The sequence below is a fragment of the Conger conger genome, chromosome 15 (genome assembly GCF_963514075.1).
Source record: "Conger conger chromosome 15, fConCon1.1, whole genome shotgun sequence".
NCBI lineage: Eukaryota > Metazoa > Chordata > Actinopteri > Anguilliformes > Congridae > Conger > Conger conger.
Window position 1 is genome coordinate 24,851,713 of NC_083774.1, and position 144,179 is coordinate 24,995,891.

General features: G+C 43.5%; 6 protein-coding genes and 1 long non-coding RNA gene across 9 annotated transcripts in view; 4 read left to right on the forward strand and 3 right to left on the reverse strand.

The window, feature by feature from the left end:
• Positions 1-12,897, reverse strand: part of arih1 (ariadne ubiquitin-conjugating enzyme E2 binding protein homolog 1 (Drosophila)) — a 25,629-nt gene extending 12,732 nt beyond the window's left edge. For both annotated transcript variants that reach the window (XM_061221640.1, XM_061221639.1), the window contains exons 1-4: positions 12,434-12,897; positions 4,981-5,048; positions 2,928-3,072; positions 464-556 (exon numbers count right to left, since the gene is read on the reverse strand). In XM_061221640.1, coding sequence (XP_061077624.1) covers positions 464-556; positions 2,928-3,072; positions 4,981-5,048; positions 12,434-12,718 — 591 coding nt within the window. In that variant the 5' untranslated portion in view covers positions 12,719-12,897. The remainder of the gene's footprint in view (positions 1-463; positions 557-2,927; positions 3,073-4,980; positions 5,049-12,433) is intronic.
• A 2,573-nt stretch (positions 12,898-15,470) lies between these two features.
• hexa (hexosaminidase A (alpha polypeptide)) lies at positions 15,471-26,181 on the forward strand. Its single transcript, XM_061222383.1, has 14 exons — positions 15,471-15,867; positions 16,829-16,912; positions 17,203-17,268; positions 17,662-17,708; positions 18,050-18,160; positions 18,465-18,566; positions 18,720-18,852; positions 19,172-19,352; positions 19,800-19,886; positions 20,621-20,693; positions 21,683-21,863; positions 22,539-22,629; positions 23,690-23,797; positions 24,383-26,181. Exons 1-14 carry the CDS (start codon positions 15,600-15,602, stop codon positions 24,444-24,446), a joined length of 1,596 nt encoding a protein of 531 aa, XP_061078367.1. The 5' UTR covers positions 15,471-15,599; the 3' UTR covers positions 24,447-26,181.
• A 21,765-nt stretch (positions 26,182-47,946) lies between these two features.
• nr2e3 (nuclear receptor subfamily 2, group E, member 3) lies at positions 47,947-52,745 on the forward strand. The gene is made up of 8 exons (XM_061222362.1): positions 47,947-48,037; positions 49,229-49,379; positions 49,645-49,748; positions 49,883-50,155; positions 51,079-51,260; positions 51,748-51,988; positions 52,108-52,213; positions 52,613-52,745. Exons 1-8 carry the CDS (start codon positions 47,947-47,949, stop codon positions 52,743-52,745), a joined length of 1,281 nt encoding a protein of 426 aa, XP_061078346.1.
• A 1,707-nt stretch (positions 52,746-54,452) lies between these two features.
• Positions 54,453-58,951, forward strand: stoml1 (stomatin (EPB72)-like 1). Its single transcript, XM_061222499.1, has 7 exons — positions 54,453-54,986; positions 55,240-55,346; positions 55,534-55,683; positions 56,099-56,302; positions 56,515-56,755; positions 57,083-57,286; positions 58,117-58,951. The coding sequence occupies exons 1-7, from the start codon at positions 54,818-54,820 to the stop codon at positions 58,311-58,313; spliced, it is 1,272 nt and encodes a 423-aa protein (XP_061078483.1). The 5' UTR covers positions 54,453-54,817; the 3' UTR covers positions 58,314-58,951.
• An 856-nt stretch (positions 58,952-59,807) lies between these two features.
• On the reverse strand, positions 59,808-64,349 carry LOC133111867 (cholesterol side-chain cleavage enzyme, mitochondrial-like). 2 transcript variants are annotated; one of them, XM_061222498.1, is made up of 8 exons: positions 63,860-64,349; positions 63,271-63,470; positions 62,971-63,174; positions 62,619-62,779; positions 62,051-62,217; positions 61,652-61,730; positions 61,365-61,556; positions 59,808-60,523 (listed from the first exon to the last, which is right to left on the reverse strand). In XM_061222498.1, exons 1-8 carry the CDS (start codon positions 64,033-64,035, stop codon positions 60,413-60,415), a joined length of 1,290 nt encoding a protein of 429 aa, XP_061078482.1. In that variant the 5' UTR covers positions 64,036-64,349; the 3' UTR covers positions 59,808-60,412. The 2 variants fall into 2 exon arrangements, with proteins under 2 accessions (XP_061078482.1, XP_061078481.1); XM_061222497.1 differs by having other exon boundaries at positions 62,971-63,470.
• Positions 64,350-69,013: 4,664 nt separating this feature from the next.
• LOC133112130 (uncharacterized) lies at positions 69,014-117,440 on the reverse strand. Its single transcript, XR_009705042.1, has 2 exons — positions 117,202-117,440; positions 69,014-69,531 (listed from the first exon to the last, which is right to left on the reverse strand). It is a non-coding gene; the product is annotated as an uncharacterized LOC133112130 (long non-coding RNA).
• A 17,814-nt stretch (positions 117,441-135,254) lies between these two features.
• stra6 (signaling receptor and transporter of retinol STRA6) overlaps positions 135,255-144,179 on the forward strand; it is a 17,941-nt gene continuing 9,016 nt past the window's right edge. Inside the window, exons 1-10 of the mRNA XM_061221240.1 lie at positions 135,255-135,485; positions 136,737-136,803; positions 138,081-138,166; positions 138,464-138,603; positions 139,060-139,095; positions 139,496-139,662; positions 140,581-140,706; positions 142,288-142,352; positions 143,563-143,642; positions 143,987-144,048. Of these exons, the coding sequence (XP_061077224.1) occupies positions 135,400-135,485; positions 136,737-136,803; positions 138,081-138,166; positions 138,464-138,603; positions 139,060-139,095; positions 139,496-139,662; positions 140,581-140,706; positions 142,288-142,352; positions 143,563-143,642; positions 143,987-144,048 (915 nt within the window). The 5' untranslated portion in view covers positions 135,255-135,399. The remainder of the gene's footprint in view (positions 135,486-136,736; positions 136,804-138,080; positions 138,167-138,463; positions 138,604-139,059; positions 139,096-139,495; positions 139,663-140,580; positions 140,707-142,287; positions 142,353-143,562; positions 143,643-143,986; positions 144,049-144,179) is intronic.

The following is a 144,179-nucleotide window of genomic DNA, read 5'->3' on the forward strand; positions in this document are numbered from 1 at the left end:
TGTTTGTCCTGCAGGATATCAACTGCAGATTTTATCAAAGCTCCCAAGCCCCTATCTACAGGCTAATATAAGCTTCTGGTACACTCCGTTATACTCCGATACATCTTTGGGATTCACGTTACAGGGGGAACTAATTAAGTGTCACTTGTTCTTTAACAGCTGGAAAAAACTGTTTGGTACACAGCACTTTCTTGACCCTTTACTTCAGCAGATTGTACCGTTACCTTGCGCCTACCAGCCCACTGAGAAAGGAGTGCTTCTCAGTTCAGCTGCCAGGCTGAACACAAGTGGTCTTGAAAAATACTATTGTGTGATTCAGCGAGTAGGAAATCCCCATCTAGCATGCCAAGATTTCAATTTAACCCCCGGAAATAAATCTGCTAAAATTGACTCACACATTTAACTGGTACTACAAGTACGGTGAGCCTTTTCATCAGTTACTGGAAATGAACTGTACACGCACCTGTCCCATTCCTTCCTCAATGATTTTGGTTGTTAAGTAGTCGCCCCAACACTGCATGCAGAACTTGTGACCACACTCCAAGCCAGTGAAGTACTGCAGACAAAAGAGACATTCATTAAAGCGATTTCATGATCTTATTTCAGTTTCAGTGCATGTTTTCAGTTGGCCCAGACAGGTTTTTATTTACATTTTTTTAATGTATACAGGTTTCACACAACCTGCCAACTACAATCTCTCATATCGGGGCAGGTGGTGTTTATGGTCTTAGGCCAGAAAACACGCTGCAAATAACAATTTTACACTGACATTATGCCTCCAGAGATTATGTTCTTACAAATATTCTTTAATATTCTTTCCCAATTTAAATCATTTTCTCGGCAACTTGAGAAAGAAATGACTACCAGCACAGCATCTGCTAAAACATTACCCTGCCTTAGACCACAAAAACCAAATGCCTGATAACAGTCATTATAAAGCCAGGCAGAATTTAAGCAATTCTGTCAAATAACCACAGAAGCGCAGGAACGAAGTTTCGTAACGGACAACCAGACGCATCCCACAATTAATTTCCCCACTGTTGTGTGTCGTCTGTTTTAAGAGATGGTGAAAGCACTATCCAATGTTACCACGCAAGAGACTTTTCTCAAGGTGAGGAAATGATTTCATTCATTAATGGAGCACTATCCCTTTAACAGAAACACACAATACAATGGTACCATTAATCATTTAACAGAAATTGACACCTGTGGGTTTTGGTTTTTCCTTCAGTTCATGGAATCAGGCTACCATTGTTTCGGTTTTTCCGTCTTTCCGCAATACGCAGATATTCCACGCACAGCGCTCGCTCTGTATGCTTTCGAACAGAGATAATTCAAACGTACACATCTAATCAAGCAGTCGGAGAGAGGAGAGTAATGGCATTAGGAAATCACTGCATGAACCCGACTACCTCAACTAAACATGGAAGCCTTTCCAGCCGTTCAGGCTGCCAGCTATACGAGTTCCAGCTCTACGCTGAGGAGGAAAGCCAAGGCACTAAAGCAGGAAGATGGTGAAATCACACTCCCCAAATCCCAGGACATTGTCATTCAACTTTAAGATTTTATTTAAAGCAAGCAAGACTGAATACAGAATTTAAAGGAAAATGTAATCCCCACATATGTTGAAATGCCTTGACAGACACAAAAATATGTTATACTGGCCACAATGATATTTGGCATCTATTTTAGGGAGCATATTGTTGTATAATTATCTCTTTCTGGTTTTAGTATCTAAAACGCCCACAAAACATTCGCAAGGACAATGACGTAGGTTTTTTGAAAAGTTTCTAACCCTGCTTCGAGTACTTTGTCAGAGTACGCCGTCTGACAAAGGAACCGTGGTGCTGGGCTGTCATGCCACATATTTAAATCCATATAAAACATGCATACAGCCAATGCCTATGAGAAACTGGCATACTTTGCCCACATACGTGCACAACCAGTTGTTCTACTGCTGCTCAGGCAGAAATATTAGACACTTGGGACACAGTCCTCCCATTGGAACAAGACTGCCTAAAAACGACAAGACCATCGCTGTTCTCCAATGCATTTCCAAATAGGAGCCCGGTTGAGTAATTTGTCTGGAGGAACTTTATACAAAGGGAAGAAATGAGTGTCATCCTACTCATAACTTCAGGCAGCACAAGAGGGACGCCAAATGCTAAATAAATAGGTCACATTCAGAGTAAGACACCAAGCAGCTGCGGGGATGGGGCACCAGGCAGCAGATGAAGTGTCACATTCTCCCCCTCTCCCAACTACAGACACGATGTTATTAACGCACAAGCGAGTTTCACAGGCAAATCTAAACATCGCCCGCCACAGGGAAGGGATCTGTGCGCGCGAAACCGAAAGCTAACCGCAAGAACCAAAACGCACCATGACAATTCAGCGTTTCATAAGTAGCATAACAGTCCTCCAGACCGCAGTACAGGAGGCATTAAGTTCTCGGAAGCTGAAAACTAGAAGTGGCACGTTGGAGTGCTGCTCTGTGTACATGTTTAGTAATCCCGTCAAGCGATTAGCCGAGATAGCAGTTCATTAGCGTCCCGTGCTAATGGCCTCGAGTGCCAGCGGTAGCTCAGCTCCACTTACAGCGGTGTGACAATAATGTAATGTAATACACAGCCACTCGCACTCCACCCGTCAATGCTGCGATGCATTAGCACTGCTGGCTCCGAGTCATGCAGTGAAGCAGTCCTGACTGTCGTCCCAGAGTCAGGAAACAGCCCATCACCTTCTCTTCACTGTGACTGACAGCCAGAGTTTCTGATGCTACAGTGCATTACAAGACATGATTTAACAAGGCATTGCGGGATGCAGTACACAGAAAAGGGCGTATGCATTCCATTGATGTTGCATCGCTGTAAATGAGACAGGAGTGGGGAGGGACGTGAGATGAGGTCCTTTTCTAAAACACTCACTGAATTGGGGTAGTTCAGGTAGCAGATCTGGCAGGGCAGGTCCTGCGCTGAGGACCTGGTGTTCATCAGCCGCGTCCGAGACTTCTTACTGGGGTTTATGACGTGACACTCGGAAAACAGCTTGTCCAGGTTCCCGTCAAAGTACCTGTGGAGGACACACAATAAGTGAGCTTCACTTGGAAAAAAAAGGTATTGCAATGGCATTGGAGTGTCTGTCAGACAGTCTGACTTGAGCCAAAGTCCTGGAGTGCCTGTCCGAATGCATGTGTATTATGCATCACTGTATGTGTGCGCAGTGCATATGCAGCAAATGTACATTTCTTAAATCTGGTTCTATACTGGAAGCTCACTGCTTCAGCTTGATTTGTTTGAATGCAGCTTACACAGGCCTATTTTACAGCAGGTTTTTGGCCATTTTCACTTCACATAAATCTGATTTAGAAACAAAACCAAGGAACCAAGAAGTTTGCATTGAAAGAAGGTTAGCCTACAAAAACACGGACAGGATGGGTGGGTTTTCATCGATGCATTAAAAAAGACTTGGGCCCGTCAGAATGGCTCATGAAAGGCCTTTAGCATTTAGCACTAGTAAGCACTGTGGTGAGATCTTTGTACGGCGTTCAGGGATATATGATACACATTGCATGACACAAACACAGACAACATAGCACATATATTCATCCCTTTTAGTGTAGAGAAGAAATCCTGAATATTTCCATTTGTTTTAAAAGCTTGGAATGCAGAGTTATCTTGTGCAAATTAGTAAACACATGCTATTTATTTACCCTAAACACAATACAATGACTTTGTGCGATGGCATACCATTAATTGCAGGGCCCCTATTTTTTCCTTAGTCGTGGAATTACCAACAGACCTACAGAAGTGATTTCTGGAGACATTTTCTGCCTTGAAATGTTTCTGGGCATTTAAAAACAGAACCAGTAATTTAACGCACTTAACATTCTTTATTTAACATTCTCAGTGACAGTTACTGGGTATGTTAGTAATTAAATAGATGGCACTCTTCAAACATTTTACCCAATGGAATAAGGAAGGGGGCACATACAGATTGTCACCAATCTACACGATGCAGAGAGCAGACATATATTATCTGTAGCTAACTCAGTGAGAGATGACACAATTCACACCGTTTGACAAAAATGCAAGTGAAAGTGTAATAGACTTTCATTCTCCAGAGGTGTTTAGCCTGAACACAATGACAAATGCAGCAGGTCAAACAGGAGAGATGAACCTCTTTAAAACCTTGATGGTTAAAGGTTTGCACCCAGATAAAAAAATATGATAAAATGTACAGTCAATATCAGACCTACTCCCACAGAAAGTTGCAATTGTATATTGTCCATATAAAAAAAAAGACATTACATAAAAAACATCAAGTTAGAACATTTCAATTTTGTAAATAATAAATAACTAAAAATGAAAAAACACAAACAAAAAGGCAATCCTGCCAAAGACAGCTGCCAAATTATGCTGAAAACAAACATTCTATGAAAATGATGAACATTGCACGTTGTTGACCACGTCAAAGCAGACAAAAACCATAACTTCTCAACTAACTTAACTCAGAACAGTAGGTTTCAAATAACTTCTTTAGATCTGGCGAACAGCAGGCTCGGCTGCTGGGTGGCTCATTCCGTTAAGGCCGGAATCGAATCCGGACTGCCAGTGCCGCCTGTGGCCAGCTGGCCAGCAGGCCGGCAAGGTGATGTAGTTTGCGGCAGCGTTGCCTAGGCAACGGAGGGTTTTCATTGGGTAGGAAGATTGTCTTTCATCTTGTATCAGACATCCCCAACAGTCGGTTGGGTGCCAGCAAGTCCACCTGTTAAGCTGCACATAAAGAGTCTTCCTCTGACTCATGTCTGAGTGAGCCTGGCTCGTGAACTGCTGCAGGACATATGGTGGCAGCTAACATTCTGCGCTTCGTAGCTGAGCGCGTGTGGGTCTGTGCTCCTCAGAACCGATAGGGAAAATACAAAAACAGAGCTTGACCAGAGCAAAGAAAAGCCAAAAAGGGAAAAAATAAACAACTTGCCTTTCCATAAGCTTCTCTTTGTCCCAGTTGAAGTGGCTGAGAAGTATTCTTGTTATAGTAGCTGGGTTCTGGAAGAAAGGGACAAACATTATTTGCAACAGTACGCCAGATAAGAGCATCGCTTAGCGCTAGTCATTTTGTTAATAAAGCTGGTCTCATAAAGGCACTCTCATGCTTACGGTGTGGCAAACAAACCAAAAGATACGCGCTGTACACATCATTTCTGAGATGTTCTGAGAAGGGATGCAACATAAAAGAAACAGGTTATTAAACAGGTTTCACCTGCCCCAAATTAAAAAAGATAAATAACTTTTTCAGATAATCCAAAAAATAACTATAAACTGCCATTGATTCTCTTCATACCTTAGCCTAACTGGCATAGATTGCATAGACATACATTAAAGATTTATGCAGACAGGCCCAGAGAAAGATCCCTTGATTAATCCAATACATCATTTCAGTGGTAGCCCTGTTTCGTTGGGATAAATTATAGCACTGCACCAATATAGGCCTGCCAATCTAGATGAGCAGAGGAAAAAACATTTTTCAGGCAGTTTAAAAGATTCTTGAAAACCTTTCAATAAAAATATGTTACAAACGTCTGCATTATTATACGCACGCTACTTTGTGTAGATAAGGCAAGTGATTCTTTTTCAGATTCTAAAATGACATTTCAATGACATTAACTTCATGCCTGGAAAATGATTTCAACTCTTAATGAAATGTACAGGATCCAATCTAACAGCAGAGCTTTTAGCAATACCTATGGCACTCACGGCTTCCTGTAAACGCCTTTCGTTATGAACAATCACGGGAGGTCATGACCATGAGGACCTTGTTCTACATGCATCTCACCACAGAGCCAAGAGTTTATGCATCAATAGCACATCAAACTATACTTAGATTCACAATTCATTTGATGTAGAGCCAGAAAGGCCATTAAGACATCAGACTCGTCAAGATGCACTGAAGGGACCTTAAATAGTCTGTAAAACACTGCACTTGGAAGTCCTAGCTGGTGTGTGACATTAACACTGGCCTGTGTTTGGGTTTAAACTTCACTTCACGAATGACCTAAGAGCTTTACTGATCAGAGAGCGTCAGTGACCGTTTCCAATGCAAAGGACGTCACAGTGAAATAAGTTTTTTCTAAAAGCGACAACTCCTGCAAGCACAATTCCAAAGCCAGCATCTACACATCTCTCCACCATTGTTGCATTAACATCTACCCTATGCCTGTTTTTAGAGCCACTAATATGAGGATGAAACGGGAGAGGCACATTCATCATTTCCAATATTTATCCAGGCAACACATTTTCACCATCTAACGCGTGGCATGGTTTTCAAGGAGCCCTAAAATGGGATACAAGCATAATGAGACTACAGCTGTGATGCCAAAATGTGCCAAATTATTTATTCATTCATTGCCAACGCATAACCCACACAATTCTAGTAAAACCTAAATAACCAATACATAGACCTCATACATAGATGTGCAGCAAAGTGGTATTGCTGTTAAAAGTTGGTATGGGCCAACCATGGTATTGCTGTGAAAAGATAATGGCAGTGGACCTTCAAAGCCCTCAAATGACAAACGGGCAGACTGGAGAATCTTGCGGCAATAAACAAGCATATTCTTAAACACACTAACTAATATCGGACATCCAATCTGGTCACTTAATGCAAAACAGAAGGGTACTTCATAGACAATGGCTCATTCATTAATTGAATATTAAATAATAAGCCACTTATTCACGGGTATGTTCTTTAAAGAACAACAATGTTACGGGGAAACAGGCTCAGGAGGTAAGAGCGGTCGTCTGGCAGTCGGAGGGTTGCTGGTTCGATCCTGCCCTGAGTGTGTCAAAGTGTTCCTGAGCAAGACGCCTAACCTCCGATTGCGCCTGATGTTTGGTGCCTTGCATGGCAGCCAATTGCTTTTGGTGTGTGAATACATAAATGAGAAGCATCAATTGGCCAGCGCTTTGGATGAAGGTACTATATAAATTCAGACCATTTAACATTTTTAAAAAAACAAGAATATATCTTCATGAGCTTATTGAGGCCAACACCCTCAAAGGCATGCAAAGGCATACGGTTTCTGCATGGTTTTTATTCCCCTTATTCTGAAGTCTGAAACTGAATGCTTAACTGTTCTGAAACACAGAAGAACCAAGCCTTGGGATGCACGAGTGATGGCTTGCATCCCTTTGTGTTGATCTCAGGGCATATAAAACGAGAGCAGCATACAAACTACGGCCTATTTTTAGATTAAGGGATAAACAGCATGTAACCAAGCAAAACAGAGGACACAATCTTTTCTTTATGTAAGAAAATCTTCTCTGCAACAATGGGGGGGGGGGGGGGAATAAAGGCTACAAGTGAGTCCAGATAAAAGGAAAAAAAGGAAAAACAAAATGGGGTTACAGCAGGTTGGCTTTTCGCTGCTGCTCCAGAAATGGACCAGGATGGGCCAGCGTGACGATGCGGGCCGTTAGGAACACCCGGATAAAGTGGCGGCACGAAGCGGCGTAGGTGAAGCGCAAGCAGAGGGGGATTCCACAGCTGCTCCACTCTGCCGTCTCCCAGCAAGCGCAACTACGGACACGGAGCTGAAAACTGGGCCACGGCACCGCACACCCCACACCGCACACCCCACACGCGTCAGTTACAACCGGCTCTTACCAATTACACCAGCAATTGAATACTATTACACACAAGCCTTTTTTATCTTCGTCAACATCTCATTTAACTGAAATATTTAGAGATTTCATTCAGTTTATGCTCCTCACGCATGAAAACTAAAGCCGTTTCCCATCTGAGTCAAACCGCATAGAGAACACTGTGGGCAGAGAACACTCACATCCTGAGGAACTCCTTAAACTGAGTCACTTTTGGGCACGCTCAGTTCCGATACTGACCAAAGAAATCATTTCAGCATGTGTTCCCTTCCATCACAAGTCATGCATTACCCTACTGCCAGGTAGCATAGTTTACAGACATTAATGTATAGGTAGAAAATTACACTGCAAACTCTTCCCATGATAGAAATATTTCAAAGATCTACAGTCCATATAAGTATTCGCTGTCTTCCTGATTATTTCTATTGTTGCATATTTGTCCATCAGAATTGTTTCAGATCTTCAGACAACAAAACGTAATACTAGCCAAAGGGAATCCGAGTAAACACAAAAGACGGTTTTAAAATGCCGTTTCATTTATTTAATTAGAATAACTTAACACCCAAACCACCCCTGTGTCCAGATAAAAGTGGCACCTTAAATTATTTAAGTTAATAACTGGTTGCACCACCTTTAGCAGCAGTAACTGCAACCATGCACTGCCTATAATTTGATATCAGTCCATTTGAGTTTCAGCCCACTCTTCTTTGCAGAGCTGCAATTCAGACAAATTGGCAGATTCTTAAGCATGAACTGCTTGTTTCGGGTCCTACCAAAGCATCTGAAAATGAGCTCAAGTCAGAACTTTTAACTAAATTATGAATTATGTTTCTTTTCAGCTATAACAATGTAAACTGGCTTCTGTGTTTTGGATGATTGTCTTGCGGCATAACCCAATTACTCTTCAGCCTCAGCTCAAGGACAGATAACCAGACATTCTCAAAGAATTTTATGATAGAGAGCAGAATTCATGGTTCCTTCAATAATGGCAAGTCAACAGGTCCTGAGTCAGCAAAGCATCCTCACACAATTCTTTCTGTGAAATTCTGTATTTGCTCTTTTGATGACTGAAAATTATCTCAAACAGTTTGGAGATCATCCAGATATTTATTTATTTATTTATTTTTAATAAATGTGAGATGAGCATTAGCAATTAGCAGTGGTTTCTAACTTGCTACTCTCCGATGAATCCCATTCCGCCCAGTCTCTTTCTTATTGTGGAGTCATGAACACAGACAATAACTGAGGCTAGATGAGTTCTTTGGATGTTTTTCTGGGATCTTTTCTGACTTACGGGAGAGTTGTTGCTACGCCCTTGAAGACTGGCCTCTCTTGGGAAGGCTCACCACTGCATGTGTTCTTTGGGTATAATGGTTCTTAATGGTTTGGTAGAGTCCCAGAACCTTAGAAATGTCTTTGGGAGTGGCCTAGTTAAAATCTCTATGCAACCCAATAGAGATACTGTAGAATGACAGGAAACAAGCAGTTAGTGCTTTAAACCTACCAATCAGTCTGAATGAAAGTAACGTTGACAGGAAGAGTGGGCTAAAATTAATTTGGGAAAACTGCAAAGAGAGCAAGTAAGGAAACCAATGCCAACCAAGGACAACAGAAACTACATAAAAGCCTTTGTAGTTCAGTGAGCCCCCCCACCCCATAACAGTTATGAATGCTTAGTTTAAACATGCACGGTTAAAACTAACACCTCGTTGGTAATATGAAAAAATAATGGGGTTTTTTTAAAAGGCAATAAATGTACCTAGACGGCAATCACTGTATTGATACATAGATTAGCGGCAGGTAAGTTGTGATGCGCTACCATATTTATACTTTGAGCACAGCCCTAAAATCTTCCATGACAGATGTTAGGAATCTGCAATAAATTACAGAAAAAACTTGAAGGGACTACTCAGAAGACTAAAACAAGGAAACAAGGTTATGTACGGAACACAAATCTAACAAATTTCAAAACGCACTCAGAATTCAAGCAGACATTTAGTAGAGTAGCCCAACGCAATCAGCATGGAGTGGTAGAATCCCTTCTGGTCGAGCAGACAGCTGGACAGCCTGTAGCGTAGCGGTTAAGGTAAATGACTGGGACACACAAGGTCGGTGGTTCTAATCCCGGTGTAGCCACAATAAGATTCTCACAGCTGTTGGGCCCTTAAGCAAGGCCCTTAACCCTGCATTGCGTCAGGGGAGGATTGTCTCCTGCTTAGTCTAATCAACTGTACGTCGCTCTGGATAAGAGTGTCTGCCAAATGCCAATAATGTTACGTAATCTCTACTGGAGGCCCGCCACTGCCCACACATGAACATGGGAGTGTTGACTGAGCTTCAGCTCTTAATGCCATAGTCAGGAGGTGAAGGATTCTGTGCAACACTACTCACAGAACATATATGGTTATTGCTATTAAAGACTCTGAGCCAGGAGTTTTGGACGGCAACTTTCTGGTCAGGTATCAGTTTGAGGTATTATTTTGCTAAATATATTATTTGGAATTTAAGTGACTGAACTGTATGGAGATGGTTTGGGAGTGATGTTCAAACTCATTTTTATGTGATGGCCACTCACACAATCTTAAAATGAGCAGGTGTCTAATACTGTACTTGAAAAGGGAAATTACTGAATACATCTGCTTAGATTAATGAAAGGTGCATTGAGTTATGGAGCAAGAATAAAGCCAGATCTGAGAGGTCTGATTGAAGAAACAGAAACAAGGCTGAAAACCAATGGCACAGGTGTGACTAAACGTATAGGGTTTACGGTCCTCAATTCACAGTGTGATTCAGCTACCAAATACAGCTTGTTTTGTAGTGTCAATGTCATATGCCACCAAATGACTACAAATTAAGAGTGTATCCTTTACCTTACATTGGAGCGCATCGCCACTACTTCAATGAACTGTTCAATGAAGTAAAGGAAACGAGGGTAAACGAGGACAGATTGAAATGGATTTATTGAATTTTCATTAAATATAGCTGGCTATCGTGTTGCCAATAAAAACATGAGTAGCAACAGCAGGTCTGTTGTCACATTTCACTGAACCACCAGGATAAAATCTCCACGAGGATCAAAGCAAATGTACATAAACGAATGTCCAACTAAGTTGCACGGCCCATATACCCAGTTACCTAGCAATGTGTCTTAATATCCAACGTAATATCCAACGTAGGGATGGTTGAGTAACTTACTAGACTTGTTAAAGTAGCCATCTCTGTCTAGTTAAGAAATGTGTGCGTGGATGTGTGTGCGTAGACAGCTAGCTAGCTAACGGTATTTTTCAGAATGTCAGTATGGAAACAGATTGTGTGTGGAAGCCAGGAATGCGGGGAAATATTGTATAAACCCAATTCGCCGCAGAATGAACTAAAGTTAACTCTACTCGAGGTTGCATCACAGCTTGCTGAAAGACCGTCGTAACATGTTGACAAAACTTAAAATATATATCGCTAACTAACTGTAGCTAAATTATCGAGACTAGGTGTGTAACTTAACGTTCCACAGATGATGCGTAATGTGTAGGGTTGGTCATGCCATGGTATGAAATAAAACACAACCTAGGCAACTACCTTCAGCCACCTGAGTTAGCTTGACCCTCAATACGAGTTTAACAGTTGTTAACGTTAGCGCAAATGTTGGCTGGACTAGGACGACCATGCAAAACCGTTGACATTAATGGTTATGAAGTCGATTTAGAATTCTGGTTCTAGTGGACTTTGAATTCCCAAGCTAGCTCATATAAGTTATAGCTAACGTTACATATAATATACACTTAAGTAAAACACTAACTATTTATTAGCTATTCCAGTCAAATGCTTTGTCAACATGAAGCATCAGTTCCGCCATGTTGTAAGGCCTAACGTTAGCTAGCTAATGTTAACTTAGCTAAAAAATTAAGGTTACATCATGAGCCACCTAGCTAACGTTAGCTATGCAGATAGTCTGAAATTTGAGAATGACAAATACTTTACTGTGACCAAGGCAGCAATAGTAACGTCAACTAGGTTAACTTACAGAACGAGTTGGCTAGCTAACGTCAGTCTTTTAACGAAAAATGTCGTTTCCAGATCCACATAATTAGCTTGCTATTTGACGTTAGCAAGCTAGTCTTCCCAGTTTCAAATATTACCCCGTTTGCTGGTTAGCTAATTTAGCTCATGTAAATAACGTTGCGGCGACTAAAGTTAGACAATTAATCGGCACTTAAGTACAGCCCAGAGAACTGGCTGTTAGGTAGCTGCTAATTGGGATTGCACATAGCCTAACTTCGCTTTTGGGACATGATAAATGAAGCTCGCTCAGTAACGTTGCGTGCAACATTAACATCGTTTAGATCAACATATAATCCGTAGCTAGGTTGTATGGCAGCTTACATAATTGCTAGCTAAATTGGTTAACAGTTAGCTAGTTAGTAACATAGGAGAATACGACTTAGCGTTGAACTTGGTAACGTCAGCTAGCTAACAAGGGGTCCTAGCTATAGTTAAGTTACTTACCGTATCGTTAGCTAGGCTATCTAACTAGTCAGTTATATATTAGAAGATGGAAACTTAATGTTCCCTATCGAAATAGTTAGGCGAACATTTAAGTCAACTTAACGCTATCAGATTTTATTAACAATCTAACCAGCAGTTACGTAGTTTGCTAATCCTCCACCAGAGGCCAACATCTAACGTTAGGCATCAGCCATCGCTTTAGATTCTGTGGCCTACCAACTTTCCAACATCCTCGGTCTTTCCTGCAGCCGGCTTGCCTAAAAACACCTTACCTGGATGACCTCGTTGACCTCCCTGATACACTCCACCATGTGTTGGAGGATCTGTTCAGCAGTCAGTACTTCGAAGCGATAGTCCTCTTCATCCTGACCAGGCCCCAGCCCACTTCCTCCGGTCTCCCCACACTCGTCTCGCTCACCACCGGCCACTACAGGATCAACCAGCTCCACCTCCCCGAGCTCCAGGGTGTCGTCTTCGGGTTCCCCTTCAGCGCTGTCTTCGCTGCATTCCTCTTCTTCGTCGTCGAATTCATAATTATAACCCTCGTCCGAGTCCATTACTAGGTTAGATACAGAATGTGACAAGAAAACGCACAAGCGAAAAATCTGAAGCTAGGTGGTGTAGAACAACACAAAAATAAGAACAGACTTCTGATTTTCAGCCGCAGAGAAAATAACAACACAAGCGCCGCCGCTTCAGAGCCAACAAAGGGACGCGGCGTCATGAACTGACGACGGCAGACGTCATGCGTACAGGCACGAAAATTGTTTGCCTTAGAAACTATTTCAATAAAGTTGGCCACAAGCGCAAAAGGAAAAAAATATACCTCGTAGCAGCCATATTGAGTGTGGCATTTAGATTTAGACTGGGGAACAACCCGTTAATTACCTAGTATTTATTGGGTAAATACCAGGTACTTATTGGGTAACTCAGAGATAAGTGCTATAAAACGGGTTGTAAAGTATTTATTAGACTTCTTTTTTAGACTTCTACTGGTGTAGCCTATCCACTTATGCGTTGTGTGTTAAGATATGCTGTTCTGCATACCACTGTTGTAATATGTGGTTATTTGCATTACTGTCACCTTCCTGTCAGCTTTGACCAGTCTGGCCATTCTCTTCTGACCTTTCTCATTAACGAGGTGTTTCTGTCTGCAGAACTGCTGCTCACTGGATTCTTTCTTTTTTTAAATTTTTATTTGCACTATTCTTTGCAAACTCTAGAGACTAGTGATCAGCAGTTTCTGAGATACTCAAACCGCCCTGTCTGCCACCAACAATCATTCCACCAACAGTCAAAGTCACTTGGATCACATTTTTCCCCATTCAAAAACATAACAATAGGCTTACCAAAACAAACTGTCCGGAGCACCATTAAGAAGAAAGAGCGCACTGATGTATGTTTCATTGCTTTGCTTTGCATGTTGTCGGAAAACTACGTATCAATGCTTGACATAACTGCAAGCTAATGACGCAAGGCAGAAGACTAATGAATAAAATGTTTCTGTGTATGTTTACAGTATGTCATTCTAATGGATAGAATGTTGCTCTGACTCATGTGAACGAGAAAGAAAGCATATGCCTGGTACTCACTTACCAAATGTGGCCTGGACACTACAGATATTCCCCTCTCTCAGCAGATCGCCAGATAGATGTATTCAATTCGCCTGATGTAAGCCTCTATGAACCACAGTATGATTTAAGCTCAATCGAAAATGAACTGATATGTTTTTACACTCAAGTACACTCAAAAGTATATTTTACTTAGTTTCTAAAATGTGGCCTTTGACCTTTGGTTTAGGGAACCATCATTCATAAATGACGGTGGACCATTAGGGGTAACATTTTTCATAAAAACAGTGCATTTACAAAAGCCTTTCCCTTACCTGACATTGACAAAATGGGGATGTAAACCGTTGTAATTTCATTTTCTATGTTTATTTTTGAATTTTCCATGTAACAGAATGAAAAGTTCTAAAATGATCACTTTTTAATCATCAAATATGCGATGGCAAATTTTCTAATTTAAAACCATAACAAACAATGAGGGTGTGGTTGATCAGTGGTCACAACTTGAACAGCGGGTCTCTGATTGAACCTGGTGTGTCATTTGTTGTTGAAATAAATATTTTCTCTCACCAAAGTGATTTGAATAACTATGGTAACACAATTCATTCCATATTGAAAAAAAATGTCTGGATTGTATGGCCCTGCTGTTAACTGCCTCTCCACTCCACCTCCCTCCTCAACTCCTCCCAAAATGTACCACCCTCAAGTAAATTGTATTGGAGAAGGAGGGAGACAGGGATAAAGATGGTAGAGGGATCAAGTGCTGAAAAAAGCAAAATGAGAACTCCACTGAGCAAGGCCCCAGTCAGGATTTGAACCAAGGACATTTTTGTTGTGAGGTGATGGTGTTATCCACTGCACCACCATGCCACCACATCGCACATGCTACAAATCTATTTAAAAAAAACTCTCTATACAAATCTCATGAAACTATGGGAGAAGATATGCAATGAGACAAAAACATTTATTGGCCATTAGGTCAGGTTTCTCTTGATCAAATAAATAATCTGGACCCAAAAGCTAATTGCCAGGTAATACATACATTGAACTCCACTATTTAATCCCCACATAGGTGGGAATATTTAGACTGATATACTGTAAATCGATATTGCAATGCATTTGATTTCTGTAATTTTGCTGATTCTTAAATACATATCATAATAATCCCATATAATGTCTCAATCAATTCACAAATTTACTTTTGCAGTCATTTTAAATATTTCCCTAGATATCTTCACTGCTCTCAGCTACACTATCATCTCTATTTTCATAATATAATGAATATTATGTGAATTTTCATAACATAATATGTATTGATATGAAAAGCATTAAAATCAAAAATAAATGAACCCTGTTCATGTTACCCATGATTGTGATAGCTGTGCTGGATATGTATACCCGAATACGTAGACTACCTTCATTCATGCATGACACATCACTTCACAACAATTTGATTGAAACTGAAATGCAATCGGTAAGATACTTTTATCTAATAAAACTGAATGTTTTCACATTTATACATGATATGGGCCGATAGAGGGTTAAAATTAAAGGGAACGGCTGGGTGGAGACATTCTCCACTTTTTTTTTTGTTGATCATGTCGACCTCTTCCTCAATGTGTCCTTAAAACTTGCCAGACTTTGGCCCTTGCTTCAACACACTGGACAGAACGGTTCCGCGTTAGTCACGTGTCACAATGTTTTTACCATATGCGTCACTTGACGAAAACAGGCTCTTCCTGATTTAAAAAAACCTGTTTTAATTGTCGGACTAGATTCATTAGACAGCGTCTCTTGTCGGCGTACATCGCCATTCGCCTGCCGATAGCGCCGTTTTAAAGATTTCTTGAAACTAAGCGTGTGGTGTAAAATGTCTGCTTTCTGTTTAAAATTCAGTGCTGGTGTACATACATATATTTCGTTCGTCTTAATAATACTGCATGGGTTGCCAGAGGCGCAAGGAGTGTGGCCGTTGCCACAGAAAATAACCCAGTCTTCTGAAACATACCCATTATATGCACTGAGTTTTACTTTTCGCTATGCAAATGATTCGGTAGCGCAGCCGGGATGTTCTGTTGTGGATGAGGCTTTCAGGCGATACTTCACACTCATCTTCCCTGACTACAGCGTTCGCAATGGTAAGCAATATTCAGCGAAAATGATTTTTTCGTATAGGTTTAGTTTATAAGAACATGCATTAGGCTATATAGATATGTCTCTGGTAAGCTAATGCATTCGAAACCGGTTAAAATGTTCGTTCCGTTTCATTCAGATAGACTAATCCATAATTGTTTACTGTTGCACATTTAAAAGCATGTTGCCTGTATTTCGTGTCCACAATACAACATTGTCATCTCCCCACTTTGGTTCGTCCTGATTTTCTTCATTTCCTATGGTAAAACCACATGGTTTAAATATTTAAGATGCCAAGTCCAGAGCATGTGATACTGGCACTTAACTTTAGAATAGCCATACTGGAGGTTTAGAATAGTAACAAAAGAGAACCACTTTCAAATACAGTAGATTACAGTTTTTACTGTCTATCCACTCTCAGCTCATCATGACAATTCAGAATTGTAGAATGGCGGGTCTGAACTGTTGCTTGTCAATAAACAGGTGCTTCCAATAACTTAGACTCCAGGTGCCTAATACTTTCATCAGTTAATGTAATGTACTACCAAGAAAAACTTTTCCCAGAGCATTGTGCTCCTTCCAACTTACCTTTTCTTTTCACTGTTGAAGAGAAATGAGTTCACGCTTTACTGTCTTGGCTGAGTAAACATTATATAATTCATTAAAATGATCAAAATATAGAAACATATGATTTGACATGAATAATGAATGTGTTAAATTATATACTGTAGTTTTTGCTAAGTTGTACTATTTTTTAAACAAAAAAAGTCTCTAGAGTACAACTTGTTATTATTATTATTATTATTAGTTTGCTTTTGCCAGCTGTGAACAACATACTGTATGTTTGTTTAGCATTCATTTTTGATCTTAAAAATAGTTACAAGCTATCAGTTACGGTTTTGATTAAATTATAATATGTAATGTATTTAAAAGAAAGTCATCAGATTTTTGTTTCTGTTCCTTCAGCTAAAGGGGAACCATTTGCTTTGGTGGTGAGTGTGCAATCTGGAGATTGTGATAGCTATCCGGATGAGAATTCCAAAGAGGACTGTGAGTCTGAGCCATAAGTTAACATAACATTAACTTTGTAAGTCTTGAAAATAGTATGTTTGTTTCACACTATCCATTATCTGTGGGCAAATCTGCTTCCGAGGATGACCAAGACCAGTCTTCCCAAAGCAGAAGATCTTTACACAATCCAAATCTTTGCTTAGCTGGGATGATACTTTTATAGTGACCAAAATACTTTTGTCAACTGGTCACTCTTGGAATTGAACTGTATCATACTTCTTTAAGCAGAATTGATCACTGGAGTTACATGCATTCTTCCTGTTTCACAGACAACCTGCTCGTGGATGCAGGCCAGGCACTTCTGAAGGCAGACACTGTGTGGGGAGCTCTGAGAGGTAGAAAAACCAGCTCATCATTTGACACAGTTGTCATCTAAAAGAAAGTATATGCACACATCCAGCAGGATGCAAGGAAAACACAAAGTTAATGAGGGGAAGGAACAGCATTGGCACACTGCTATTGCTATCGGATGTGATCACTTTATCGTGCTATCAAAAGGATGGCATTTCAGCCATGCAGGCCTTGGCAGGTGAAGTGAAGCGCAGCGATGCTATACATTTATGCATTTGTGATGGCATGACACGGTTTGCTATTGATGCCACATGAAATCCAGTGTGCCGGACAGCTGTTCTTAAAAAATTACCAAAATTGCCAATATGTTCTGTCATCTCACTGAATAATTCATTCCTATTAAATGACCTAAAATTCTCTCTTGAAACATGATTCAGGATTGGAGTCATTCAGTCAGCTGGTGGAGCAAGATGATTATGATGCTGTAAGTAGTGGAATACATTTAAATTAAGCTGAGGTTAAATTAAACTGAATTAAAGCTCATTTGTATTTTATTCATTACAAAATTATTTGTATATATCATCATTGGCAATTTGACTTTGAGACTTAGTTTTAGAAAGATATTCCCTTTCCACCACATATTTTATAGTCATAGAGTATTGAAGCATGAAAGAGATCTTTGATGACAAATGTGAAAGAAACTAGAAACACTTGATGGATGAAAAACTTCCCCGAAAGACCCAGGGTGTTACCTGCATACCAGTGTATTGGGCCAGAAGGCAGGCAGATGTCACCAGACCAGAATGCCTTGTTTTTCTATTTCAGTATTATGTCAACAAAACGGAGATTGTGGACTCTCCCCGGTTCCCGTTCAGGGGCATACTTCTGGATACTTCACGGCACTTTTTACCGGTGCCTGCCATCTTGGAAACCCTGGTAATTTAGCACACCTGCACTGACCGACCCCACGGGCTAACACATGGCCCCCGTCTGTGCTTTTTAGGTTTAGGCCGATCAAAAGGCCAATTTGTTTCTCCTGCAGGTACAAACGGCTGTAAATTAAGAATGTTTTAAAATGAAATAAGTTATTAAATTAATGATCAGGAAAATTGGCTTATATGATAATAACTCATATAATAATTAGCCAATTACGGGGAAACGAAGGCTACTGTCGGCTACAATTGCAGTAGAATGTATAAGTAAAGCCTGTTTAATACTGTACCCCGCCTTTTCTCTGCAGGATGCCATGGCCTACAACAAGTTCAACGTGTTTCACTGGCACATCGTGGACGACCCCTCCTTCCCCTACCAGAGCTACAGCTTCCCTGACCTCAGTGACAAGGCAAGAGGAACGGCAGACCCATGACTGCCCAGACAGGCAGCGATATGGAGCTCTGATGCATGTCAAACCAGCTTTCACTTGAGATTCAGGATTCCCGAGTGGCATGCTGGGTCAGTTTTGACAGCATTTTAATCAGAGTGTTTCTTTGTCCAGGGAGCCTACCACCCCTTCACTCACGTGTACACACAGATGGACGTCCAGAAGGTGATCTCGTACGCCAGGCTGCTGGGTATCAGGGTCATGCCTGAGTTCGACTCCCCGGGCCACACTCAGTCCTGGGGCCGAGGTACGTCACGCTCTGAGCGCGCTCAGTGTGGTGCCGCCTCTCCTGTGTGACTCTGTGGCGCAGTAGGGGTGTGCACTGATCCAACACACTTAGCCCTACGGATGGGGTTCAGATGGTGCAATCTGGAGTAATGCGTCATTATTGCACAACATGGGGGCATCTTCCATGGGTTCTAAACGGGTGTTGGCTTCATTTTTACTCTGTAAAAATGGTGCTCCTTGTTGTGTATTTTTACTGTACTGAAGGCGAGGAGCCTCATATAGTCACATTATACTGTAGTTCAGGGTTCATTAGCTCTCTACCATGTCTCCCCCCCCAGGGCAACCTGGCCTCCTGACTCCCTGCTACAAAGGGGAAGTTCCTTCTGGGACATTTGGCCCTGTGAACCCCACTGTGTCCTCCACCTATGTGTTCATGGACCGCCTGCTCAAAGAAGTCAATGCTGTCTTTCCTGATTCCTACATCCACCTGGGAGGGGACGAAGTCAGCTTTACCTGCTGGTACAGTACATCACATTCACATGACTGTGGAGTCATTAAGTTATAAAGTACTGTAAAGTTTTTATGATGGAAGTCCAAGTACAATATTATGTTGTACAATCAACTGAAACTTGAGATGAATGGCAGAGGGGGGCAGGTTTGGACATTCACAACATTCTCAAGCCCATGGCCCAAGCAGGGTTTTTATTTTCTTTTTCTTGTTTGCCTATCCTTAGAACAATGTTCCCAAGGATTTCTTTTTTTTTGTTCTGGACCTTCCCTCCAGGCAGTGAATTGCTGCTGATTCCAGTAGAGCAGGTTATTGCTTCACCATTATAGCCTCAGGACTTAGTGTACTCACACAATGGAGGTGGAAAGAAAATACATAAAATGTCTGATAATAATGCATGCATGAATGTGTGCCTGAATTTGAAATGTGCAGGTATGTGAACATGTTGTTCTCTGTAGGAAATCCAACCCTCAAGTCAGGGAATTCATGAAGAAGATGGGATTTGGGTCTGACTTCACTAAACTGGAGGCATTTTACATTGAGAAGTAAGGATAACAAGTGGTAGTGTGGGTTATGGTAGATTGTGGGATATACATGTGTGCACCCACACACATGATGAAAAAAAAAGAAAAAAGAAAAGAAAATTGCACTTATGATGACGACTATATGTTTAGAACGGCATTCCATGTGTATTTTCCTAGTTATGGATGTGATGCTTTGACTTGTGGTAGAACCTATGCACTTGTAAGTCGCTTTGGATTAAAAGCGTCTGCCAAATGACAAAAATGTAAAAATGTAAATGTAAGGTACTCATAGTCTCTAACGCTCTCTCTCCTACTCTCCTTTTGTCTGTCACACACACACACACACACACACACACCTACCTACACCTTGAAACTGTCAAGTGATGTGAAGTGAAGGAATCCAGGCAGACGACAATGGAACACAGATGCATTGGTCATGCCTGAAGGGACTGTCAGCACTCTTAAAATGATGTGTTCCTCTTTCTTAACCACATGCGCATGCAAACACGTGCACACACACACACACTGCATCATGTGCAATATCTGTGCAATCCAAACAGGTAGCTGAGCCACTTTTCAGGCCCACACAAATTACATGAGAACATGAGGGGATCACTAAAGTATAATAATCACTAAAGGGGATAAAATGGTGGAATGTCTTTCCAGATGCAGATTGGCGGGGTTGTACAGCTGAGGCAGTAGGGGAGACAGTATCTTAGGAGGGTCCCTGCATAACAATTCTGTGCAATTTTCAGCATCGCCAACATGACAACTGCACTAAACAAGACATCGGTTCTCTGGCAAGACGTGTTTGACTACCATGAAAAAGTGAGTATGTGGAACCTTCACAGTAACTACTTTACTGCATTTGTAATATTGTACATGCTGGGGCAGCCTGTAGCGTAGTGGTTAAGGTACTGGGACCTGCAAGGTCGTGGGTTCGAATCCCAGTGTAGCCACAATAAAATCCGCACAGCCGTTGGGCCCTTGAGCAAGGCCCTTAACCCTGCATTGCTCCAGGGGAGGATTGTCTCCTGCTTAGTCTAATCAACTGTACATCGCTCTGGATAACAGTGTCTGCCAAATGCCAATAATGTGTAATGTACTTAGAATTTTGTTTCTCTAGAGCAGAGCTGCCCAATCCTGTTCCTCAAGTTCTACTATCCCGTAGGACCCTAATTTGGCACACTTGATTCGAATAATTGGCAACTCAACAGTATCTCTAGCTGTTGAATGAGGTGTGCTTTGTTAGGGTTGGAATGAGGAACATGGATCTCCAGGAACAGGACTGGGCTGCCCCGCTCTAGAGGGTAATTAGTACATAACTAGCTTTCCATGTGTCATGTTCGTTCTGCACCACCAGGTGGCAGTGGGGATTTATGGCGAGTCTTAGTCTTTTCAAACTGGTCACTGACACGCCCCACTGGACAGTTTTGAGGATGTAAAAACTGTTTGAGTGGGCTACAGTACACAGGTCAATGGAGATACTCACAGTTTGTCAGCTAGTCTAGAGTTGGTCTGCGAACTGACCCATGGAGTCAAGATACTTCGAAGAAATATGGTATTTTACTTCAGTCTATAAAATAGTGTTATAGACTATTACCTGCGTGTTGCTATTTGGCAGCGTGCTTATGGTTCAGAAAGCAGGTCATACTTGGCCTGTAAAACCGGTAATCTATAAGCAACACTGGTTTTAAAACATGTGATCCAGACAGAATGCGGATGGTGGCAGGGGTGAGCGCTGGGTCTGTGCAGCGGAAGGCTCGGCTGGTGAAGGAGTGGAGTGCACACTTGTTTTTTTTGGCACCTCTGTTTAGATCCCAAAAAGCACAGTGCTGCTGGTGTGGAAGGGACTCCCCCCGAAATACTACAGTGAGATGAGCCGGATGACCAAAGCGGGGTTCAGGGTGCTGCTCACGGCCCCCTGGTACCTCAATCACATCAGCTACGGACAAGACTGGCGCGCGGCTTACACTGTGAAGCCTCTCAACTTCAGCGGTGTGTAGCCCTCGCCTGTTTTAACCGGTGCCATTCAGAGTGAATATCAGCGTGGGGACATTGAGTAACCACCAACTGTTGACCTGTTGAAGCATTGAAACACTGAGAATGAAGCCTGACCAAATATATAATCTCCATCCTGCATATACCACTGAGAGGTTACATTTATTTGAGTTGGGGGATACTTGTGTAACATTTGTATGTGCAACGGAGACATTTTGGCAGACTGTAGTGTCACTGCCCTCTAGTGGAATCATAATGTACTTTTCCAGAAGAGAACAAAACATGCAGATGTAAAAAACTATTTACTCATAACTGGGTGCTGAATCACACAAAATATATAATCATAGAACAAAACAGACGGCAGTATCAAGAATACTCAAACTATGCGCATGATAAGCACAGACGATTTGGTAACAGCCTTGCTCACCGTGCAAAAAATTCGGTTCAGATTTCACAAGTTTAGCACGCTCACGCTGTTGCCAAAACATATGTGCTTATCGTGTTTCATACATTTATTGTAATTGTTCCAAAATCATCAAAATATGAGTCATAACTTGTAGTGCCCTGACAGAATGACAGAACGAAACTGTGTGTAGTTCTGCTGTGATTTTAATGGGATGCATTAGTAAGTGCAGGGTGCTTACCTGAAATATGTGCATGTGGTTTCACCAGGGACTGAAGAACAGAAGAAACTGATTATTGGAGGAGAGGTCTGCATGTGGGGGGAGTACGTCGATGCGACCAACCTCATGGCACGACTGTGGTGAGGGAGAAGGGCGAAAACACCGGCAGACACTCAAGAGTGTTTCAATATCTGACATCGCTTATAAATGGATTTTTGTCTTGATTTATCAATTGCCATCAGTCAGTTTGGTAGTTCATGAATCAACCCCTCAGCTGAGAACAACAAGCACTCACTTGTAATTTGTTTGGAGCTGTGTGTGTGTGTGTGTGTGTGTGTCTGTGTGTGGGGCTGTGTTTGTGTGTGGTGGGGCTGTGTGTGTCCGTGTGCATGTGGGGCTGTGTGTGTGTGTCCGTGTGTGGGGCTGTGTGTGTGTGCGTGTGTGGGGCTGTGTGTGTGTGTGCGTGTGTGGGGCTGTGTGTGTGTGTCCGTGTGTGTGTGTCCGTGTGGGGCTGTGTGTATGTCCGTGTGTGGGGCTGTGTGTGTGTCCGTGTGGGGCTGTGTGTATGTGTGCGTGTGTGGGGCTGTGTGTGTGTGTGTATGTGTGCGTGTGTGGGGCTGTGTGTATGTGTGCGTGTGTGGGGCTGTGTGTGTGTCCGTGTGAGGCTGTGTGTATGTGTGTGTGTGTGTGTGGGGGGCTGTGTGTGCGTGTGTGGGGCTGTGTGTATGTGTGCGTGTGTGGGGCTGTGTGTGTGTCCGTGTGAGGCTGTGTGTGTGTGTGTGTGTGGGGGGCTGTGTATGTGTCCGTGTGGGGCTGTGTGTGCGTGTGTGGGGCTGTGTGTGTGTGTGTGTGTGTATGTGTGCGTGTGTGGGGCTGTGTGTGTATGTCCGTGTGTGGGGCTGTGTGTGTGTCCGTGTGGGGCTGTGTGTGTGCGTGTGTGGGGCTGTGTGTGTGTGTGTATGTGTGCGTGTGTGGGGCTGTGTGTGTGTGTCCGTGTGGGGCTGTGTATGTGTGCGTGTGTGGGGCTGTGTGTGTGTGTCCGTGTGGGGCTGTGTATGTGTGCGTGTGTGGGGCTGTGTCCATGTCCGTGTGGGACTGTGTATGTGTGCGTGTGTGGGGCTGTGTCCATGTCCGTGTGGGGCTGTGTGTATGTGTGTTTTTGTGCAGGTGTGTATTTTGTACTTGTGCTCCTGTGTGCAGGCCCAGGTCAAGTGCGGCAGCAGAGAGACTGTGGAGTGATGAGGACCAGACCTCCAGCTTGACCACGGCTTATGATCGCCTTACCGAATTCCGCTGCAGGCTTGTGAGGTACAGTGTTACAAGGCCTCTGTCTGACCGCCTCTCTGACTGCCAGCCCCGTGTCAGGCCAGGCCAGTGCTATGAGTTGAGATAATGCACGCACAGATGTGGACCAGCCAAGCAGGCGATCTAACTTATCGATCAGTATGCAGTCGGCATTTCTCGTTATCGGTGAGCATTCTTGAGGACTGTGCATAATTACCTGAGCTAAGCATGGGCTTCTCACCAGAAGTATGTAGGTCTGGCTGATAATGGACTGGCTATGATACACGCATATTGTGAGCGAGTAAGGCATTCATTGTGTATTTCCACTTCAAAGAGAAAATGACTGGGACTCACAGAGATTATGTTGCAATATAAATTTTGCAATGGTAATTAAATTCAGTCATCCAGTGTGATTATATAACTCCTGTATAACAGAGATGTTGTGACTTCTCTTCTCACCATCACCTTAACATATATGCCATACATAATAATGCATCCTTCATGCAATGTTTTTAGCCCAAAGTGCATACATTAAAACACCTCTCTTTCTCCTCCTCTCCCACTCCGTGTCCTCCGACTCTCCGTCTCTCCTTTTCCAACCCACCTCAGACGTGGGATACGAGCAGAGCCTCTGTACGTTGGCTACTGCAAGCACGAGTACAAGGGCCTGTGATTCCAACCTGGGAAGAGCCATAAGGACACAGGACAAACTGACCGAATCAATAATCCTTAGCCTGTTTATGTAGACATGCTGATTGTTTTGTCTGTTTTTTTCCCCAAATGTGTAATAATTTGCAGAAAAGTATAATAATGTGCAAGGGGCAGGGTGGATCCTTGTCTGTCTAGACAGGCGATGAGCCCGCTGAATGTAATAGAATATAATAGCTATGTTTCATCAAAGCTGATTCTGCAAGTAAACTGTGGTTGGGGTGTGGGGCTTTATTCTCTTCGCAAGGCAATTTGAGATCCTTGAATGAAAGGAACTGTACAACTGTAACATGCAACTTCATTCTCTACATTGCTGACCTTTTATGGAAAATTTTAATGGGATGGGGGAGGGGGGGGGGTTGTCATACTGAAAATGTGATGCAATGCCCGCCTCGTGGCTTGTCTCCCTCCGCTGCTAGCCAAAAGTCTTTGTTTCATCCACCAAATTAATTGTAACTATGTCAAACTAAAAGCCACATGATCTGCATTCACATGAATTAGGCATTATCGTGCCAGAGTCTGGAGCAGGTGTTTCTTTGTTGGTTCAAAACTTTTTGGCCCCCACTTTTTGTTTTCTGATTGCTTTTCAACAGCGTCCAGCAGAAACTTTAGCGGCTCCAACCGTAACGATGTGAGTCACAGATCCACGGGACGGTACAGACAGTTTAGAACAGATGTCCGTGGCGTGATCTTTATTTACAGGGTTATTAGCTGTAAATATCTTGTGGAAATTTGGACTAATGCAAGCATTTGCCAGGCAAGCAAAACCCATTAGAACGGAGGGATTATGTGGTAATTACTGCACATACAAACTCGACAAAGCTTATTAAGAAAACAAAAACATGCACAAAAAACACAAAGCCCTGCTGTTGATTGGCTTTGTGTGTTCTTTCTTGTTGTGCACAATAATCTCAGTAGTCTGATCTGCTTGATGCACGTGCCGTTTTGAGGCGGGCATGTAGACCTCTAGTTCCCCTCCCTCTTCCTGTAGCTGCTCCTGCATGTCACGCACTGATAGGAGTTAGGCTGAGGCAGTTTACAGAGGTACCAGTGAAGGTTTTTATTGAGCAAGGGCAATACTTGTCACAAAAGATGTTAGCTGTGGTCTGTAGTAAGGGCATTTTAAATGGCAGAACCCTGGTGCTTCTGTGGGAAATTAAGAAATTGGAATTCTTATGAAGGTGAAACCTTATGAAAGGGATTATATGCACTGTTAACTGTGGTGGTCAGGAAAGTTGTATGTGAAATTTTAATTTGACAGTTTCTTTTATTATTTTGTTTAAATCAAACATCTAATCGCTTGATGTTTTTGCTGTGCCTTTGAAAAACTCTTAAATTGTGTGCTCGCATGAAAATGTGTGACATAGTAACACATCTGCTTGGTATACAACCTAAAAGTAGTAATAAGAGTAATAAGAGCAACATAACCAAATTATATTTTCAGACAATCGAAGGCTAGGTAGTTTGAGTACTGTGCCACTTGGGGAGATAAATGAAGATTCGCTTTTCTTCTCAGTCAGTGATTTTATTGAAGGACAAGAAGCGGAACTACAATGTTTTGTATTTTTGTATTGGGTTTGAGAAAATCATTTTAAATCTGCCTTGGCTCATTGACTCTAAAGTGTAATTTATTGTCAAATTAAATTTGCTCATTGACTGTAATTTGTAACTCACCACAATAAAACTGGATTTTACTCAAAGTTTTGCAAGCGTAGCTTTCTTGAACAAAGCGATCTGTCAAAGATAGCGAACAATTCAGCCCTGTCCTATCAATGTGTGCCAGGCAGAGCCCGTGGTAAACTGGGTTGACCTAGCAAGAGGGCCGGATTGAAGGATGTACACCTTTAATGTAATCAGCCACTCTGTCTCCAATCCCATCACATGGGCAAGATGGCAGGCCAAGATCCTATTAAACCTGATGGGGCTTTCACCTGAGCTCTGGAGAAGGGTCAGGGGATCTGTCATCGGCCGACAAAGGACAGGTACTTCATTCATACGCACTGCTAGCTCAAGGCTACCTTGTGACACGACACTGAATTCAGCCTCAATGAGGATGTCTTTCTGTGCTGTCCTAAATCAACAATGAAAATCAACCTTTGTGTTCCTTGGTGAAGAATTATTGATTTTACAATTGGTGCAAAATACTTTCACCATAGGCCGTAGGCGTCCTCTGTTGTTTGTGTATGTTTAGATTTTAGTTCAAATGTTGCTCCTTTTTTACTGTTTGTTCTTTGAGCCCCTTTTTTCATGCCGGATTGTTAACTGCACTTGATGGAAAATGTTTTATAGGGATCAAAATGCATCCAAAGAATGAATGATTCATGGTTTTATTCTTGCCAATAAAACAATCTTACAATACCTGTAGAACTGCCATTGGCATTTTATGCTATGCAATAAACTCAGTCCCTTTTGATGGAGTGAAAGCACATTCTTATTAACGTTTGGGGATAATCGCCATCACTGGGACTGAATAAAATTAAGTAGTGCCATTTGATTCCAATTGATTAACCTGACAGCTAAAAGTGAACGCATTAATAAATGTGCAGAAATAAATTATTCCCTTCATTTTCATGAGGTGCTTACAAATCATGCAGAATGTGGTAGGCCATGTCATCATTTCTATGTTATATCTATGTTGTTTTAGCACAGAAAATAACTGAACTGTTAGGAGAAGGCCTTGAGCACCCAGTCCAAAAAGCAACGTTTTTGCTTGTTACTTGGTCCTTTTACTGTAGCTAGTGTTTTGTGTGTGTGTGTGTGTGTTGGGGGAATAGGGAACAGGGTGCCCAGTTACCTTGTCCATTGAGAGGCAGGGTTGGGAGAGACAATGCTGCTGTTAACACTCCTGACGAGGACCTTTGGGCCCACTTAAATATGTATGTGATTGGCTGAGCGACCTACCGCGGGAGGTCAGAGATGAGCCGGGCTGACAGCGGCCGTGTCGTCACCTCGGTAACCAGAAGCCGAGGCGCGCAGGAGGGTGCTGGGGCGGGCGGGTGGCGGGGGGCAGCGGGGCATCGGGTGCCTGGGCGCTTTGTTCCGGCGGCGCGGATAATGAGGCGTCTGTCTCCACGGGGGGGACGGCCAGATGAGAGCGACTGTCCCTCCTGAAAAGAGCACAGGTTACCTGTGTGATTCGCACCAGGCCAGGCAGTGATCTGATCCCGAGCACTGGAGCCCAGCTTTAAATCATTCATGTCTGCCTCCGGCCCCCGGAGAGCCTTTCTCTCCCCCCTTTCCCTCCCTGCACTGGTACTGGGTATGGACAGTGTCACTTTACCCCCCTCTAAGCGTATGGCAGGGGGGCTGAGGAAGCCGGACGTGCCCTGACCTGAACCAGCTGAAGCCCTGCCGTTAGACACAACAACACAGCCTCTCAGAAACAAGACATTAACCACCCCTTTGAGCTCTGCCCAGTGAATACTCTCAACTTAAGTTTCTTTGTGAAAACATATTTGGTGTGGATGACTGCTCTGTAGCCTTGGGAGGAGGTACAGTAATTTACCATTTTGTCATCAGACCAGTGCCAAATGGAAACCATAGTCAATTAATGCCCTCTTTTCTGGTCGTGATTCCTACTAACCATCGTGGACTATGGCAATCCCGCTGGGTTTGACCATTAACAGGAATAGCACAGAATTAGACTTCTCATAATCATTTACTAAACTGTCACTTACTTTATTAAATACTGTACATCTAATCTACAGCTCCATGATTACTTCTGTCCTCTGTGAAGTATTAACATTCGCCAATGCAGAATACATATGAGCTGATCGCAACTACACCGTAATTACCATTTTATAATAATGACGTGACTCTACATAGAGCTCCATGGGCCTGAATGGGTCAGACCCACACACTGGCTGTAATGGCCACCGGCCCCCCTCTCAGGTACTCTAGCCACAGACAGGAAAGCTGATCTCTGGGGGTTTTGTCCTGGTGTAATCAGACAGAGACATCATCCATCATGAGGAGGGAATTACAGACAGGTGCAATGAGAGACAGGATAATGAACGGGGGCCACAGTGATCTACGGAGGGCGGCTCATATTGCGTCCTGCGTTACACCAGCCCACCCATGCCAGGGGCCACAGCACCGCGGGTTGGGGAGAGAGGACTCATCCGTTTAGGAGACTGCTGGCCTTCCACCCATGATACCAAGCCTGGAACAATTCCTGAATGTAACTTGTAAAATAAGGCATTAAACCAAGCTACTCGTCATCCCCATATAAAGTATATGTCTGTCTGGCCAAACATTATCAGACGATTGCACAATTCATCGTGCATAATATGGCCACTCGAAAGGTGCTCTGTCAGCAAGAACCAAGGCGAACTCCTGACACAGTGAATTATAAATCTTGTTCTTGTGTGGTTGAGCTAAAGTTACTTCCCTGCGACTCCTTAGACTCCTCAACTACTTAATGTGTTCCCTAAAGTGTGTTGAGATGAACAATCTGTATGTGTCACCCACCAGTGAGAAGATGTACCCAACCTTATTCGAGAAGAATCCATAAAACAAATGTATCATTGTTGTGGTATGACTGTTACCAGTTCCTGTTGAGGTGCTGTCTAGGACATGTATGGCACAAATCAGGTGATGTGCCACCGCAGGTCATGTGATGTAGGTGAGAATGTGCCTGATGTGCAGTGAGCTCTATAAGGGACAAAGAAGTTTATTTTTCTTGATTTAGGTTTATACTCCACAATTATAGATTAATAATCAAACAACTAACAAGTGTTTTGTTCATTATGACAAGAATTATTCAGTAATCAACTTGTTAGGGGAAAATGCCCTTTTTAACATTTCACAGGTGAGCATCGTCTGATGAAACAGATCCCAGTAAAAACAATGATGTCTATACTTGAGTTTAACTTTCGTATTTATTTGCAAAGGAATGACAGATAGTGAGAAAGCTTACCGGCTTTCTGATTTGAATCAGACACAGTAAGACTCTTATACACACTTTTCCTGAAGGGGGGGCTTTACCAAAACAAAAAGACATGAAGCTGGCCATGAACATTTATCAGTATTTTGTCTTCTGAATACCCCTTGTTGACCTTGCTGAAATGCGTTATCATACTCAGGGTCAGGATGCGGAGATATAGGTACTGTCTGACAACAGCCTGAGCGGTGTGAGAAATGCACACACAGATAAGTGGCAACAAAACAGCATCGAGATTAAAACGAGGCAAAAAGTTTCTGAGCAACGTTTTCTTCCACCCAACCGGCTCTCGTGTTTGAATCACTCCCTGACTCCTTGAGTCAGCCCCAAGTCAAACGAGGTACCATTTAATGATTTACTATGGCCTCACCTGAGTGTTCTTTTTTTAGGATCGCATATTGGTTACCCCACACATAAACGTCTCAGAACTGGACCGGATACCATCATCCTTCCCCATCGGCGATTGCTTACAATCCCTTCGTGGGGTGGGTTTCTCGGTTCAAGGGACTCTAACCCCTGGCAGTGAACACTGTCTGTCCGTGTCACAGACTCCGAGACTGTTCTGTATAGGGAAGAACCGCATTAGCGATCCCATCCTCGTCGCCAAACTGTTAGGGGAAAATGCCCTTTTTAGCATTTCACAGGTGAGCATCGTCTGATGAAACAGATCCCAGTAAAAACAATGATAGCTCTACTTGAGTTTAACTTTCATATTTACTTGCAAATAAATGACAGAAAGTGAGAAAGCTTACCAGCTTTCTGATTTGAATCAGACACAGTAAGACTCTTATACATACTTTTCCTGAAGGGGGGGCTTTACCAAAACAAAAAGACATGAAGCTGGCCACGAACATTTATCAGTATTTTGTCTTCTGAATACCCCTTGTTGACCTTGCTGTAAGACCAGAATGTGATAGCTGAGAGGCAGAGGTCAAAGGCTGTCTGTCTGCTGGAGAGAGACAGAGAAAGACTCATAGTAAGCACTTAATTCAGAAAGTGGTCTTATAGTAATAAGGATAAATCACTAAAAGGTTATTTGTAATCATGTGATTGTCTTTAGGTTAACACACATTGTCAATTAAGAATCAATTAAGACAATTACCCTTACAAACTTCAGAGGTCTTCCTTGGCCTACTAGTCCCTTGGACACTACTCACCAGTTCCAAACAGTTTATTTTGTCAAGTCTTTTTTTGGCCTATGCCTCAGACTGCTTTCTTAAAACTTATTTCTCAGCCTCATAATGGCTTCCTTAACTTCCATTGGCACAGCTCTGGTCCCTATGTTGACAAATGGCAATTTGTCATTACTGAAAGCTCTCTTACACCTGCACTAAAGAGGCGATTGAACACACCTGACTAATGACAAACATCCGTGAAGCCATGTCCAGAATAGCACGATGCCCTGAAATGGGTGGACTATGGATAAAAACAACAAGTTCTACATGGTGAAACCAATATGTAAACAAATACCCTAATGAAAGCTGAAAATCTGCATTTTAACCGCAATTGTTTGATTACAAATCTAAAATTACCGAGTGCAAAGCAACAGCATGAAAACACACGTCTGTCCCGGACTTATGAGGCTCGCTGTATACGGCGTGGTGCTCCTGTGATGTAATTGGAAACGTGCCCTCGCAGGTGAGTGTGTGACGATGGCTGTGTCGAGCTCCAGCGGCTGACCTTGTCTGGCAGAAGCGCTCCGAGCCCGGTGCCGCAGCGTAAGCCTTGGGCTTGCTCCTGCACCTGAGCCAACAGCACTCTCTCTGACATGTGCCTCTGAGCCCTAATCTCCTGCAGGAGCTGCAGGTACAGCGGGAAGGGCAGCGGCGGCTTTTCAAAGCGTTAGAGCTGAGAGAGGTCAGCTCTGCCCCTCCTGATACCATCACTCAACTCAAATCATTCTTGCAGACGGTGCACAGTGCTTTTCATCTCAAAGAGGAGGCTTACCGAATGCAGGTCACCATATTGTCACCTTTAAATGATTGAACTGAGGATAAATGAAACTTCCCAGATCAGATGGGTTTGTAAAATGAGAATATCAGGCTAATATATCTTACAAAAAGGAATTGGGGGGGGGGTATTATTAATTCACAGCTTATTAACGTGATGAATTGGGTAAAAAGAGGAGATGGGGCTGCTTCGGGCCACTGTCTAGCATGCATTGAAAAGCAGTTTCAGTAGTTGGGGACTGTCATTCACCAAATAACTGCTGTTTGCCGGTGGGTTTAACTCCTAGACGACAACCACAGTCAGTGGGTCACATTCACCATCCATTCAGACCGCATTACCCTGGTCCTGATCTATCCTTTAAGTGCCCCTTCGGGTCAGATTTGTCAATTAATTTACTCATGCAGTGGTTCATTTGCTTGCCAACAACCGGTTAATATGTATGAAAAAGCCACTTTTGGATGACGGACAGACAACATAAAACAGCAAAGCATTAGCTTTCCTTAAATCTTCCCAGCAGGAACTACTGAAATACAGTGTATGCTGACCGAAAATTACAAACCAAGTAACAATCTGAGTGGATTACTGGTTTGTGAGATTTACACATGCAGATTCTTAATGGTCTAAAAAGGCTTCACAATAAATTAGGAATAGACGTATACTGTATATGAACACACACACAAACGTGCACACACACACACACACACAGAATAGGATGTAAGCGCATACATGTATAAACAAACGTATACCTCTTAATCCATTTAATTCTTAATTAGCAATGAAACAAATGCTACCTATAGATGTCTGCTTGGTCATATCCTCAAGTAAACATTGCAACAGGACAGTAAGCTTCCCCTTTTCCTTGTTCAGCAGTAAGTTGGTCATTAAGTTAAGTCTCTCTAATGTTTAATTTACTTGGTGAAATGAGCTTATATGCCTGTGATATTTACGTAGGCTATTGATTTTCTCATTTCAATGATTATGTACTGGCAGCAGATGGCACGGGCAGTTAATCCCAGCAGACCGTGGGGTCCCCTCCTCACCTCCTCCCTCCCTCCCTCCCTCCCTCTCTTCAGCCCACCTCCACCCTCCCCTTTCAGAGGGGCCGTATGGCAGATCAACAGGAGCTCCTGTTATACGCAGCCAGAGCATTAGGCCAGCCTGCGGTTGGGGTGGGGTCCCCCCACCACTCTGAGAAGGCTCATGAGACCAGCCCATTAGTAAAGACTGCCTAATAAAAGGTTTACCCCCTCGTGATAAGAAGGCTGGATCATTTCACAACAGGCCTGGCCCATTTCAATTTTGAGTGTTTATATAATCAACTTGGAATTCGTAGTTTTGGGATGCAGCTGGCTTTGTCTTTTCCAAATCAGGCTATGTTTAATTAAAGCATGGTCTCCAGCACCATTAAAACTAATTTAGATTATATTTCCACTTTAAAAAAACGAAGCATAACATTTAAATAAAGAAAATTAGCTGCCTGGGTATACCAACCAGTAAACTGTTTTCAGAGATTGAGAATTCAACTGATAATGAAAACGTATTTTGCCTCTCATTCTGGTGTAGGAAAATCTCTGTATCCCAAGGCCGTTAGATAAACCAGCCTAAAAGTAATCTGGTGCTTTCCTAGTGTATGCATTTACAGCCGCAATTTATCTAATCCCCTGTAAGAGTGATGCATATGAATAATATAGGGATGAAATCCTCATGGCAACCATCTGCATTACAAGGGCATAATTAGTCTGTTTGAGTCAGCCCCCTTGTTGCCGCTTGTCTAATCAGATTCCAGTGCAGTTGATGCCTCATGTGGCCAGTTAGGAATAATAATATCATATATATATATATATATATATATATATATATATATATATAATATAAGAGGTATAATATCATTTCTCAGACTGCTACCACGTGCAGGGCTCTGTCTGACGTCTGTCAATCATTAAGCCTCTCAGCCTCGTTAACCCTCCTATTATGTTAAGAGTTTATGATTGCTTTTATGTTTGGGGTCAAGTTGATCCCAACAGTTTAAATAAACGCAAAATTATTGCAAAAGAAAAATGTTGAGACTTTCTGTGTCGCCTTCAAAATAGTAGGGTTAATTATCTCGTCGGGAGAGAGAGCATTTAAGTTTATGTCTGAAGGAAAAACAGAGAGATGCATAAAAAATGTAAGTGGTCAATACATTTGACTCCTTTCAGAGAAATTGAGACAGAATACAAATAATATATAACACACAAGACCCAGCTGCACAACCATGAAATTCAATACAGCACCAGCCTGCCAGCCAATGCAACTGTACATTTCTGTATAATACTGTGAATTACTACTGAGTAAGAAATTGATGCATATTTCTATCAATGGGTCAATGTTGGAAATATAAGTAATTAATCTTAAAGAGCTTCTGTACACAGGACTAGTCAAGAAATATGCACATCGATACTACAGAAATGCCATGGATAAAACAATGTAATGAAATCAATGTAAACCAAAGGGAGAAAAAAAAAACAACCATTTGAAACTCAAAGCTCTGCATTCTTTATGGATGACTTCATCACAAGCATGGTGTTTTTTGTAGCTTTAATTTACAGACAAATGCAAATGCATAATGAAGCTCAATTCAGGAGGTCCTTCCGGAGTAAATAATCTCCTCTACCCAAATTACCATGGTCTACTGCATACCACCATGGTAGTGCTGGTTGAGTAGGATGGTAACCAGGGTACAGTAAGCTCAACAAAGCCATGCAGGATTTGCAAGGTCAGCCTGACAGGTTTTTGTCAGGGTTGGAGGTAGACTCTTGTGTCCAATTTCACACACTAATATCTCCACCGTTACAGCCAGCTAACCCATCAAGTGCACCACACAACCTATATGTAGGCCAGTAAAATTAGGTGACAGCCTGCCTGTGGTATATCTATTTATTGGTGCCAAAGTGAAAGTGCTTAGTAAATGCTTAGTTCCACTTTGGAAAAGAAGTCCATGTTAACCCTACCCTCTTCGCCCCGGCATATGCGTGATATCACACCCCAACTCTGAAATATGACAGCGTGCAATGGAAAAAGCTGTGTGTTTAATAGGGGAACAGATTGGAGCAGGATCGCGAGCATCAAACAGCGACTGCAGTTCTTCTCTCCTGTCAATCACACAGGTAAAGCACGTGGCAGCACCGCACTCTTAAAAAGTTAATCCCACTCTTTGACAACACTTGACATTCAAAGGGATTATACACAAAGCTGCTTAAGATGATGCATCGCGCTATGAACTTTATTCAATGTCCCCTCAAGGACACTGTTCCCCCTGGGATGTATTGGATGACAGAAACTACCGTATGTCTTCCCAGGGATGCCAGGGATCCTCTCACAGAACAAGGTTCCCTTAGTCAGATGTTAAATCTCATCGGAATTTACTAATAGTTCATGGCTAATAAAGATATAATACTATTGTACACTAGGCTCCAGAATTATTGCCACCCTTGATAAATATGCAAAAAAGTGCTGTAAACATAAATAATATAGTTATTGACATAAGCTTTATTTTCTAACATGTGTAAATGATTCAACTGATGCAATGGAATCAGCCAAATTGTTCAAATATGAAATGTATTTCCCCAAAAAACTAGTTCCATAATTATTGGCACTCTTGGCTTATTACTTGGTGCAAACACTCCTGGCAAAGATGCAAGCCATGAGTCTTTTCCTCTCATTTGTGATAAGTTTAGAGAACACATTTGGAGGTATTTTTGACCATTCCTCCATTCCATTCCTCCATTGACCATTCCTCCATTCCTTTTGACCATTCTTCCAGTCATTGATATCCTTGGGATACCTCCCTCATCAACTCAGACCACAGGTTTTTTAATGGGATTTAAGTCTGGAGTCTGAGGTGGGCATTGCAGAACATGGTTGCAGTTTTTACACAACCATTTCTGTGTGGATTTTGATGAATGCTCAGAGTGATTGTCCTGCTGGACAATTTACCTACAACCAAGACTCAGCTCCCTAGCAGAGGCAGCCAGATTTTCTGCCAAGATTTCATGTTACTTTGTTTAATTAATTGTGCCATTGATATAAAATATCAATATATACTTAAATAGTGCCCCTGGACTACTGGTAGCAAAACATCTTTATAAGATCAATGACCAACCGCCATATTTGACAGTAGGTATGAGGTGCTTTTCCTTATATGCATTCCATTTTGCCGCCAAACATAACATTGGTGTGTATGGCCAAAACACTAATTGTCTCATCTGATCATAGCACTTTCTTCCAGTCATAATTCTAATTAGGTTAGGCAAAGTCAAGATGCTTGGTTTTGTTTATTGTGCTCAGTAAGGGCTGTCTTTGTGCCACCCTTCCCAAGAGTTTGCGGATATGGAGGTACCACTTTATGTTTTTTGTTTAGACTTGGTGACCCCCAAACAAAACCGATCCTGCGATTCTTAAACTGCGATCCTTGGATTATTTATGGCCTCCCACACCATCTCCCTTACCATCTGCAGGGATAATATGCACTTGCATCCTCTTCCTGGCAAGTTTGCAACCATTCCATTTGTTTTATGCCTTGTATTATTTGCCCTTACAGTGCTAAGTGGTATGTTTAACTGTCTTTGTATTTTTTTGTGCCCATTACCCAAATTGTCATGATCAATTACCATCGGTGTCTTCTGAATTGACAGTTCTTTGGCTTTTCCCATGCTGATGGTTGACAAAGGAATTTTGCATGTTACCTCATTTTTTATACTGTAGTGAAACAGAAAGTGATAGAATGACACAATATCGTTGCTTTAGATGGAGATTAACTAAATTAAAGTAAAATCGTATTGCCAATTTCACTTTGTTTGATTTTATTTACAATAATTGTTTTGGGGTGCCAATAATTGGCACCTGTGGTTTTCAGAAAAATGTATATGACTAAATAAACATTGAAACATGAGAGTAAATGTATTGAAAAAAAAGTATATATTTACCTGTATGTTTAAAATACAGATCATTATCAATGTTGTTTATTATATGCAGCCTTTTTGCTACATTTTTATTAAGGGTGCCAATAATTCTAGAGCCCACTGTAATGACGAAAAGTTGAATCTTAACAGTTTAATATCACTGTACTGTATGATATGCTACACATTTGTATGTATACGCATGGGAGACGGTAAATGTTGGTATTTGAACACGCTAGTCCCATTCAGCCCAGCATGCAAGAGCAGACCCTCAGTTATGTGCAGCATCCGTGTCCGATAAAGACTGGTCTGCAAAATTAACCCTGACATTTGAATTAGCAGGTTAAGGCAAACTTGCCTGCATGCATGGTAAATATGCACTCAGCGAGACGTGAGCTCACCTGTAGACAGGCAGGTAGGCTGCATTAAAAACGATAGGCTGTTCCAGAACTTATTTTCTTTCTTTACCTTCTACCCCCCCTGTTGAATGCGTCAGGGAGACTTAATTACATGGCTAATGGCAACAGTTGGCTCTGTAAGTGCTGCTGGATCTTCTAAACAATCTGAGGGTGACTGAGCTCCATCAAAGGGCTCAGGAGAGGAGCAATCTGACACTTATCTTCCCCCCGGGACCCGCCCAGCCACCGTATTCTGCTGATGGCAGCATGAGGTCGCTTTGGCAGCAGCTGTTTACAGTCAGAGATCTAGGTCAGGACCATGTCAATGGAGGACATGGTGGTGGCACTGGGGCAGGGGGTGAGTGGTGCTGGACATTGCAGGAGGCCTGGCCGTATTCCCCCTTTCTCCTACTCCCCCCTGTTCTCCGCTCCACCCTGTGGCCTCTCGGCTCTTCTTATGACCCCCTTTGGACCGTGAGTGCTTCACACAGGATGAACAAGAAGAACAATAAATGTTACCTATGGCTTTGAAAACATGGTGCATCGAAAGTAACCAACAGAAACAATGAGAACAGCAAAAGAGATGACCATAAAAACCCCGCAAGCAATCAGACGCAGGATTACAAACAGACTCAGGTTTGAAAGGGCATATCTGAGATCGCTGGTGCCCATGACGCACAGGTAAGGGTAATCCAGTAATCCTGCAGGTGACCATCCTGGGGCGGGAGGCTTTATCACCTGGTTGTGTAACAGCAGCTGTGAGAGCTACAGCATCAGCAACGCACAGATCAGCCTGATACTCATCCTGCTCCCCCCCCCCCCCCCCGCCTCCTGAGCGTGATGACAATTAATACAGGGGTGGTGTTAAGGACACATAAAATCAGCCTGCAGTTATCGCAATAAAAACTCACAAGAAAATCTATTTTTGCAAAAGCCATTGATTTAAACACATACCATTGAATATTCTGTAGCTCTATATTTTGGAGCAGTATATTTAGACGTCAGCGGAGGATATTTAGATCAGATTATTTAGTTAGATTACACAAATGATTTGGGACATGGGGCCAGACAGGGTGTCATACAATCCTAATCCCGGAGAAGCATCTCATAGTCCTTTCTTAATGCTCCCAAGGTTCACATTAATGGGTATAGTTGTAATATTTTTTAAATATAACATATACATCAATTGACATACACCAATGAGACAAAACATTATGACCACCTGCCTAATATGCTGTCCTCCGTGTGCTGACTCTACAAGACCTCTGAAGGTGCCCTGTGGTATCTGGTATCCAAGACGTTAGCAGCAGATCCTTTAAGTCCTGTAAGTTGTGAGGTGGAGCCGCCATGGATCGGACTTGTTGTTCCAGCACATCCCACAGATGCTTGATCGGATTGAGATCTGGGGAATTTGGAAGCCAGGGCAACACCTTGAACTATTCGTCATGTTCCTTAAACAATTCCCGAACAATTTGAAAGAGGCCACTGCCATCGGGGAATACCGTTGCCATGAAGGGGTGTACCTGGTCCGCAATGATGTTTAGATGGAATGCCCGGACCCAGGGTTTCCCAGCAGAACATTGCCCAGAGCATCACACTCTCTCCACTGTCTTGTCTTCTTCCCACAGGGCATCCTGGTGCCATCTCTTACACAGGTAAACAGTGAATACGTACCCGGCTATCCACATGATGTAAAAGGAAACAGGATTAATTAGACCAAGCAACCTTCTTCCATTCCTCCAAGGTCCAGTTCTGACACTTGCGTGCCCATTCTAGGTGCTTTCGATGGCGGGACAGGGGTTAGCATGGGCACTCTGACTGGTCTGCAGCTACGCAGCAGCATACACAGCAGGGTGCGATGCTATGTGTGTTGTGACACATTCCTCCCGTAACCATCATTACAATTTTCTGCAAATTGTGTCAAAGGTTTGGATGAGAGGGGATCGCCTTTGTTGCACTCAGGCATCGATGAGTGCCTAACACCCTGTCGCCAGTTCATGGTTTGTCCCTCCTCAGACCACTGTCAATAGGTACTCACCATAGCTGTCTGGGAGCGCCCCACAAGCCTTGCCGTTTCGGGGAGGCTCCAACCCAGCCATCAGGCCATAACGATTTGGCCCTTGTTAAAGTTACTCAGGTCTTTATGCCTGCCCATAATCAACGTTATTGGTTTAATCTGTGAGTCGTCATAATGTTTGGCTCATCTGTTTGGTGTCACTATTACATTCATGATTTTTATTCATCACATTAAATATTACATTTATAATTGATTTACTTGGCAGACTCTCTTCCCAAGTTAATTTCATGGCTTTCACATTATTACATAGTACCCATTGATATGTTCACTGGGTTCAGCCCTCTAAATCAATGAATGGTAGTGGAAATTAAGGTAAAACAATGCCTGGAGCTCTTTACAAATATCTCAACAAAGGACTATCCACAAGCAAGGTATTGCACACAAAGGACAAGAAACAAAGTGGACAGTCATTATTAACATCATTAAAAAATAATTGCATCACACATATCTAATCGTTCCTTGAATTATAATATTAGGTTGCTCCCTCCTAATCTCTTAGTCTTGCCATAATCTCTGGCCTGCTCATCTAAGCAAGTCTTCTACTAAAGCATAAGAAACTCTCAGCCGTAACCCCATGCTGGGTGCCAGGTGCTGGTTATATAAACCGATCAAATGCAAACCTCTGTCACCAATGGACAGGGGCTCAGATCACGATGAGCAACAGGCAGAGGGCATCAAATTATTATCTGGGACACGTGACCGGTCCTACTGCAGTGAAAGAAAACATGTCCTGGTGCATATTCGGTGATACTGTATCAGTGTGGGGGAAGTAATGGGTCAGCAGTTCTCTTCCGAGAGCAACAGATTCAGAACCTTTGACACAACCACGAGAATGTCTAATGCCACAATGCTATGACACAGGAACCTGTGTTGCACGTGGACTGTTACACATCCCAGGTTGAAGCAGCTCTGATCAAAGAGTTTTCAAGAGCATGACCTCCAAATATCAAGAACACAGCGTTGTGGTCAGTATTATTGGGACCCCATGTCTCTCAATTATAACCCTAAATTCTACGAGACATATCAATTAAAAACTAAGACTGTTACTCCAACTATGCATTTTGTGAACATGACACCTGCCTGGGCGGCACGGATGGTGCAGTGGGTAGCACTGCCGCCTCACAGCAAGGAGGTCCTGGGTTCGAATCCCCGTCGGCCGGGGCCTCTCTGTGCGGAGTTTGCATGTTCTCCCCGTGTCTGCGTGGGTTTCCTCCGGGTACTCCGGTTTCCTCCCACAGTCCAAAGACATGCAGGTTAGGCTGATTGGAGAGTCTAAATTGCCCGTAGGCATGAGTGTGTGAATGAATGGTGTGTGTGCCCTGCGATGGACTGGCGACCTGTCCAGGGTGTATTCCTGCCTTTCGCCCAATGTATGCTGGGATAGGCTCCAGCCCCCCTGTGACCCTGATCAGGATAAGCGGGTTCAGATGATGGATGGATGGATGGATGGATGGACACCTGCCTGAACCAAAATGAGAGGGTGCCACCTTTCAATTTGTCTGGTATTTTTTCAGCGATTAAACTACAGCTATGGAGGGCTGGGGGACCCGCTGAGAATCAAGGGCAGTGGGGCAGTCATAGAAATCCGAAGCTAAACCAGGAAAAGATGACTACAGAGAGATAAACCAGGCGGTTGTGTATCACCCTCTTGTTTAGGGACACAACCAGTCTCACATAGGGGGTGGGGGGTGGGGGTACAGAGAGCCAGAAGTGGGGTGGAAAAGGCGGGTAAACAGGGCAGGTATGTGCTGAATTACAGATTTCACCGATGGCGCTTTGATAAAGCTATCTTCCAAAACGCCCGCCAGCCAGACGCTTAGCACCCATCTGTCCTCAGGTCTGGCTCATTAGCTGCATTTTGTCTGCACTAATGAAATGGATATTGTTTATCTTTTCTATTAGAACAAAGCGGCTCCAAGGATTGCATAAACTAATTACAGACATTGCCGGTTATAGGGCACAGATCTTCTTAGGGTCATCCTCATAATTCCATACATAGAGCATACCATGTATTATGCCACCCCAGACCACCCCACAGGCACAACAACAGCTTGCTGGCAAATAACGGTATGAAACTAAACCTGACCAGCTGTTTATCGCAACACCACGTTCAAGTGCATCTAAATGGCCAGTGATGCCACACTGTTTAGAGAGACACACACGTTTGTAATTATGGGATTTATTAGATTATGATTATTGGATACCGATGAGAAAGTTAAGCTTCAGGGGAACTCGCATTACTCTCATTCAGTTGGAAAAACACAAAAACAACGCCATGCCTGCTGTCTGCGCAAAGCACCAGATGAAACAGGCAGACTAGCACAGATGCTCACTTTACAAGAAACCCAGTGAACGGAGAGTGGGAACGGTCAATGCAAAGAAGGGCCTGGATCCAATTTGCCTGCGCACACTACACAGAAACAGACAGAAATATTGAATCGCAATTATTTGTCCAATGTGCCCAAACTTGCCTTGTTTTGGAAGGAATGCTAATGAGTTCCCAAGAGTCACCCATTCAAATGAGTTGGTTTGATAGAGACAGTAAGGGATGCTGAAGGGTGAGGCAAAGGGTACATGCTGGTCCAGGGATGAAGAGATGTCTTGTGCTGTCAATAAAATTCTCCATTGTGTGGATCCATTCTTGGCCTCTATGACCAGTCAAGGCAGTGACTGTGGTCTGAGAGCCATTGCAGACCTGAAAGTGATGAGGCCCGCACTTGGTTCCTTGGTTCAAGATTGCTGGCTCCCCCCGACTGCGGGGCTAATGAACAGAAAGATATCAGAGTAAAAGCAGATCTTTCGGGTAGCCTGGGACTCCTAATCTTTTTACACACCATACTAAGCCTAACAGAGAAGCCACTGTTCTCAGACACTGCATAGACTCACCCTAGCCAAAGAGTGATTTCACTGAGATTCTTCTGTCTACAGCAAAGCAACCACTAACTATCCCCTCTCTGGGGACATAATATGTGATTGTTGCTAAGCAGACAGCCATTCATTGCATCACATTATAGTTGCTGAGCAGATACTCTAAAACAGTCTAAGTGGAAAGTGGAAAATACCAATTATAAACAATAAGTATACTAATGGTAACCTAACAAACAACAATTTGCATTGTAACAAAAGAAAATCAGTTTCCACCACCCGAGCAAAAGACGCCTGGTTCCACTCCCGCCCTTTGCCCGACAGACATTGCAACTGACCCCTACACTGGACCTGGTAACCGTTCTGGGGCCTCATTTATAAAACTGTGCGTAGGATTCACGTCAAAAGGTTGCGTACGCTGGAAACCCAGGACGTGCGTACGCACAAAAATATTCTGATTTATAAAACAGTGCATACGCACGTCCCACGCCAGTTTTCCTTTATAAATCACAACCAACTCTAAATGTGGCGCACCTTTGCCAGCTTCATGTCCCGCCCACAGTTGCCTATAAATAGGCAGTGAAACACCCCAAATGAATATGCATTTCACAAAGATGACAATGGCAAACGCTGAAAAGAAGGCCAAGAAAAGGGATTTCAGCCATTTGATTGCCTCTGAAAAGCTACAGGTGTGGGAATTATCCTGATTGATTGTAAATGACGAACAGTTCTGCACAACCAATGTGATGATGACGATGATAATGATAATAATAATAATGATAATAATACACGCTATTTGTCTAGCACCATTGAAAACACAGTTACAAAATTAAGAGATAAAACGAACAAAAATCCATAACAATAAACACATTATAAAACATAATATATGAATATGATAACAATATATGAAACTATGCACTCGTATCTGCCCGACTGACGCATTGTAAACGGCATCAGTGCAGCGTAATTTGTTTGACTGTTCACCATATTATTTATGAGAATACATTTAATAACATGAAGTATTGTTTAACAATTCGTCTACATATTTGAGGGATTATTTTACAACAACATCTCCGTTGACATTTATCATCCTAAATCATATTTTTTGGGCACTCCAGGGAGCATCAATCAAACAGCTGTTTGTTTATTCATTGTAAGAGAGGCTTTTATCCGTTTTTGCAAATTAACTCTTACTTTACACAGTGGTATCAATTTCACACAATTTCTCGCGTTTCATCCCATTGCCATCGGAGTCGCAGTTTCTCACTTCTCCAGTTAATGTGCGTACGCATGGGTCAGAGTTTCCGTGGAGGACCGCACATTTTCCCGTCAAGTTTGTTTTTTATAAAGTGGCGTACGCATTCTTTTGTGCGTACGCATTCTTTTGTGCATACGCAACGTTTATAAATGAGGCCCCTGGGCAGGGTAAACTGGACCATTTTGTAAGCGTCAATTTTCAAGCTGAGGAAGGATGTGTTCTGGGCCTCGCTGGCAAGGAGGTCACCTGATTCAGCTGACAGGTACCGGCAGGTGAAAAAGGTTGCAGCTCATGCAGTTGAAGAAATGAAAGCAGGGGCATGGGAGGAGTGTTGAGGGGCCTTGAAGAAGGATTTTGGCATCTCAGGAGGGGAAGCCAGGCTGTTCTCAGCAAGGATGGTGAAACTCTGACCTCAAATGGTGATATTGACAGAAGATGGATGGACATTATTGAGGAACAATCAGAGAGGTCCTTAGTAGCAGAGGGTGGATGAGATCCGCCCAGAGATATTGAAGACTTGTTGGAGTGTCATGGCTGACAGGAATCTTCAATGTCGTGTGAGACAAGAATTGTTCCAATTATCAGGGAATCACACTTCTCAGCCTTCCTGGGAAAGTCTATGCCAAGGTGCTGCAAAAGAGGTGAAATTCCATTGCTAAGAGTGCTCAATATAATTAAGGCTGTGTGTTTGCGACAGGTGTCATGGATTCCATGATTTATGCCATAAATACGGCAGTTCTGTGGCGTCCTCAAAATATTTACGGTCTACCAGACTTACTGTAAACTTTCCAACATATCCTCTATACTATTTTCCAATTGAACGGCAGAAGTGTCATAAGTTGGATTGGACCCAAAGATGGCTCTGCCTCTTCCTTTCTTTGGGACCCCATAAAAAGTATGGTTGACTTCCTGAAAAGTACGTTCTGCTAATCCCCAGATATATGTACATGATCCAGGGATTTTACGAAGTACACTACATTTAGAGAACATTCTTCCGACTTTACTTTCTCATCCAGCGTACTCAATCATGTTGTTTCAGACATGGTCTGTATTTGGGTAGGCAGTAGACAGTAGGCAGTATGTTAAGTAGACAATACATATTTTGAGGACACAGTAGTTAGGAGGCTGTACAACCTCTCTTTCTTCTGTGCCATCTGCTTAGGCAGCGCTGGCCATCTCAGGCTCAGCCTGAAGGTCTAACCACACCGGGGCATGGCGAGGACAGGGGAGGGCACGGGCTGCTGTCTGTGACCCAGCACCGTGCAAAATCCTTAAGACAAATCCACAAATCAAAGAAAAAAAGCAAAACCACTGACTTCAGCAAACTAATTACCAGTAAATCACACAGGGGTCACTAATTAGGCAGGCGAGGATGCAGAGAGCAGCCACCATATGCTAGAAGAATGGGTACAAGGACTGAGCCCGCACTGCTCTTTCAATCTTACGGCTAATTGCTTTTCTACCCCCTGCCCTCGCTGACCTGAAGGCTTTAACTAAGCAGAATAAGTTTTTGTAGCAGTCTAATCTGCTAAGCCGGTTTGTAATGGTTGTTTTTTTTGTTTTTTTAAACAGCACGCTTCTTATTTTCTGCGTAGGCCTTCTGACATCAACATAATATGATCAACACAAAAGATGAATGACCCCTTCAGTGCCTGAGGTCAGTCAGGCACATGGATAAGACACAAACCTGGAGATTTTCCCTCTTTAGGGGGAAAAATGGCCTGGTAAATACCTGCCTGTGAGTTACTGTGAGGGTTGTCATTTCCTCAACGAATGTAGGCAGTACAATATTAATGAATCTATACACAATTCAATACATTCCTGAAAAATAATTTTACTTCAGAGGCATTTTTGCAGATAATGAATTTCATAATCAATAAAATGTAGCTCCATGAGCCAAGAAGTCAACAGAAAATGAAACCAGTCCCTACAGATGTGATGGGAAACCTTTAATTTCCCCTCTCAATTGACCACAAGCACTGGATAGGCATCAGAAAAACAGGAGAGAGGCTTCAGTCACTGCACAACCATTTTGGTTTTTGCTTCAGAAATAGGCCACAGGTTTCTCATTCCTGCACTAGAGAGTAATGACTAGTTCCTTTGCTTTTTGGACAAACATAATTTCCAGAGGGGAAGGCCTGGGGTTGGAAACATCTGGTAGACTGACTAGTTCCAATTCCATTGTTGCACACCAACAAATATAAAATTAGTATTACAGGTGCATAGAACCAGAGAACGGAAACTAAGAGGTGAAAACCTGTTGCCCACACACTAAAAGAGAACCAGAGACCAATCAGACACACTCCAGGTCTTATATAGCCTTGATATCAGGTGAGAACATTAATTAGTTAACAGGCAATTAGTTAAAGAGCAATCTCAATTGGCTGTCAATTGGCAATCACAGAGCATCCTCAGCACACAAAATCACAGAACTGACAAAAACAGAAACAGCTGATTAATAAATTATTTTGGCTAGACCTCTGTGTTTCTTGTATGATGATTTCACTGATTTCTGTAACCTGTGTATATTCTACACATAGATAATAATCTAAACTGCTGAGAGTAAAAGAATAAAACAAAAACAAAAAATAAAGAAAGAAAATAGCCTGAATACAGTACATGAATAGGGGCCTCAGGAAAGAGAGCAGTCAGGAAACACAGAGGTCCCAGCTGATGTCATACAGTAGTGGTCCAAGTCAAGGAACGCTCTGCAGAGTTTGAGCATGCAAACATGGCCATTTTTAACTGAGCAGTCTGTCTAGATTAAGATCACTCACAGAGTCTGGTGTAACAATCCAAGGGATTAACAAATGATGAAACTGTATGAAATCGGTAGCTGGGGGGCGCAGGTCCAACAACAGAAACACAGAATAAATATGCCGCGCATTCCCTAAGTTGTTTTGGCTCTGTACTCCAATTAAACCATGAGTATGAGGCTAAAGTGCAGCCATTTTTAAGGGCATTTACATCCATATACAGTGATCCATGTAGGAATGAAAGCCACATGTTACTGACCATGTGCATCCCTTCATGGCCACAATAACCATCTTCTTCTGGCTACTAGTTGTCTCAAACTGGTTTCATGAACAATGAGTTCAATGTTATTTAGCAGACACATCATCAAGGAAGACAACTGAGCCAGTTCCAGTGGTAGCCATTCATGCCCGAGCCATAAAACGACCTCTACCTCAAAGATAAGGGGGGTGAATTGGATCATTAGCAACCTTTTGTTCTCTACACTTTGGTCTTTCCATCAGTTTGATATAGGTTAATACTAATCTGATCAGTCCATAGGTGTTTGTTCCAGGACTCAATATTTGAACAGTATTTTTTCACCTGCGTAACAAAACCGTTGAATTTTCAACCATACGCACACAGAGTCTGCTGTGCTTTGGCAAAAACAGATTTTATGCCAGAAAAGGCTGAAGTTTTTCAACCAAAAAATTATTTTGTGAAGCCTACATCTAAATAAAGGACTTCCTTTGGATGAGTTCCAAGGAAATTCTCGTCTGAGTGAATATTTCTGTGGAAAACATCGTTAACAACACAATAGAGGGCATTTTCACTGACATGACCCCACACTTTAACCTAATATTCATTGGCTCATTTTAAATCCAATTTGCTGGAGTACATAGCCAAAAAAAACTAAAATTGTGGCACTGTATAACTCATGTTGCTTGTGAATGTGTGTGAATGTGTGTGTGTGTGTGTGTGTGTGTGTGCTATAGGCAATCAAACGGTCACTGTTGAAACCATGTCCTCATTAATTACACCATCCCATAAGGGTATGCTGGCTGTTCAATATTGCATACAAACCCAGTCCACTCTGAACCCTCAGCCAACCTGCCACCTCTGCCAACAAATGAGAACAAACCACAACATCCATTTCAAATTCTATTATTTTCCAACTGATGCCTTCCCGCCCCCTCTGACCGGAGAACAGAGTGACCTCCATCCAGTCAGAGTTGGAGGCTAATGGCAGTTAATAGGCAGCTGGCCACCTTGGCAAACATAGGACATCGTTATGAATGGAGAGCAATCGCACAGATCAAATGTACAAGGGGAAGGGAAATGAAGCTGGAATTCAGGGGAAAAAGAGCAGTACCCAACGAGAGACAATGCGCAGCCCGGCGGACACGGCACGCGGTCGCTGACTGATCAGTGCCTTCAGAGGCAGATGAGCGAGAGAGGGAAAGAGAGAAGAAAGAGAGAGAAAGAAAGAAGGGTCTAATGTTACAGCACTCCTGCCTCGTAGCCCGCCTGCTGTGTTGTCCACCCATCTCTTTCACCCCCCCCCCCCCGCCACACCACACCCCACCCTTTTTTTTTTTTTTTACACTTGTTCAAGATTGGCCACCTTTTTTAATTCTTTGCAGTGTGACTGATTGATCCACCTCTAGATGGACAGTAAAGATTAAGAGGATGACAAACAGACATGTGCTTACACAGCGCTTGGAGCTAATCCCCCCGCTTCTCTTTAGAAGCCCCGGAGATACAGCGCAACCCTCAGACACAGCTCTACACGGCCAAGTGGAAGGTGCAGACCCCTTCACCCTTCACCCGGCTATACCCTCAGAGGCAGAACGACCCGCTTGCTCTCTACTCCCCCGGCCCTAGCCAACGGATGAACAGTGCGAGCAGACAGGCTCAAGCAACTTCCGCGCCATTTCGTGAACAGAGAAGGCAACTGCAACTGAAAGCCCAGGCTGCCACTGAACCACCATCTGGCCTGTCTGCGCTGGGAGACTGACAGACAGGAGTTCCAGAAAAACTCTGATCGCAGGAAGGGGACATCCCACTTTCAAAACCCCTCTCTTCTGGCTGCTCCAGAGTCTGACCCACAGAAGTCACCAACCTCCCAACGAAAGGGGAACCTTCCACCAGGCACACGGTTAGGATCTAACCCTGTACTTTGGAAAGGAGGAAAACCCTCATAACTGCAAAAGGGAAGGATTTGCTCACTGTGAAGTCTGTGAAGAGGTTAACCCTGACCACCTGGAGGATCACCCTTAAACAACTCTGCAGGCCTACTCCTGAGATGGAAGATCACCTCTCCAAGATATCCATAATGCCCTCCTCTTCCCCTAGAGATTCCCCAGGAAGCAGCAGCATTGATGACAGCCGAGGAGGTAAGCCCCAAACTAGCACTGCAATGTTACTGCAACTAGTGCTGCAGGACATATCCTGCACTGTAGAAATCTAAAGAACCCACCCTTTCTTTTTAGAAGAGGCATAAATGAATACTTGCTCAACAATAATTACTATTCATGGAATTGGATACTTCTTATGGAAGTCACAAATTTAAATGGAAAAAATGTATCTGGCATACTGTATGTTTTAGCTACAGTTTAGCTGTACCATAACAGTTATTAATTCAAAATGAAAGTCAAAGCACATACCGTCATGCCATAAAAGGAATTTTGACTGTTGCTCTGACATAGAGACAAATTACAAAGTTAAACAAAAATGTGTGCTATGTATTATGCTGTGATGATCTCGTAAATCATAGTAGAATATACCGATTAATTCATTTTGAAATGAAAATAATTAATAAATGACAATAAAGAATAATTATGATATCAAATCATTGATATGCCCCACAACGAATGTTAGATGTACTAATGAGAGCAATATACAAATGACAATATATTCCTCTTCTAAATGATTAGCCTCATTGTAAATTTAAATTCAATATGTAGAAATATATTATTATATTATACATCTAGCCATTCATAAGATTTCTCTGCTTTAGATGTTTTTTTGCGAAAACATTTTTAGGAGATGGAAATGAGACGCCATTTTAATGCATTTATTTGAGTTGCAACCAATCACCACCTTGGTATTTGGTTCTACATCTTTCTTTGTAATAAAATGTCAAACTATGCCTATTCCGTATACATCTGGAGGAGCAATCTGCAGGAAGCTCTTGTCTGTAGCTCATGGTGTGGTCTCTCTGCGTTTGTATCTCTCTGTTTTTATGTCTCTAGTCTGTAGCTCATGGTGTGGTCTCTCTGCGTTTGTGTCTCTTGTCTGTAGCTCATGGTGTGGTCTCTGCATTTGTGTCTCTTGTCTGTAGCTCATCGTGTGGTCTCTGTGTTTGTGTCTCTTGTCTGTAGCTCATGGTGTGGTCTCTCTGCGTTTGTGTCTCTTATCTATAGCTCATGGTGTGGTCTCTCTGCATTTGTGTCTCTTATCTGTAGCTCATGGTGTGGTCTCTCTGCATTTGTGTCTCTTATCTGTAGCTCATGGTGTGGTCTCTCTGCATTTGTGTCTCTTATCTGTAGCTCATGGTGTGGTCTCTGCGTTTGTGTCTCTTACAGCAAAGAGCCCGGCTCCAGGGAAAGCCATGAGCCCTGCACTGCTGTGCAAAGTGTGTGGAGACACCAGCAGTGGAAAGCACTACGGCATCTACGCCTGCAACGGCTGCAGCGGCTTCTTCAAGCGCAGCGTGAGGAGGAGGCTCATCTACAGGTGAGGAGAGCTGGAGGGCTGGAGGGCTGGAGGGCTGGGGTTTAGAGACGCATAGCCGTCTCCCCCATCGCAACATGACTCAACGACACTACACACAAAACTCACTCTCAGAATCCAACCCTTACGTTTACACCGACTTATTTACCACATGCTGTTATTCACATGGCAGACAATGCATTACCGTTACTTGCTTTTGTGATTGTGTTTCCCTGGACAGAAATGGTCCCAGATTAACCACCCACCCTGTTTCCCTCCCCATTCCCAGGTGCCAGGCGGGCACAGGCATGTGCCCCGTGGACAAGGCCCATCGTAACCAGTGCCAAGCCTGCCGGTTAAAGACGTGCCTACAGGCTGGCATGAACAAAGATGGTAAGGGGCTGTCACACATAAATCTCTATTCAGAATAAGAATAAATATTTGCTCATAATAATGGCGTTGAATAATTACAAGAATAAAATAGTAATGATAATGCATATTGTATTGGCACACTCTCTCTCCCACAGCGGTGCAGAACGAGCGGCAGCCACGCAGGACGTCCCAGGTGCACCTGGATTCCATGGACATAGACGCGGAGAAGGAGCACCTGGCCACCACGCGAGAGTCCACCTCCTCCTCGTCCTCCTCCTCCACCTGCTCCGTCATCACCCGGCCCCACATCACCTCCTCCATCAGCTCCTCCGCCCCCCTGCAGCGCTGCGCCAGCCCCCAGACCAACCACCGCTTCATGGCCAGCCTGATGACGGCAGAGACCTGCGCCAAGCTGGAGCCTGAGGACGGTGAGTGTGTGAGTGTGTGTGCGTGTGTGTGTGAGTGTGTGTGTGTGTGTGAGAGTGTGTGTGTGAGAGTGTGTGTGTGTGTGTGTGTGTGTGTGTGTGTCTGGGTGTGCATATGTATGTGCGTATGTGTGTGTGTCTGTGTGTGTATATGTGTGTGCATATGTGTGTGTGTGTCTGTGTGTGTGTGTGTATGTGTGTCTGTGTGTGTGTATATGTGTGTGTGTGTGTGTGTCTGTGTGTGTGTGTATGTGTGTGAGTGTGTGTGTGTGTGTATATGTGTGTGTGTGTCTGTGTCTGTGTGTGTATATGTGTGTGCATATGTGTGTGTGTGTTTGTGTGTGTGTGTGTGCGTGTGTTTCTGTGTGTGTATATGTGTGTGCATATGTGTGTCTGTGTGTGTGCGTGTGTGTGTCTGGGTGTGCATATGTGTGTGCGTATGTGTGTGTGTCTGTGTGTGTATATGTGTGTGTGTGTCTGTGTGTGTGTGTGTATGTGTGTCTGTGTGTGTATATGTGTGTGTGTGTGTGTGTCTGTGTGTGTGTGTATGTGTGTGAGTGTGTGTGTGTGTGTATATGTGTGTGTGTGTCTGTGTCTGTGTGTGTATATGTGCGTGAATATGTGCGTGTGTGTGTGTGTGCGTGTGTTTCTGTGTGTGTATATGTGTGTGCATATGTGTGTGTATATATGTGCATACGTGTGTGTGTCTGTGTGTATATATGTGTGTGTGTGTGTGCGTGTACGTGTGAGGGTGTGCTCATGTGTGTATGAGCATGAGTGTGTGTTTGTGTCTGTGTGCATGTGTGTGTCTGTGTAAGAATTTACAGTGTGCCCTTGCATGGACTTGTCCTCCTTACTATTGCCCCGGCCACATCTCGGTCCTTTACTAAGATTTCTCTCTTGCTCATTCCTCCCTTTCTCCACAGTGGATGAGAACATTGATGTGACAAGCAATGAACCGGAGAGGACGACGGCGGACTACCAAGTGTCCCTGTACCCATCCAGCAGCCCGGAGAACGTGTACGAGACCTCCGCCCGCCTGCTCTTCATATCTGTCAAGTGGGCCAAGAACCTGCCCGTCTTCTCCAACCTCCCCTTCAGGGACCAGGTAAGGAGCTGAAAAGAGACTCCCTAAAAGAGATTATCTGCATGTGTAAAGATTTGATTTGAACAGGAGTGCTCTTATCGAAGGGTCGATGTGGGTGTGGGAAGTTTTTCTGTTAGCCCAGCAACATGACAGCCAAGTATGGTCTTCAAACAAAACCTGAAAAGACTTGTGTTGTAGTGCTGAGCTAAAAAAAAAAACCTGCACCCACACTGGCCCTTGTCAGATAAGATTGGACACCCTGGGTTAGCAGTATTTAACAATGTCTGCAGCATATAAAAACCTGTGCACACAGCGAATCATTCATTGTATGGAAATTATGGAAATTCTAGCATTTACTATATTGACTTCCTGATGGGAATCTTTAACAAATGGTACATCATTGTATGTCTACTCAGATATGCCCCCTAAAAAACTGCTTTGAGAGAGCATTAGAGTACCTCGTGTGGGAGTGCAGGTGGAGTTGAGATCTTTCCCTGTGGTCCTCCAGGTGATCCTGCTGGAGGAGGCCTGGAGTGAGCTCTTCCTTCTCTGCGCCATCCAGTGGTCTCTGCCCCTGGACAGCTGCCCCCTGCTCTCCCTGCCCGACCTCTCCCTGTCTCTGCATGGAAAGACCAGCTTCACCAGCGTCGACCTGCGGATCCTGCAGGAGACCTTCAGCCGCTTCAAGGCCCTTGCCGTGGACCCCACTGAATTTGCCTGCCTCAAGGCCATTGTCCTCTTCAAACCGGGTGGGTCATCCAATCACAGCCGATTAAATCATTTCTGACATGAATATTCATTGCTCTTCAGAGTCTGCTGTATGTGTGGTGGAAGGTTTTTATGATGAAGATTACTCTTAATGGTGCAGAGACCCGGGGCTTGAAGGACCCAGAGCAGGTGGAGAACTTGCAGGACCAGTCTCAGGTGATGCTTGGTCAGCACATCCGCACCCATTATTCCAGCCAGTCGGCCAGGTAAGCAAGTGCTTCTCCCTTTCACGACATTCAACAGCTATCACGAGAAACGAATTACTAGTACACTAGAAATTCAATAAATAAAATGCACTCCAAGTAACAATAACTGCATCGAGATGATTACTGATTCAAGGTGGAAGATGACACTGTCTAAAGGGACTGAGGATAAGACATGAACTGTATTTACCAGTCTTGGCTTTGTTTCTTTTTCTGAAAAAAAAAAATAAAAAAAAAATGTATGAACAGCAATATTACTTGTGTTTTCAAGCTTTAGTAGAAACAAGCTGCTAAATACGTTTCTCTCAGATTCGCTTCAAGAGTCTTAATGTGTCAGTCCTGCTCAATGAAGCCATGCATGGTAGAAAAACCCCAGCCTAAAGTGGTGTCACCCTGGGACAGGTTTGGGAAGCTCCTCCTGCTGCTGCCCTCCCTGCGCTTCGTGGGATCGGAGCGGATTGAGCTCCTCTTCTTCCACAGGACCATTGGAAACACACCCATGGAGAAGCTGCTGTGCGACATGTTCAAGAACTAGCCCAACGCAGAGTGGGCCACAGGGGCCATTGCACACCCTCGTGGCCGGAGAGAGAGATCTGGTTGGTGCTGAAGCTGTGTTGTGATAAAGGGGCCCAGGGGAAAGGATACCTTACAGGCCCCTGTGAGCTGTGCATGTCAGGGAAAAATAAATACCAACACTACACACAAGCTGCGTGAACTTCTGAATTAGAGTCCACGCTTAGCACCTGTACAGCGATACACCTTCACTCCCTCTAAAACAGACAAATTAACTGCTTTACTGCTCTTACTCTGGCCTGGATCTGTGCCTGGACCCAGGTCTTGTTCCACTAGAAAAAGCTGTTCCTATTTGTGTTCAATAATTTGCTACTTCTGTTTTATCCTCCATATTCCCTTTCCCTTCCAGATGTAGTTGTACTTTGTTGTTTTGCCTATTCAGTATTATTTTTATATCATAATGTATTCATCTTATTTTTTGTAATGTTAAGATGAATTTCAGGGGGCACATTGATGTATACCATTTGAAAGACGTGTGTCTTTCATGTGTGAATAACACGTACACACACATGCACACAAATGCATGCACCAGTGTACTTGACCACAAAAGGCAGGCAAGGATTAGCTTTATCTCGTTATGGCTATTGAAGTGCAGCCACTTAATGTACAATCAAGACAGTTACATTTAAATACACAAATGTGTAACATACAAATTGCAAAATCATCATTATTCTATTAAACTATTTGAAGACTGTGGGAGGGAAACATACATATTCTCATTTTCAAGTACACAAATGCAACATAAAAGAAAAAAAGAAAAAAAAGTGGGCATCATATTCTTGATTTTCATTGTAAACCAAAAAAAGTGTTTCTAATGAATTTTCTGTAAATACCAATAAATATTATTCTGATATTTTTTTCCCCCAACTTGTTTTTTGTCTTGATAAAAAAGTATTGGTTACAACTTACAACTGATAAATGAGCTTCAGCAGGAATGTTTATTACCAGACTACAAGATCACAACAGCACAGGTGGCACCAGTCAACAACATTATCACAGAGAACAATCAAGTTACCATCCTATGGGGCATTGCCCATTCATACTGAAAAGGCCAGACATTGTCATAAAAATAAGGAATGCAAAGATAGCGCATGCTCATTGACATGGCTGTACCATCAGAATGCAACACATCAGTCAAGGTCACTGAGAAAATGTTAACGAATACGGAGCTAGAGATTGAGAACATTAGGATGTGGAGAATGACAACAGAGACAATGCCAGTGGACATAGGAGCTCAAGGACTCGTGAAAAAAAGGAATGGACAAAATTACCGGTAAGATCACAGGCAACATCAACATCCATGAAGTCCGTAGAACAGCACTGATGCTTCTGATGGTGCTTTCCATTTCCAATTGTAATTGTGAATGACCATTGTGGCAGCAGCACTCTCCATTCTGTGTTTGAATTAGATTGTAATTGTAATTAAATTATCTGCATTGTACATAAATTGTCCAATGGTAGCTTAAATCCACCCATTTCTTTGCCACAACGGCCCTTTTCAGATCAGAATAGACACCACCGGGTTTGAAGACTACTTGCTGTCATTCATATGCGTTGGGTGTAGCGCGACCGTAATGTAATATCTCCAGAAGAGGGCGCGCTTATTTTGGAGTGCTACTATTTTCTGTAAAACAAATCTCTCTGTTACAATCGTCACTGTAAACCATAGAGAGCTTGCCTTGCTGTAAACAGGGAAGTGAATTTATGATTGTTAGCCAGGTAGCTGACTAACGGTAATATTTACGGTTTTGTGTCAGCCTCCATTACAGAGCTTGTAAAAAAAAGAGCAAATCATATAGGATAAAGGGAAATGTGTACAATGCGGTTACATATACAGATTTGAAATTGTCTTAGCTCGCTAGTGTAGCTAGCCAGCCAAAACTAAACGAAGTTTTCGGTATCATTCCGATTTCTTGCTATGGTAATTACGGTTGTGTCCGTCTATACAAGCTAGCTAGCTAGGGAGCTAAAGCCTTATCGACGTAGCAAACATAATCTACGGTTATAACGCCACAAACCTGACAAAGAGCTACAATGTTTCGAACCTCCTCTGGGTATCAATACGAGTCTCTGCCGCAGGGAGACTCGGTTCTGTCTAGTCCCGGTTTGTACGTCTCTGCTGCAAGTTTTTCGAAGTCAGAATTCAGTCACCAGGGGCATTCGTTAGACTACGTTCCTAAAGTCATTGATAACGATTTTACAGGTAACGTATAACCTAATTAACCTTAGCTTTCTACGAAACCCTATTTTGTATAGCCTAACTTAATGACTGTGCGTTGTAGATTGCTACAAATTGCATTGCATGCTTAATTGTTAGGGACTCTGTTGCAGTAAATAAAATGCAAGTTAACAAGGTTGTGCATACATGGTATTTTAACTGTGCATGCCTTTAACGTTTTCTTTACGAGCTAGATATTACCAAAATGTCAACACTGCCTCCATATTTATTTTTAAAGACCGAACTCAAGGATGGTTGTCCTGGATTTGCAACTTGATCGTCACATTCCTTGTGTTTGTCTGCACTTTCATTACCTTCCCCGTTTCTGGCTGGTTTGTCTTGAAGGTAAGCAGGTTTGCCTTCATTTCATAAACAGAACCGTGGACAGTTGTTTACAATTATGACCAGCTTTAAAAGTAACCAGAAACTATCTTGGAGTAACTGGGAGACATATTATTGGATTATAAAATATAACTAATTGGACATGCTCAGTGGAGAAACTACGGAGTAAGATGGCTGTACTTTCGTCCAGATGGTGCCCAATTACCAGAGGATAGTTGTGTTCCGTCTGGGTCGAGTCCGTCCTCCAAAAGGGCCAGGCGTGGTCCTGATTCTGCCCCTCATTGACCAGTGGCAGAAAGTGGACCTGCGGACGAGGGCTTTCAACATTCCACCCTGCAAGGTATCTTAGTGTACACTTACTTACCCCAACCTTTATAACAGGGGGCTATATTAATAAGCCTAAACAGTGTAATATCGCATGCACATTTCAATCTCATTACCTGATCACAAATGTTAAATTGTGTTGTCAAACCAGGAAAAAATGTCTTTGTCCCAAGACAAATGGAGTTCACTGTATACCCCATTATTTAGGTTTTATGATTTCCATTATGATTATGAAGTATGTCAACAAAACATTAGGTATGTCACTGGGTGGAAACAGATTTATTTCGATATTTAAAAAAGGAGATTCAATTAATGTAAAGTAATGGGTGCAAACTAACTAGCTGTCATGGGTTGTCCTGCCAGGAGCAGGACACGGTAAAATGACATGCTTGCTATATGCGGATGTTCATTTAACCCCGACCTTGTGCCAGGTGGCCACTGCAGATGGTGGTCTGGTGTCGGTGGGGGCTGACATTCAGTTCCGGATCTGGAGCCCGGTGATGTCAGTGGTGGCGCTGCAGGACCTGAACGCCTCCACACGGCTCACGGCCCAGAACGCCATGACCCACAACCTGGGCAAGAAAACCGTGAGAGAGATCCAGACAGAGAGGGTCAAACTGGGAGACCATCTCGGGGTGAGCTTTCTACCTCCCCTCTCACTGTATCTGAACCCCAAAATATCTGCTGCCGTCTTCAGGTATGCTCGAGTGTTCACTTACTCTTACTGTCGACAAAACGGTCAGCGGTGCTTTTGGCTCCTGTTCTCTGGAGCGGTCTGCTAAAACCATTTACTGGAGGAGCAGTTGAAGAACAGGCGCTCACGTGGAACGCTACCTCTGTGCTGCAGGTCGACATCAACGAGATGACTCGACCGTGGGGACTAGAGGTGGACCGGGTGGAGCTGACCGTGGAGTCCGTGCTGAAGGGCCCAGACGACTCCCACTCCGGCCCCATCATCATGCCGCCCTCTGTGCCCGGGCTGGAGGGCATCGTCGGGCCCATTCAGCAGCTGGCTGCGCATTTCCTGGGAAACGGCGGCTTTTCCCAGCTCCCTGAAATGGACCCGCACACGTCACACAGTTCAAATGGTAAATGTCTGCATTGATATAGCGCCTTTATCCAAAGCACTTTACAATTCATGCTTGTCATTCACCCATTCATTCATACACACACACACACACACACACACACACACCCATGGCGATTGGCTGCCATGCAAGCCACCAACCAGGTCGTCAGGAGCATTCGGGGTTGAGGTGTCTTGCTTACGGTTACTTCGACACCCAGGGCGGGATCGAACTGGCAACCCTCCGACTGCCAGACGACTGCTCTTACCGCCTGAGCCAGGTCGGGGTCTCCGTGTGCGATTTCTGCCTTTGGCGCACTGCAGGAACATGCGGCTTGTCTCTCCTCAGGGCCGGGGGACACGGTGAGCTTCGTGGATGAGCTGGGTCCTTCTGCCCCCGCCGTGGGGAAGAGGGTCAGCGTGACGGAGCTGCTGGAGGCCGTGGAGCCCTGGCTCTCAGAGCAGCTGGTGCACCAGGTGGGCGCCTGCTTCCAGTTCCAGATCACCCTCCCCGACGGCAGCATCAACAGCTACTTTGTAGACCTGAGCAAAGGTGAGGCTTGGGCACCAGACGGGGCTTTGGTCTCCATGCACAGCCGATCGGTAAACTGAAAATATGCAGGTCGATAGGGCAAGGGCACACTGGCAGAGAGGCCTGATTTAATGATGCAGAACTGGAGACGATTCATACATTGAGTGGCTTGTGTCCTCAAAGTTTGGAAACCCCTGTTTTACACGTTTATTACCATGAAAATTGATGCTACTCATCGATGCTACGATGCTTGCAGTAACAAGGTCTCGCCACATGATGGCGAAAAGGATCGCAAAATAGCTTCGGCTTCTAAATTTCTCAATCCTTTTTTAAACCTCATTTACCAATGTAAATACCGTAGCTAAGAGGAAAAATTATACATGTTTTGCAGCATTACTACAACATGCTATGCTCTGATTACTTATTGGGCAAAATATAACATATTTTTAATGATAGTAAAGTATACTATTAATATTGCGTCAATTGCAATGTTTAGACCAGCTGGAGTCGAAACCTGAGGTCTAAACCTCTAGATCACAGAACGGCATTATAGCCGGAACAGCGAATTCTCAATTTCACAGATTCAGATAGCTGTACTAGTTGTAATGTAGTTCTGTGGTCTAGGGGCTTAAAATCTTGTATTGTTTATTGCGAATGTCTGTGGAGTGTGGGTTTTCCCGGACTCCCAGGTTAGATCTCATGTTCGGTGCTATGTGAACGTCTGTGGAGTGAGGGTTTTCCAGCACTCCCAGGTTAGATCTCATGTTTGGCGCTGTGTGAATGTCTGTGGAGTGTGGGTTTTCCAGCACTCCCAGGTTAGATCTCATGTTTGGCGCTGTCGTGTGATGCAGGCAGAGGGGAGGTGGGAGCGGGGGACGCAGAGCAGCCGGATGTCACCCTGCAGATGAGCGAGGAGGACCTGCTGGCCCTGTTCGAGGGCACCCTGCGTCCGTTTGCAGCCTACACCAGCAGCAGGCTGAAGGTCCAGGGCGACCTGAGGACAGCCATGAAGCTGGAGCAACTCATAAAGCTCATCAGGCCACAGTGACACAAACCGGAACCAACTGGTACAGACCGGAAAGAACCGGAATGAGCAACTTTCACCACTAGCCCCGTTCTATGAGCTGCCTCCATCATCTTGTACGAGGGAAAACCAGACGGACAACAACGATAACCGTCCAACAGAGATATTACATTACATCTTATAAGGTCTCTGAAATTGGCAATTATCCAACTGATTTTTGAAAAGTATGAACAAAATCACAATGCATTAGATGATGCTCAGGAGCTGTTAAATGTCATGTTTTTGCTTGTGTGTTTTTATGGATTGTGTAATTATTCATACACATTTGTAGCGAGGACAGACATTATCCATACTTCACTATGAAGTATGTTCTTTACTTTTGAAATGTGTTTATTTATTTTTTTTGAAAATATAGTCTGAGTGGCAGTTAAATGAAGTGTCAGCCGGGCATCTTAATTACTGTAAAGGCAGAAACATTATATTTGATTATCTGTTTTCCAGGAAAGACCTGGGATATTTTTATGTTGTCATCCCATTTTTCTAAAAATCTTCTGTTTTAAGTTTGCTCTGGTGGTTATCTGGTGTACAATCGACACTTTGTGCCTGTAAAGGATTGAATTGCTTTTGAACCCTTTATAAAACTGCGTTGCTGTGGAATAATATTTTTGGCAGTCATTTTGGTCCTTGGTCAAATGAAGAATGTGTTTACTCATGTAGGGCCAGCACAAGGCTGAGGCCAATTTCAGACAGCCGTCCCTTCAGAGATAAACTTCCACTTCCTCACTGCTGTTCAGAGGGAAAATAACTGGCTGATGTGTGTGGCTGAATCCTCAGATGTCCTTATGATTGAAAAAGAACCGCTGTGTGTTAGAACTTGTGGACACTCCCAAATGGATTAATGATCAATATAATATCCATTTGGTATAATTTGTATGGGACATTATAATTATAAACTCTTATGACACAGGCCAGAAGAATTTAAGTACTCAAATATACTGTACATTTCTCATCGTCCAAATGTTATAATAGTTTTTATTCAAATTTTCTTTATGTGTTCAGCCATTTTAAATGTTGAAGTGTAGCGTTATCAGCTTGGAACTTATGTTTCAGATAGTATGACGCAAGAAAAAAATGAACATAATACAAACCTGATATAAAAGGTAATGTCAGTGTCAGAGGAAACTCTTTGATGAAGATAGAAACTGATAAGACACTTATGGGGGAAAAGAGTTGATTATCTCTTGAAGGACAGAGAGTGACCTTTGAAAGCTGTGTTCCTTGGTAGTTATTTACAAAGATGAACATATTTGAAACAGCATCTGTGAGTGAGTGCACTGAATTTGGTAATACTTCATTTTAAGGTAAAATTGATGAATAGTAAAAATGAAGATTTATCTGTGGTATCACATCAGTTCAATATTTTGCTGTGAATTATGTAAAATAGATACTACTCAGCAGTTATAAATGACTCATAAATGCACATAAAACATGAATGATGCAAAAAAAACAAATCTATAATGGGTGAGGGATATATTTTTATTGCCTTTTAAAAAACATTTTATGGAAAATACCAGTAAACTGCTAAAGCCTGATTTATAGTCCTCGTACAGCTGACAGCCTGTTGTAGCCTATCCATGGCATGGAATTTGAGTGTTCCATCTGGCTGTCCAATCAACGCTGTGAAACAAAGTGTGACTGTTCTGCCACAACAAAATCCTACAGGTGCCCACACTGAGGAAAAGTGTTGTACTACTCCTTTTTCAGTTGAAAATGCGTCAGTAGGTCATACAACGAGTATAAATCAGGGCAATTCAACCTTCCTCCTTTTCAAATGTCTTGAAGTACATTTGCAAAAAATGGACAAAAGCAATGACTGAAATGTTAAGCAGAATTGTCTTCAAAAAAACATTTTTGTAATATAAAGAAATTCATATGATGAAAAACCAAAACACAAAACAAATTGAACATGCGTACTGTAAAATAAATAGTTTTAGTCACTTTAATTTAGTCACTGCAGAAGTCATGTATCTAATGTACAGTATTACATTGGCATTTGGCCAAGTGGATTCACATCACCATGTGCTGTCCTTGGCAACTCTCCATTACCTCCCATTTGACTGAGGTCACAGAGGTCTTATGGTCAACACAATGGGCTTCTCTGGGATAATAATGAGCGCGAAGGTGCTCCTCATGTCCACCTCCCCCTGGTTTTCAATCTTGAATTTCTCCAGCATCTGCATTCATGGGGCAGAACAGAGGGACAGTGTAAGACACAGCAAGGGAGTCTGCACACACATGGTACATTAAAGAAGAGGGTTGTACCATTCAGAAATTTGAAACAACAAATTTATGTTAGAGCATGTACATAGTGTACACAAAAGATAGCAAAAAGTTACAAAGCGCCTCATGTTTTTATAGTTTAGCACTGAATCTCAATCTCAAAGTCAATGACCAACCCAGAACTACATTCTATTTGTGCACAAACTTGTGAACAAAATATGGTAACGACAGGCATTCAAAGTTTCCCCAAAACTGCACCCAGATGCCCAAATCTCTCCAAATACAATACATATCTGCATATCTTTTTGTTTATTGTATTCGGCGATCCTACAGACCCTACCGCCCGACCCTCGAAGCAGCGAGCCAATTATGTGGCTCACCGTGTGTGCCAGCCAAACTCTGGTTTTTGGCAGGACCGTGACGTGATCCCCGGTCCTTGGTGTGCACCTGCATCTAACTGATGCCTGCATCAAGGTCTGATGCTTTAGCTGTGTGCCTCTACGGCACTTCAAACATGTTGCTTAAATTTTTTTTAGTAGTATAGAACTTGAAAAGTAAGGGTGATCCATGATCTTATGATGTCATACTAAAACAGAATCCTCTCTGAGGCATAGAGTTACTGTAAAAGACCCACTGGGGTGGGTCTTCTTCACTGCCCTTATTTTGTTGAATCATAGACAGTTGTGGGCATTGGAGAGAAACTCTTGGTGGTCTCACAAATGGATTCACAATCACATCATAATGAATCTCTTGCATTATTCTGATGTGTTTATGGAAGGGTGGTTCTGAACTCACATGTATGAGGAAGAGCTGCATTTCTGTTTCTGCTATTCTCCGCCCGAGGCACTGTCTGGGCCCAAAACCGAACCCCAGGCTCCTGAAGTAGCGGGCGTTCCCCTGCAGCCAGCGCGAGGGCCTGTACTGCTCTGGACGCTGAAAGATCTGGTGGTCCCGGCCCATGGCATACAGACCCAGCTGAACCAGGGTCTGCCCGGCAAGAGACAGAGTGAGGAACAGAGGCTGAACTTAACCGCTGTGGCCTGGAGGAACATGCGCATTCATAGGAAATGAATAGACCTTACCCCAGATGGAATGTGGTAGTTCTGAATCACTATATCCTGAGTTATGTACCTTTGCAAATTCACAGCAACAGGATGTAACCTGCAGGGAGGAAGTTATCAGCTGGGAATTCATTTTGACTTATATTAAGCAATACAAATTTAACTTGGGACCCTTCAGTGATATAAGCAAATTCTTCTCATATTAGCATTATAATTCATTTACTACATTCACTGTTTTAATACACACTCTTTTTGAATAAATTCGCTACATCTTTATGATAATCCCAATTTTGACTTGAAACAGGAATTTGAATAGACCCAACATCTGTTATTGTCATGGTGGCATGCATCTGCCCACATTGTCTACAGAATAGTGACCGTATTTGTGCCTCGGTTATCTCTTGTTGTAGTTTCTCATACCTCAGTGTTTCCTTCAGAGCTCCTTTGACAAGAGGAACCATCTTCAGCATCTCCACCAAGTCCCCCTGCGAGGAGAGCCGGGCTGCAGCGATCTCAGCCCGGAGCTCCTCCTGCAGCTCTGGCTGTTTGGCCAGCTCATACAGAGTCCACAGCAGGGTGGTGGAGGTCTGCAACACAAACAACCCCCTCACCAACCAAATATACACTACCACAGGTAATAACTGGGGCAGTAACTATTAAATGCTTCATTCTTTTTTTAGAAGCCACAGACTTGTTATCAGATATGTTGCTCTCATGATTGCAAGTGGTGAATCCAATTCAGGGGAGTCCACATAAGCTGTCCTAAACTGGTTTAGAAGCTGCCGGAATGTAGCATGTAGAAAACAACAGTTTACACTTGATTTTTTTACTGTGATGGCAGCAGGAAGCCCAATCATTTGCAACAAAAACTGCAACGAAGGTAGGTCTTAGATGATCAATTATATTCATGCACGTTGATATTAATTAATTTCAAGATAACACAATGCATAGTACTGTCTGAGAGTATATGGGTGTGCGTGTTTGTTACTGTGTCCACGCCGCCCGCCATCAGCTCTGTGACGCTGGCCTTGATGTCCTCGATGGACAGCTGGCCCTGGAGCATCAGGGTGGCCAGCACTCCAGGGTACCTCCCACCGTGACCGGGCTCCTGTTTCATCCGTTTGAAGATGTTGTGCATACAGTGATCCGCTGCAAAGCCAGCAGTCCAGGATTAATGGTTCCGTCTTTTGAATATAAATGCTCCAAAATAGTGAAATTCATCGAAATACAAAGAATTTTCTGAAATGCTTCTGGAAAAATACAACATTCAACATTAAGTCTTATTCCAGAGAATTCCATTTTGTGTGGAAGCTTTCCTCCCCGTGGTGTTTGGCTCCTACCGTGGCTGAAGATGCCGTCCCAGGCCTCCACGTGGTCCTTCCATGTCCTGGCCCCCAGCCGGCGCAGCACCCACGGGGGAATGTACAGCATCGGCGAGGTGGACTTGAACATCAGCGTGATGCAGTCGATGAAATGCTGAGCCGCTGGCTCTATGTGGTCCTGCAGCAGACCCAATCTCTCCCCATACAGCACAGAGCTCACCGCTGAAAGACACAAAGCAGGTTTTTCAACAAAGCAATCAAATAAACTATCCAAACCCTTGCTAGTGTGGAAAGTATGACATTTAGTGAAGACCTCACATTCCAGTGCATATTTGAAGAGCTCATTGGAGAGGTCAACTGTCCATTTGTTGCTTCTACTCTTCTCGATCTTTCCTTGGATTCGCGCCATAAAGTCCTGTCCCACCTCGTCCAACAGAGGAACAAAGTTCCCCTGCACCGCTGGGGCGATCACCTGCTTGTTTAGGACCACCCGATTGGACTTCCAGTCCTCCCCATCCCTGTGGAGAGTGACAGTTGTCTGCCTGGTCTCAGTGTGTATGAGTAGACTGGGGTCCATATTCATATAAAATATATGTTCATATAAAAAGTATTGAAAACACCTTGATAACAAGAGCTTGATAACATCTGAGAGCAACACAGTCAAGTCCCTACATATCTAAAGGCTAATACATAGTAATTAATCTCAAGGAACTGAAGGTATGCACTGAAGACAGCAGTAAAGTAAATAGTTCACAATCAGGGAGGGGGAAAAGCAGCCACACATTAGCTCAGGCACTTGCCACAAAGTCAGTGGTTCTCAAATCTCAAATATTTAACTGTAGGAATTTAGAGCATGAAACATGCCAGGTAAAAGCAAGGCAAGTCAAATACAATAGTGTTCACATACTTCAGAAGTACTCCATATCTGTGGTTCCTGTAGTCTCTGTAGGAGCTCCATGCCTCTATCATCAGTCTTCTGGGGTAATGTCCTTCTGCCTTGAACATAATGGCTGCATCTTCTGGTTCTATGATGTTCACACTTTCATAGGACCCAATTTTCTCTCTGTATGTAGAGAGCACCATTATCACTGGTCAATGTTCTGTGACTTTAATCCACCCTTATCCAGGCCAACTTACATCATTTACACCTCACTAAAACTGCAGACACACTACAACAAGGTTTAGTACCATGTGGTGTAGTGGTGCCAACCTCGTGTTTCAAACTGTTAACTTTTCAAACTTTGAGCACAGTTCTCACACCACACCACTGCTCTACAATCTCAAAGATACATTTCAAGACTACTGATTTGACTACAAAGTTGTAAATATCACAGAGATACTTGTTTTCATTTACAAAACACATTGGTTCAGTGGCAATATTTGAATGATTTAATATACTTTTTATTCATCAAACTGGTAGTTTCCAATTTAATTCAATTAACTTTTCAATTAAACTGAAACAAGGCAAATATTAATTCTGAATATTAATATATAATAAAATAAAGGTATTCATAATCATCAGGACAATGTAAATGAACAAGATTCATAAAGTACTTTTTATTAATATTTGTATTACTCAAAAAGGCCCTTACCGGTAAATGGGTCCAAAGTTTCTGAAGTTTTTGAGCATGATATGATGAATATTCCTGAATCCGTCCTGCTTCCAGAAACTGTAGAGGTTGGCCACACTGTTCTTCCACAGGCCAGGTATCTCATCGAATGAGCGGATGGCCGGGTCAGCGCCCTGCCTCACCATGGGCACACTGGCGCTGTGGCAGCCCCTGGCTGGACCCGTGGCTTCACCATCTCCACCCGGGGCCCCGGGACAGCACGGGGGTACGGAGCGAAAGCACACACGCCACCTCCCGATCATGGTGAACCTCTCTCTGGGACAGGCTGGCCTCAGCCTGGCCTTCAGTCTTTATACCCGGCACACCTCCCTCTCGGGGCCTTGGGCCTCAGCCTCACTGACTGGTCATGGGTATTCTAATAATGATGTGGCGGTGAGCACCCAAAAACAGTGCTGTCTATCAGATCACTGAAGATCTGAACAGCACGGATTGTAAAAACAGGCTCTAAAGGACACCTCTGGCCTTCAGATCATTTTTACTGAATTTACCCATCAGACTCTGAATAAATAAATCCGAGCAATATATTTTTACCTTTAGGTTTTAATTTATTTACCGCAAAAGTAAGGCCTTATCCAATTTCCTGGGCGCTGCCAAATTTGCAAGATCGCAAAGCATCTTGGCAGCATGACGTCACATGGTTGCTTGCCGTTGCGGTGTGACTTGTTCATTTGAATTCCAACTAGGAATTGCAACAGAATGATCCTTAAATTTTTCATATACTATTAAGCAACAGTTGACACCATAATGACTATATGATATGAATAGCTATTAATAAAACATTACTTTTTCAGGAAAAAATGAAAACATTTTAAAATTAACATATTGCATATCTACAATTATGGACTGCTGAAACGTTATGAGAGGAAAATTCCTGACAGAGAAGGAAATGAAGGAGCAATTTTCACTTTGAAGAGCATAAATGAGAAATGTTTGTTCAGAAAAGCAGTGTGTGAAGGTCACCCTCTGCCCTTCAGGAGATAAGAAATACTTTTTTTCAGTCTTATCTGCGTGTATATATATTCTCAATTGAGTCTCCTTATCTGAGAGTTACACAAAAACCAGTGAGGATTACCAACAGAACAGCTTACTCAAAACTGTACTTAAGAATAAATATTACTTCACAAAGGAAAGCATTAGTAAGTTTGACTGCTGTCAGACTATATGAACTTTTCTTGTTATTCTGCGCTGAACCATCACAAGCAGTGTGAGCTATATATGTCTTAGAGTTTCACTGGACATTCTGATTAAGCATTCTGAAGTCCTATAAGATGACCTATGAGATAATGGAACCAGTCTGGAGGACACAGGGCACATTTTTATTTCTACATGACAAAACCAAAGTGTATCAAAATATCATTTATTAAAATCTGACAATGTGGACTTTAACCACATGTAATTTTTTTCTACAAATTTAAAATTGTGGAGTACAGAGGCAATGAAATAAATGATGGGTCTTTGTCCCAAACATTATGGAAGGCACTGTACAGACTATATATGCTGTTTAGGTCTTTCACTGCCTGGGAGCGCTGTATCCTGTCACTCTTCTTCTTCAGCTTGTACTCTGCAGGCATTGAGTGCAACTGCAAGCCTTGGAGCAGGGGTTTCAGGGACAGTAATAGAGGGGGGGGAGGTCCAGTATTTTGTATCTATCACTGAACTGACAGCTTGTTCATACAAATGCTTATGGCTATTGCATAGCTACTGAGCTCATAGTTAAAATACAGGAGAGGTAGTTGTCACAAACCAGCAACCACAGGGTGATGGAAATGGGGTAAGGCGTTTAGCAACTGTTGCTACATTTCTAGCAGGAACCTGCCATGGTTAGTTGCAGACCCCCGCCACATGGTGTCATCTTAGTCACACAGACCTCCTTTTCCAAGGCCGTGTGCATACAAAATATGAACACATGCATCTCATTGTACAATGTACAACTCACTTTACGCTACATTCATCAAAATTATTTAAGTTTAATTTGATCATTGTGAATATGCATTGTTACACATCACCACGTGTTTCCATTTTTGGGGAGATGAAAAAGGCATAATTTAGACAGGAGACCAGATAAGAACAGAGGGAGAATGAGAGGACTGCATGATGGTGAATCTCAATCGAGATTTAATGAACTTGCCATTTAGCAAGTTTTTGAATACTTAGTCATTTTCCCCAATTTTCTGAATTGGAATAATGGAACAATAAACAGTTCTTTGTTTTATTTTTATATTTATTATTTATTTTGCATCCCCTCTTATATGGTAAGATGGTATGGTAAGACACATATTTGACAAACTCCATTTTCAACATTGTCAGAACGCATTTATGTAACAGCTTTCTAATAGTGATAACTCAGTAACCCTTGTTAGTGGTGCATCATTACTGTGGCAGCTACTCTCCCATGTGATTTGAACAGAAGATCTAGATATGGAGTCCATTATGTTGTCCTTATGGATAATACTGTCGCAGATTGAGCAGTTGGGTACTGTAGATAACCACAGTGAGTGACATGGGGTGCTAAAGTATACATGCTGCTTTTGTGTCCTGCTCTGTTGTGCGGTCCACAGAACCAGCCTGGGCTGATGTACCATTTTCAATGGGCCTTTCAATCTTTCAAGTTAAATCTGCGTCTCGCTGTGTTCAAAGGGCACAAGTGCTTGTATCCAGTGGTGGGGACCTGGTTAGGAGGAGGAGGGCCGAAACAACGATTAGAAGATCCCAATCTAGACTAGTGTGTTCGTGGTTCCCTGGGGGCCCACAGACAAACCTGAGCATGTAATTGAAATGGAAACAGCATGAGGGGGGTGAGCACAGTGGGGGGGAGGGGTCCTGCTGACGGGACAACCCTGTGAATCGTAATGCGGACGGTGGGCCCCATTGTGCAGCTAACAGTCTCTGAAGGACAAACACGGTCAACCTCTGAAAAGAGCGCTCGTAGGGGCCAAGAGTGTCAGATTCAGCAGCATTTTAAGGAGTCACACAATGGTTTCTCGTGTACCCAAATATCTTCAGTAAATATACAACTATTTTTCCCTCATTGTACTCTGACTTCCAAGAGAAGCAGAAATGAAGTTTTTGGCCTTTTCTATGCTGCCAACAAATACCTCAGCCCCAAAGCCCCCTCACCCCACCAGCAGCCCCACACACAGCATACAGTAGGGAATAATAACAGTGTTGCTCGCCGCAGGCCTTCTCATTGACCTTTACACATTAGAGACACTGCATAATCAGAGCCCGTGCCAACCACCGCTCCGTCTCCAGGCAGCTGGAGTGACATTTGAAACAGCAAGGCTCGCAATGCAAGACTGCTTTCAAAGCAGACTCCTGTACATTCGCCAAGACAAGGCCCCCCTCCCGAGAGGGAGAGAGAGGGAGAGAGCGGGAGAGAGAGAGAGAGAGAGAGAGAGAGAGAGAGAGAGAGAGAGAGAGAGAGAGAGAGAGAGTCTGAATGATATATGAGACTATCAGGGAGGGAGAGTATAAGAGTACAGTATTACTAATATTATTATTATTATGTTATGTATAGTACTGTTTAAGTCGGACTACCTTGCACGCGATCGTAACACCACATCAACTTGGATGTGAACTGTATCTTGATTTTAAATGACTCAGTTTTTAATGCACTGCCAATATTCATCACAACTGAATTATTTATTATGCTTCTTGTGCAGAATCTGTCTGTCTGTCTGTATTGTGTTATGCCTATTGTTGTGTGGTATGTGTGTGGTCCTGCTGCAAACAAATTGCCCATTTGGGACAAATAATAAACTGAACTGAACTGAACTGAACTGCCAGAGTAACACACAATCGTTATCCACAGCAGACACTCAGAGAGAGGTCTTGGGGGAGAAAGTGATAGGAAACCGTGCAGAGATGCAGACAGCAGAAGCTTAGCTGGCCCTCCCCCTCACACCATGACCTGTGGCTTCACACTACAACCTAATAACCTAAGGCTAATGTCTGGAGCATTTTTGGGAGGCCTGAAAGTCCAAGTCCAAATCTACACCCATATCTGTGGTTAGACAGCATGCTTAGGTCTGACAAACCATGAACCTAGCTTTTTAGTGCCCAGCAAGTTGAAGTGTGATAGAAACAGAAAGAAAATATACAGTTTATAAATAAACACCACATACAGCCTGATACTGCCTGTCATGCAGTAGTGCTAAATGTGATTGAGGTGAATTTTTTCCAATGCACATTTGGGGTGAAGAAGGTCAGATCCAGTTAAAGAATATAAATCACAACCCTGAAGTTATAATAGGCACTGCAAGACTGGTCAACCACCATGTACTGGTCTCTCTATGCACCTTCCAAGGCAAATGATGTACGTCCAAAGTAAGATGGTGGAACTTTTCTTTGGGGGCATTGCATAATGAGAGATGGTGTAAATGTTTGGGCAGAAAAAGGCTACAGGGCTTGGTTTGGTTTGGTGTACAATACTAATAATACCAAAAACTTAACTTTGTGGAAATGGGTCTGTGGTTAAATCATGCGTGTCATCATAAAATCCTGATTGCAGAAGAGACTTTAGATGAAACGGAAACAAGCCACTGCTTAGGACCATTAAATGAAGATTACTTCACTAATACATAGAACATAAAAATGAAGATCGAAGATCAGTACTCCTAGGTTCTTTGAGTAGAATAGTTTTGTCCATTTCGAGAATTTCAACAAAGACTGCTCAACGGTGTCTTTGGAGGTGTCATGTGACTTCTGCTGTTGCTGTTGGACACTAGTCGGCACAGGAAGGAGGGAATGCTGCCGTTCTTTAATCTTCCTGCCGGGGCCTCACTTTAACAGCAGGCGTCAGGCCCGTCTCCTGCACGCCTTCCGTCACTTTCCCATCATCTGAGGCTCCGAGTGCTGCCAGATGGTATACAGGAAGCAGCATAGGCAGGTCTGTGAAGCCCCTTCCTTCCTCTCCCAGAAATCCACTTCACCGTGATCCTCATTCACACTGTAACGGATCACAGAATGCGAATGGCAGTCCACCCGATCACGATTGAGCTCAAATACGAACAGTGACCACCTACTCATCTCAATACATTAGTCATGTCAATCATCTGTTCGATTGTAGGCGTGCTTACAATTTTCTTTAGAAGTAATTTAATGAAAAAACTGCTTGTTGGGAAATTTCAGCTAAAAGTTGTCAGGTGTTTAAAATCCATTTCTAAGAAAACACTCAACAGTAGTAAATGCCTCATTGTGGCATGTATTATACAGAATGTGTTCAAAACGAATGAATCGGAGCATGAGCAAGTCTCTATCGACTGCAAGTGGTACTTGAAAAAGGGTTTCTCTGGAGAGAGCACGCACTTACCCATCTCACACCACGTTCAGTTCCTTCATTCTAATAAGATAAATATTTCTCCATTTAACTGCCTTCCTTTTAGATAAAATTAATAATTCATTTTCCTTGCAGCTACCTTGCAGCTACTTCAATTTTGCATTGAAAACGTGCTGTAATTTCTGTCACTGAAACTATAATAACTTCATCGCAAATGCTCAGTAGATTCCTTGTTTGTTAAAATTCATACGACTTCTTCCCTTTTAGACAGCAGTGCTTGGCGATGCCAATTCTACTCTAAAATAGCAATTGGGCCGTCTCCAAAACTGTACAGAAGCGGCTGCCTGCTGGGGGGAGCAGAGAGCTCTCTCACCCCATGTCCCGATCCACCTGCATGCAGCACACAGCCCGCAAAATGGAGCAAATGGGCCCTTTCAAGTCGGGTGGAGGAATAGTGTCCACCGCTGCACAGAGCTGCAATTAACCTCCCCGAGACCCGCCGCCCCTTCCATATCTCCATCTCACCGACTGGGCAGAAACGGCAGCCAGCCGTGCAAATGGAGGCACAGGTAGGGGGGGGGAGTGGGGGAGGCGGGTTAGACTTTGAACAAGATGGAGGGGGAGCAGGAGGGGGAGCGGGAGCGTGGGGGGGGGAGGGGCTTTTTGCGGTTCTCGGGTCCTTTGACAGTGAAAAGAGGAGCAGGTGACAGGAGCAGACTGTAGTAACCGTGTCTCCGTGCCGTTTCTCTGGAAACCTTCATTAGAACACGGCGACAGGTTTCTGGATGACATCTTCATTCAGCCACTGGGGCCGCTGAGGGCCCTGCTGCCTGCTTCATTGTACATACTGTACTATAAATTTGTTTTCTTCTGTATTGTAGGTGACACTTTTTTGGAATCTGTTTTAAACCAGGCATATTACAAGCATCAGATCACTAAAAAACAGAAAAACCGCCTAAAAATGGTGTCAGCTGTTCCCAAAATAACAAAATAAATCAGTACCGTCATCTTTTCATCTGGTAATGCATCATATTAATATTTATGGGCAATATAACGATTCCTAACAAATTGGATAGCCTTCTTTGATGAAATTATGAAAAAGGCTCATTTCAAATTCTGCCGCTGTGAATGCGGGAATAATTGTGGGTCCAGTATTGTTTGAAGAAATTTTAATATTTTAAATATTTTCATTTTTAATGCCCTTACAGATCAAATATTTTTGATATGTACTACTTTTACTAACATCCATATAATGAAGGAGTGACTGAACAGTTTTCAACACTGACATTCACATGTTCACTTAAGATGCGAGTCTGATTATTAGAGCTCAATGCTATCCTTTGATTTGCCAAACAGTGTATTAGCTTAAAAATCAACACTTTCAAGAACCAGAACCAAAAATAATATAATATAATAATATAATAATAAATAAATAAAATGGAACCTAATCATCTTATATGTCAACCAAAAAGACCTGTTTATTTGCCTCATGGTCTGAGCTGGAAAACATACTATGCTGGCAATTCCTTCATTTCATTTAATAAACTTGAATCACCCTTTTAAACTATGTTAATATGGACCTTGGTTAACCTGTGATTGACCTTCATACATATTAGATACCTTGAAATGGCATTAAAATGGTGTTAAATCAATTTCCACCTCTTTATTTGGTTTAGATTTACCATGCAGCCCACCAATAATTAAATTCCCTGTCCCCTCTGGGAGAGCAGTCTGATGCTCGTATAATCTCAGCTCTGCACAGTCAGCAGACACTGGTGTCACATGCCTGTGTGTGTGTGTGTGTGTGTGTGTGTGTGCATGTGTGGTGTGTGGGTATGTGTGTGTGTGGTGTGTGTGTCTGGTGTGTTTGTGTATCTGCATATGTGTGTGTTTGTCTGTGTGTGTGTGGGTGTGTCTGTATGTGTGTGTGTCTGCGTGCGCGCATGTGTGTGTGTGTGTATATGTGTGTGTGTGTGTGTGTGTGTGTGTTTATACTGGTACATGTCTTTGTCAAGGACAGCACGCAGCTCAGGCTGAAGGACGCATGACTGGCTGGCCGTCAGCCCCAAACAGGACGGGCAGATTTCGGGGAGATGCTTCAGACACTTTAATTACCTTGTGTGTTTTCAGATTTCACACATTTCTGCCATTTCCCCCCCCATTCCTGCACACACCTCGAGCCACCTGCGCTGAAAATGAAAACCACATTCTATCTAGCTGATACATCAGCTTTTCTAATTCAAGTAAAGGAAAGAAACTTTGGATTAAAAGCAAAAATGCCCTCAGCAGCTTTGTGTGCTGTTAAAGAAAAGGGGGCAAGGTAAAATATCCAGCTGGTTATCCTTACACACTTCTGCACACACAAACAGGGTTATACACTGTCGCACCGAGAGGACAAAAGGGCCCAATGGTGGGCAAGCACTGAGATAAGACCGCATTCAAACACAGTCGGGGCTCAATGGCTGTGAGCAACAGGATACACAGGAAACGGAGATATACTGTAGGTGGACATGCATCACTGATCTCATCTCAGCTTATGCCAGCCACCCAGGTCAGTGTCCATAACCCACCCCTACTGAGAGACAGTATCAGCGGTCAGCTGTCCCACCTCACTCTCATAACGGACTTTAACATCCAATAAGGCGGCTCGCTTTGGAGCCGGCAAAGATTGAATCTTAGAACCACAGAACTGCTACAGGTTCATCGCCATTCGAGTGGAATCCGATTTTTAAAATCATTTCACTGCAAAGGTGCTGACCAACACGTACAGACAGCCTCTGCTTCAGTTTCATTTCCACGAAGGCCGCAGAGCTTTATTACCAGTGAACTAAGGCTGCGACACTGAGATTTCTCAGGAGGGGAGGGGAAACCTGGCTATTGTGGGAGGAACAGGGGGGGTGCACGTTTTAGAGGTGTTTTACGGTCCCTGAAAGCTTCGAGAATTGATTGGCGGAGGAACGGGAGAGGGTGGCAGGGTGCTTGTGGAGCCTCCACCGGATGTTCAACAGGGGCGCCGGGCTAACTGGGTTTACAATCAGCAGCGGTCCGGAAAGGTTTTAATGCATTCCCTCCCCCCCAATTCCTCAGCTCAGAGCCCCAACACACGGAGTCTCGGGCTGCCTGAACGGTGTGTCGAGTGCGACGTCGCTCTGCCTCGTCATTATCCACAGGGGACTTTTACCCCAAAAGGCTGGTGGTAATTTGTCAGGAGGAAATGGCGCGGCCTTTTCTACCCCCCGTGTTGCCCGGGCCGATAGCCCCAGCGGAGAGCAGCGCCAGCCCCAGTCGATGCAGCAATCAGCTCTGAAGTGACGGGGTCAACGGACCACATTATTCCTGGATAAATTGCCTGGGCTGCGTTGTGCAATTTAGCGTGAAGCTGAGCATCTTCTGTTTTCTAATCGAGCACTTTGTGTCATGGTCATGCTTGCCCTGGAGAATATGCTGGTGAAATTTACATTCCTGAAGTAAACATGCTTGAAATGAATACAATTAATACGTGATAAAGACATTTTTGTTAATGTGAATACAAAATATTTTGTTGACATGCACAACTGCTGTGCTATGAGAAACACATGTATATGAATAGAAATGAATTGGTTACGCGTATTAGTAAGTTGTATTAAATAGTGCAAGATCATATTAATAAGTACAGTACATGTGGCATATGGAAACATGCAAAACTGCTATACTGATATAAAATCCCATCATGAAACCATCATGACTCGAGAAAAAAATGTCAGCAAAAGTATGGTCTAGTTTTAAAGGAACTGGGGTAGACAAGGTAACAATAAGATGGAGACTGGCTGCTCCAGGCTGATCTCAAATTACGCCTTATGAAATTCAGTTCATACAGAAATCGCCTTGCTGCTTTGTAGAGCTGCTTTGTTTATATCACTACAGCATCAGCTTATAGGGTGTAAAATAAGATACTCCAAAAACAGCACAACAATTGTAATATAATAATAACCTAATAACATTTGGTTACAGAAGGTAATGCTGACATTCTGTTTGACATGGTGCAATCTCTATTCACGTGGAACGACTGAAATGTGATGTGCGGCCATTTTGAAAAGAAACTATCATGTCCTTGCTCCCTTATCAGGCGATGATGACCCTGCCCTGATTTACAACTCAAGGTATTTCTCTCTGAATCAGTCTGGGGGGGGGGGGAGGCGGGGGATGATCTGCTATGCCTGGGTGAGGAAGGCCTTGACTCCATTGGCGGCACAAGCCAGGTTAGACAATTGAATTAAAGCCACTGATGGCTTTATTGAAAAACTATTAATCTGCTTCCAGGGGTGAGAGTGAGGAGGAGACACAGTGACACAAAAGGGGGGGTGGGGGTGAGGGGGTAAAGGTTGGTGGGGAGGGGGAGGGGGTGGGTGGGGACCGGGGAGTATAACGGGACAGACAGTCTGAATCTCCGCGCTGCTTCCCCGGGCAGCTGCAGCAGACAGATACAGCTCTCTCTCCGGCACTTCAAACGCTGCACGGCGCAGCTCAACCGGTCCACAGAGGCCCAGGCCAGGGAGCCCCCGTTCTCAGTCAGCCCTGCTTTACACGCCCTTTCCATTCCTTATCTGACACATGCAGGAGGCAGGGGCGCACACCAGCATTTCTCCCTGCAGGACACACAGCTCATTGTCTAATTATGTAATTGTAGACCGCTGCCTCTGCGGGATGGTCCAAACTGCATCCTGGGACAAGGGAAGTGCTCACAAAAACAGCTTTGTACTATGCTGTCAAAGAGTAGAAAGTAGAAAAGGCTATTTCATATTTATTGAAGTTGGTAGGTGCACAATCACTGGGTTTCAATCAACAGCACAAACACGTTTGGACTTTATCTGTGTGGAAAAAGTGTTGGTCATCATATTGTAAATGTCGTTTATTTTAAGTACTTCAGCGTCTTTGATAGAAAAAAACTTGGCCACAAATATCTGATTGTTCACAGCTACTCTCTGCTCTTTGATCACATTTGTGTTTGCCCGAGGCTCTCCCCACCTCCCCAAGAGTCCTGTTTCACAAAGTGTAGAGAAATATAACAGCCAGCTGGTGCTATAATATTAACAACCTGCTATCCTTAACCACCTTCATCTGATTTTATTCATTTATGACATGGGATATTTACTGGGTGAGGGGTCTGGAGGAAAGGCCGTGCTCTAACTGAGATGTAAACCTGCAACTTCACGACCTTCCCAGAATGCAGCGCTTTTCAAGTGAAGAAATTCCGAGAAAAGATTCATAATAAGAGCGGGAGCCCGACAGGCCGAGAGAAGGGAGAACATTTTAGGTTTGAGAATTTGAGAGAGTATCAAGCGAAGAACGCCCCGAGCCAAGTTCGCCTGTCAGACCCAGAAAGAATTTATTATGTAAACCGGAGCGCTACCTCCCAGACAAGAGAGCGGGAGAGGTGGGCGTCTGACAGCCTCGCTGAAGGTCAGGCCAGACAGACATCTGAGGCCTGCTGCAGCTTTTCGAATTTGGCTGCCTCTCTTTCCGTCTCTCAGCGCAAATCTGCTTGCTTTGAACAAACAACATGAAAGGAGTGCCTTTCAATAGCACAGCGATCCCTTTCAGGCATAAAAACGGCAACAGACAACCGAGGCTACTCAGAGTGTGCCAGAGGGCGTGTGTACGTGTGTGTGTGTTTGTGTGTGTGCAAGGGTGGGTGGTGGGGGGTGTTTATGTTGTGAATATTGAATTATAATAATTAACCATTATGATTCAAACAGATAATCTCAATTTAAAACCTCATGTGGTAATTCTCGAGAATTCAGTTTTTTGTCCTCTGGATGTTGCAACCAACCGAGGGGATTAATCGGGGCAAACTGTCGCAATGATGCCAATACTGAAATGGTATTATTGCCGCCCATCTTTGTCAGATGGAGCTGTGGGGAGAGCAGTGCTGTTGCGGTCTCACATGCGTGTGATTGGCCACTTGATGTCACTGTGTACCCACTCTCCGCCGAGTCCTCCATAGACAGACTGCTGGACGCCGTGACCAGGAACACACGGGCAGACGGAGCCGGCAGACGAAACGCTCGCGCGGCGGGTCCGATGTTGAACAGTGTCGAAAATGCCTTCATTGCTATTCCGCACCCGACCCTCTCCTCCACGCCCGCCCTCCCTCTGTCCAATATCCCCAAACACAGGGTCCACCTGCAGGGGTTCTGGAAATTGCAGTGCATTCCAGAGCTATAACACTGCATGCATTATTCCATAGCTGTGCCTCCCGCCAACAAGTATTTCTTGAATAAATGAAAAACATAAACGACTGTCAATGTGCAGTTGCTTTAATAACCAGCAACGGCTAATACGGATTTTGGCTCTCCAGATACTTTGGCGGAACTGGGTTTTGTGGACACTGTACTGGAACTTGGAATGTGTTCAGTGGAGAACTGGTTTCAGGTTCACCGTTCTAAAATCCTCGAAGACTACCTAATTGCGGAGATACCGAGTCGGTGAGATTCGCGCTCGATTGAGCTAAGCCCAGACAGGAAGAGGCGCTCTCGCTTAGTCTCCCGGTAGTTTCATGGCTGGCAGAAAGTGAAAACAAGAAGAAAGGGGACCCTTCCAATCCACCGAGCAATTTGGTTCAAATGTGAATCAATCTACCGTGAAAGTCCATTCACACGCAGGAGAAACCCTGCAGGGTGTACAGGAGGGGACGGTGTTTACTCTTGCATACCGGAATCAGTCATCTACACTGGCAGCAGGGAAAAAGATGGCGGTATTAATTGGGCCCTAGTCAGTCACCATAGGGAAATTCTCGATAGGTTATCAGACCCAGGAAATCTTTACCACAGGGTGAACTACTACTGCAACAACCAATATCAACCAGCTCCAACATTTTTCAAGGCAGGTACATGGGTATGGGCTACCTCAACATGAAAACTATGAATTCCACTTAGGAAGATGTTTGGCTGGATTAACAAGAATGCGCAAGTCAATGCTCACTCAAAATACCAAGGAACGCATCCCAATGGGACACAGAACCAAAAGACCCATTGCAATGGGATTCTGACTGTTGTTTAACACTGCCCCACCAACCTATCTCTCAATCACACATTTGAATGATTGATGTAAGCTGTGTGCCTCCTCGTTGGCTCTAGCTGGGCCAGACACCACACAGAATTTAATGGGGATGTAAATCTCTGACAAAAGCCTGACATCATCAGTAGCCGAGGTGCCTCTGCTTAGGGGGTGGGGGGGGGGGGGGGGGTGTCAGGGGTGGGGGGGCAAACAATCATTGCTACAGGGCCAGGGGTCAAGGCAGGGTACCAGTTTTGAGCCCACAGCCGTTAGAAGGTAATCTGGATCTTGCAATAGCTCTGCGGTCTTATCGTGGAAATCGCCACAGCATTCCCGCTGGAATGGACTGCAACAGAGAGGATATTGCTCGTAATTACATTGCGGAGAAGATTGGTTTACATTACCGCGCACAGGAACGAGCACTTCACGAGCTGTTAATATAAAGCCGTCTGCGCTGAACCAATGACGCTTTCGGGGCTCGTGAGTTACGACCTCCCAGCACGAGGCCCGTTCAAAGACACCGAGTGTGTCGTCACTTTAGAGCTTCTCTACCCCCCACGCTTAAATATGAATGTCGGTCACCTTCGACATTCAATCATTTCACAGACGACAGAATTATCTCATTACTAAGCCATTCCCAAAAAAATTATGAGTCATGCTCTTACGGACATCTGACATAAGTATGTTTAAACCGTTAACAGGCATACGATAATGAGTGAGTATGCCTGATTCCAAACAGGGGGTTCACCATTCTTGCTTTGGATTAATTTGCAGACATCATTTCTTGAGCACCTGTTGTTAGTTTATATGGCCAAAATAATGCAAAATATAAGCCACTTTCAACCACCAATGGCCATATTGGCAACACTGTCCTGTTTTGTATTTTACTAATAACGTGATACTGAAAATAAAATGTCCTTTCATGTGTATTTTATTCATAATTTTATTCATAATAAATAATATTAAGTAACAAAAGAGAAGCCTACACCAGCTTCGGGGGGACCTGAAAGATGTGCTTCACAGCTCAATCTCTTCAGGGTGGGTGCTCTCAAAACGACACCTTTTCTCAGAATTATCTTGTTTCTGTGTCCAGATTTGAAGGGCATCAAATCCCCAATGACCCCATTCGACAGAATGCTTTCATTATTCACACACATCACCAACGACATAAGCACACACATTTATTTTGCACTCATGCAAATTATGTAGCCTAATGTAACTACCAGCGCAAAGGTAGTTGACCTTTTAAAAATGTAAGAGTTACATTTCAGACATTTTTGCTTATTTCGGCCCACACAATAAAATACAAAAATCTGCATTTATATATTATATTATAAAAGAGAGGCGGATTAAAAAGCAAATACGACAGCTATATAATAATGTGGTAATTATTTTTAAATGCATAAATAACAGTGTAATTAGATATTTTCACATTTTAAATAGCTAATGTGTGGATATAAATGATGACTGAATTGATTAATTAACGTTTTTGAACATACAGGAAGAGCTGTATGCTTATTTTCCTCTGTTGAATAAATTAATACGTTCGTTGATAAATAACTCGTTGTCTTTGCGGTTTAACAAAAGTACTTATCAAGGCAAACGAACCATCTGCAACTATACCCACAAACTTTATTCCAAGGAGCCAAGCAAAATGACATCGAAGGTTGAAATTAAGTCACAAAAATATAACGATAAAAAACATCATTAAGAGCCAGCTGCAGGAGTACAGAATCTGCGGAGATTTGTTCTCAGTAATAAGGATTTTTGTTCTCCGATTGCCCGTGCATTAACCCGACATCTGGAGGAAAAATCTAATTAGCAGAGCATTATTTGGAACAAAAGAACAATCCATGTCTGCAAATCGGGGGCACAGACAGGGCCTGCAGCAGCCGGGGACCGTCTCCAAGAGTGGCGCGTGCCTAGAACCGGAGCAGCGTGGTCAGTGAAGTAATGAGACTATCAGCCAAACGCGCTAAGCTATGCACAGTCACACAGATCCAACTTGCTTAGTGAATATTTGTATTTCTCTCTGCTCTGCGACCCGATTCCCCTCTGAAAAACAACATATATGCTCTCCAAACCGTGCCCTTGCTTATCTTGTTGTCCATTTAACTTCAACATAGCTACTGGTGTCTACTGCGTTCTTCTCCAACCCGCGATTTCTGCCTCAGTAAAAAAACAAAAAACGTCTCTTTACTCAGATCGTGAGCAGTATTGAAACTCGTGTTTGTAAATTAGCGACACATAATTAAACGCAACACACAAGTGCCCATCGGACTTGTGAACCTTGCACTCGCAGGCACGTTTGAAGCGCTGCGGCGACATCAGTTGCGGCTCACTTCGCGGTGCTGTCCACGGTGCTGAGCAGAACAAAGGTTCACGAAGTGTGGGCTTCGCTGCCGCCTTCCCACTCAGGAGCTTGAAGGATGTCTGCAGCAGAGGCACCATGTGTACTTGATTCAATTAGCAGTCCCCTGGAGCCCCCATGGGACCGCGCTACAACCGAGCGGAGTCCTGGTTAACAAAGACATTCATCGCGGCTCTGCCTGGGCTACAGCCACCTCATTAGTCAGCTAAGCTAGTGTGCACAAAAGGCTAAAGAACACTGCATGGCCAAGCAGGCGCGCACCCGCTTCATCTAGGAGTCACTACCTTAGACTTCCCTTGCCATTTTGTAAATGTACTAAACATAAGACTGTGTAGGATGGTGTGATGAAAAGGTTGGCATATGACAGCAATGTAAAACACTTTCTCAGTTCATAATATGGGCAATAGTGTGTATTGTTGCTGCATGGCCTGCCTGCTCCACAGTCAGCAATGCATTAATGTCCCTGAATTTCTGATTTGAAGGTAAATCCATTTAATCAAACATTTAGCTATGTTTCATTAACAGAAAACAACATTAAAACAAAGAATGCTGTGATTATCTGCGTGACCTCCACAATGTACATTACAGTAGCTCACTTTTATCTTGTTACTTTAAGTTTTCAATGTGATACATAAACAAAGAAGTGTGTGTACCGGTTTTATCCAATTAAAAAATTAGATAGCAGGCCAATGCCATAGAACCATTTAGTGTATATCAGCCATGGTGATATGGTGCAAAATACTAGGGTTTTATTTATTTATTATTTATTAATTTTTTTTTTTTTTTTTGGAAGAAGTACAAAAGGAATCTCACATTTTTAGGTTGTCTTCATGTCCCTACAGAAAGTTATCTGAAGATCGTGAAAAATAAGACAATCTTGTGAAATACATACACAACACTATTTATGTTATCATAATATCTATGTTAATTATATATTTTAGTTAAACCTAGTCAAAAACACATTGTGATTTTCAATCAAATATGAACACATATTTTCACTCATTTTCAACATTTCATGATTATGATGTTGAAGTTATGACCATGTTTACATTCAATTTTTTTACATTATTGGCATTTGGCAGACGCTCTTATCCAGAGCGACGTACAACAAAGTGCATACCCATAACCAGGGATAAGTTCACTGAAAGACCCTAGAGGGAAGTACAATTTCAACTGCTACCTGTACAACAAAGATTAGGACAAGGGCCATTTTATTTTATTTTATTTTATTTTATTTTTTTATTTATTTTTTGAACAAACAAACAAACAGAGCAAAACTATCCAAACACTGCTTACCGAGCCAACTAAAAATACCGATACACAAAGCAAGTCACAGAGACAACAATTAAGGTTCACAGGGAGGTAGGGAGGGATGGGGAGAGGTGCTGCTTGAAGAGGTGTGTCTTCAGCTTGCGCTTGAAGGTGGGGAGAGATTCTATAGTTCTGACCTCAACGGGGAGTTCGTTCCACCACCGTGGAGCCAGAACAGACCGTAGTCGTGAGCGTGAGGTAGAGTTTCTGAGAGGGGGAGGTGCCAAGCGGCCTGTGGAGGCTGAACGAAGAGGTCTGGCAGGGGTGTAGGGTCTGATGATTTTTTGCAGATAAGCTGGGGAAGACCCTTTAACTGCTTGGAAGGCTAGCACCAATGTTTTGAATTTGATGCGAGCCATGACAGGCAGCCAGTGGAGGGAAGTAAGCAGGGGGGTGACGTGTGAGTATTTGGGAAGGTTGAAGACCAGACGAGCTGCTGCATTCTGGATTTACTGCTGCAACAGATGATGTATCTGATAAGATTTTATGATGATGTTAGCATTACTGAGAATGCTGACAGTGATGAGGCTGTATGGTGCAGCTGCTAAAGCTGTGGATTTGGCATGCGTTGTGTGTTTGTATTGGACAGTACATGTGTTATCGAGATACAAGTGAGCTATTTTTTTCATTCTGCATGTCAGTGTCATTTCAGTCCTAATTACCTTTGCGTGTTTTTTAAACATTTAGAATTTCCTTGCTGGGCTTATTTACAGTGATTTATAGTGAAAAGTGCCACTCCTGGAGTGACAGTTGCTCATATACACTCACCGAGCACTTTATTAGGAACACTTTTACTTTATTACACCTACTTACTTATGCGATATCTAATCAGCCAATTGTGTCGCCGCAGTGCAATGCATACAATCATGTAGATATGGGTCAGGAGTTTCAGTTAATGTTCACATCAACCATTAGAATGGGGAATAAAAATTTGATTTAAGTGACTTTGACTATGGAATGACTGTTGGTGGCAGTGGTGAGTATCTCAGAAACTTCTGACCCCTCGGAGGAATCGCCACCTTAACGTGGTGGAGGGGTTTGTGTGTCCCGGTGATCCTGGGAGCTAGGTTGTCGGGGGCACTGTTAGCCCCCAGTAGGGTCTCCCAAGGCAAATTGGTCCCGGAGGAGGGGCCGGACTAAGAGCGATTCAAAGACTCCCATGATACGGCCACACAAAGACCCAGTTACCTCGCCCGGAAAAGGGAAACCGGGGCCCCCTGCTGGAGCCAGACCCGGGAGGGGAGCTCGTCGGCGAGCGTCTGGTGGCCGGGCCCCATGGGGCCCGGCCGGGCACAGCCCGAACTGGTCACGTGGGGTCGCCGCCCTGTGGGCTCACCACCTGCAGGGGTCGGCATCGGAGTCGGGTGCTTTGTCCAACGGGCAGTAGGCAAAGGCGGGGATCCGGGCGTGCTGATCCTCGGCGTCGCAGACTGGTTCTGGGGACGTGGAACGTCACCTCTCTGGTGGGGAAGGAACCGGAGCTAGTGCGGGAGGCGGAGCGGTACCAACTAGATATAGTTGGGCTCACCTCCACGCACAGTACTGGTTCCGGAACCAAACTCCTGGAGAGGGGCTGGACTCTGTTCTTTTCTGGAGTTGCTCAAGGTGAGAGGCGCCGGGCGGGTGTGGGGATACTCACAAGCCACCGGCTGAGCGCCACTGTGTTGGAATTCCACCCAGGGAACGAGAGGGTCGCCTCTCTGCGACTACGTGTTGCTGGGGGGAAAGCTCTGACTGTCGTTTGTGCCTATGCACCAAATGGCAGTTCAGAGTATCCGGCCTTCTTGGAGTCACTGGGCGGCATCCTGGAATGGGTGCCACCCGGAGACTCCATAGTTCTGCTGGGCGACTTCAACGCTCACGTGGGCAATGACGGAGAAACCTGGAGGGGGGTGATTGGGAGGAATGGCCTGCCTGATCTGAACCCAAGCGGTGTTTTGTTATTGGACTTCTGTGCTAGTCATGGATTGTCGATAACAAACACCATGTTCGAGCATAGGGTAGCTCATAAGTGTACTTGGTACCAGAGCACCTTAGGCCAAAGATCGATGATCGACTTTGTGGTCGTATCATCAGACCTGCGGCCGTATGTCTTGGACACTCGGGTGAAGAGAGGAGCAGAGCTGTCAACTGATCACCACCTGGTGGTGAGTTGGATCAAGTGGCCGGGGAGGCTGCCGGACAGACCCGGTAAACCCAAACGTGTAGTGAGGGTGAACTGGGAACGTCTGGCGGAGGCCCCTGTTCGCGAGGTCTTCAACTCGCACCTCCGGAAGAACTTCTCACGCATCCCGGGGGAAGCTGGGGACATGGAGTCCGAGTGGGCCATGTTCAAAGCCTCCATTGCAGAGGCGGCAAGCAGGAGCTGTGGCCAGAAGGTCATCGGTGCCTGTCGGGGTGGCAACCCAAGAACCCGCTGGTGGACACCAGCGGTGAGGGAGGCCGTCAAGCTTTCGGGCTTGGCTGGCCCGGGGGTCCCCTGAAGCAGCAGACAGGTACCGGGTGGCCAGAAGGGCTGCAGCTTCGGCAGTCGCTGAAGCAAAAACCCGGGTATGGGAGGAGTTCGGGGAGGCTATGGAGAAGGACTTTCGGTTGGCCTCGAGGAAGTTCTGGCAAACCATCCGACGACTCAGAAAGGGAAAGCAGGGCTTGTCTCAGGCTGTTTTCAGCAGGGGAGGAGAACTGCTGACCCGGACTGGGGATATTGTCGGGCGGTGGAAAGAGCACTTCGAGGAGCTCCTGAACCCGAACAACACGTCCTCTGTGGAAAAGGCAGAGCCTGAAGACTCGGGGGAATCTGCACCTAGATTCGTGAGATGCTGAAGGCTCTGGACATTGTTGGGCTGTCTTGGCTGACACGCCTCTTCAGTGTCGCGTGGAGGTCGGGGACAGTACCTGTAGAGTGGCAGACCGGGGTGGTGGTCCCCATTTTCAAGAAGGGGGACCGGAGGGTGTGCTCCAATTACCGGGGTATCACACTCCTCAGCCTCCCTGGGAAAGCTTACTCTAGGGTACTGGAAAGGAGGCTCCGACCAACGGTCGAACCTCGGATTCAGGAGGAGCAATGTGGCTTCCGTCCTGGCCGTGGAACAGTGGACCAGCTCTTTACCTTGGCAGGGTTGCTGGCGGGGTCATGGGAGTTTGCCCATCCAGTCCACTTGTGCTTTGTGGACTTGGAGAAGGCTTTTGACCGTGTCCCCCAGGGAACCCTGTGGGGTGTACTGCGGGAGTATGGGGTACCGGGGCCGTTGTTACGAGCCATCAGGTCCCTGTATAACCAAAGTGAGAGCTGTGTCCGCATTCTCGGCACAAAGTCAAGCACGTTTCCGGTGGGTGTTGGACTCCGCCAAGGTTGCCCCTTGTCACTGGTCCTGTTTGTGGTATTCATGGACAGGATCTCAAGGCGCAGCCGAGGTGAGGAGAGTGTCCGGTTTGGTGACCTCAGAATCGCATCTCTGCTTTTGGCGGATGATGTGGTTCTGCTGGCTTCATCGGACCGTGACCTTCAGCACGCACTGGAGCGGTTTGCAGCCGAGTGTGAAGCGGCCGGGATGAGAGTCAGCACCTCCAAGTCCGAGGCCATGGTCCTCTGCCGGAAAACGGTGGATTGCTCCCTCCGGGTTGGGAACGAGTCTTTGCCCCAAGTGAAGGAGTTCAAGTATCTCGGGGTCTTGTTCACGAGTGAGGGTAGAAGGGAGCGTGAGATCGACAGGCGGATCGGTGCAGCGTCAGCAGTAATGCGGGCGTTGCACCGGACCGTTGTGGTGAAGAAGGAGCTGAGCCGGAAGGCGAAGCTCTCGATTTACTGATCGATCTACGTCCCAACCCTCACCTATGGTCACGAGCTTTGGGTAGTGACCGAAAGAACGAGATCGCGTATACAAGCGGCCGAAATGAGCTTCCTCTGTAGGGTGGCCGGGCTCAGCCTTAGAGATAGGGTGAGGAGCTCGGACATCCGGAGGGAGCTCGGAGTAGAGCCGCTGCTCCTTCACGTCGAAAGGAGCCAATTGAGGTGGTTCGGGCATCTGATCAGGATGCCTCCCGGGCGCCTCCCTTAGGAGGTTTTCCGGGCTCGTCCAACTGGGCGGAGACCCCAAGGGAGACCCAGAGCCCGCTGGAGAGATTATATATCTCTCCTGGCCAGGGAACGCCTCGGGATCCCCCAGGAGGAGCTAGAATGCGTTGCTGGGGAGAGGGACGCCTGGAATGCCCGGCTTTGCCTACTGCCCCCGCGACCCCACTCCGGATAAGCGGGTGATGATGGATGGATGGATGGATGGAAACTTCTGATCTCCTGAGATTTTCATGCACACTAGTCTCAAGAATTGTGCAAAGTGTCTCAAGAGCGGTGCAAAAAACAAACAAACAAAAAAAATCCAGTGAGCAGTAGTTCTGCAAACAGAAACACCTTGTTAATGAGAGACATCAGAGTGGCCAAACTGGTCAAAGCTGACAGGAAGGTGACAGTAACGCAAATAGCCAGACATTACAACAGTGGTATGCACAAGAACATCTCTGAACACACAACGCATCAAACCTCTCAGTGGATAGGCTACAGCAGTAGAAGTCGAAAAAAATAAGTCTATAAATACCTAATAAATTGCTTAGTGAGTGAACATTTTTTTACAGCAAGAAACTTTATTTCAAGGCTTGGATCCAAACTTAGTCTTGCAGCCAAAATAGAAAAAATTTAACAGAATTTTACAACATGAAGAAGTTTGACGGCGGCCTTGACCTGACTGCCTCCAGTGAAGAAGAGGATCTGCCAGACTGGAGCTCGACAGCATCAGAGCCTCAGGGAAATATCTCCCAGCTAACATCTGTACTCCTCCCTCACTCCCCGCTTTGAAATGCTCCTCGCTATCTCCCCAGCAAGCTTTCACTTTCATAAGGTGATAAGACAAACTGCAGAGGATTATTTATTTATTTTTTTACAGAGAGTTCACGGACTGATTAATTTCCCGAGCTATCACGAGCAGGGCTGGTGGATCCTGCAAGTCAGCAGGCTGAAAGCCGGGATCGGCATTCATGTGCCGTGCCGTCAGCCTTTGAAATTCAACAGATGTCTGTATCTGCCTTTGTGTGTTATCTCAATTATGCTGAAGTTTGTAATGAAATCAGATTACCGAGCAAGTGAGACAGAACACCTGTTAGCTGTGTGTGTGTGTGTGTGTGTGTGTACACAGTATGTGTGCGTGTGTGTGTGCGTGTGTGCGTGTGTGAGAGAGGGGGTGGGGAGGTACCCGCAATGCTGGGATTGAAATCCCATATTAAAAAACGCTAATATCAATATTTAATGAACAATATCACATGCAAATCAAATGAAAACAAAAAACACATGTGCACACAAAAAAAACAGTATGTGTATTAAACACAACGTATTTAAATTTCAAAACCACTGCATAATATTTATCCTCACTGATGAAATGCTACGTGAGAAGTGAACCCTGCCTGAGATCAGCGGTGTGGGTGTCCTGCAGAGGCTCTTAATGGCCGTAATGGTGGGTGATGGGCCGTTTGATCCACAGCAGATGTGCGTCTGAAGACAGCTGCGTGTGATTGCGGCGTGATGTATGCCGTCTGGCCCCTGGGAAATCGTACGGGCGCCCTCACCGAAGCAGGCGCGGCGCGGTAGATCAGTCACGCTGAATCCGTTCGCTTTAATTAAAAGCCTTCTGACAAATTGTGAGACCAGCACGTAGCGGCTCTTTCACAGCTGATGGCTGTCGGTGAAATCCCACATCCGACCGAGCACAAGCGCCCGGTCTTTAAACACGGGCGTACGTCAACCACGGTGGCAGCAATGGATTTTTTAAATTCCCTACAGCACAATAGAAGTCTTATCAAAAATAGTAAGCACATCAAAATACGTGCAGAGCAATAAAGCACTGTATCATCAATAGTGCATTCTGTGTGTACTCCTGTGGATGTAGTAACTATATAAATCTACAGATCTATAAGTATAAGTAAATGTATCCTTTAAATGTCCCCATCCTTCTGTGAGAAGTGGCATTAAGAATGAATTAGGTTGCTTCTAGGTCTACTATATATCCATTTAATTTAAATTAAATTATTTGACGTACATAATATCAAATATTTTACACCAATTTTTTCATGCAATATATCCATAATGCAGAACAGCCATTTTTCGAAACATCCAATGTACTTGTTGAAAAGAAATGAAAATCAGCAGAAATAAACTCGACGTCTCTCTCTCTCTCCGCACGGACGCGCGTGCGTGCCTGCGTTTGGGTAGGGCCATCTCACATACGGCAGGTCACCCCAGCCCGCCCCACCCGCCCGCCGGCCCACCCGTGCACACACACCAACGCCTACCCCCCCCCCCCCCCCCCAAAAAAAGGCTCGAGGGAAAATCACTACCATCACAAGAGCCAGAGAAATAATTACACTGCCTCCATTTCAAACAGCAGTCTGGGCATGGCTGGAAAGCGCTACTGCTCAGCTGCGACAATAACACTCATCCAAATGAATTCCCCAGCACTTTACTGCATGGCTGCAAGTGCTAATTTATTTTGGCGACCAGCTGGAAAGAAAAAAAAAAAAAACATTAATGTGCCACTTATATTCCCTCTTCTTTTGAATAATGCATTGCTACCCCCCCTCCACCCCCCACACTTCCACCCAGTGTGGTAGCAGGTTTAAAAGCCGTCCCTCTCTGTTCTGACAGTATATTTGTAGAGTCATCTCCTGAAATCTTGAACTCATATAAACCATGATGTAAGATGGTAGAATATAAGTAATAGTGGGACTATGTTATCATACAGTATGTTTAGAAAGCGTTATTGAAAATCTTAATTTCCACATTACATATGCAAGTTATCCACCACATAGATTTGACTTCTCCCTCAGTCCCTAAAATTCAATAAGCAACAGGTTCCAATAAATAAACTTCAGTCGCAACTTCAGTCTGGGTGAACCATACCGAAATGCTTTTGGAATAATATTCAGTGGATATTCTGATTTGCCCTTTGCTGCCGCTGATATTTCACACACTTATCTCTGCGTCTTTGATCAGTGAATCCTCCTGTATCCCATGAAGGGCTGTAGTGAAGTTATCAACCTGAAGCCTGCCTGCGCTGTGGGCTCTTTCCTCTGCTGGATTAGACAGCACTGCCCATTAACACCTTCATCCCCTCATCCGGCTCACACCATTTCCCTCCACCAGTAATAGCAATATAATAATAACAATGTGTTATTCAGCTGGCACTCTTATCCAAAGGGACTTACAGTTGATTAGACTAAGCAGGAGACCCCTCCCCGGAGCAATACGGCCCAACAGCTCAAGGGCCCAACAGCAATACTCACACCTCCCACACACCTGTGGGCACACCCACCTGAACCACCAAACCAGACCTCCTGTGTGTCTCCTAACAACATGTCCCTCCCTTTATGAAGACAGTTGGTGCCCCCACCCCTCCATCTCCCCTCAGGGCCCACAGGCAATTAACAGCAGCTCCCCTGGCCACCAGTCAGACCTCCCTCTCCCCGGGTGTGGTGGATCTGCACGTCACTCACACATACCCATTATTTTTATGCAGATCACCAACAGATATGGAGATTTAAGGGGGGCTAGGGGGCTAATGAGATGCCATTTTGTTTTTCAAGGAACCCACTTTCATAATGGCACTAATTAGGGAAAAATAATAAATACGTCCTCACAAAGATAGAAAATAAGAGAGAAAAAGGGGAGAGACAGAGAGAAAGAGAGAGCGTCAGAAATCACAAAGCATGGCATTTATTTGAAGTAGATAATCAATTGTTCAACCAATCAGAATGCATCTGCTGCTGTCAGAAAGTGCTGAACAAAGCACATTATCCAGAGAACTGAAGATTATTCCCTGATGCAGGAAAATGGTACAAACAATCAAGTTCCCATTATGTCAATGCAGGCAGCAATGCGCAATATATCTATCGATCCAGGAAGTTTGTTTAGAAAATGGAATTTGTAGTGCAACTGAAACTCAATCTGAGATTGGGATTTCGGATTCTAAGGACAGACCACTGTACGGTTGGAAAAGAGTAAAAATAAAGGGGAACTGTATGGAGGATGTATTTATATAGGCGTACTGCTACACCTACAGACTTGCATCACTTTTTCAAGAATTTTTACGGAACGTGTCTTTAAATTAGAGCATACATCATTAAAGTATAAAATGGCAAAATAACCCAGTGAATACCAAAATCTACAGAAAAAGGGGACTACTTTCATCTGTTGCAGTTAAAGATAATTCACCTAATGATTTCACAGATGTTATTATGATGCTTCCTGGCTCACTGTGGAGCTTTGTAAACAAAAGCTTACAGTCTCAGAACCAGGATAAAACATTTTTCAAATAATGTCAAACAATATTTGCATGTCTTTTTAGTTTTTTCTTGCACTCATCAAAAACAGCAGGTGTATCTCATCTTTCAAATAAACTTTGTACAGAGTAATGCTTTATGAACAGCACATGGCAAACTCACTAAAATCCAGCACCTTTGATGATGCACACAAAATAACATGTGGAAATAATAAAGACTGTGCTTGAATGGACTTGCATGCATTCAGGTACAGTATGAATATGCCCTTACTGTATATCGGCACATATTCATGTATGCAGGCATTCTGAATTGATAGGTCTCTGAGGCGCAGCAGACTGGAGATCTCTCTAAGTCGCTATCACTTTGGTTGAAATGTATTCCTGCGATTTGGGTTTTACGGCGTCTCTATTAATCTGCGTGCAGGCTTGTGGCAGTGGCACAGCTCCCAAGCCTCGTAACAGGACAGAGAGAGTGTGTGAGAGGGTGGTGAAGGAGAGCAGAGTGACAGATAGAGATGGATGCTTCGACCGCTACACGCCTCACATCGTAAAGTACCGACTGCCCCGAGGTGCCCATAAAGGCAGCCGCATTAAGATAATAATGTTGTATAGTAATTATTAAAGAGCAATAAAGTAAGTTTAGTGCCCTCTCCAGGCTATTGGCTTAGGGACTCGACATATTTCAGCGTCCTTGGAGCGGCTCGGCTCTGTGGGAGAGGACTCGCTCGGCTGAAGAAGGGTTTAAAGTAAAGGAACGGGGTGAGCCGGCGTGCAATGGCAACAGAGCTTACCGATTTCTGTCAAAAAAATCTCCGCCCATGCCCTCTTCAAAAGCCGGTCTTCCCTCACCCTCACCCTCACCCCCCTCCCCTCCACCAATTGATCCGCTATCATTGTTGCGCAGTCATCCGACGCGAACAACATCATCTCACGCCATAACACTACAGCGCGTAATAGGCCTAATTAATAGGTCCGCAGCTTTCAATGGATCCATTCGTCAGACTCTCTCAGATGCAGTCGAAGATTATAGCCACGGAGCGGCAAAATGCATTACCGCTGGTGCTGCCCGCGGCCTCCTGCAGGTCGTACAGACACCGCGCGGCTAGCGCGTTAGCATGCTCAGTACTGGAGCCCGGAGCCCGGAGCCCGGAGCCCAGAGCCTGCAGCCTAGAGCAGGGGGTGTAGAGGGGCACAGCAGGGCAGATGGTTCTGGGGCTGGAGGCTGATTATCTCAGCTCCAGCAGGTGAGAGGGGGCTCCTGTGGGGGTGTGAGGGGGGAGGGTCGGCACAGGACTTCTCAGAAGGCAGATATGGCTTTGGGGGGTTCGGGGGGGGTTAGGTTGGTAATAAAGATGAATCGGCACTGGGGGATAATCCTGTGGTAAGCAGATGTTCAGTCTCATGTGTGCTTGCTGCTGGAGATCATTATTTTTTACCTGCGTATGCCACCTGGTGACACCTTGGCTGTGGCTATCAGTTCTATCTGAGAGAAAAATCTAATTTCTATTGGAGGTTTTGCTGTACAAATTGTGATTTAAAAAATATATAAATTGTGATATTGGCAATATTTCCATGATAGTCAGCTGGTCTAGACAGTTTTAAAGCAACTGAGCGACATTACATGTAGACCCAATATACGGATTCCTCTTTGGTTCTCAAATCAGTGCTCCAAGTCATTAAAGCTTGAATTATGCAGAGAATAAGATACATTTCCCTCAGGAAACCCCCCTCCTCATCCCCCCTGCAATCTCTGACAACAAAAGGGGCTTCGCTAGGACATCCAGGGAACATTCTGCTCTGAATAGACAACTGTTGTTAACTACCGCATTCTAAAATAGAGAACAAAATGAATGCTAGAAAGTCATTTTGGAAAATGTCATGCATTTTTCTGGACTTATCTTCCTGGCAACCAGGCTTCTGCTCGGCTGAAGTATTATAATAATAAGAAGAATTCCTTGCATTTATGTAGCGCTTTTCTCATACTCAAAGCGCTTTACAGCAATGAGGGGGAAACCCGCCTCAACCACCGCTGATGGCCAGTACCCACCTGGGCGATGCAAACGGCCGCCATTTTGCACTACTGCCCATTGCTTTATGACTACAAATGGGACTGGAATATCTCCAATGTGGCCAGAATGTGGCCAACGCCCAGGCAGGTCGGTCCTCCGAGCGGTATAGATTACCTGGGGAATGGAAGGGGAGTAATTTAGGCAGCGCAGATGAGCACCGGTCCCCCGGGGGCCGCAGAGATGTCACCGGCACGGACGCCCCGGCACACACAAAGGTCAGCAGCGGCCCCGGCTCCTCGGCTGCTCATCGATTCCCGATCCTCCGCCATCACACGGGGAAATTACACGGCCAACTGACATTCTCAACATGCAAATGAATGCAGATTTTAAAGGATTCCTCTTCCCTTTTTATTCCGCTCCAGTTAACGTCATTTTTTTTTTGTCAATGCTATTACGTTTTTTAAATCCGTTGGGTGATCATAATCAGCGTGAACACTCCTGAGGGCCACTTATATCTCCCATTTCATTAAAATGAGAAAATCACATTAGTAATTTTACCAATTTTTTTCTATAATGAGTCCATCCAATGGATATTCATATAAATCTTTTAATTTAAAATTCTTATAATTCTCCTTTTCCCACACTGTAAATACATCCCCGTAATGCTAGGCACTACAGCACAATGTAAGCGTTGTGTTTGTGTGGGTGTACATATGTATACTGCATGCGGAGATGAAGCTCTGTGGAGCCGGGGTGCACCATGGGAGAGGACACAGAACCTATGGGAAGCAGAGCTGGCACACATGCCCAGGCCCGGGCACAGATGGAGGCAGAGCAGGGTGTTCAGCCCTGCTTCTCTGACAGAGACTGCCACACACAGGCTGGCAGGGCAGCCTCGTGCCCATGCCAGGCTCCAGACCACGGAGGGGGAGGGCAGGGGAGAGGAGAGGAAGGGAGAGAGGGAGGAGGGACCGGGTGCTTATACACCCCTACCGCAGTGTCAGATCCACATGAACACAGCTCAGAGTGTGTTCATGAGAGAATAAATGCCACTGCACTGCCAAACCAGGCATTTTTCATACAGTACAGTGTGTCCTATTCTGGTGGGGACTGGGGTGAAAGGCAGCTGGGAATGCAGTCTGAACAGAGCAATCAGCAGGCTGGCATGAAAAGGTCAAATGAGAATATTTACAAAGTAACAGACACACATAGTATTTACAGGCAGCTATTTCAGTGTGTATTTACCAACACTGAGGTTCAAATAATATTGTTGGGATTTTAAGGTTGACGTGAATTTCTAGGCAATCTTGTATAACCAATCCCATAGACACCATCATTATTCAGTTGATAGAATTGCTTAAAATGTAAATGCAGTTTTACTAAATGAACTGAGTAGTATCAACTTAAAAAAGCATACATACACTTAATTAAAAGAAAAATACTTAATTGACTTGCTCAAATGGTTTAATTTCCTCAGACCATCTGAGTAAACGGAAGCTTTTTTTGTTTTACAGCGCACGTACAGGGATGTTCAGGGAGCTGAGGAAGATGGATAGACGGCCGGCGAGACAGGAGAGGAAGGATAGATGGATAGGTAAACGAGGGCGAGCAGGAAAGCCGATGGATCGATGCAAGTCGGGGGCAGAGGGGGTCCCGCGAGGGCCGCCGTTAGCGCTGAGAGAGGAGAGCGGTGACACTTCCCTGCGCACGCAGCGGGGTCCGGTGAAAAAGAGCGCTCTGTGAAAAAGGCGATAGAGGCGAACGGGGGGGGGGGCGGGAGGGGGTGGGAGGGACACGGCAGACGGTGCCGCAGAGCAACAGCAGAGTGACCCGCAGCCGCAGAGAGAGGGAGGGAAACGCAGGATGAAAGAGAGAGAGAACCCTTTATTCAACACTATTAAATGAAAGCATGACTGGGGAAAGGCAACATGTACAGTACAGTATATTATATTGTTCACTGGCAGTGTTCAGACAGGAGCGCCGCCCTTCACACTGTGTGACAGAAGCTCAGGCTGAAGATGTGGTTGATGTGGTGTGAGCTCACTGGAGTCGCACTCTAACTATTCCCCAGCCCCCCTCAGGCACAGTGTAGACATTAGAGTAGTGGTAGGATGGCACACTACGGTTACAGTGCAAGGGCAGGGGCACGCGCTCATTATTTGAAAGTTACGTTGTGGCACGTGTGTGCACACAAACACACACACCTACAGACACACACACGCACACACACACACACACACACACACACAGAACCAAAACAGATCCCACAGATCATCAATCACAGACACAAACGTGTCATCCCCGGAGCAAACCCACCACCCTGTCAAACCTCGCTGTCCTTCAGTTAACCTGCGGAATATTTATGATGGCTACAGCAGGAGATAATTGTTACAATTAATTTCACTGTTGACCTTATTTTCCCTCCCATACAGCCCATTGGTCCTGAAACGCTGAACTGAGTCTCTGTTTAGAATACAGCACGTAAAGACATAAATCTTATCCCTTCTCACCCTATAGCCCAAACGCATAATCAACAGCCAAAAAAAACGGGCTGGTTTTCCAGATTGCCAAAAAAGCTGAGAGGGTGTTAATGCAATTCCCAGGAGCGTAGGGCATTAATGAAAACATGGAGGTGTCAGCACACCGCACGCCCTGCAGATTACGGTCGTAATTCCAGGCGACGGAAACGTATTAATGCGGAAAATAAATAAAACATTGAGTAGTGTGCTACTCGTCACTTCTCTTGTAACAAGGGCCAAGCACATTAGAATACCATAAGAAACAGGAGGTACTGTATATCTCAAAGAGCAGGGTGGGAGTAGACCTTCTTTTGCATTGAAGACACAAATAAATGGTGTGCGTATATACAAGCACACACAAAACTGTCACTATGTGTGCATGCAAACACACACACATACACACACACACACAAGAACCAGCTGAATCACAGCCCACTCAAAAATAACACTGGAACATTAAACCCAAATAGAGGGAAATCGAAATCATAAAACATCAGGACACCCGAAGACAATATGACAAGGGTCACTGAACACATCAAAATGCAAAACACAGGCAGAAATGATTTCCTTTTTTTTTTTTTTCTCATTGTGGTCAGACAGTTGGGTTATGTGATAAAAGGCCAGTAACTAACCTGACCAGAGAGCTTCATCCTCCAGGATAATGTCATTATGATATAAATGTCCTTTAGTACAGGGCATGGCACACCCACACTGCACCAAGTATGATCCAATATGAAAATAATTAGCCACACAATAAAGCACTTATTGGAAGCCACTTTCTCCTCCTGCCAGAGCCCATTAGTAAAGGGAATAGGTTTTACACACACACCTCCTTCACTTTTATATGCATTGAAAATGAGGGGGGTATATTTTCTATCCTCCACATTTCTTTCCTGTTGCTAAATCCTTGAACTAACAATAAAAACCCTCATCTTAGAGCTTAATGGTGGCATATCCCAGCATACATTCTCACTGCAATAATCCGCCCATCATCTGCATCAGATCTTGACCTGCCAGTATCTACTGTGGCTGGGAGTCCAGTGGGGCCAAACATAATTGGCCATAGCTCTCCTGGGGGAGAGGGGGGAAGGGGCTGGGTTGCCAGGGTACTCCCCACCTATCCGTGCCAGTGACTCCTCTGGTCAATTAGGCGCAGGCAGATGTTCCAGGAGCAGTACGGTCCTCCAGGGCAGTGACTGCACAGCTCAACTAGTGGCCCACAGAGTGAAAAGGTGGTGATGTGCATTGCCAATGTATGTTCTCCCGAACAGCAACTGGCACCAATTACATCATAAATGGAACGTTCCAGTTCAACCATCACTCATTCAAAATGGCTGAGACAACAATAGGTGATGAACACACCACGTATTTTGTCACACGCTCCATCTCCATCCCTGTTTAAAATTATTCTGAGAAAATCTGTAATTTGTAATCTGTCCACACCCTGTTGGAGAAAGTAATGTAGAACCATATGCAAACAATTTGCTATTCAGTGCCTCCTGGCAGGGAGGAGATCAATGAAATAATTGACAACTAATAGGAAACTGTGAGGAGGCATAATTTAGTTAGCCACACCACATCACACTGGCACGATGGATTAAATGAGGAAAATGGGAAATAGATTTTCTCCCAAACCTCTATTTGTTCTCTTCCTAAATGATCAATTTCCCAGATCACTCTATACAATGAGCTTAGAGTATATACAATGAGCTCCATAAGACTTGGGACAAAGTTTTGGCTCTGTATTCCACAAAATGTGTAATAAAGTGAAACCACAAATGTTGTTAAATTGCATCAATTACTAAAGAGTACTTTTCAGCCTGTAGAAATTACAGACCTTATTACACATTATACACATTTCAGGGTGCCATAATATTTGGGACAATGGCTGTATAGGTGTTTTTGAGCAGTCAAGTGTGTTCAATCACTTCCTTAGTACAGGTATAACAGAGCTGTCTGTGTCTGGTCTTGATTCTGGGCTTTCAATTACTTTTAAAGTTTTATTTTTTTACAAAACTTTCAGGTGACCCCATCCTGAAATCGATTGACCCAACATGGGGTCCCGACCCACAGTTTGGGAACCCCTGTCCTAAACACACTCAAGCAGAAGTGTCTGGATCTGAGCATCCACGCAACAGGTCCCGTCAGCCTGCCGGGAGCCCTGGATCGGGACCAGGGTGGTCACAGAACCTGTGATTACGTCTCAACGAGCACCCGCCATTAACGCTGGGCCGATCGATATTTATAGAGGAAATAAACAACCACAGGGCCAGGAAATGCTCCCTTGGGAAATACCCGCCTGGAACAGGATATCTGGCATGGCCCATCCGTCATGCCCTCGTTGTAGGATCGGGTGCATGGGGTGCCAGGTTTTACTAGGGCACAGAACAGTCAGCCCTCTTGGCAGTGAGCCTCATCACATATCAGACTGCCCCTCAGTACATGGCAGTCAGCACTCAGCTGTTCAAACCTCTCCCCAGCCTTGACGCTGCAGGTTTTGGGTTGAGGAAACGTATACTTTTCTGTCATCCGGGAGACAGATTTATTCTGTCATTTTACCGATTCTCTAAAAGAAACGAGGGGCTGGGACAGCGTACGCAGACAGAAGGTAAATAACCGAAGGTTTGGAAACACAGCGTCTTCTCTGCGGTATTACCGGCCTTGAGGGGGAGATGAAAAATTCATGCCCTCAGTGTCAGCTTGCCAGCTCGGTCTGAAATGGAAGGTGCAGAGCAGCCAGCCGTGTGTGAACTGACTCTCCACCTCTCCTCTCTGTTCACCAAACCAGACCCCCCAGCCCCAGCCAGTCAAGCGGCCTCAGACCTGACATTGCGGCCCAGGCTGCTGCACTCCTTTTTCATATTCCGAGCCGTTTTACCACAAGATCCCCAAGAAAAGAGAGAGAGTTTTTCATTATAGGGCTTCTAAGTGAAGAGGTGGTGTGGTTCTGGCCCTCGGGTAAGATGCTGAATTGATATAAAATGATACCATTGATCTCATTAAGGTGACTGACAGTTGGGAATGGGAGCCTCTGCTTGCCACCCGTCCACTTAAGACCACAGTGTCTCCACCCACAGCAGACACAAATAACAGGGATTTGGCAGCTCTGAAACACATCATGGGTTCAGCCCTCATGAACCATGAACACACAAAGACCAGACGACACGAATGAACACTTAAGCACCGCAAAAATAAATATATACAAGAATGGATTAAAACAGCTATAGAAAAAGCCTGTAGACCAGAAAATACTGATGATACCATTTTTATTGAAGTGCTGCATGTATTGTGAGGGTCACAATGCAAATTCAGCAGGAGAAAAGTCCCCTGTTACATATGCAACAGAAAATGTACACAGTTAAAATGTGTGCCACCTTTTCAAATACAAAGGAAACCAATTTTACTGAATGTGGAGACTGGGCAATGAGCCATTTCAGTTTAGCCTGCTTACTCGGAATCGATTTTTTAAAAATCTATATTTTAATCTATATTTTGACATCTGCATCATACTGTACCTCATGTGCATTTGATTATGTTCTACCCTATTGGCAATAGAACTGGTGAGCGAGTGCTTGTGTCTCTGCATCTAGTCTTCGGCAAACATTTTCCACAAAAGACTCTCAGTAAGTTTCCGCTTTCGATGCTGGTGTTAAACCTGAATGTGACTTCAGGGCTACACCTGTACCTGTACGGCTGTGATACGGCATGTAAAATGAAAACAAAAAAAGACGCAAACAAATGGAATAAAGCAAAAGCTCAGATCAGGTCCAGTCTTCACCACAAAGACACAAAGAGATGGCAACACGGCCAACGTGCATTCCCCCGCACTAGAGAGCGGTTTTTCCCTTTTTTATCAGACAACGGTCCCGTACTGTGTTTCTGGTCGTCTCTGTCCCTGGAACTCGCAGTGCAATCTGACTGCTGCAATCCGACTGAGGGGGAAACGGACAGCATTGCTTATTCATGGCCTGATCCTTCAGCGCAAACATCTCCCTTTGATGGATTCTGCCTGAGGCAGGCCCTTAGCTTCCAGCAGCTCAATACCAAGAATCTCGGGCTTCCTCCGGCCCAGGATCAAGCCCCCAACGCAGCTGCTGCAACCCCCCCCCCCCCCCCCATTTCACTACTCCAGAAAGATGAGATTTCAGGAAATCGTAGCTGGGGGGTTCGGATACCGCTGCTCTTCCTTATGTGAGGGGTTCCAACTGTATTGGCGTGTGGTCTGGGGGAGGGGGTCCCTAAATCCAAACTTAAATTTAGAACAAGGTAAAGGTGCAGCAGACGTGCTTCTGGTCAGGTGAGGAGGGCAGAACCCTCCTGCAGTGAGATTACGGACCGGGCAGAGGAGAGTGCTGGCCCTTTGGAGGAGTGGGCTGTCCCAGAGGGCAGCTGGCTGCCTGACGGCCTCACTCGAGGGTGAAGATACAGATTTGTTGTCCAGGTCCCACCCGACCAATCCAGTGGGGCTGTTGTATGAGTGACAGGTGGCCCTCGCCACTCTCGTTTCTGCACATAATTGTAACACTCCCATATCAGGTCCCATGAGCAGCTGTACCTTTGAGTGGAAGTGAAGGAAAAGGTCTAAGATATAAAATGTCACCTTCACTGAAGACACAGTAGGATGCTACACAGAAAAAGCATGAGTCAGTTAACTCACAAAGGAGAAATAAAATAATTTAACTGATAAAATCTGCCAATTTAAATCAAACTTGGTAAGGATTACAATAATGGCATAATTATATGCACATCACAGAAGAAACTGCTGATTACAATTAAGGTACAGATCTGCCGTATCAAATTCAGATCCTGCAGAACAAGTCTAATCGTTTCAGATAATCTCCCATTTTAATTAATGCACATATTCTTTACTTCCATCAATTACGGACTAGTGATTAATACAGTCTTGTAACCCTAATATGGATTGTACATTAGCGCAAGTAAATACAGGGATTTTCTTTTGCATAAATGAATGCCAATGTGTTTTAATACAGTTCAAATTCAAATTCAGACTTTACATATTTACAATCTGCAAAAAAGACTAGGGGAAATATATTGAGTCAGGTGATATATATGGCTGCATGAAAATGCAGCTGGATGAAGGAGTTTCAGAGGAGGGCTGAAAATGACTGAATGAGCTTCTGCAGTGAGATCTCTCAGAGGCTAAAAATGACAGAATTAGTTCTGCAGTGAGATCTCTCAGCAGTCTTGTTTCCTCACACGCTCTGAACTCGGGGTGAACCCAGCTTCACTCACAGCTCTGCACACACTCTGGAGCGACTCTCTGAGGGACCTGCCCAACTGCTGTGCACAGAACTCTTTGTTCTCATTCAAATCATTCCATTTTGTTTTAGGAACACATTTTTCTTGTTTTTAATCTTGTTTTTAGTGTTATTGTTAATATTGTCATTTGTGTGCAAGGAACTTATGGGGCCATCAAGGCACAATGACTTATAATGCTAATATGGGCACGACATTAGCTCAGGAGGTAAGAGCAGTGTTCTCCCAGTCGGAGGGTTGCTGTGTCGAAGTGTCCCTGACTCTTAACCTCCAATTGCTTCTAACGAGCTGGTTTTTGCCTTGCATGGCAGCTAATCGCTGTTGGTGTGTGTGAGTGTGTGTGCGAATGGGTGAATGTACAGCGCTTTGGATAAAGGCGCTATATAAATGCAGTCATTTACCATTTACTATTGTAAGTACAGTGGCTAAATAAGGTCATGAGGACACAATATGAAATAGCACAGTGAGTCAGAGTACAGGAAAAGGGCAGTGGGTATGTATACTACAGTCTTAATACAGGTTCATGATATACACCCATATTAAGCAGTTATTTCCTTCAGTAATTTACACACCGTTTAGTGCAAATAATGCAAATTTTAACTGCCAATACATTATTTTACAAGACATGGCAAATACATAACTCAACTGCTAACATTGCTCAACAAAAGTACAACACTGAACTCAAATCACTGTAACTAAAATAGAAATAAGGCCATTGAATATGCAGTATTCATGATGTCGAGATAACATGAGGTTTGACAGCCTTTGTGGTGTGAAGACTCTGGTTGACAGAGCAGAAGAAACCAGACCAATGTCTGGTCTTTAGACTTCTCACTAATCCAGAATTTTCCAGACAGTCAAGGACATGCTGTCGAGGTCCGGTGATGTCCTTTTTTATCCGTTGCTCATGCCTCGCCCAAGTTCACGTTTCCTAAGACCGCCCACATCTGCATCACGTGTCCACCTGCAGCTCTCCCGCGCTCCAATCAGAAGATTCCACAGCTGGTGGGAGGAGCCATCGGCAGACTAATGGAGCAGCAGCCCAAACAAAGGAAAAAGGGCTCCATCAGCATGCGACCCACATCCCAGCAATCATTTCCACCTCTCTCAGAGCGCCATCAAGCCCCATGTGTAATTATTCTGTCACTTAACAGGCTGAAATCACACTGCTAAAATAATGAGGGCCACACTCCGCAATTATCATCAACAGAAATGCTTTTTTGAAGGCCGACTCGCCGATCAAGGAAAAGCAATTTCACAAGGATAGATTTCCCCAACGCTTTCTTTTTTCTCCAAAGTACAGAATAAATACACATGCCATTAGCATTCAGAACGGGGCAGTCAAGTGCAGCGATGACTCAAAAGCAGTCAACTCAAATGACTGGAATTTATATTGCGATTATAAATGACAAATGTAAAACTGCCATGTAAAATATCCAAGTCTGTTCAGATCTGCTCCATGCCTTTAGATCATGCATCAATCCATTTTTTTTTTTGGGCTGGTAGCCATGACCAATTTACTGCTGCAACACTCACCTAAACGTTACACTTTGCACATATAAACGGGTCCTTTCACGGTATTGTAACCTTTACCCATGTGACTTCTTTCCACATCTATTAATGTAAAACCCATCATCCTCCCAAAAAATAACCAGTAGAGCTTAGGGGCTTGGTGGAAAACACGAGCCTGGATGCAGGAGAAACAATGCAGGTCGACAAAAGGTATGAATTCTCCCCAGCTCTGAACACCCTCTGCCCCCACTTTCCTCCGCCATTGGACTGGCCTTCCCGCGAACGCTCGGAGCAAGCAACACGTGACCACACACACGTGACCACACACACGTGACCACACACACGTGACCGCGCGCCATCGACACGGGCACGGAGACGTGCTTCACAGCTCAGGCCAGCGCCCAGCCACCGCTCCGTCTGTCCCAGACAAAAGCGGGCGCTGGCCATTTCTGCTCCCGTGTCGGATAATTGCTTTCAGGGCCGGCCTGACATTTCCCTTCAGTAAAACCTCTGAGCCGTTGAATGGTGCTCCTGTTCTAACGCCTTGTTTTTAAATTAAAATCACTCGCCTCCAGTCATAAACACAAAAAAAAGGCAATTGGATTTTCAAGATTTCTTTTTTTTTTCTTTGATTTCTTTTTCTGGCTACATTATGAGTAAACATTACTGCACGAGGGTGGAATTTTCAATGCCCGTTGCTTATTTGATGCTGTTTGAATTTAAATAATGTCTTGTTTTTTTTGTTCCTTCTTTGAACAACACTTCCCATCTTTAGGGCCAAGCTATTCAAGCTCAATGAGGGGCTGGCATACCCTGTTGCTCTCCGTTCTGCAGAGATGCAGGAGAAACAGGAGAGATCTTACTGCCCTAGCTGCCCCCCCAGCCCCCTCCAAGCAGGAAGTGGTGGGTCACAGCCCTCCTGACCTGATCACCCCCTCCAGCACTCACCACTTCCCCTTCCTGTACTGCTCACAGAAAACTGTGTCTACTATTTTCCCTTACAGTATATCAGTGTATTGTGCCAATGTTATGCACTCATATAATGCAAATCAAATCCAGATGAACATTGCATGGCTATAGATAAAAAAATTTAATAAAAATGTATGTTGATTGTATGTATGATTTATAAAGAGCCACTGAAAACATGGAGGGTTCTTAAAACATTTTTTTCTATTTGCATAGGAATGCAATATAATAATAACTGCAAAATAACTGACCCCCCCCACCCCACACCCCCCTCCAAAAAATGTATGAAAAGCAATGTTGCCGTTTGATCGAGACTAAATTTCAGCGTTCAGAACTAAGCATTATATTTCATCATTAGTCACATGGACACCAACCCCAAACATTTTAAAAGTTCAAGAAAACACACATTGCTCCTTTTAGACAGCTAAGCCTTCTTAATGGGGGGGGGGGGGGGGTGGAGGGGAAAATGTGCACTGCCACCTGGCACCTTCCTCTGACCCTCCTCCCTGGGGGGCCTTGTGAGGGGGGGTACTCCTAATCTCCCCGGTCAATGCACAGATACCAGACTGGGATCAGCCCCGCACACAAATCCAACCCCCCCCCCCCCCACCACCACCACCACCATCCTCATCATCACATGCATCAGCTCACTGAACGGGATTAGGGCACTTTGGACGAAAAGCAACCTGGGTAATTTAACGAGCGTCACGACTTGCCAAATTAGCTGCAACGCTATGTGAACGCGCATCTACAGAGCAAGGCCGCGTTCTTCCACTGGACTTCCGGGGGGGGCACGGGTGCGGTTCACAGTGGCTGTGGTTCAATGGGCTGACCCCCGTGATTCAAGCCTGATTTATACTTCTGTGTGGAATCTACGCAGAGGCTACGGCACAGGCAACACGGAGGCAAATCAGGCTTTAGGCATCTCAATACTGAGGGCTGGTCTGGAACAACAGGCGGCTGTGGTGGAACTGGAATCGTCAAAGTCCTGGTTGATTGTTTTAAAGAGTGACACAGTAACTGAAGCCTATATTCAGTGTAATGAGCATGCTAATTAGTGTGCAGGGCCGGCAAACACAAAACACAATCCATACATTTTTACCGGAGACTTCTGACATGGAAACGTTCGTGTCAACTGGGAAGATTCATATGTCCTGTTCCTGCCTCTGTTTTTGTCACCGTTTATTCAAATGGAAAAGAAAATTGGCATCCCGTTTGTCCAAATATTCCAGTGCATTGTGTTCCTTTTCTCCTGCCTACATTCTCAACTCCTAAGCTGAATATCCTCTTCATCCTGACCTCTTGTATAGAGTTAATAAAATAGCGTCATGACTGTGAAAAATAATGTTGTACTTTTGTAAATAGGGGTGTTAGGTTCATGTGGAAAAAAAAATATATATATATTTTTGCAAAGTTTACACAGACACAGACTAGGCATCAGAAATCATACAAATGTGTTGCTTCAATACACCCTTTGGAAGGAAAGGCAGTCATGGTCAAAATACTGTCCAATATTTTTCACATATTAAAAAATGTAACTCATGTCCTGTTCTTATGAGGGCTGTATTTGCGCTCCACTCTAGTACGACTCCTCCAGAACACAGCCCTAGGGGAAGATGTGCTTTAAAGAGATCGTGGAGGAACCTCTGGGCATAATCCCTGCTTCACAGATGCAGAGTATCCCCAGATTGTCGTCTTGAGGGCAGCGACAGTTGCAAATTATGTCGCAAATTATTCCTCTCAATCAGAAACAGTTTTCATCATTATAACTTTACTGGATCAAAATATCAGAGCCAACATATGAAAACAACCCATTTTAAATTGATGAACACAGAGATTACTTTTGACAGTAATATTCTGTACTCACCATTACCATGTGTCCCTTAAGTATAAGTTTTCAGTCTTTGAAAGTACTTCAAAAACCAACTGATATGCATGGATATATTTCCTATGAGTTTACCACATAACAGAAGAGCCCAAAGAGAGTTTCACATCAATTTAGCAGAGTGAACTAGAATTGAATATCCAGCTGACTAGCCATTATCTCGTCATAACACACATTTGTCAAATCAATTTTAATTGCTATGTAGCAAAGAGCCGACTTACAATACAACATACAATGTATGATACAGAGTGACAACAGCATGAATCCTGAACCAATCACAAGAAAGCAAGGCAACTCAGAAATGCATTTCCACCGTGCTGCAGTAAAGAGGCATTAGAATCCATGTTTCTGCAAGGCCAGAGAAGAGAGCAGTGTATTGTAAGGGCTAACCAGCAGGATACTACAGGCAGGGAAGTAGGCCAGACTAATAGAACTTCTCTGCTGTTATTTAATTCCACTGCACTACTCTCCATCCAGAATGATATTGTTTGGTTTTAACAAGGACGGAGATGTCAGGGAGAATTAGCATTGAAAAGAGGCTCCGGCACCCAGAGGATCCCACATTGCCAGCGAGTCGGTCATTAAACATACATCGCTCATCCGTTCTCTTCTTCAGTAGCAGAAAAACACACTTACATTTTCGATGTGTACTGTATGTCTTGTGAGTTGCATTCAAAATGCACAGGCTTTTTTTTTCTTTTTTTTTAAAAGCAGCATAGGCCAATGAGATCAAATTAGGTCACTGTTCAACTTACAAAAACTATACTTATGAGTGAATGACCAACACTAGGGAGGGAAACAAGGAATTAATAAAAAGAAATAAAATTCTCATATGAGTTTGCACAATCAACACCCTTTCTTTGGGTGATAGGATCATTTTGCAGTTGCTTCTCTGTTGGCTTTGGGTTGTCTGGTTTTTCAATTCCCTCTGAAAATGATACTTTCAACACTTGCCAATTTAACTGTAAAAATGTGGTAAGAAAACAACCATGAGCTGATATTATTATCATTTGAAAACATTGTCATACTGCATGTTATAATACTGCAGTCAAATAACCGTTATAGGAATACAGCATCTATAATGTATTCTATATACAAATCCATATAAATAACTGCTGGCAAGCTTGCCGTAAAAAAGACTGGAATAACAGCCATATGCTTTGAAAGCCATAACCTTCTCAAATTATTTGAACATTTTACTGAAACACTTGGAACTGGTTCCTTTTTCATTTAAATGTTTAAACGGTTATGTAATCAGAAACAATCAGCTAGTATTATTGAAATATACAAGCAAGATCAAAATATTGCACATCCATTTTAAAATGTGGGACCACTTAAAACCCCCCAAGGATTCACATGGTTTTGCTCTGTGAGTGCATTATAGCAAATATCATAACAAAGGGACTGCTTACTGTAGCTATGCTTCTTTCCTAAAATTATATTCTGTTTTCTAAAATGTCCTTGAAACCTATACACTGCATTTAAATGCAGAAATCCCAGCCCTCTAAAATACATTTACTGGAGGGTAGCACTTTACTCCAGTAATAATCAGCTTCACGTATCAAAGGACTCAAAACGACTTTCCAATCAAAACATTTGAACTCTTGAGCCCCAGCACAAACTTGCGTGCTGGAGAAGTGTCTGCCAATATAACGTGAATATAAATCCTTTTTGTCTTCTGCTAAAATGAAAAATATACATGTAATTATAAACAATTTTAAGTGAAAAAACTAGTCAAGAAATCATGGCAGCATTAATATACAAATCGACACTCACTACTGCACAAAGCACTCCTGAGGACTGATGTGAAATAAAAGGCAGAATGGTTCATGAATAAATTACCGATATTGATTGAATTATTGGCCTACACACTGTCTAACATATTCAAGCCTGCAAGAAGGAAACGTGTGTGTAGTGTGTGTGTGTGTGTGTGTGGGGTGTGTTTGTATAAATACATTCTTTAATCAATTCAAATGATTGCAACAGTCACTCATTCTACTAGTTGGAAATGTCAAATCAATGAACTATCCTGAACTGGTTATGGTTGACTTATTTTGGTGAAGGCCTTGCATGTATTAATGGAAGCCTGTATGTTGTTAACCATTAAGGCAGTTATTACCAGTCATATGTGCAGAATACAGTATATTCAAATGTTTCAATACAGATTAGTGTAATCATCACTGATATGTATGATACGATATTACACTAATATGTATTGAAACCTTTGAATAGTCCTTAATCTGAAGTCTGGTAGATTTTTAGATTTTAGTGATATTTGCTGTTCTGTCTCAGTATACCAGAAACCACACAGTAATTGTGAAACCCCCATAGTTTCACAGTGTAGTGAACCTATACAAAGAACGGGGAAGTAATGGACAAAATAGGCTTCAAGAATACAGTAATGGGTGGAGCAACCTGGGGCTGTCAGTCACTGGCTTATGTGACCCTAGGCGAAGGGTTCAAGTCAGCAAGTCACCGACACACGGGCGTGGACATTTCACCTGCTACTAGCAGTCGGCACCAATCATAAAATAGGCGTTTCACAGCTTACTGCCATGCTTTATGGACCTAAGATTATTTCCCTGCGCTTTTCATTATCACCGCTCCCCCTCCTGCTGCGAGCTCCATGCTGGGTTCATGCCTGACTTGCACATCAAATTACCTACACATGCCCTCCCTGGGCTAGCTCTGTACTCTAAATGCTGGATCCTTTACACACCACACAACCAATGACAAAGCCACATAACATACAGTAGGAGATTTAAGTACCAGGACATTCATTTAATAGCATCAACTGTATAGACTTAAGTCATGTATTTTTTGCATCAATTTACACGGTTAAAGCCCTGGAGCAACAAAATTCTTGTTTGAACTGGTAAAAATCAACCTGCCTGCAAGGGAGATTAGCAAAATATATAATAACTGGTTGGTTGCTAGTTCGCTCCTGGAAGTACATTATACATCATTTTTCCTTCTGGCAGTATGCTGTAGTTGCAGTAAATTATGGAAATGGCTTGCAATTAAAGTTCCAAATTGGGCACTGTGATTTGAACCCTCACACCAGATATGAACTGAGAATTGCCTTTAAAGCTAATAAATAAATTGTGATTGGCAGGGAAGGAACCTAGTCAAATCAATAGTTCAGCTTCATAAGGCTGCTCATGAAACTTGAATCAGAATAATCATTTTAAGCAGGTTTTTCTGAGGGACGAACTGATGCTTCTCTGGGAAGCAAAGGTTCCTATGTACAGCGAAATTAACAATTTCCAACTCACTGCTAGACCTGGGCAGGAAGTGGAAGGTGTGGGTGTGTGTGTGTGTGTGTGTGTGGGGGGGGGGGGTTAGGGCAGACAAACAATGGCCATCTTTGTGCAGGCAGCTCTTGCGTCTCTAAATACAGTAAACATCTCACCATTTTTTTTCCTTTCTCTAAACTAAACCCCCACCTCCTCTGTCCCACCCCCCGCTCTCCCGCTTTTTCCTCTTCTCCACGCCGGCCAGCATACCGTCAACACACCGGCCCCCGCTCTCCAGCCTCAAAGCTGACTGCGGATGAAAAATTAATGAAGATCTCGCCCTCAAAATAACAAGACAAATAAATAAATAAAGCCTACATTCCATTTGAAGTGGAGCTTCTCCTCTGAAGTGGGTGGTTCTGAGGGCGGCCCCCTCTCCCCCCGCCGCCCCTCCCTCTCCGCGCCGGCTCCACTCCCTCCCACCTCCTCCACACCTCCCCCGCGCCTCCCCCGCGCACGTGTGCTAATCAGGCATTGATTGAGGTTGATGAACTCATAGTCACCGGCGCTCAGGGTGATAATTAGCCCAAAGAAGAAGCTCCCGTTCGGATGGGGAGGGGTTTCTCCCCCATGGCTGCATGTGCCAGACACAAGGATTCTCCTGCTCATTGTGGTCCTCTTCCTTTCCCCCCCAAGGTCAAAATGAAAGACTGTATTTATTATTCATTGGGACCTCATTATTTGGGCAACGGATCAAACGGTAGAGATGCTCATAGGAAACATTAGCAGAACATGCTAACTCCTCTCTCGCCAAAAGCAAGTGGCATCCCAGAAGAGGTCCCGCATGGAACGTGTCCACTTGGAAGGGTTCTTCTCATTTAGATGGAAGTTTAAAAAGCTGCAGGACTGGGATTACCCTGAACAGCTCTGGAATACTCTGGGGCAATTAACAGCATAGTCGGTCCTGAAATCAGCTCCTGGGCTTATCAGCTCCTGGGCTTATGAGTCTGTATCACAGATATTACCTGAAAAGGGATACATTTATTTTTGATATGGGTGACAAAATTATTTTGCGTAACAAAATAATTTTTTGTTTTGCGTTATGACATTCCAGAACATGTATTCTTATTCTGCTTTATTGGCCATTGCAAGCCTACAAGCAATAGTATAATAATAATAAATATAGCAATTTTGGGGACCAAGCAGCAAGCCCAACACACCATTGCAACATTTTAGCTACCCTCTACCATTGTGCAAAGGTTCATAAAAAGTTTCATGGAGATTGGTCAAATCGGCTAGGAATAGCATTTTTATTACTTAAAAAAAAATCTAAATGGCAGAAAATCCAAGTCGGCAGAGCTTGAGAGTCCCGGAAGCAAGTTGTTTGTCATGAAATTGTTGTATGTACACAAAATGTCATGACTGCAGGTCAAACGGGGCAAGAGATATGGCTGTTCAAAGTTTGCAATTTTAATCGATTGCGATAGTTGGCCAATCGATGGAAAATGCACGTCATGGCATTACCCTCTAACATTGTGCAAAGTTCATAAAAATCGACCAATTGATTATAGATGCTGCCATAGACTCCCATTGCGGAATAATAAAAATAAATAAATAAATAAGTCATAATAATAGTAAGTGGGAAATATCCACAGATACAATGTGAGCACATTTTGTTCTCAGAGTCTTGGACTCTGCAGATAGTAAGACAGAGCAGCTGTTCATCGCTACAAATTTTCCACATCTTTGGAAAGAACTATAGTAGATTAGATTTGGTCTAAAATCTGAGCTTGACAAATAAAAAAAATAAAAAACTATGCACGTGCCTTCTCTCAGCATGGTAAATTGTACCCTCCCGTCTTATTGTTTTAAAAGCTGATATATTCTGTTTAGATTTAGATTAACTTAACTTGTTAGAATAAAATTTGGTCACAACATCACCACTGACTAGTTTGAATTTTAAGATCTGTAGACCTTGGCACCAGAACCACTTGTGTCACATTGGTTCCTAAGCAACAGGTGATCACAGGATGCACACCTTTGTAAGAGAAATGGCTTTTCACAGCAGTCAGAATGCTTTTTTTCTGAAAGCCAATTCAGCTGTATGTCAGAGTACAACCTTGAAGCACTTAGCTTTGTTCCACACACGTGGGCGGTGGCAGCTACATTATCCACTCCAATAAAGGAAAGAATAATAATCATTTCTGGCCAAAGAAGTCAGCGTCGGTCGCCGACTCAAGGTCCCCTCCAGTGTGTGGTTATTAACATTCTCCAGCACAGAAGACGGTCTCCAGGCACAAGGCCGGGGTCTGTTGGCGTGAGGGATTTTTCTGGCCCAGGTTTCATTTCTCCTCTTATTAAGAGATAAGCCTCTTAGAAGCAGGCAGTGTAAAGCAAACAGGGCAGTGCCGTGCTACAACGCGTGCAGGCCGCAAGACGCAATCCTGACACGTTGCCCAATCACACAAAGAGCTCTATTCATCTTCTGCGCCAAGGGCTTTTTTCCCCACCCATAGTCCTGCTGGCTGGGCATCTTTTCTTTGGCTGGGGGAAACCTATTGAATCCACGTTCCGTACACCAAAAACACTTTAGCAGAGGGAACTCAATCTATTAAAGACTACGTGCAGATTCACACCTAACGTACAGCGATACGTTAACGGTGATACGTTAGAATGCGTTTTTAGGGCTAACAGGCAAGCACAGTGCCTTCTAAAAAGAAGAAGAGATAAACAAATACTCTGGACTCCCACAGGCACTTTTGAGAACCTGGGTCTCAATGGTCAGAGACTGATGCAAATGCTTTCAAGCCAGAGAAGTGGGGAAAAAAGCAAAAGATCAAAATATGTTGGAAATTAACTTGTGGAATTTGTGCCTGTACCTTAGGGAAATGCAATATCAAAGAAGTTGCTGTGTTTGAAAATTTCTAAAAAAAAATATTTTCTCACCACGTTTTGCAGACTAAAAAAAAAAAAAGTTTAACTTCCATATCATGTATAATGCATGAATCATGTTCCCAATCATACATATTTGCAAAGAATAACATACATACAGCAGCATTTAACTGCACCATATGGAGAAGGGCAATGGATAACAGCATTTGGTTCCTGAAACATCGTCACACTCCCAGCAAACATGTTGCAGAATCGGCAGTCACAACTGATAAGTCTTAGCGCTCTTTTCCTGTGGTTTGCCAACACTTACTCGGAGTTCCAGCAAACCTCAAGATAAACAAGCAAAGCAAATCAATGAAGAACCCACTGACCCATTTAGAAAAAACAAAAAATAAAAAACACATGAAAATAACTTCTGAAATAATCTGTGAAGACAGAACGGGCCACAAACCACAAATTATTCACCACGGGCTGGCTGCATTTGAATGCTAATTACACTTTCAAAAGCAAGGGCATAATTACAGTGGATTGACAATTACAATGATTACAATGAAAGGGTTAGAAATCCTACCATGAATACTATGAAAATAATACAATTACATCAAGGAAAATTCTGAAGCTCTTCAAATAATGAAATAATGAAGATTTGGATTAATCGGGCTGTAAAAGATCTTCTGTTTTTTAATATTCTTCCCTTTAAGTGATCATCTGAAGGGATAACAAAAACGGAAAGGGGCACAATGTTATCAAATTGCCGCAATAACGGAGAGCTGGAGGGCACATTCCCACCTGCAAGGTGCTATGCATGTAGATCCCTGGAACAAGTTTTCCCCCTCCCAGAAGGCCAGATCGACAGAACCGCGGCTCAAAATGGACGAAGAGACTTCAGTCAAACGCACGCTCACATCCTCACGAGAGCCGCCTCGTTCAATAATTCAGGCCGGCTGAAGAAATTTCATAACCAGACAAAGAGAAACCACGGAGGGGGCGGGGAGGGAAAGCAGGACAAGGTTGAGGAGGGGGGGGGGGGGGGTGCAAAAAGAGAGGAGAACAGAGGGTAAATATAAGAGGACAGGCAGGAGAATGGATAGAGATGGGGGGGGGGGGGCGAGAGGAAAGAGTGGAGAGAGGCTAACGGGGTGGGGTCCCCCAGGCCTGCAGTCCCACGGCAACAACACCAGCGCTAATAGCCTCTGTCTGTCAATCACGCTGCTCTCACTATCTATAGGCAGATGGATTGGCTGCGAGCGAGGAAAACATTAACCCTTTCCTTGCATCCTTTACAATGTAAAACTTGTAGGCTGGAAAAATCATAATTATATGCGTCAGTGTTATCAGTGTGGCAATGTTCAGATTATGCAGCACATCCAGGGGATGCGATTACTGAGGCAGAACACCGCATGTACTGAACTACAGTGAGAAACATCCGATCAAAGAGGGCGAAAACCCCTTTCACGTGTGACCGCATGAGTAACACAAACAAAAAAGGCGGAGGAGTCGTGTAGAACGCGCTCCCTTTCCTCGTTACGGCGAGCGGACCTCATTTGTAACTCAATTATGGCTACTGACAGCATTTGCGTTTGAAACCGCTCCTGCTTCCACAGCAATTTCCCAGAGTGATGATAGGGGTTATTAAACACATGTGTGCACTGGCAGCAGTACTGCACATACAGGCCCAGTGTGCCAATTACACCACCAGAGACAGCAGGAGACAGCACGCTAAGAACGAGTGCAGCGATAGCCCTGTCGGAGTATTACTGCCTTTGTAATACGCATAAATGCATATGTAGTGCTTACCACATCTCCTGTACATATGTACAGTTTATGGGATGCATGATACAGTCTGCATTCCTTTGAATATGTTTGGAGTACTTATTTTTTCTCCACTGATTATAATGAAAATAAGGTATCTTACTGAATGATGCTGAACGGACTCAATTTAACTGTAATTAACTGACAAATTACAAGTGATTTTAAAACAAGACTGGTTCACAGAGTGCCTGACATACTAGTTGCATGTAAATGGTCGAAAAGGAATTTTACTCACTCACCAAAGCCGAACATTTAATTATGATCTATTATGATCTATATTAAAATCAGTTTTTTTTACAGTTCTTGATTAAGCGCTTTCCAAGTAAAGTTAAAGCGTACACGTTGGGTGCTGAAACAAGTGATGGCTACAACCAAGGTTCCATTTTTACAATAAGAAAATATATATTTGTCGTATAGCCATATATATATTTTCCACAAATATAGCAAAAATTGTAATCGCTATGACTTCGTCTCCTACACTCACACTGGACAAAGAACCCACCCATCATCTGTGGAGAGTCATGATAGGGTCAGTGCTGATGGAGTTTTCATTTCAGAAGCAGCTCCAGGGTGGATCATCTATTTACACCAAATGTAGAGAGGGATGGCCACACAGCTGAAATTCACAAACAATCTCACCCTGGTCATTCCTGCTGAACCAGCAAGTGACATCACACACACCCACACACACACACTCAGTATGCACCAACCAAACCTCACACTGGAATGTCAGTGTCTGATTCTGCTGCAGCTGCTGCTACCATTTCAAAGCACACATGGAAAAAAAAAGAGAAAAGGTCTCTGACAGTCACTCAAACAGGACTTTTGTGCGGCACTTTGTGAAACACGTTTTTTTTTTTAAAGATAAGTCTTTAAAGTCTTTAAAGATGAGTCAATCACACATTTTTTTTATTTTCTGTAAAAAACATTTTTCAGTCTCACTGCAAAGAGAACTGCTCAAAATGCCACGATGGCAGAAAACTTTGACAGGAGCTGAACTTCTGAGTAAGATTCACCAAATGAAAGGTCCATCTGCTAGCAGCCCTCAACCCCACAGCTCATGTCTCTAAGAGCCCCTAACTCTCACAGACGGTTTTAAAAGGCAGCCTTTATCAGTCAGTACTCAAATCCCACTACACAATAACAATGTTTGTTTAAAAATGTTTCCTCTTCCAAGATACCAAATGCCACCAAAGGCATCTTTGGGGAGATTACTTTAAGGACAGTGTCTGCATGTATTTATTGGAAGCTACAGTCAAATCCCAAGTCCTTAAAGATTAGCTGCAATAGGTAAATAGACATGAGATGAGACTATTCCAAATGTAAAAGGTGAAAGGAATAGAAGAGAGAAATAATCCCTTTAGAAAGATTAGGATTCAGTGTAAATACCATTAACACACGTCAATCAAATACCCATTACTAAAAAAAATTATATTTGATTCACATACTGTTTGGAAAGGAGGGTTCAAATATTCACCTTTGGTAAAGACAGAATTGTAATATTACATTTTTTTTAAATAATACCAATCCTTCATAACACTGGTATCAGTCAGCTGAATTTGAATGAATGGTAAATGTATGCATTACTTTGTTTTCGTGTGATTTTGTGCCTGTGCATATGTCAGAGAAGCTCAAATGTTGATTCACGAAGACACAAAAGCAGGGTTTAAAGCAAACAGATGCGAGCTGTCTGAGGTCAAGGCCAGAAGACATTGCGAAATTATTCAACATTCCCCAATAAAAACTACACATGCTACACATTCAAACGCGTCTGAAGGTATAAACGGAAATTAAGCACAGAAGCAGGACCCGTAGGACGGACCTGACAAAGTCCTGCAGTCGGGGCTCCAGAGACTGCATGAACTCAAAGATCCGTGTGGTAAAGGGTGGTACATGTCTGGCTGAAGAGACAGAAGTAGCCACCCTGTTAATGTGTCATCGTGTTACGCACAGTGAGAGAAAGATGTGTCTATCATTATATCCACACACGAGTTAAAAAATAAAATGCTACATATTATTCTCCAATCACTATATATTTGTGCGTAAAGGTGTACTATGCAGGATTTCACGCTCCTGTATTTGTACACAAAAACATTTTATTGCCTCAAATACGGCCACGCCCAGAAGAGGCCCGAGGAGTTTTTAGAATAATAAAATGAATTAAAGTAATTGTTCTTACACTGAAAACAGACACTGTCGATTTTATCCAAGGGTAGATTTTAAATAAGAAAAGAGGAATTCTGGTGAGTAGTCCAAGCTGTCTTGAGACTGTTGAAGTTTGATCAAAATGCCCTTATTGAAAATCAGGAATGATGAAGTTTGATTTAAATACTTTCAGAATCATGTGCAAAAATACCCTTTCCTAAATGTTACTATATATCTCTATACTATATTTCAAATGCTGTTTAGTACTACAATGATAAGCCATACTGTTTGAAGAATTATTATTAATTATGTTAAAATGAATAAGTCAGTCATCTTGAGCAATTAGAACTGTGTGTCTGTTAAAACACATTGAGCTGCAAAGTACAGTCTGTTTAATGAAAGTGCAGAGAACACTTAATCAGGTGTTTACAAACCATGGCATTGGATGCGGCCTGTTTTGACTCTGTGATGCAGCCCAAGAGATGTGGGTCTTTGCAAAGAGATGTTTTGAGTTAGTGATCACCAGCTCAATTTGCCTGCATCATTATATAGGCGAAAGGTTAAGACAGCTCAGCTTTCATAGAGTGACAGAAAATATTAAGGCGGGTTAAGAGAGACAATGTGATGACTTATGACAAATGATTGGTTAGCTATAATGTATAAAGACTAGGATACTTCCTACTGTTACTTTGGAATTCTCTGATCTCTGGAAGTTCTCTGGAGCGCACAGACTCCCCAGATTAATCTGTTTTATTTTTAACTAAAGATTTATAATGAGCAACTACTGAGTCTGAATATTTTTTCAACATCATTGCTGCCAAAACAACTTCACCTACGTAAAAGGGACGAGGAGGAAAAGAGACAGAAAATATTTCCTCAACAAGACATGGACAGACTGACAGACAAACAAATACAGACACTACAAAACAATAAACATTAAGGGCCTGATTTACTAAGACCATTAACCAGGACCATGTCCAAAACCAATAACATGGTCATGGTACTTTCTCTGCACAGATCATTGATTGTGTTATTCGTGTTGCACACCCTAAATCGTTTTGCACATGCTACAGGTCTTCAGGCCCTAAATCTATAGAGTCATTTTATCTAGAGAGGATTTTATGCTTATTTCCTAGTGAGATATATGCCTACTTGAAAACTCGATGTACATTACATTTAAAAAAAAGAATTTCCATAAGCATTTTGTTATAGTGCAGAATGTACAGCCAGTGAAAACAACAGGAGTGCTGGGATAATTAGTCACACAAGGAGGCAGAGAAATCCAGCTCCCATCACAAAGCCTCTCTAGACGTGGGCTACAAGTGTTGCCCTTCTTCATCAAAAATAGGAGCACTGAGGGGGTGTTTGTAGTGATGGGGCCGTGGGGTTTGTTGACTAATTGTACACCCCCAGCCCTCCAACACTACTCCCCAATCAACGATCGTCTTTACTGAGTCGGTTCACCAGCAATGTGGATGATAAATCTCTGCTTATAATGAATGCGTTTAAAAAGGTTGATTTAACGGCACAGGCAACCCGCAGACAGAGGCTGCTACGGACTGTAGGGTGGGCGAAGCACACATCGAAACGAAACGTACCAACTGGCCGTTGAACAGCCTTCCAGCTCATTTAAAGAATCCCCTTCTCAAAAACTGCCTTAGCCCAGAATCAGCAAATCAACATTTATTCACAGCTCCGTGTTTCTGCTTCCATACATTACACTCTCGTATTTGAATTGGAGTGCCGCAATGTGCCAAAGACACGCCATGTTGTTCTCACAGTGACAGCAACAAGCAGCTGACACGACTATGCCTGTGTCACTCAAAACACAACACCACATCCACAACGTGTACTCAGAGTGAGCAACACCCGCTTATCTTGGTATGAACCTGCATTTAATATTCACTTGAAGTAGGTATATTCAATATTGCGATATTCAATGGAGGGAAATGCATTTTCTACCGTATACATTTCTGAGTTGTTTTCTTGCTTTGACTCATATGAGATAATCCAGGGAAGACGGACTGAATCTAATCAGGTTGGAATTCACTCTGTGCAACATGTTGCCCTTACACTGGTGAAATGGCTTTAATAAATATGTTCATAAATTCGACAGACAGAATTTAATTTACTGTATCGTATGGTGTATTTATGCATCTATGATGTATTAGCTGACACATTAGTACATACATCATTATACAGCACATGTATTATATAAATATTAGCCTATATTGCATGTGTGTGCACATGCGTGTGCATGCAAAGTGCAGGGTATACAGATACAGACAAAGAGAAATGATTCCATTTGCCATGCCACTATTTTCCAAAGACACTATGCACCAGTCTGGTAAGGCAATAACTCTAATCTGGTCAGAAAATTCTGCTTCTATCCCATAAACTCAAGTTTATATATGTTATACATTATACATTTCTTTCTGTAAAGATGAATTACCAGCAGTATGACTGTTCATATCACAACATCACAGCCATCTATCAAACATGCTTTAATCACAGAGATTAATATCACGAAATAAAATGAATATCGTGAAGGACACTATATATCATAATGTAACTTTTTGTACACAATACCAGATGTTAAATAGAGGTGAAAGTCTGCAGTTCCTGGCAGTGTTTGCATCAGGTATGTGATTTATGAGGGATTACACAAGCCTCCCCAGTCTCATCAGGATTCTAGGGGAATGATGGGGGATTACAATCCACACTGAGCCCTCTCCAAATAGCATCCCACTGTCCTATGAAAAGCCATAAACTTATTTGTCCATCTAAAGGACTGGAATGTTCTGAGGAGTGTAATTAAGGTCAGCCACATTCCGCCACGACTCTGTTGTTTAATTGAGATTTTAAAAACAATAGCTTTAGTTTATTAAATGAGAAATTGGCAGGCTGACAGGTGACATATGGGGTTTAATTATTCAAGATTTAAACTCTGATCTGATCTTCTGGGAAGCAATGGGAAAGCCTGCTTGTAATAATAGTAACAGTTGTGATCCCAAGACATAGGACAACTGAAAATGCAATTATTTTAACAGTCAGTCAATGTAATATATCCTACAAAAACATGCAACCATTTCCTTAAATATATATCACACATGCCTAAAATTATGTGTGTGCGTGTGTTCCCCTATTTGCTTTTGTGATTCTTGTATCTATTTTTTCAATGGAGCTATGAATCTTAATTTTAAAAATGGACTAACCTCACTAATGAGCGGTTTAAAAATAAAAATACTAAAAAGGCAAACCATGCGTCCATTTGAATATTCAGCCTACCGGGAATCAACACTTCCCTGGTGTTTTTACCTCACACATTCTCTGTGGATGTGTGGTCTTGAATTTCAAGTACAGACACAGAGGTCAAATTCAAGCACCACTGCAGTACAGTTCCAGTCAGATCCAGTCTGCCAGCGACCAGCCCTCCCTTTGCAATTACAATCTTCAAAAGCTTCATGATGAGCCTTAGTGTTACTCCCAGCTCCCAAATGTGTGAAGTGAAAACTACACTTAGTAACAATTAATATTCTTTTGTCTTTCTTTTAATAAGACAATGACAACAATTAATTCATAAATACGTTCTGTGAGTTAACATCATTTTCCAAACAAACTCATTTTCAGGTCTATTCACTTTCTCTGCAGAATATCCAAAATGCTCATGTATCTGCAGTCTTAATTCCAAAAATGCCTTCACAACAACCATGCAGGTCCAGGGTATTTTCTTTCATATACATCCCTACAGTTTTATGTACATCCCTAACACATAACAATCCAGTAGGGCCTAAAGCAGAGGTAAGGAGATGTTACTGCCGTGTCACCTCTTCCTGAAACATTCACCTTCCCAGAATACACACGATCTTGTTATATTATACAAGTGGAATTTATGAGAGCCGTATAAATAAAACATTCATGCTTTTTACAATAGTCGGTTTTGTCCAGTGGGCATCAATAAGTCGCATAGGCATAGGTTTAGAATAAAACATAGGCCATAGGCTATCGTCAATCTGCCCTAAGTTAAAAGAGTTCCCAATTGGCCTTACCCAACATCTCAGTCTGGCGACGACACCAGTTTCTTCTTCATCTAAATTCCCTAGGTGTTGTTTGGTCAGGCAAACCAGTTTGATTGAAGCTGGACTTATCAGGAAAAATCCCAGGATATACATTTGAATGCGAATCAGCTCCACGGGAGACTTTATTGCATACAGGATCCCTATCTGTGACACTTCATCATCAGCACTCTCCCGAATTTTAACTTGAGACTGGTGTGGTGGCATTACGGCATCAGATCCAAGCGGAACCGTTTGGGTACGATAGGCAAGAGCATTATATCATTCGAGAGAAAACAGCTGCTGTCTTACCTACGTCACTTCGTTGAGACTTTCACGAGAAATAAAGTATTCGCGATTTTGCCTCGTCTGTTTCAACTGCGGATTGAATCAATGAACTAGCATATTACACGAGAGTAATGTTGTCTCTATATCGCATATAAATTGAGGAGATAAATATCTAAACCAAGTAAATGTGTCTGCTAAAAAGCATTCATTTCCATTGCGTAATTTATTTCATATCACTTCAAGGCACAATTTTCTGCAGTTCAAGGCCACCCAGTCAATGTAGCCGACTAGCTGAAATGACACAGGGTGCGTCCCAATACTGGAAAAATATACTCCATTCGTCTCCTTCCCGTACTTAGATAGGAGAAGCAGAGTGGAAAGGAAGATATTTTTTCCTGTATTGGCGCACACGCACGATGTAGTAGATTTCGAAGCCGCAACATTGAGACATTATTTAAACATATCATTTCTGACTTGAGCTTTGACGACCAGAGATGGAGGCTATCAGGGACGTTTCAGGTTTGAGGCATCTCTGGCACACCACTTTCCGAAATTGATGCTCAGGTGCCACTGTAGGCTATTAATATACAGAATCGGGACAGTTCCCTGTGTTACAAACAGTAGTGTAGAAAACTAGTCTGACAACGGAGTGACATTACCTTTAGCGGCAAAAAGCCATTATTGTGTATTCATTTCTTTCACATCTGAAACCAATGATGAGAATTCTTCACTCCTCTCCATATGCTTTCCAAAGAAAATAAGATCTTGCTTAAAGGAATAACACCTCAGACATGAAAGTTACTTCAGTCTCTTCCAACCCACATTTTCCCACAGTACAAAATATCCATTGGTCTGTGAAATGTAAACAAGTCATTCTATTTAAACTACACCCCTTCGAAATAGCTTACATTTTGCCAATGAGTGTAGGTGATAAAAGCATATCACAGAATAGGTAATGCATATTCATTTGAAAATGCATTCTGACCCAGCTATATGCCAGCTAGCATATATGATAGGCTTTGGTCTTTGGAATGGATGCATGCCACTTTTCAAGATGTGTGTTTGCTTTGCTTAGCAATTGCCTCATCCAAATGCAACTCACAAAGCATAGTTTGCATTTTACATGTATTATGCATGTACATGGAAGCAATTAAGGCAAACCCCCCGCCTCTTTTTGTTTCAAGTTCTGTGGCCTTTGGGGATATAAAAGGGCTCAGGCCAGAATTAAATATTTACTGCAGCTTTCAGCGTCAGGGAGTACAGTCACCATCTTATCTGATCCTGTGCAATGGTCACATTACGTCAGTCCCTGACAATGGCAAAGAGAAAATATTCAGCGTCCTGCAAGCGTAACTTTTTTTTCTTTTCTTTTTTGGTAGATAACAAATTGATCTTTTGGCTTTCATGCTATTAGCCTGTTCATGCCCACCTGGGACTGTGAAAATTAGGGGGACCTGTCCGATGAGACAGTTCAGAAAGGGGCAGTTCTATCATTCTAAAGCCGCAAATCACTGTGCCTTGAAGAAGCAGAGGTTGAGTCGGTATATTACTTCTTGTGCGGTACCATTTATATTGCCCATTGACATGACCGAGATTTACTGCACTGTTTATAAACTGTCACAAAAGGTTTGGGCCACCCAGTTACATGTATTGCTAAATTCCCTTTATTGTTCCCTGGCACACTCTACCTGCCTCAAGCCTTCTCTTCCAGACTCTCTCTGTGAGTTATTTCAGAGTTTAAAAGGGACTGAATGCATTCAGTTAGTGATAAGTGCTCCGTCAGGGTAGATTTTACACTGACTTTCTCTGCTTTGTAACTGAGGCATTATACATTTCTCCCCTTAATGTTCTGAGGCCCCTTCTAATGTTAAGTGGGAACCACAGATTTGCACGTTGCAGCCGGAACATATTCACTAAACTCAATACAGTAGGGCGACTCCATTTTCACACAACCTGCGTGTCCCTCTACCGTAGCCCATGTCCACAGGCACTGTGGTGTACGATAATAATAATATCAGTGCCCGGGAGGGGGTTGTGACGAACAGACGCAGATCCGCTGCTGCCAGGCGGATCCCAGCATGACACCGGCTTGGAGATGGAGCAGCAATTACACTGTGCAGAACCTGGCAGCTCTCGCACTCGCCCCGCGGGCCCAAATGCTCTGGCTCCCCTTCTTCATACACTGCACCGTGTCACCCTGGCCCCTCTCACTGCAACGCAGAACACACACCGCACCCTCTGAAGGATTTTCAAAGGCATGAAGGAGAGTACTACAGGTTAAAATAACTCCAGGTTTTTCACATTTATTCCGCTAATAATAAGACTTGGTGATGAGGATGATGTTGTTAATATTAAGAATGAGAGCTCAAAGGTTTATACGTTGAGCTGAATTCATGACCGTTGTTGCTTTTTGGTCATATTTCTTGTTGTCATACATTTTTACATGTATACAATGTCAAATGGAAGAGGTTGTCATCAAAAGCTAAAGCCACCAGACGCCTGTAACAATGACATATGGGAAAGCAGCTATACAAATGCTTTGGACTGGAAATGTCATAGCTTGGGGCACTAGCACACTTTCTGTTTCTGTTTGTGTTTTTTTTTTTTTTTTTGGAGAAAAGAAAAACTCCTGTCGTCGTGGGATTCCTGTCTGACTGATCTCCACAGGGAGGCAGAGTGGGAGGGGGGCCTGGGAGGCGCTGAGTGCTGGGGAGGAGTGGGGCACCCTCTCCTCTGACCCGCGGGAGCCCACAGATGAAAGGCAGGCCGGGCTGTAATTTGTATCTATCTAACTTGTACAATCATCGAGCCAACAGTTCCCATGCCTTTACACACCACAGTGCACCTATCAATCCAGGCCCCTAGTGTTCCTTCAAAGGGGCAGTCACCCCCCCCCCCCCCCCCCCACACACACACACTACCTCTGAAAAGCATGCTTTTCAACAACAGCCTCTTCATCCATCTCTTTGCTTTGTGACCATTTTTCTGCCTCAGTGTTCAACAATTGTGAGAGGATTTGTAGTTTTGAAAACGCCCAATTTAACAATATATACATAATTTGTGTGCACATTTTGAGCAGTAAATTCTATTAATATTTGCCACACCTGACTATCTGACAAAGAATTTGCTTCCAGTATCTTAAACCAGCTGCCTAACACATCTGAACGACTCCATCAATAAAATATGCAAACATACCCCACTCACTGCTGTGAACTCTATAGTTGTAAACTCAATTACCAGTTAGCTAAAATATTACGTGAGACAAATGTAATTACACACAGTGAAATCAAATTATAAAAGGTTAATTTACATAAATAATAGCGTATTTAACCCAACTTTTTTTGTCTTGGAGGTGATAATGCAATTGCCTTGAACAACTATGCTTATCTCCTGAGCATGGATGTTATTTATTTGTGTAATAGCATTCAATTTTAATGACGAGGAGCACAGAAATGTATGGCTTTCAGGTCAAAATGCTCTGAAGATAAGAAAGAAGCTCCCTCTTTCCTGCAAAGCAATAACCCTCCATGAAACGGGAAGCAATAACCCCAGCAATAAGACTGTGATTCCAGCCTATCTGATTACACCTGTTCCAGACAAAAAGCAGCTCAGTGCTCAGTATTCATCAAAATCAATCACTGTTCCTTTATGAGGTTTGGGAGCCAATCCATACCTGGAGGGAAAAGTGCTAAGTAAAGACAAAAGGGCCAGTTTTATTGGACACCTCTTTTTATTCTCCACTCTAATGAAAATTTATAGACACTATGGTATGGGGAAAAATGTTTATGTATGTAAGATATCGACGTGCCATGCATATACAAGAATGTATGACATGACAGGGTTGAAGACTATATTTATTGAGCTCCATAATGTTTGGGACAAAGACGTATTATTTTTCTTGATTTTGCTCTGTACTCGAAAATCTTAGATTTATGTGGTTAAATGTAGATTCGCTGACATTTTTTGAGGGAATTTTCATATATTCTGGTTCCACCATTTAGAAACTACAGAACATTTGCATACATACCTTCCCACCCCCAATCCTACAATAATTAGAATCTGGGCAAAGTAATGACAACAAACATCTACTGTATAGCATGTACTGTACCACACACCTGTATAGCTCTTAGCAACAGGCATCATCATTTGTTCAGATGAACAGCAGAAATGATGCATTCAAGGCCTCTCTGATACTGCCTAAGTGCCATGTTTGGAATCCACAGATAGTGTCTTAATTAACCAAGACACTACAAAAAGCCATTGTATGTGTGTTTAAAGGCAGTTCCCTGTAGCTACCGGTGTTTCTAAGGAGACGACTGCATTCTACAGCGTCTGTTCCTCCTGAGACGTGAAACCGGCGCGGCCCTAAAGAAACAAGCTCTGTGAACATTCTCCTTCAGACACAGAATATATAATTCGCCAGTCAAACAGATGAGAGGAGGGAGGTGCACCCATGAGAGCATCTTGCCTGAAACCTGCTTCCCCAGACAAGAGGCGTTCCACCACGGAAGACTTTGGCACGCTCCCTGAAGTACTGTAACACTCTCAGGAGCCAACGCCGCTCGAATCACATCTGCTTTGATTCCCTCCTAAATGCGAAAAGCACAACACTAATGCAAAAAGTCTACATTAAAGCCACACTGACTGAAATTAATACAGTGTGTTTATACATTTACACAGTGTGAGGCCTCCGCCTTGGATGGGATACACTACGTGGGCTTGATGAGATGCCTTGCTGGATATGGCTGACATTCCAGACACAAATGCTCTAATAGAGCTGTTTTTGGAGCCAAAGTGGCCAATTCTCCATAATTCAAAGTTTAATGTGCCTAGTCTGAGCTCTACCTGTGAATTAGATTAGGGCAAGAACATTAAGGTGCTTATGACCCGGACAAGGCTGACTCTCATTTGTTATTATGTTGACGAAATTAAAATGAAACTAGCACCCCTACCCCAACCCAAACTCTCCTGTTCTTATTGGGGAGGGTACACTGTACACTGTGAGATGGATTCTGTTCATTCAGCCATAGCTTTGCCAGGCCATTACAGATTCCACAAAAAATGCTAAGTATGGGATATCAGTAATTCCCCTGAGATCTTATACCTTTGCATAGGGATGTTTCAGTGTGTCACACAATTACAGTATGCTGCTCATAAGAACATTTAATCACTGTGAACAGAGATTCAAATCCATTTTGTCCTTTCATAACTATTTTCTGCTGTGAATAATGCCATTAATTATATAATGAGTCTGGCAAAGCTCCAATAACCTTTCATTTTGTCAAAACGAAGAACATATTCTAAAGCCAAATTAATGGGAATTAAGCACTAGTTTGGTGGTTTACACTGCTAAATTATAGCCAGAGTAACTGCAACTGTATGTTTTTGTTTCTTAAGATTAAACTAAGAAAAGTAAAACATCTATTATTATTTGCATGATTGTTTTCTCTGAATAAAATCTGAAAATACTCTTATGAATCTTTCAAAAACTGTCATTAGGGATGTGCTCACTAATCCATCAGCTCAATAACAACTATATTAAGTGTGTGTGGGGTATAAATTTAATCTTTAATTAAAATGTGCTGCGAAAACCTTAATTGGCCTATATTAATGGGAGTCTTCCTGAAAGAGAAATCAATATTTATTCTATTATCTTGGGTTTCAGTTCTGTGCTTCTGTGTATCACGTACAAGCAACATTCTTCTGTCTATCACTTACAAGCTACATCTTTCTAGTTTATGCAAACCAGTGAAAAAGTCAATTATAATACAAAATCACATTTACACAATTTCTATTAGTTTTTAAAATGCAGACAGGGCTGCTTTATTACAGTGTGCTAAACAGCAAAGGCGGAATTCCGTGTTTGAGAATTTCAAATCACAGTGCATGTTTAATTAATGCCTTGCTGCGAGTTAAAACAACAATGTGGAGAAAAGAAATACAGAACAACCTCCACTGCCTCCATAGACGCCCACTCACCCCCTCCTTATCCGTCTATGAGAGGAGCGTTGGAGATTGCAGGCTCAGAATGAATTTGACCTCTGTTAATCGCTTGGACAAGGAGGACTGAATTATCCAAGCACGTCCAAACCAAGCTCCAGATGCCTGTGAAAAGCACTGCCAGGGTTACCCAATGAAGCTGATTAGCATGTATAACAATATATGCTGGCGAAGGCAAATTTGAGCACGGAATATGGAAATTCTCATCAGTCAGCTCAACGTGAGCGAGGCTGAATAACAATGTGTACTCACAGACCCGACTCAGGACCTGCTGTCAGTCCCGGGTTAAAACTCTCAGGTCACTTCATGCCATACAGCCTCCTTCCTCCATCATGGCTCTAAAACTGATGGATTGGGGGTGTTGGGGGCAGTGGGGGGTGCCTGTGACTCACTGGCCTCCTCCAGTGAATCCACTGGCTCTGGCACTTCTGATCCCGCATTACAAAATGGTTTCGGCGGCTGGACAACACGCTGGCTAAGCGGTATCTAAACATTAATTCTGTTTTTATCAAGGCATACATTCACTCACATACATGACATACCACACACACACACACACACGTGCATGGCTACAACCTGCCGTGGTACCAAGAACTTTGGCAAGCTCCCATCCATCACTGGCCTGTAAAATATTCCCCTGCTGGCCTCCAGAACACAATTAGTCAGCCCAGGCATGCCTCGGAGACAAGCCCTCCCACAAACGGTTGTAAATTCTCTGTATTAATTACAGCACTAACAGTCTTTCATCATTTATTCTTTCACAGCGAGCATGCGGCCTGTCCGCAGGAAGAGCTCGCAGCACCTTCCAGCACCTTCCAGCACCCTCCAGCACCTTCCAGTCCCACACAGTCTGCAGAGGGAGCTGAAGGGGGTTTATTTCTGGGGCAGTTTCAAGGTCAGAATGACCCTGGAAGGAGAGACTGGGGTAAATTCTCAATGGAACACAAGTGAGAGGTGGCAATGATGGCCCATTACTCCCCTGGGAGTACACAGGTTTCATACAATTTCATCTTTTATCCTGCTACAGAGAAGGGAGGGGGTGGAAGGGAGGAGAAGTGGCATATTCACTGCTGCTGTTGCTTTTCTGCCTTTGTGTGTGAATCAGAATTTCACCCTCTCTGAGTCACATGACAAACACATCTGTGCTGCAGCACGAAGTGTGATCATGCAGGATTGCTTTTTTACTACAATTTACTCCAGATTCATATAAAGGGTAATGAACAATACTGAATAATTATTTATCATTGTGACGATGCACAATAACAAGTTCAATATCTCACAGCACGTTCAATATTTCAGACGTGTGTCCAACTGACATTGGTTTTACTGTAGTCCAGAAATTATACAAATCATAGTCTATTAATCTGAACAGATGGTGTCATATACTGCAGGGTTGGAGACAACCATTAAATCCTTGTTACCTTATAGATCGCAGACTGATGTACAGTAAAAGACTAAGTTATTGGAAGATAGATGGGCTGTGTGAAATCTAAAATTGCAAACATACTTAATGAACTCTACTGTACTCCAGGTGTTGCCAAATTTACATCCGGGAGATGTTATTTGCTTTTGCATGTTTTATCACCTTTATTTAACATCCACCACATTCTCCACACTACTGTATTGACAAATGTCAAAATTATTCTATTAAAATGTGGACCTAGACCAGACCAGTAAAGATGCAATGTTTAGTTTTTTTATTACAAATGAAGGTTTATTTTATAAGAAAGTGTGAATTATATAATATAAGAAATATAAATTATGTAAATGAAAATGTTTCCCCTTTAAGAATGTTTTGGAATCCCTTTCCAATATATTCACAGCCTTGAAAAAAGTATAAACCCCAAAGGAGAGTGTTATTCCTGAGTCGTGCTGTCATGTGGGTTTCTGTGCCTGAATCCTGTGGGTCTGTGCCAGCAGGCTGTTGGCGTGGGCACTGCATCTCTCTGTTCTGTATTACAGGGTGTGTGCTGCATGTCTCTGTTCTGTATTACAGGGTGTGTGCTGCATCTCTCTGTCCTGTATTACAGGGTGTGTGCTGTATGTCTCTGTCCTGTATTACAGGGTGTGTGTGCTGTATGTCTCTGTCCTGTATTACAGGGTGTGTGTGCTGCATGTCTCTGTTCTGTATTACAGGGTGTGTGCTGTATGTCTCTGTCCTGTATTACAGGGTGTGTGTGCTGTATGTCTCTGTCCTGTATTACAGGGTGTGTGTGCTGCATGTCTCTGTTCTGTATTACAGGGTGTGTGTGCTGCATGTTTCTGTTCTGTATTACAGGGTGTGTGCTGCATCTCTCTGTCCTGTATTACAGGGTGTGGGTGCTGCATGTCTCTGTCCTGTATTACAGGGTGTGTGCTGCATGTATCTGTTCTGTATTACAGGGTGTGTGCTGTATGTCTCTGTTCTGTATTACAGGGTGTGTGTGCTGTATGTATCTGTTCTGTATTACAGGGTGTGTGCTGTATGTATCTGTTCTGTATTACAGGGTGTGTGCTGTATGTCTCTGTCCTGTATTACAGGGTGTGTGTGCTGTATGTATCTGTTCTGTATTACAGGGTGTGTGCTGTATGTATCTGTTCTGTATTACAGGGTGTGTGTGCTGTATGTATCTGTTCTGTATTACAGGGTGTGTGCTGTATGTCTCTGTTCTGTATTACAGGGTGTGGGTGCTGCATGTCTCTGTCCTGTATTACAGGGTATGTGCTGTATGTCTCTGTTCTGTATTACAGGGTGTGGGTGCTGCATGTCTCTGTTCTGTATTACAGGGTGTGTGCTGCATGTATCTGTTCTGTATTAGAGGGTGTGTGCTGTATGTCTCTGTTCTGTATTACAGGGTGTGTGTGCTGTATGTCTCTGTTCTGTATTACAGGGTGTGTGCTGCATGTATCTGTTCTGTATTACAGGGTGTGTGCTGTATGTCTCTGTCCTGTATTACAGGGTGTGTGTGCTGTATGTATCTGTCCTGTATTACAGGGTGTGTGCTGTATGTATCTGTCCTGTATTACAGGGTGTGGGTGCTGCATGTATCTGTTCTGTATTACAGGGTGTGTGCTGCATGTATCTGTTCTGTATTACAGGGTGTGTGCGGCATGTCTCTGTTCTGTATTACAGGGTGTGTGTGCTGTATTTCTCTGTTCTGTATTACAGGGTGTGGGTGCTGCATGTCTCTGTTCTGTATTACAGGGTGTCTGCAAGGCAACCTCAGATAAATAAGTCTATCTTTTTCAGACTTTTATTTATCCTGATGACAAAAAAGGATATATTATTCTTTATGTAATGCCATGGTCTTTTTAATATTGTGTGTTGAGTGTACACTTTCATCGTATTACATGGTTGTTCCCAAGCGATAATGGTTCCAATAAGCTCTTATTGTCCTCTGTCATTGATCGCTGAAGTCATTTGTATTCAAAGCTGCAGTTGGTATCATTGGGAATAGAGCTCTCAGACATGGACGAAAGCCACAGAATTTTCAGTTAAAGCTGCTTTGTGATTTTCACAACAGATTGCAGCCAATCATTTCAAAGCATTCAAATTCTTTGGCACACGGCACTCGTAGGCACGGCGGCGTATCGTTTGTGATGTCTCTATTATTTCTGGATTGGAGAAAATCGATTGCAGCTTCGCTATCATCTCCTGCTGGTTATTCGCGCAGCCTGTCGAGCCGCTTCAGTGTAAACCTGCCAGATGGAGGATGGCGCTGCGGACTGTTCCGGGTGCCAGCGACTGCCGCTACATTAATAACCATCAGAAGGATTTGTACCTGTCAGAAGCTTCTTGCTCTGAACAGATTGCCCTCACTGCATTCATGCATGCACTCCCAGATGAGAAGAGATGCGGGAGTTCAATAGGGCTTGTGTGTCCTGCGTGGGCGGCAATGCTAAATCACCGCAGAAACTGCCCGTTGATGATAGAAATTGATTTTCTTTGTTCAGTGGCCATTTTGAAAATCTCGTCAAGCCTTCGTGTCAAGGTTGCCGTGTTACAGCAGCCGGTCGTTAAGCAAGCAGTCAACCTGGACTGTGAATCAGATTAATTCCAATCTAGTCCATGCGGTGTGTATGCTTACTGAGGAATGCCAGTGTAAATGCTCATTCATTTTAAACTCACATGGATGACTAAATCTGGAGATACATCCATCCATCCATCCATCCATTATCTGAACCCGCTTATCCTGATCAGGGTCGCAGGGGGGCTGGAGCCTATCCCAGCATACATTTGGCGAAAGGCAGGAATACACCCTGGACAGGTCGCCAGTCTATCGCAGGGCACACACACCATTCACTCACACACTCATACCTACGGGCAATTTAGACTCTCCAATCAGCCTAACGTGCATGTCTTTGGACTGTGGGAGGAAAGCGGAGTACCCGGAGGAAACCCACGCAGACATGGGGAGAACATGCAAACTCCGCACAGAGAGGCCCCGGCCGACGGCGATTCGAACCCAGGACCTCCTTGCTGTGAGGCGGCAGTGCTACCCACTGCACCATCCGTGCCGCCTTCTGGAGATACAATCACCAATTAAAAGATAGAGGGATGTGATGAGTTTGTGTTATTGTGAACACCTGTGACTGGCAAAGCATTTGTGTGAAACCAATTAGCCTTGAGAGAGAGAGAGAACAAGTGTGGGAGAGAGAGAGATGGAGAAAGAGGCGAAAGAGAGAGCCAGAGAGAGAGGGAGAGAGAGATGGCCACAATGTTAAAAATTAAGTCATTTTTTATACTGATACTGAGACATATACAGTACAGGCCAAAAGTATGCCATGAAAAAATCTAAGCCAAACTCCTTCATCTTTGCCATATTTCTTGCAATGTTTGTACCTATTTTACATACACTACAAGCCAGAGGTATTAGACTCCCTGCAGTTTTAAAGGAGATTTAAGGTAGGACAGTTTAACTGCCCTTCCAACCTCCCTCCCACCCATTCACCATGCACTTTGCACAATTGTTGGATAGTCTTTCAAGAGCCAAAAGCCAAAAGAGGAAAGTGGAAGATTATTTTTTAAACAAAACTCATATTTGTGTTTCACTGTGGGTTGGAATGAAATAAAAATGTTTATACATTCAATAAATGCACTTAAATTAGCTGAATACTTCTCTATCCATCCATCCATCCATCCATTATCTGAACCCGCTTATCCTGAACAGGGTCGCAGGGGGGCTGGAGCCTATCCCAGCATACATTGGGCGAAAGGCAGGAATACACCCTGGACAGGTCGCCAGTCCATCACAGGGCACACACACCATTCACTCACACACTCATACCTACGGGCAATTTAGACTCTCCAATCAGCCTAAAATGCATGTCTTTGGACTGTGGGAGGAAACCGGAGTGCCCGGAGGAAACCCACGCAGACACGGGGAGAACATGCAAACTCCCTTCTCTATCCAGAGTATTTGTAAATGCCATAGATGGGCCTATACTGCACGTTCCATTGGCAGACAAGGCATTCCTTTCTTCTAAAATGGCACTATATAGGAGCATTGAAGTGGAATTAATGCACATGAAATCTTTATGGAAGCCATGAACAACTTGCAAGAGAAACCTGTATCTGAATGACAGCGTTTAACTTGTATACGGTCTCATGGTTTATGATTGACACCAACGAATTGCCAAATAAGTGTGAAATCGTTTTCTTTTAAACCACGCCTTCAGTAGAATTTCATGAATATATACTGCTTGAATTGCATGTTACGATGGTGAATGTTAAATCAGAGCTGTGTTCTGGGAAGAACTGCGTGTGGGGGAGTAATCGCAGGACATTTGAATGATAAAAAGGATTGTCGGTCTGTGAAACAGAAAAATAAAGAGGGTCAATTTAGCTGCATTACAGTTGTCAATGCTGATGAGAAGCTATCTCAGCTAATTCAGGAATAAGTCCCTTTTCCCTAGAGGATTTTGACTGTCCTAGTTTAAGATTGAGGGTCAGAGCCTCTAAAACATGAGGCATTTCTGTCTGTACAATGGTAATAAAAACACAAAACTCCTGCAGTTTTCTGTATTAAAGGCAGCAAAACAAAAAGGCAGCGTAGCATAAATTCAGCTTTTATCATCTCGCCGCGTGAAACACGGTCGCGCTGCCCGTGAGCTCTGACAGATCCATAGATATTAAAAGCAGCATGCCACTGGACCAGAAGGGCGCTGCGCTGGTCCAGCTCGGCTTAATCTGAGGGGCATTTGCCACGGAAGTTACCATGGAAACTTCAGGCAAAATTGCATGACTATTCAACTGAACCAAACACTGACCAATATGATGTAAATCATACACTGGATTCTAAAAAACACATTGCAGGCTATGATGCACTTTTGGGAAGTGAAACTACAGTGTAGAAACAACGCTTGTCTATCGGTCTAAAGCACAATATTTTTGCGGATGAGGCCGGCGTGTTTATGTAAACAATGAAAGAATCAAAGATATCCATATAATTCATATCCATATCTATATCGACGTACCGGTTTCTATTTACAATTTTTCTCCACATTCATGCTAATTTGGATAAGCCAGTCATGCTCCTCAAATAGGAAATAATGTCCGGTAACAAACCTTTTTATATTTATACTGTAAGTTATTCAAGTAATAAAATATTGATGGGCATTTAGGATCACCACATGACACAATTCTTTGTAATGAAGTAGGCTAGTACATTTCTTAACAATTGCATAGGTGGTCTCATAAACAATTGTATTCCTTTCAATGTTGCAAACGTCTACAGGTTTAAATAAATAAATAAATACATAAATACATAAATAAAGTTAAATAAAAAATGCAGTTATTCACATCACATTATTACTGTGAAAAAATGTAAGCGCAATGTACAGTGAATTCCCTCAATGTGCCTTTCACTTGCAACGAACAGAAACTAGAGTCACTGCAGACATCGTGTATGGATACGGTTCAAAGTCCTACCTTAGATTGGTGCTGCCAAAAGTCTCTCAACCGGCCTGTTTATTCTTGGAAACCTACGTATCAGTTCAGTCCGGAAACGGAAACGTGTTTGAAGAAAACATGAAAGGATCGAGTTAAATGTGAGTATTAAGTGAAATTGAATATGAATATGAAATTGTATGAAATAGTATTTTTCATATATATTTTTTTTAATTCAACGATTCTCGGTTGTAATCATACAATTTTATTTATGTTGACACAGCTCCATGGATTGAAAAATACAACAAAAAAAAACATCCAAAGCGTTCGATAAAATATGAAACTAGAAATAGGATTTACTATACAATAATACCCCACATAATATTCAATAGTCTGTAAAACCTATGATAGGCTACTGGAAGCACTATTGTATTATTTTGCAGCATATTAAGGCCAGACAAGAGGGGATAACTGAACTCACTAAAGATCCAGCATGCTAGTTTAATGTGGAAGGTTACGTTGATTTAGCGCACCCCACGGACACGTTCAAAATGGTCAAAACTTGAGCTGGCACTAGGTTGGTGGGGGTGGGCACTTTATTCGGTAGACCTGTGCACCAGCTTGTTAATGCAAATATTTAATAATCTAATCATATGGCCGCAACGAAAAACATGCAGACGTGGTCAAGAGGTTCAGTTGTTTTTCGGACCAAATATCGGAGTTGGGAAAAAATTTAATCTAAGTGACCAAATGTAATCTTTAACCATGGAATGATTGTTGATGTCAGATTGTGGGTTGACTATCTTAGAAACTGCTGATCTCCTGGGAGTTTCATGCACAGTAGTCTCTAGAGTCTGCAGAGAATAGTGCGGAAAACAAAAAACATCCAGTGAGCAGCAGTGCGGGCGGTCAGTGGAGAAGGGCCAGACTGGTCAAAGCTGGCAGAAAAGTGAAAGTAACACAAATAACCACACATTACAACCGTGGTATGCAGAAGAGCATCTCTGAATACACAACACATCAAACCTCTTAAGTGGATAAGCTACAGCAGCAGATGACCAATAAGTCTAAAAAAAAGTCTAATAGAGAGTGTATATATGCAGTATCAAATAATAATACACACTGTAAAATAAAACATATTTGCTGGCTTTTATCAATTGAACTCTTTAATTTTGCCTTTTTTAAATGAACACCATTTTTAGTTTAGGCTACTTATTTGAGTAAATGTGCTATTTGACTAAACAGTGTATATTTGGCTCCTCTGCTTTGGCAGTTCTTTAGAAAAATGTCAATGAACTGTACCCTGGACAAGGATACAATACTAGCCACTCCCATGTAGTAGGCCTACTGCGGTAAAACAAGGAGATGATTGGTTTGAAAGGCTTGTTCCACACACAGGAAGATCAAACGATAAACTTCAGAGGCACTGACTCTGTTTCATGTCTTTTAAAAGGTAATGGTTATCGCGTCACAATGTGAGTACAGTTTTCTTTGTATGGAAACAGGTGAGTGATTTCAGCACAGGGGGAAAGCTTCTCCCACTTTCCAGTTCTTACAGATGAAATGTATGTTTAATCACAAAAGTAAGACTGTGCTGAAGGGTTTCACATTTTCACTGAAGAAGAATGTTGACTTTTTCCAGCTAACAACAAAAACCTCTGGCAGAAACTTGATAGCTATCACAAGATGACAATGTTAACATAATATTTGGCCAAATAAAACACATTGGTGGCATACAGTTTTGGAGATGGACGTGGGGAAATAGCAGCTGTCTGTAAGACGTATGTCTGTTTTTCTTTCCTCCTTAAGCGGTTTGCTGTGTCATTGGGATGCACAGTTCAGCTCTGCTGAGCCCATTTTTAGGTGGTTGATGTTAATGCTCCCTAGGGGCCGTGAAGGATGATGCTAGGTCATTATGTTGAACATAAATTTTCCTCTGTTCACAGTGCTGGTGTTGCCTTTCTCAGGTTTTCTCCATCAAAGCTGTAGGTTTTTGTATAGCAGGTTGGATAGCGCTCCTTTTTATTGACAGCAGAAAGAGTGAGGACTGTGCTGGAGAAAGAAAAACAGATGACTTACGTGTAGCGCTCGTCATGGGAGATCAGCCTTTGTGGTGAAATTCTTCAAGGGTCATTCGTCTCTAAAACACCCCGGATGAAGGGTGGTGTTTTTCTCTGAGTCAGGATGGAATGTTGGATGAAATTAAAGAAAAATTATCTCTGCCACGGAGTTCACTGTTGACCCCTCTTTTTTGAGAGAAGAAAAATAAGAAAGGAGTGCCACACAAGAAAGATCAGGCTTGTGTTTTCATGGCTGGAGTTTTCTCCCATTTTAAAACTTTTATTTGTCAAAACAGAACTAATAAAAAAAATAAAAAAGATGTTTGTATCATTTTGTATAATTTCCAGCCTTTTTACTTTATGTTTACAAACCTAACAGATTAACAGAATCTACAAAGTAACAGATTAACAGAATCACATCACCCTTTAAGGTATATAATTATTCTTCAAAGCATTATTTGTTTTGTGATCTTGGATTTGTTTAGGGGGTTTCAAGGTGAGCGTGTTACCATGCAGACATTACTGCTTGTCCGGAGGGTAAAGAATGGATTTTGGTTGCTTTTGTTTACAGTTTTTGACTGCAATCCCTGTGTAATAATAGTCGGAATCAACCACTCAACACGAAAGCAGGTTTGCATATTGCCTTAACCCCATCAGACAAAAACAGTGATCGGCAACAACAGGTACAGTACATTGTACACTTCCGCCTGTCAAATGTATGTGCATACTGAGATATAACAAACCTTCACAAAGTCTATACCAATACTGTAAACAAAAATGTGCTGTGATGTGTCAGAAGAGTTTTGTTTTAATTAAGAGTAGGGTAATAATTTCAGTTCATTACTCATCTGCATGCAAAAGGGCAGGATGTGGAGAGTTGAGAAAAGGAAGCATGACCTCTGACTTCAACTTTTATCTTCCCGCTTAGAGCATTTTTCCGGTCTCCAGAGAGCTGTTGACTCTTAGGCGGCATACTCCGTCACTAGTACTCCCTCCCTATTAACGCCATCTGTTCATGGAGTTGAGGAATGAGTAACTGAATGCAATATACAAGCATTGCCTCTCAATTTCAAAGGCCTAATGGTATTGTATACAGATACACTAATGCTGCAACCTCCCAGCCTATGTGGGAGAGTGTAGACAATCGCTCTCCTACAAAGCCACCTGTTATTCATCCCAGCACAGCCCAAAAGGCAAGCTTCCACGGACACATGGAAGTCAGAGGAAGATGTTTCTTTAGCAAGCAGACTGTGGGCACATGATCGACCAGTGTCACTGGAGAAAGATAATATGGATCCCAGCTGACTAAACCCTCATTAACACTGTGGTACTATGATGGTGCTGTCAATTATGCATCACCCACAGGTCACATTGGCAGGGTCAGGACTCTATCCCAGACTGTGGAGTCCATGCATACACTAGAGTAATGCCTTAACAGGAAGCAACCCAGCGACCCTCTATATTTCAGGTATGCATTTGAGGGCTCTTCTAATGAGAGACGGACATTTCTTGTTGAAACAAGTCACTTGCTTTTTCCTCAGGCATTTCAGGCATTTCAAGTTATTTTACATTCAGATATATTGCAACAACATTGCTGAAGTTCCACAGCCAAGAATTTATATTATATGTGCTCAGCAGACATACTGTATATTTGAACAATTAATCCGTGCAGTTGAATCTTTCAACCCCAGAATCACCACCTCCCCCCCTTAAATGCTTAAAATATAGAAGTATGTTTGCTATATTTCAGGTAATATAATAATGCTTAAATAGAGTACTGTGGGTGACCACTGGGGCAATGGGAAATTCCTGTTTTGGAGCAGTTTTGGGAAGTAAACTAAAATATATGCAAGCGCTAGTTGTATGAAATGACTGTAATTATTTTTCCCCAGTGGATTATTCAAGAAGTAATCTGCAACAGGATGCCTCACATCTCCCTGATTCTTCCACCATCTGGTGTAAAAATCTTTCATTCTGCCATGCTTTTATGGAAGCCCTGTATTGTTACATCTGGGTTTGAATAGCCAGATCTGCCGTATATTTGCACCGGCAGCCCGGCCTGTGAAAACATTGCTCAGAAGTAGTCGGACTCTAAACAGGTGCGTGAATGAGCTGCTAGATCCACAGGACAGGGTGAGTGACACGTACCTGTCTGTCCAGATAGAAACGCAGCTCAAATCTTAATTGCTCTATCAATAGAAAGCAAAGTGCAGGGATAATGGAACACTTCCTCCGCTCCTATCAGAGTGGAGGTCATGTGTTACACGGTGAAGAAAGATTTCCCCCTGCAAGCTGGGTCACGGAGTAGCCAGGCTATGGGAGACATGATCTTTCCTTCACCAATAACCAGCTGCAAAGTAGATCAACCACAGGCAGCGCGGCATTCGTGTTTGAGATTTTTCTGTTATCACCACAGAAGGGCTAGACCCAACAATATAGAGATGTTTTTTTACTTTCCCACGATCCTGCACTTTTATTTAACTCCAGCCTGTCCTTTATAACCCTCCCCACCATTCACCTGCCCCTGCCACCCACATGACGGCCCAGAAGCCCTGCCCGAAAGTTGATATAAGCCCCCAGAGCTAAGGCTGGTGGAGGAGACTGGTTGCGCCTGCCCCGTAGGAGGTTTCTGTTGTTGCTTTCGCTCTCTCTGTTCGCTCTGTTTCCCAACAGGGTGGTAATCTGTGTGTCGAGGGGAGTGGAGGTCAGGGAGTTTGCCGCAGGCAGGAGCCGTCAGGGTTACACCACTCCAGGGCAGCGGGAGAAACGGAGGGGGGGGCACCTGCAGAGAGAGAGAGAGAACGACGGGGGGGCGCGGACATCACAGCAGCTGCTGTGCAAACTTGGGCAGGAAGTTTTCCCACCGCACCGCGGAGGGAGTGGACCAGACCAGCGAGGGACACCTGGGTCCTCTCTTAGGACTCTCCTGTTTCCCCTCTTCTTCTCGACCGCCGGGTCCCACAGCGAAACGCCAACATGAGCTCCAGCAACCAGGTCTCCAAGGACTACTACGATTATTCGGCTTGGTACGAGAACCTGGAGCCCACTAAACCACCGCAGGAGTGAGTGTTCTTTACATGCAACCGGCCATCTGTCTTAATTTGCTTTGTTAATGGAATGCATGAAATTTAAGTGCAATTTCGAATCAGTCTTAAATTACATTTTTTGTAAAGACTAAGATGGCAACCATGAATGCGGATAATTGCATGGATTAATTACTTCATGGGAGAAAATCATGGTACAATACTAAAATCTGGCACTGAGATTTGTTTTCCTCTTTGTGGAGGTTTACGATTAAGCGTTCAATGGATTTTGTGTTTCTAATGGTTTATGAATTACCAAGGTTGTCTGAGAACTGGTGACCTGGTCAAAAGGGGCAGTTGTTGTGCAGTGCATTTGATGTCATTGGCCAAGAGCTTGGGTTCCAGCTGCAAGGGGAGCTAGAGTCCATTGCCATTGCTGGGTATGGGTAGTGGAGTGTAACAGTGCTAATAAGAAACCAATAATTTTACACATGAGCTTGTGGAATTTTACTTTCATGTGCTGTTTTCTTTGTTCTCTTGTCTTTGAATGGTACTTGATTCGGTTTCAAGTAAAGTGTTATGATTAAGCAAAGCGTGGGCTAAATTATGTCATTCACAGTAGTCAGAATTTTGCTCCGGGCCACAATTATGCTTCAGTGCTTTTATAGCACAAAAAGGACAACTGTTTGTCATCTCTTCTGGACTTTTAGTTTTAAGTGAACAGTACAAGTCTTGATCCTTCTTGTGAAGGTCCTCTAATGTAGTCCAACTGTGAGCCCTGACGTTGATTTCACAGGGTGTCATATGGCATCTGTTTGGGGAACAGTGGCAGAGGGGTTTTTAATGGCAGGGGGATCCCAAAGGGAAACTAGTACCTCTGGAATGTGCTTCTCTTTCTCTCCAGCAGTTCCATTGTCCTTCATCATTCCTTTGATATTCATTACAGTACCTGTTCATACCTCCCCTGTCATTGCCATGGAGCGCAAAAGTCTCATTCCATTATGCTGCTGTCCTGCTAATCCTGCTGTCCTGTCCTCATTAAATAAACTGCAAGCACCCTGTTAGCCCTCCCCAGAATCCCCTTAAAATCAATCTGTGAAAATGTGTCATTCCTTGCTTTGCATTTCAGCTGAATAAGTGGTGTCATCACAAGTGGAGATGCGTATCTTACACAGTAAATGGGGTGGAGTGGGGGTTGAGGGGTGAGGATTGTGGCGGGTGTTGGGTGATACAGAGGAAATGCTAAATGTTTGATGATGTCATTCTTATCCCCCCTCCCCCCCTACACAGAGTCATCCCACCCTGTGACCCCACTGCTGATGACAGGCTGTACCACATATGCATCGCTGCTCTATCTGTGAGTCTTTCTGAAGAGCATATGAACCTGTGAACCCCATAATTCTCACTCACACCCTTCTCATTCTCACTCACACATATGCACTATCCAGATACAGTACACACACTCAGAATCCGCCACAAGAGGTTTGGTCTTGTCTTTGGCCATGTGTCAGACCTGATTTATTCAACAACTCTGCCATACGCTCAGTGACAACTGCATGCCTACCTGTGAAGGGTGCTGCTACTTACCAATTGGTCAGTGGGTGAAATATCTGCAGTTTTTACTATTATTCTGCCTTTACGTACACAGTACATTATCTCCAATCAGAGCACACGAGTCACCAGTATTGTTGTTGAGTCAGGCCAACACTTAGGCACACTGCCACAGGCTTGCGGTGCAGGTCATGCGATAACAGGGCAGGATGGCAGATTACCAAACCTTCAGCAATGGCTTTAAGGGCTTAGGTAACATTTAGTAATACATAACCCCACACAACAAAAGTTAACCTTGTATTCTGCTAATCTGCCTGCTTGCACGTGTTCACCATGGTGTGCAAGCGCTTTTAATACTTATGTCACTTATATCTTTTTCTTCCAAGATATCTGATCTTGCACTTTCAAGGCAGCTTGCATGGAGAAAATGTAAACTGAGATATGCCTCCAAATTAGTCTTTGGGCGGGCAGGGCCACCAGGTGACAGGACCTACTGAATCTCATCTGAAAGCCAGTTTCTTCTGATCCGTTGGATGCTTGCAGTCTGCTGCTTTCCTGCTTGGTAGACACTGCAGGGTAAAAAAGTGAAAGAGATTCGTCACTTAAAGGAATTTTGTGTGACTAGCTGATGATGACCCCTCATGACCCCTCCTGCCAGCTCCCATCACCTTTGAGGCTTGATGGAATTGTCCGTGCTCTAATTGACTGTGCTCTAATTGGATGTCACAGGCCCAACCAATGAGCATCATTCATGAGCAGCAGATCCAGCTGCACACCCCATTTTCTCTGAACGTTGTCATCAGCAGCTTGGGTTCACTGACCTGCCTCACCGTGGTCAGTGACTCTGACTAATGATAAACTCAACAGATCAGAGGAAGGGAAGTCATTAGGTGTCATGTGGGGGGTCTTCCTCCTGTGGCGGATGCCTCTCAAATTACTGCGGAGTAGGATATTTTGCAGCAAATCCCCTGGACCAAACAAATAAATAAAATCCCAGATCATATTATTATAGACATTTATCTTGGGAAACATTGGTGGTGGTCTACGGAAGCGAGGGTAACCCAAGTATCTCCCACCTTCCAGCTTGTTGTCATGCTGGTCCTAGCGGCCTTCACCAAGCGCAAGAGACTGTGTCAGGGCTTCCTGAAAGGGGTACCAGGCCTGCTCAGGTGAGTCACTTCACTGTTATGCATCCAATAAATCTGTTCAATCGCTACGCCATGAAAGGACAGCTAAGTGAGACAGCAGTCTACATTGAACACTGCTAAAAGGTCTACTCTGCAGTGCCAGACAGCAGGAGACATAATTGAATCTTAGTAAGAACTGCTTCAGCCTGCACACCAAAATTTTATATTAGACATTAAATATTCCTAGGCTTACATTCCAGTGGTGAAGGGGGGATTATTGGACTTCAAAATATATGCTGAATCATCTGATATTTCTTTCATGAATCATTGGCTTCATAGCCCAGTGAACTTCCTGGACCACACTCAACACAAGGGCCTGGCGGTGGCCGTGTTCGGAGTGCTCTTCTGCAAGCTCTGTGTGGTGGTGCTGGCCCCAAACCCTCTGCCCTTCATCCAGGACTCCACATCAGACTACAAAGGTAGGTAGAGGCCTCACCTCCGCCAGATTGAAATAGTATTCTGTAGTCACGATGACCTTCTGCAGCAAAGCCACTGCTTCTGGGAAGGCAAAACAATCAAGTAGAACAGACCAAATTTCATAGGCTCATGCTTTTTTCTCCCCATTGATCAAAACTCAGTCCGTTATGTGTTGTATAATTGGGTAATATTGACTGAAGTCTTTAATCGTTCTTTTCCATTCTGAAGCTACATAATGATTTGGTGTTTCTGCACTTAAGCCATGGCCCAGGAATGCTGAGGGCGGTAGGCACCTCGGGTCAATTCTTCTTGACAAAAGTGCATCACCAAGGCCGTAAGGCCGGGGATTATGGTGCAGCTGCTCTGAGTACAGCGTGAGTACAGGGTACAGGGTGATGGCAGGGGCTAATGGGGACTAATGGGGACTGAACAGGTCGGTCTGTCTTTCTCTTCCATAGCACCACATGTCAATCTCGCTGGGGCCCCCCTGAGAGGTAAGGGCCCTGGACAGAGAGGGCTTGTTACCACCCAATGTGCCTGTTAACCCTGGGTAATGGTGACTTTCCTCCACTGTTCCCTTTGCATGAGCATGCTATGTGCTTTCACATCCCCCCCCCCCCCCCCCCCGCAGTGTGAGCATGCTGCTTGCTGCTTGGGGCATCTGCGTGGCCAAACCATGTTGTGTTTGGCGCTGTGTTCAGTCATGCCTCATACCTCTTTCCAGTTACTGTCCAACATCTCTGGCTCCCACGCTTTACTGTCTTTCTTTTTCTGGAGCAATTTCCCTCATACTATTTCTGTTCCTCAATCTTTTATGGAACCCATATTGCTGAACATTTAAAGTGGTTTTGGTTTGATTTCTGATTCTCGTCTCGCCTGGCCTCCCCCTCTCAGAGTACTGGAAGATCCTCGCCCTCTTCTACTACCCTGCTCTCTGCTATCCGCTGCTCGCATGTGGCACGCTGCACAGCCAGGTGGGCTATGTGCTGGGCAGCTTGCTGTCCTGGACGCACTTCGGTGTCCTTGTCTGGCAGAAGGTGGACTGCCCAAAGACTCCGCAGGTAAGAGTTGGACTAGAGCATACAGGCCGGTCTCACCATATCTACATTATCTGAATGACTGAGTGGCCCTATGAATGTTTCAATCAGTGTTTTCAAAAGACATGCAAGGGTTGCTGTTAGCTCCTGGTCCTCTTCTGGACCTCTATGTGAGGTGCATCCTTTCCTTAAAGGAAGCTGTACCAGTGCACACATGCACACAGGCTTGATCCACTATGCAAGTCTCTTAACTTCCTTCATAATAGCTTGGCGGTCTTGCCAAAGAAGGAAAATGTAGTTTCTGGACATGCACTCTCCGTATATGCTCTCCCTGTGTTTTAGAGACTGGAATGAAATAGCAAACCATAAAAACCAATGTGTTCTGTCTTCCTCTCCCAGCTAATCACTTTATTTACTTGTCTGTAAACAGAGTATAAACTTTTATCTCCTTACACTAAACCACAGAAAGCTGTGCACAGCCCACTCATCCCTTCAGGCAGGAGCTCAAAGGATCAGTGGCTTGCTGCATAAACCTCTCCATTGTTTTTTTCAGCAGCAATAATGAATGGTGAATTACTTCAGGCACGTTTGCATGGCATGCGTTGACCAGACAATCAGTGTAGTGTGCTAAATGGAGCAGAAATGGCATTGTGTCTTTCTTATCATCCGCAGTGTCATGTAGTATTAGACACCAGGCTGAAAGAAACAGCTCAAGCTAGTTTTGAAACAGTTGGTTGCTTGTTGACCAGCTGAAACCAGCTCCTAGCTCGACATGGTTTAGCTGGTTGACCAGTTCAGACCAGCTCCCAGCTTGACCAGCTGAAGCTATATTTTGAAACAGCTAGCTCAAGATAGGCAAGCTGGCATAGTTGGATTAGGAGGCAAGGCCTGTCAGATTGAGACTCATTTTTATCATATCACTCATGTTTTCTTTCCTTGCAGATATACAAGTATTACTCCCTGCTTACCAGCCTGCCGCAGATTGCATGCCTGGCCTTCCTCAGTTTCCAGTACCCACTTCTCCTGTTTAAGGGACTAAATGGCTCAGTGAAGACCAACGCCTCTGAGGTGGGTGCAGGGATAGTGCCGTGCAGAGACCTACCTGTTTTATACGATGGTTAAACTGTGGCAGCTTCCACAGTGACTACTGGGTGGAAAAAAGACGCAGAATCATATACACCTCTGCTATTTAAAATCCAGCTATGCGAGCTTTGACCAGCTTGAGAATTGAGCTGGTCAAGTTGGTCCTAAGCTGGTCTAGCTGGGTATGAGCTGGTCAACCTGGTTGGTAGCTTGTCTGAGTTGGGCCAGCTGTTTCAAAACATAGCCTGAGCTGGCCAAACCATGCTGAGCAGGGAGCTGGTCTGAACTAGTTGACCAGCGACCAGCTGTTTCAAAGATTGAGCTGTTTTCTTCAGCAGGGGGGTTTAGTATTAACATGAAACTAATTGCGGGAATGTTTAGAACTGCTCAGAAAGATCAGACCCTGAGTCTGATCTTTCTGAGCAGTTCTAAACATTCTAAACATCTTGGAACTGCAGCAATTAAATAAAGTTCTGCCATTCCACAGTCACTCTCTTCATTTTTTATGATATATTGAAAGCTCAGTGGTGGTGTCATTTCAAGATTGGATTTGACAACTAGAGGGCTGGTTCTCTTGCATGACACCTGCATTGTATTTATCATGGAGTTCAGTGTAACTGGGCTAACCACCTGGCTGTAAAAATAACACTTTTCTGAATGTGACAGGTCAAATGAAAAAAGGGAGATTCTGAAGTAGCAGTGTGCAAGCATCAATGCACTTGCATAACATATGTTATTTTCTTAGTCTTAACACTCATTTAAATATAGCATATTATCACTTGCATATTTCAGGGAAAAATACATGGTAATACTTATCCCCTCAAATCATGCATTGCACATGTAGGATTGTTGCATGTAATGTAACCACACACAAGCCATGCTCATGAAGTGGCCCATAGTGTTATCCTAATATAGGCAAGCCTGAATACATGTGTAAACTCTGGGAAAAAAGGCATTCCAGTGTCAAAATGAATGTAAGCGGCTTTGATATAATTGGTTTGTGCAATGTTCCTGACCAGATTATGGGGACATTGTCTCCTGTCCCAGAGGAAATGCACAATGTGCTGTTTATTCGATGGTAATCTCCCCAAGCCTGGTTGTGACGCAGCAGTGCTTGAGGGATCACGCAAGACTCACGCATAGCCCCACCCCCCGTCCATTATGTGACCTGCGGAAGTGAGAATGATGACATGGGGGGGGGGCTCCCACACCAACAGAACCCATACAACCATGCACCTCCTGCTATATCATGCTAAATCTCCCAGGTCGAAGACAGTGATATCCGTCATGTAAAACTGTGGCAGTTTTAGTCATGTTATTACTAACAATTTTGTGTGAAGTGTTTTTATGAGTTCACAGTGGGTGTTCTGCACCTATGTGTAATTATCTTTGTCTTTATTATCATAAGACCATCTGTTCTTCATTCTGAGCTGCGCTGATTTTGGCAGGGCCTCCATCTACAGTGTGTGGTGTTGCTTCAACATAACCTACAGTTTAGAAAGTAGTATAGTTATAGTCATTCTCTTTTAGCTGTGACTCTTGATACCCTGTTTGCTTTTACCTTAGGACCTCGACAGCAGTTACTACAGAGACTATGTGAAGAAAATCCTGAAAAAGCCAGCCAAACCAAGGTGGGGATTTGCAACCTAGACAACCTATGCTTTCGCATTTTCTGCTGCATAAAATATGATTTCTGTAAGGCATGTTGGTGGGACTTCTTGCATTAGTACACGCACTGTGTCGTTTCCGTATGCTGCATGGAATAATGCGTATTTAATTGACAGTACTGTGTTGGGGGAGGAGAGTAATCTGGGCAGCGCTGAGCCCTGATATTGCAGGCCAGGATCATGGGTATTTCCATGTCTATTGGGACGTTAAAGCCCATGTATGTCGTTGCAGAAGAGTCAGCTGTGGCTGTAAAAATCATGCAAATGCAGGTCAGGGACCTGGTGGTGGTGAATGAGCTGGCAGGCTTTTTTATGATATCCTCACTATAAAGCGCTGCACCCCTTGGGTGGTAAATCCTTCCTGTCCTCTGTATGAAGGATCCTCTCCGCATGTTTTTGGTTATGGCATCTGCCATTGGTTTAAGCTGTTCTGTCTACATCATATATTAGATTCAGCCAGTGAATCTTTCTTTTAGAAACGTAACTGGAGTCAGTGACCTTCAGGAAAGATTTATTCAAAGCCGCTGTTCGGCGGTATACAGACACCGGTCTCTGTACATTCACTGACCAGATGTTCATCTCCGTTCTATGCAAACTAGCAGTGCCTTCCATGGAAGTTGACTTCCTGTGTGATTTAATATAGTGACGTCATGAGAAACAACTGAATAAGCAGTGGTATTTCCCCCGTCTGTAAAATGTCCATTATCAGCCAATGAAATCATGGGGAAAATGGCCGTGCCCAGTGACACTTGGGAATATGAAAGTGAAATGATATAGCCAAAATTATGAAGATTTCTGAAGTCCAATAAGTCAGAACTTTTGTGATGAGAACACCAATGAAAATCGACGAAAGTGGTAAAGGTGGAATCTGTAAAAAACTGAAAAGAACCTTCAAATGAGGGAAAATGTGATTGATAGAGATTAATTCTCAGGTGTCCAATGCACTCTCATGGGAAAGAGGAGGAAAATACCTTTAAAACCACTTTATTATATTGCCATATTGCGCTGGAATATGATGAGAAGACAATAATAGCCGAAAGACTTTAGACTCCATGGGCTTTTGTCTGCACCTCATTAATTTTTATGTCCATCATTCCATATTTTTCTAAAGTGTCACAATGTGCAGCATTGTGATATAATGGAAATTTGCTGAATGAATCCTGTGTCTTTTCAGCACTTCCAGAACAGACAAGCCCAAACTGTCTGAGAGGATATCTGATGCCCTGAAGTCATACATATACACACCAGAGGAAGGTAAATGTAGGCAGAGATCTATTGGGTCTGGGACTAACGTTCCTGAGCCCAAGGTGCAAGGATTTTAAAAATGTATTTCCATTTTATAATTGTATTATTATAGTTTACTTTTTGGGGTTTTTGCCGATGCCAAACATTTCAAAATGTAAATGCACTACCAATGAAAAGATATTTGTGGTCAAGGAGTATTTACAAATTTGCTGCGTCTTTACAGGAAGTAATTTGCAGATATTTAGTCTTAAAATTGAGGTGAAGTAGATTCATGAGACTGCGCATTCAATACATGATTTATTTTATTTATTAAACGTTTTGTCTTTGTGATTGTGAATTGTCCCCATCATCAGTGTTCCGGTTTCCCTTGAAGCTGGCGATATCTGCAGTGGTGTCGTTCATTGCGGTTTATCAGGTACCGCCAAATGGTTTGCCTTCATCTGCTCCCACTGGTGTCTCATGCAATAAAATAACTGGGTTGTTTTTAGTACCTAGAGTCCATTCTGGAAAATTATCGTTTTATATAGTAGATTATCAATAAAGACT

Excerpts from the sequence above, each read along its gene's own strand:
- hexa (XM_061222383.1), top strand. The coding sequence starts at position 15,600 with ATGTCTGCTTTCTGTTTAAAATTCAGTGCTGGTGTACATACATATATT. Across the intron at positions 16,913-17,202 it reads TGAGAATTCCAAAGAGGACT|ACAACCTGCTCGTGGATGCA; the intron begins GTGAGTCTGAGC and ends CCTGTTTCACAG. Across the intron at positions 20,694-21,682 it reads TGTTTGACTACCATGAAAAA|ATCCCAAAAAGCACAGTGCT; the intron begins GTGAGTATGTGG and ends ACCTCTGTTTAG.
- nr2e3 (XM_061222362.1), top strand. The coding sequence starts at position 47,947 with ATGGAAGATCACCTCTCCAAGATATCCATAATGCCCTCCTCTTCCCCT. Across the intron at positions 49,749-49,882 it reads GGCTGGCATGAACAAAGATG|CGGTGCAGAACGAGCGGCAG; the intron begins GTAAGGGGCTGT and ends TCTCTCCCACAG. Across the intron at positions 51,261-51,747 it reads ACCTCCCCTTCAGGGACCAG|GTGATCCTGCTGGAGGAGGC; the intron begins GTAAGGAGCTGA and ends GTGGTCCTCCAG.
- stoml1 (XM_061222499.1), top strand. The coding sequence starts at position 54,818 with ATGTTTCGAACCTCCTCTGGGTATCAATACGAGTCTCTGCCGCAGGGA. Across the intron at positions 54,987-55,239 it reads CATTGATAACGATTTTACAG|ACCGAACTCAAGGATGGTTG; the intron begins GTAACGTATAAC and ends TTATTTTTAAAG. Across the intron at positions 55,347-55,533 it reads CTGGCTGGTTTGTCTTGAAG|ATGGTGCCCAATTACCAGAG; the intron begins GTAAGCAGGTTT and ends ACTTTCGTCCAG.
- LOC133111867 (XM_061222497.1), bottom strand. The coding sequence starts at position 64,035 with ATGGTGCTCTCTACATACAGAGAGAAAATTGGGTCCTATGAAAGTGTG. Across the intron at positions 61,557-61,651 it reads ACTACCACATTCCATCTGGG|ACCCTGGTTCAGCTGGGTCT; the intron begins GTAAGGTCTATT and ends CTTGCCGGGCAG. Across the intron at positions 60,524-61,364 it reads TGCAGCTCTTCCTCATACAT|ATGCTGGAGAAATTCAAGAT; the intron begins GTGAGTTCAGAA and ends CCATGAATGCAG.